This window comes from Oncorhynchus mykiss, chromosome 19 (genome assembly GCF_013265735.2).
Source record: "Oncorhynchus mykiss isolate Arlee chromosome 19, USDA_OmykA_1.1, whole genome shotgun sequence".
Classification (NCBI taxonomy): domain Eukaryota; kingdom Metazoa; phylum Chordata; class Actinopteri; order Salmoniformes; family Salmonidae; genus Oncorhynchus; species Oncorhynchus mykiss.
In genome coordinates, this window is record NC_048583.1 from 21,749,492 (window position 1) to 21,881,155 (window position 131,664).

At 42.0% G+C, this 131,664-nt stretch overlaps 3 protein-coding genes across 5 annotated transcripts; 1 reads left to right on the forward strand and 2 right to left on the reverse strand.

The window, feature by feature from the left end:
- Positions 1-13,674: 13,674 nt before the first annotated feature.
- LOC110497514 (succinate--CoA ligase [ADP/GDP-forming] subunit alpha, mitochondrial) lies at positions 13,675-41,071 on the reverse strand. Its single transcript, XM_021573653.2, has 9 exons — positions 40,826-41,071; positions 37,576-37,676; positions 35,519-35,635; positions 35,173-35,385; positions 34,946-35,003; positions 34,010-34,093; positions 32,398-32,549; positions 22,689-22,877; positions 13,675-14,084 (listed from the first exon to the last, which is right to left on the reverse strand). Exons 1-9 carry the CDS (start codon positions 40,857-40,859, stop codon positions 14,058-14,060), a joined length of 975 nt encoding a protein of 324 aa, XP_021429328.1. The 5' UTR covers positions 40,860-41,071; the 3' UTR covers positions 13,675-14,057.
- A 2,481-nt stretch (positions 41,072-43,552) lies between these two features.
- Positions 43,553-48,446, forward strand: LOC110497513 (CDGSH iron-sulfur domain-containing protein 2B). Its single transcript, XM_021573652.2, has 3 exons — positions 43,553-43,813; positions 46,668-46,882; positions 47,381-48,446. The coding sequence occupies exons 1-3, from the start codon at positions 43,711-43,713 to the stop codon at positions 47,468-47,470; spliced, it is 408 nt and encodes a 135-aa protein (XP_021429327.1). The 5' UTR covers positions 43,553-43,710; the 3' UTR covers positions 47,471-48,446.
- Positions 48,447-49,763: 1,317 nt separating this feature from the next.
- LOC110497512 (sodium/hydrogen exchanger 9B2) lies at positions 49,764-71,315 on the reverse strand. Of its 3 annotated transcripts, none has more exons than XM_021573650.2 (14): positions 70,788-71,134; positions 70,491-70,570; positions 64,673-64,928; positions 62,693-62,891; positions 61,964-62,134; positions 60,126-60,268; positions 59,124-59,251; positions 56,904-57,079; positions 56,278-56,384; positions 55,142-55,291; positions 54,547-54,655; positions 54,269-54,405; positions 53,702-53,885; positions 49,764-51,507 (listed from the first exon to the last, which is right to left on the reverse strand). In XM_021573650.2, the coding sequence occupies exons 3-14, from the start codon at positions 64,760-64,762 to the stop codon at positions 51,449-51,451; spliced, it is 1,653 nt and encodes a 550-aa protein (XP_021429325.2). In that variant the 5' UTR covers positions 64,763-64,928; positions 70,491-70,570; positions 70,788-71,134; the 3' UTR covers positions 49,764-51,448. The 3 variants fall into 3 exon arrangements, with proteins under 3 accessions (XP_021429325.2, XP_021429324.2, XP_021429326.2); XM_021573649.2 differs by having other exon boundaries at positions 70,491-70,688; XM_021573651.2 differs by lacking the exons at positions 70,491-70,570; positions 70,788-71,134 and adding an exon at positions 71,147-71,315.
- Positions 71,316-131,664: the final 60,349 nt, after the last annotated feature.

A 131,664-nucleotide genomic window follows, 5' to 3' on the forward strand; every position in this document is an offset into this window, starting at 1 on the left:
CTGCACATGCTTTGAGTACACGTCCTGGTAATCGGTCTGGCCCAGCTGCTTCGTGAATGTTGACCTGTTTAAGGGTCTTGCTCACATCAGCTACCGAGAGCATTATCCCAGTCATCCAGAGCAGCTGGTGCTCTTGTGCATGCTTCAGTGTTGCTTGCCTCAAAGCGAGCTTAAAGGGCATGTAGCTTATCTGGTAGGCTCACGTCACTGGACAGCGCAAATTGAATATTGTTAAGGCTTCTGTTTTATCTCACATTCTCTTGGGGCGGCAGGGTAGCCTAGTGGTTACAGCGTTGGGTCAGTAACCGAAAGGTTGCAAGATCGAATCCCTGAGCTGAACAAGGCAGTTAACCCACTGTTCCTAGGCCGTCATTGAAAATAAAAATGTGTTCTTAAATGACTTGCCTAGTTAAATAAAAAAACACCTCTTTGCCTCTCTCTCTACCTCTCCCATAGGTATTCATTCATGTAGAGTGTGACAATCATACCTTGTTTCACTGTCAGGTAGAGTCAAGACTGTCAAAGCAATGCCACTTTTCACATACATACAGAGGGAACATAAAGCAATCAGATAGTATAGTCTGGTAATTGCATGTTTTCTTTTACATCCAGCTAATTACCACCAGGGGTCAGGGATGACGCTTAACTAAAACCACCACCTGTATGTGTCCAGGAAGACCCAAATGAAGGTCTTGTATCACTGATTGGCATGGCACCTCTGCGCTATTGTTACTGTTATGTTTGAGTGGCAAACCGTCAGAGTTAACCACCCACCTTGTATCCCGTCAACATTCTCCTCATTGTACAAGATGCCCTGGAATACACTCTGGGAATTTAGCTAAATACCGCCAGCCTCTCGGAACAGTAGGAGAGAAAGCGAATCAGACCGGTTTTAATAGCGGAGGCATTTAATGAACGAGCTGGGAGCTCATTTAAATGCAAGGCACTTCATGGCACATTCCAACTGCGTATTCTTTGAATACATTACGCATTAGGTGTAGTATTGTGTGTGAAGAGCACTTGCTAAGACAATCCGTCAAGTTCATTAGGGGTCGTCTGCCTGAAGGAATTTGGGGGGAGGAGGGGTTATACATTTTTCTAAATACTGCTTCTCAGTGTGTGTCTCTCCGATGGAGTCGGAGATGTGCACTCGACAGGTAATGAGATCCTTGCCTCGGGGTTGGTCCGTGGTTGGGTCTCAATCACAATGACTGTATGCATAAAGATGGACAGGCCCCTGTGGCCTAAAGAAGGGCCTTGGTCATTCGCCTGGCGAGTATACTGCTGCCCCGTTGCCATAGAGATGGCACAACTTTCAGGAATTCACCTGGATGTATTGAATGGAACACATTCTGCTGCTCTGACTGGCTGCAAAACCTTCAAAACAGCAGAACGTCTGAAAAGTCCCTTATAGAACTTCACAACAACATTACCTAGGTAGTGATCCCAACTCACTCTGAACATGTAGATTTTTTTGCTATCAGGTTTGTTTGAAATAATAATTTCAGACTATAATTCATCACTAAAATGTTCAAAATACAAATCGATGACTCCTTTTTGAAACAGCATCCATTTGAATAAAATAACTTCCAGGCTGCACTTAACAACCCAAATGTAATTTAATTCATTTATGGTTCAAAAGTCACGTTGGAAATTATCTCTCGTCACACTCAAAGCGCCGTGCATGCAGACAGCGGCTGTAAGAAGACTGAAAAGACTACCTTCAAATTATTGAGCACATTGAGATACCAACTGACAAAGTGGTTGCCTGAGTGCAGTCCATTTAAAATGGGAAGAAAAGAGAAACATGTCATGGAAGAACACCCCAGGTGTGAAACCTAGGCCTACCTGTTGGTGAGCTGTATCTTGCAGCCTTCTTGCATCATAATATACAGCACATTAGTATTTTTGTTCCTCCACATCGTGTTTAATAAAAAAAGAAATGCCCATGAAGCACCAAACACATACTTTGCCTAGCCTACAAATGACTGTTCTCCATATTCCTTCATCTTATCCAGAACGTCAGCAAGACATTAGCACGGATACATTTAAGTAATAAAAACAGCAATTGCCATAGATAAATGGCTGAATTAACTTAAGGCTCATTTTTAGACATAACTGCAATTTAAAATGTTCTTATTTGCCTAGGTTAGAACTAAATGGGAAAAAAGAGCAGTTGTTTAACTCTCCAATTGCATTCATATGACAGAGGCAATGCTAATTAAAAAATGTACAATGTTCACATCAGTTGCAACTTACCCCCAAATAATATACCTTTGCAATAAACTGTGTTTGTTATCCAAGAAAATTAAATTATGCATAGTTGTTTTTGCTTTCAATTTGTTTTCAAAATTATTCAGGGGCGGCAGGGTTACAGCGTTGGACTAGTTACTGAAAGGTTGCAAGTTCAAATCCCTGAGCTGACAAGTTCTGCCCCTGAACAGACCGTTAACCCACTGTTCCTAGGCAGTCATTGAAAATAAGAATTTGTTAGTTAAATAAAGGTAAAATACCATGGCAGTCGGCAAACAATTGTTGCGCCACCTACTGTGCTGGAATATACGATCAATCATGATCTGCCCAATTCTTTACTGCCATGAAAATAACATTCTAAACCAAATAAATCCCTAAACTTCTACCACCTCCTCCCCAACCCCATTAAACTTTATCCTATATTATTCTGAAACACTCCACCCTTAGAATTGTTCAGCATGTCAACAACCATTTTAACAGTAACATCTGTTACCCCCAATATCTCTTTTGCCATCTCTACAATAACCTTCAACATGGCATTTCTGCTTTCCACAACCCGAGTCGTATTGATAACATTACCAATAAAAGCTAAGAAGTCAACTTTATTCATTATCAAAGTTTCCTTTGACACTGCCCATTCATGAGCACAAGATTTCTGAACAGGCCTCAAAACCATGCCAGGCCTATCAGATGCACCAGCCCCACTTACAACAGGTACATCCATGTAAGCTCCATCAGTCCGCACTGTAGTTCCACCAATCTGGTTTTATGGCCTCTGCATACGATACATCATGACTGATCCTAGATCTCTGAGCCTCTCTCTGTACCTGGCATCAATGCTGCACTGTGTTCTCCCCCACAATTACAACACTTGACATTGCATCCACATTCACCGTAATCATGTGCTCCTCCACACTTGGCACATCTTTTCTTTCCTTTACACTGAGCAGCTACATGTACCATTCTTTGGCATTTAAAACACTGCAGTGCATATGGGACAACATCTCTAACATTGAAACTAAGGAGTCCTAGCTGTACTTTTCCCAGCAAGACTTTCTCAAACCTCAGCATCAATGATAAGCTTTCACGTCTTTGTCCCTCTTTCCTACTGATCAACCTTTTGGCCTCAATCCCTCTGCATCCCTTCACATTTTCTTAATATCATCTGTGGACATAGATATTGGGACCCCAGTGACGAATCCCCTTAACCTAGCATAAGCACCAGGTACATGGCTTTTAATCTTCATCCCATTAAGTTTCTACATTTTCAAAATCTTCCCTTGCTGAGCCTGGCAAACACACAATATTAACAATTTACCATTTCCAATGAACCATGCTAATTTCACTTCACCCGCCTCTTTCTCTACAGCATTAGTTAGTCAGAGTGTAAATGAGGCCCTGTGGTCTCATCAAACAATATCAGCACTTTCCACTCCAACACATCACTACACTTGCTTCCTACCTTGGCCCTCTTTGTTTTGTTTGCTAGACGAGCCACTGCTTTCAGTATCATGATCTCTTCTTCCTATGTCTTTCCACTACCGACCATTCCGGCTCTTGACCATCATCCGACCGTTCCATACTATCAAAACTGACACCCATATTGTTCACATTCCAGCACAGATGTCGTTTTACCAACTTTTTCTCCATTTCAGCCTCACTACTCACCACCATTTCCCATTAACCTCTTACCACATTTCTACAACAGCAAAACAAGATTCAACGATATCAAACAACTCTCACTTGCGGTCAAACAATCGGTCTCATTCGTTTCTAGTCACCTTGTTACACAGTTCAACCGAGAACGTGTCTCTCCTCCTCCAATCCACCATTTTCAAAATTCTAAGAATTTGTTTGCAGTTTAGCAGGTCCATCCAGGTCCTTTCAAACAAACAGGTGTGTGCAATTAGTTTGAGTGCAGGATCCAGTGATGGCTGGTGCATGGTGAAATCAGGGAGGACAGGCTCATAACGGCTGTAATTAAATCATCTAGTTTAGATGTTGTGTGCAGGGCCAGTGCCAGAATGAATCAGTTGGACGGGCATTTGATTTGGCATGTTTTTTTCACGGGACCACCTCTTTTTTTTAAATGGGTGTTATTGCAAAGACCATAGGTGGCTCGTGAGTTTCTAGTTTGGGGAAGCTTACAATTTATCCTACCATTTCTACCCGAACAGCGTGCCAGTTGTGATTATTTTTTATCTGCGCATTTGAATAATAACGTTTTCGTTTCTCAAAATCATTGTCACGTGGTTAATCATAATCTAAATTAAAATGATGAAAATATTTTAAAAATTCAACTAATGTGAGAGAACCAGCCTCTGCGATATGGACACATTGATACACTGAACAATTGGCGGTTAAAGAAACAAGCGCCTATAGGCCAACCCAGCAGTAGGCCTTTAACTTCCATCCTCAACTAAATAGAATACCTAGGCCTAAAGCCGACAAAATAAAAACTGTAGAAAATATCCTGATGAAAATACAGATTCTTTCAATCGCATTCATCTCTCTACCACTAGTGAGGTGTAACATTGTATCAAATCAGTCAACTGGGTCAGGCCTGAACCTTCGCTAGCGAATTTGCAACAACTATCTTATTCAGGCCCTCACGCTTCCCACCGACAGCGTCATTGCATTTTGGTACAGCAGAATTACATTCATTTCCAATGAAACACTGTGTTTGCATTGAGGCAGTGCATTGCAGAGGCAGTTGCAGTGCGTTCGGTGTGGTGCATACTCTGGATTCTATCGAACGTATGAGTCAAAACTTGACAGAAATGGTAGCAGAAGGTGAATGTTGAATTTTTGTTGCAGACATACCCAGACTATTTTGAGCATTGATGCTCTCGGTGTGTCCGAGGTGTCAGACCAGTGAGCTCGGGACAAACAGCTGTTTCTTTAGGACGTTTCCACTGGATATATGGAATCATCAGGTCATGATATTTTGCTCTTTCACATCGAGGCTTGGTGATTAGCGAGGCCCGGAGAGTGTCGAAAATATTTTTCTAACACTGTGAGGAACTTTTGCCATTTACAACGTTGAGAAGCTCAGCTTATTAGTTGTGAGTTAAATTAATCAGAAATCAAATATCCCAAATGGGCACTTTCCTTCATTTGCACACGGCAGGCCAGGTAGGCCTACTTCTATGCGAGCTCAGGTGGACAGGAGCATTCGTGCTCCCGTTATCAGGAGAGAGAAACCAGACACATGCTCATTGCTTTACAAAGAGCACTCCAAAGACAATTAATACATTTGTAAATGCTGGTTATGAAATTAACCAAAACTTATTTCTCACAAGTGAAGCAGGTTGTGAACTCTGCAAACAATGAGAATGAGAATGGCAAATGACTGTAGACTAATTAATACACGCATTAACAGAATGTATGTAACCAAATGATGTAACATTTACTAGGCCTACTTGTGACATGTAATGGGGAATTTATACAAATAAACAATACAAAGGGGCAAACAATTCACACAATGAAAGCCAACATATCTCTACCACACACCCCTCCCCTTCCTGTCTCAACATTTTAAAGTATTTTGAATGATTTGATTTCGACAGGAGTAATGATGTAATTATGCCGAAACAAACATTTACTTTAGGGGAAGCCAGCATGCGAACAGAGTACTTGACAACTTTCCTTTCCTAAGTGGCTGAAACCAGAGATCTGGTGCCCCCAACGGCCACCTCCCCCCAACGGCCACCTCCCCCCAATTGTTTAAAATACTTCTCTGACTTTACTGATACATAGTTTGTTGGGGGGAAATATACTTGATACAATTGTAATGTGTTGTCTCACCTAGGCATTTTAAGATGAATGCAATCATTTTAAGTCGCTATGGATAAGAGCATCTGCTAAATGACTTAAATGTATTTACGAGATGCTCATGTCTCTGCCCTAACAATGGGAGTCTTTGTCCTAAAGGCAGGAATAAACCTATTGGGTTTATTCTGGACAGATTTTGGCAAGTGAGCACACTGGCTTCTGCCTCTTCGCACTGGAAAAATCGACTAAAACAGCGACTAAAACAGACCAAAACAGAGCCCCTCTGTGTTACTATACGATGCTGTCTGGACATAAATAGTATGACATACCATGCTATTTCTATCCATACAGCATCATATACATGGTCTGCACATATTGAGACAGAGGGGCGCTGTTTCACTCGCTCGGGATACTTTATCTGAGCAAGACACCTCTTTCTGTCGATGTGCCTCTCAGTCAAATAAATGATCAATATTTCAATATTTTTTATTTGGACAGGCAAAGGAGGTACAGCAGGGCGGGCCAGGACCCCTATAATGACTTCCCTGAGTGTAAGTGTGCATGCATGCAGATAATGTACAATTTATTTCTTTAAAGTTAGAAATGTCAAAAGAGAAGAGAGAATACTTCAAAATAGGAAAGGGTCAGTGAGGAAGAAACCTCGGCTTATTTTTGCCTCATCGCCTGTCACTCAGGCATAAAGTTTGGAAAAGTTTATTTTTCATCGCCTCCCACGCCACCTTCGCACAGCCCAAAGGTCCCCCGCCTTCTCTGCTTCCCTTCCATTGAAAATGAATGGGAAGCGGTGTTTCACCGCGCAGCACCTCGTGCTAGTGTACATGGGGCATTACTCCTTTTGATCTCCGCGATCGAAGCTGTCGCTCAGAGGGTGACGGCCAGGACTCATGCAGCGAGTTCCTCTCGCCCGTCTCATTAGATATGCGCAGCTAGATAAAAAGCTTGCCGTTGGCTATGTGCTCACTTGGCAACAGTTAGAAGAAGAGTAACAGATAGAAACTCCTGAGCCCCAAAACAAATAAGATTCAAATTCCACTGGTAGTATGGTAATTTCTCTAATGCAGATTAGAAAGTAATTGCTAACAATGTGTACACATAATAAATCTTGTCCACCTACCGGTTGAAGATAAAGACTACAGAGACCTCCGGAATAGGGGGGCATTTTAAAGCTTCATCAACCGACTCCAATCCCTGCATATTTAAAGAACATATTCAGTTGTCCATCTGTAAACGCTGTTCCTCAATTTCCAATGGCAGACTTACATTTTGTAGTCTATATATGTAGGCCTTGGCTTAACTGGCCTAATCTTCATGTCTTTCTCTACTGTATGTCTTTGTTACCTATTGTGCCACTTCTTTCCAAGGTTAATATGCCTAAATGGGAGAGGAATTAATCTCGGGCTGAAAGAATCAACCAGTGATCACACCATCTTCACTAAAATATACAGTGCCTTCAGAAAGTATTCATACCCTTTGACTTATTCCACATTTTGTTGTGTTGCAGTCTGATTTCAAAATGGATTAAACTGCATTTTTCCCTATGCCATCTACACACAATACCCCATAATAAAACATGTGAAAACATGTTTATACATTTTAGCATATTTCTTGAAAATTAAATACAGAAATATCAAAATGTACATAGTATATTAACACACTTTACTCAGTACACTGTGAAGCGTCTTTGGCAGGGATTACAGCCTCGAGTCTTTTTGGGTTTGACGCTACCAACACCTGTATTTGGAGAGTTTCTCCCATTCTTCTCTGACCAAGGCCTAGAGAAGAGCCGGAGGCTAGCTCTAGGAAGAGTCTTGGTGGCTCCAAACTTCTTCCATTTAAGAACGATGGAGGCCCACTGTATTCTTGGGGACCTTCGATGCTGCAGACATTTTTTGGTACACTTCCCCACATCTGTGCCTTGACAGAATCCTGTCTCGGCGCTCTAGGACGATTCCTTCAACCTCACGGCTTGGTCTTTGCTCTGACACGCCCTGTCATGTCAACTGTGGAACCTTATATAGACAGGGTTGTGCCTTTCCAAAACATGTCCAAATCAATAGAATTTTCCACAGGTGACCTCCAATCAAGTTGTAGAAACGTCTCAAGGATGATCAGTGGAAACAAGATGCACCTGAGCACAATTTCGAGTCTCATAGCAAAGGGTCAGAATACTTATTGTAAATAATGTATTTCTGTTTTTTTTTATGTGGAAAAAAATATATAAAAACCTGTTTTCGCTTTGTCATTATGGGGTATTGTGTGTATATTGATGGGGAAAACATTTCATCCATTTTAGAATAAGGATGTAACATAACAAAATGTGGGAAAAGTGGAGGGGTCTTAATACCTTCCAAATGCACTGTACTTCCATTATTCTTTTTAACCCGTTACTGGTTACCTTCAGATGAGTCCTGTGGCATCTGTAGAGCAAACAATCGTGTTCATGAGAATCTCCCCTATTCACAATGGGGTCGCATTAGTTTGTAGCCCAAACGGTTCGGACACTACAATCAGAAGTTGGCATATAGACATTACCGATTTCAGATGAGTCCCCTGACACGTCGTAAAGCAAAATGGAGAACATATTCATGTTCGTGAGTTTCCCCTTTCCACAGAGGGGAGACCGTTCTGCCACTACAGATGTTTTCGCGAGAAGACCGATTTTCGGGATGTCTCATGGTCTGGCAAACACCGCTCTAGCTTTGCCACCTTTCACCGCAGATGCGGAAGTGCAACATCAGCCAATGCGGTGGATTAAGATACATCCAATGCAAAAGTATATCTAGTTTAAACTATATCTCTAGCTTAAATTGATGGATTTTGATGTTTGTTTGTTTTATTATGTTACTTAGATTAATAACTCCAGGGGGTTTTAAACACTTATTGCACCCGGAGTGAATCCATTAAACGTATTACGTGACTTGTTAAGCACATCTTTACTCCTGAATTTATTTCGACTTCACACAACAAAGGGGTTGAATATCTATTGACATAACATTTCAGCTTTTCATTTATAATTCATTTGCAAAAATGTATTTAAAAAAATAAAAGAAATACAAGATGTGGTAGTGTGTAGTGGGCCATTGATGCAAAATGTGGAATAAGTCAAGGGGTGTTTATACTTTCTAAAGGCCTCATCACAAATCTATTTCGGAATTCTACGGACATTTCCTTGGACTTCATGGAATAGTGTCTGCTCTGACATGCACTTCTTCAGTGAGGTTTAATGGTGGCTGGCATCCAATATGTTGCATTACCGCCCCCAACTGAACTATAGTATAGATCCATTACACTTTATGATACATAATGGGAAAGGTGAACCAGGGAAAACAATATATATGTACTGTTTATATAAACACACATCTATGTTTAATTACCCTACTAACTAACCCTATACTCATTAAAACCCATCATCTTATTCCACTACTTTAACCCTATCTGATCCTTCCCCAGGCCAACGCCCTGAGAGGACGGGACACTACCACTTAACACATGCTGTAATTCTTCTGAAGTCAAATCTCATACCCCCCCAAGTACTTCTCTGTAGCTGCCACCACAACATCTATTTTCTGTGACTGTACGTTCCGTCTCTGCGGTACAGTTGATAACCATTGCTATGAATGCTAAGAGGCCATACTTACTAAAACACACATACAGTATATCACAAAAGTGAGTACACCCCTGACATTTTTGTAAATATTTGAGTATATATTTTCATGTGACAACACTGAAGAAATGACACTTTGCTACAATGTAAAGTAGTGAGCTTGTATAAGTGTAAATTTGCTGTCCCCTCAAAATAACTCAACACACAGCCATTAATGTCTAAACCGCTGGCAACAAAAGTGAGTACACCCCTAAGTGAAAATGTCCAAATTGGGCCCAATTAGCCATTTTCCCTCCCCGGTGTCATGTGACTCGTTAGTGTTACAAGGTCTCAGGTGTGAATGGGGAGCACTCACTACTTTACATTGTAGCAAAGTGTCATTTCTTCAGTGTTGTCACTTGAAAAGATATACTCAAATATTTACAAAAATGTCAGGGGTGTACTCACTTTTGTGATATATATATATATATATATATATATATATATATATATATATATATATATATATATATATATATATATATATATATATATATATATATCACACTCATTGACCTGTCCCTCTGTTCTGGCACAGATCTACTATTCACAGGGATCCTCTCAGAATCCTTCACCCTTGATCAACCCTCTAGTTTCTTCAAAGCCTCAGGATACGAATCCTTCGTGACCAACTCTGACCCTGACCACCTCAACATGCCTCTCTCGCACCGGACATGTCGGGTCCACAGCAACATGAGCAACCCTACAGTTGACACAGCTTTTTCCACGGAAACAAACACATTCCTCCGTCCCATATTCTCCTGCACACTTCCCACATGTTGGAATCTCCCTCCTACACACTGCTGTGACAAGCCCATGAAGGTGATACCTAGAACACTGCAGTGGATTCGGCACAAAAGCTCTTAACAGCATAACTCATATATCCTCACAACACCTTCTACCCCTCCATTTCACCTCCAGAACTCAAACGGGTGTCCGGCTCACCAATCTTCCTCGACATACCCTCTCCCTTGTTATTGCTAGCTTCAACAGATTCAAACGCATCCTCTGCCTCCCTCAGTCTTTTCAATCTCTCTTTCCCTCCAATCCTCCTCCCTTAACCAATTACCCGACTGCTTCTGAAAATATTCAACTTTTCCAAGCCAAAATCTTTTTCTAGCCTCCGAGAAAGACATGCTAAGCCCTGTACTACCTCCACTTCAAATTCGGTCAGCCAATCTACCTCGGTGCCCGGTCGAGACCAGTCTGACAGGCATTTAACGGCAGTTGGCATCCAAAATGTTACATTACCGCCCCCAACTATAGTATAAATCCAATACACTTTGTTATACAAAATGGGAAAAATAAAATACAAATACATTTTTTATTACCCTACCAACTAACCCTACACATTAAAAACCCAATACACCATTTGACCCCATCTGTTCCTGCACCATGCAGTCGGCCTGGGAGGATGGGACACCACCACTCAACACACCCTGTAACTCTTCAAACCTCAAATACCCAAAAACTTTTCCCAACATTACTGAAGCATATATCATTCGTTGGCCTATCCCTCTGTGCTGGCACAGATCTACTACTCACAGGTGTCCTCTCTGGATCCCTCACCCTTGACCCATCCTCCTCTACTTTCATTACTGCCTCAGCATATGAAACCTGCACTACTCTGACTCTGGTCACTTCAACCTGTCTCTCTCACACCAGACCCTTCCAATCCCCAGCAACATATGCACCCCTACAGTTGACACACACAACTTTATCCACATAAACTATAGAATCCTCTATCCCATGCCCTCCTGCACACTTTCCACTTCTTGGAATCTCTCTCCTACAATGCTGTGACATGACCATAAACGTTGCACATGAAACAGCACAGTGGATGCGGCACAAAAGCTCTAACAGGATAACTGATATATCCTAACATGACTTGTCGGGTAAAGACTGACTCAAAAAGGACTGGCAGTGACTGTTTCACCACCGGATCTGCGTCGCACCAAACGGCAGGCATCAAACACCAGAAATCTTCAACTGCAATTGCTCTAGCTCCACACTTAACGCTACCCCAGAAAACACACCATTCAATGGTGGCCTCTTCCTAAGAGCAAAGCAAGAAACGGATCTTGACCCAAGTTGCGTGACACGGAGTACCCTTCTCCCTCTGGCCAGAAGAAACACAAACAAACATCACAAGTCCACTACAGGTTACCTTCACAGACTCATGTGCACCCAACTCCTTTCTCACCCACCCTGAAACCATAAACGGATCAGCCAAAAAAAAGGATCCACTTTCTCTCAAAAGTGTCACTCCTACGGGACCAGATTCTTCTTTATCATGTCTATTGACGCCAAGCTCGGATTCCCAGCTCTTCACCACACCTTCCTCCTCACTTAACTCACACCCTTTCACTTCAATTTCACCTCCAGAGCCTGGTCTGGCACACGGCTCACTCGGTTTGCACTCAACACCAATCTGCTTCGACACCCCAACTCCATGTTTCTCGCCATCTTTCTCAAATTCAACCTCTGCTTTCCTCATTCTCTTCTCCCCCCATTCCACCTTTCTGTGTCCCTGTCCCAATATTACGCTTCTCCGGACTTCACTCGCAACCCATATCCCGACGTAACTCCATCTCATAATCATCCTGCCCACCTCCGAAACATGTATTCTCTAGGTGCCAACATTTTGAGAGCATCTTCCCAATATAGCTACAGTCCTCTTCATTAGCCTTCCTTCTCATGTGACTGCAACACATGCAATGGGTTTGGGCTGAATTGGACACAGGTGGACGCCAATCAAGTTGTAGTGACATCCTAAGGATGATCAAAGGAAATTGGTTGCACCGGAGCTCAATCTGAAGTGTCATAGCAGAGGGGTGGGAATACTTATGTAAATGAGATATTTCTGGATTAACATCCAATACATTTGCTAAAGTTTCTAAAAATGGGATTTCACTCTGTCATTATGGGATATTGTATATAGATGGGTGAAAATAAAATGATTGAATCCATTTTAAATTCAGGCTGTAACACAAATTGTAGAATAAGTCAAGGGGTATGAATAATTTCTGAAGGCACTGTATGCTCTCTACTAGCCTGGACAAGGTAAACAATGAATTAATTGAATGTAACCTACAAGTGGGCCAATTGACTGAGGTTGTGATGATCAAAATGTAATGCCTGATTCTCACTATGCTACTATGGTGAATGCTTAACTAGGCCAGCTCAGTACAATGGTGACCGACTGTCTGAGCTTCGAATAATAGTAGTTATGATGCAAGGGGATTTGTAGGTCGGTTGTCACCTGCACTGACAAACAAGCCAATAAACCCCTCCACTGATTAGTCTTTTAAACAATCATATCAGATATTTTTCAGAGATGATCTGATTAGTCAAAAGACCAGTTAATGGGGGGAAAAAAATATCACAATTGGGCTGCTTCTGTTAACACAACCTTAGTATTAATCCCTTAAACCACAGCTTCAAAGAGGAGTTATGAAGTGTGAATTGAGAAGGAATTAGCATGTCTGATATACAGTTTTTACATTTGTCATTATGTAATGAAGCAATGCAATTATACTGTAGGACCAATAAAAGGCCTCCTACACACCACCTCTTCCAATGAGGCGAAGAGAAAATGTGTGCACATGCAAATCCCTTAATGGGTGACATGTTAGCTCGATTATAGCAAATCAAATCCCTGGATTGTATATCCTGCCTCCTAACTGGCCTCGCCAGGGAGTGACACTGCATGACGGGGGAGTGTGATTGGATGAATTTAGTTCAGTGGCGACCTTTTAAAATTGGAAGAAAAGAAAAACATCTTCCAAATAAAGTCTAGTATTACATACCATTTTCAAACAGGTATTGTTTTTAATGCTATTACACTGTAAAACTTAGCAGAACCACACGTCATATGCACCCAATAATACCACAGTGTGATAACGCTTCAACACCGTCATGCTAACCTGTGTGTGTGTGCAAAAGAGAGCGAGACAAACATAAAAATGAGCCCACAACCAAAACCGTGTTCGAGATATTTTCTTATTCAGGTGTATAGCCAGTGAGAACAGACATTTTGATGGAATACTTGGTTACAGTAGGAGAGTGTAGTAGTAGAAAGACAACACAGGAACCAGATCACCTCGTTTACCTTGGCATTCCTCCTCTGTTGTCAAACTAAACACATCAGAAGCTACCATAACAGATGACAATAACTGTCCTCTAAAAGACAAGGTATCACATATTTAAAAGACATCAAGATATACTGATATATTTACACTCTTTGTGTAATGGTATGAATTCATAGCTTAAATCAAAAACATCTTAAAAACACTGCGTAGTGAGTGTGTATATTAGTAGGGGCTTCGGTCGGGAAGATGGGGGGGGGGGGGGTGCCTTTCCCCGTTTACAACATCTTCCTCTTCTCAAACTCCTGCGGAGAGAGGGACAGAACAAACAGGAGAGGGAAACAGGGAAGGAGAGGAAATAATTATTTATTCATGTGGATTCACAGTTTGTTTACATCTGGAAGCTACAACGGGGTGGGGGATTGGAGGGGGTGCTAGTAGACCCTGACAAGGCACTTTCTTACTGGGGAGGTGGGGGAAGGAATAACTTTGTCCCAAATGGCACCCCCATTCCCTACATAGGACTCGGGCCAAAAGTTGGGCACTATGGGTGCCATTTGGGATGTAGACAATTTCTCTCTCTCATCAGGGATTAATGAAGGAGATCTAGACAAATAACATTCAAAATCGTTATTTGATGCAAAGATAAATACCTTACAAACCGAATAAGGCTATGCAAGGCTCATGTTCAGTGTGGAGTAGTCCATACACAGAAAACACGTATATTCACACCAAAGCATCAAGATCCATAGTCATATTATACGACAGTGAAAATAATAAGACGTAAAAGCACATAACCAAAAGGACGGAGAACATTACGGACGGGATGTCGCCGTTCATTAAATATCAGCAGAGGAAGGACGATAAAACAAACACTCTCCTTCCCATCCTAGAATTCCCCCACACCAGAGGAAAAAGCTTCCTTTATGCAAATGTCATTTATCAGGACTGCAACACACATGCATGATGTTGCCCATTGGAAAATTCCTTACTTCCAAAATACCTGAATGTCTACTGCCACCAAGTGGTTGAAAATGTCTACTTCGGCTCAACGCCTCAACTTTGACAGAGTGCTAGAGCAACTTGGCGGGCTGTGCGTGTGTTATCTAATGTAACACTCAGGAGTGTTAAGGGAAGACGCCCTTCAGTCTCACGCGGGGCGGATTAAGTGTATCTGTACGCGCCGATCAAGGCCGGGCCCTTGACTTTCTGTGAAAGAGAGAGAGAGAAGAGGGGGAAGGAGAAAGAGACCGGGGGATGAGCGGGGCTGTGTTAGGGCTCCTGACGGGAGAGCTGACATGGTGGCCACGAGGCTTCAGGCACTCTGATGGATGGAAGGAGGGAGAAGGGTGGAAGGTTGCACAAGGTCCACTCATAGTCCAGAGGGAGAATGATCGAGACTATTCTCTCTGCTACCGCACGGCAAGCAGTACCGATGCGCCAGGTCTGGAACTAATAGGACCCTGACCAGCTTCTACCCCTAAGCCATAAGACTACTAAATAGTTTACCAATAGCTACCCGGACTACCAGTATTGACCCTTTTTGCACTAAATGCTTTTGACTCATCACATACGCTGCTATTGTTTATTACCTATCCTGTTGCCTAGTCAATTCATCCCTACCTATATGTACATACAGTGGGGCAAAAAAGTATTTAGTCAGCCACCAATTGTGCAAGTTGTCCCACTTAAAAAGATGAGGCATGTAATTTTCATCATAGGTACAATTCAACTATGACAGACAAAATGAAAAAAAAAAAAAAAAAAATCCAGAAAATCACATTGTAGGATTTTTTATGAATTTATTTGCAAATTATGGTGGAATATAAGTATTTGGTCAATAACAAAAGTTTCTCAATACTTTGTTATATACCCTTTGTTGGCAATGACAGAGGTCAAACGTTTTCTGTAAGTCTTCACAAGGTTTTCACACACCGTTGCTGGTATTTTGGCCCATTCCTCCATGCAGATCTCCTCTAGAGCAGTGATGTTTTGGGGCTGCTGCTGGGCAACACGGACTTTCAACTCCCTCCAAAGATGGGGTTGAGATCTGGAGACTGGCTAGGCCACTCCAGGACCTTGAAATGCTTCTTACGAAGCCACTCCTTCGTTGTCCGGGCGGTGTGTTTGGGATCATTGTCATGCTGAAAGACCCAGCCACGTTTCATCTTCAATGCCCTTGCTGATGGTAGGCTTTGTTACTTTGGTCCCAGCTCTCTGCAGGTCATTCACTACGTCCCCCCGTGTGGTTCTGGGATTTTTGTTCACTGTTCTTGTGATCATTTTGACCCCACGGGGTGAGAGCTTACATGGAGCCCCAGATCGAGGGAGATTATCATTGGTCTTGTATGTCTTCCATTTCCTAATAATTGTTCCCACAGTTGATTTCTTTAAACCAAGCTGCTTACCTATTGCAGATTCAGTCTTCCCAGCCTAGTGCAGGTCTACAATTTTGTTTCTGGTGTCCTTTGACAGCTCTTTGGTCTTGGCCATAGTGGAGTTTGGAGTGTGACTGTTTGAGGTTGTGGACAGGTGTCTTTTATACTGATAACAAGTTCAAACAGGTGCCATTAATACTGGTAATTAATACAGGTAATTAACACAGGTAAATACTTATTTTCTACCATAATTTGCAAATAAATTCATTAAAAATCCTACAGTGTGATTTTCTGGATTTTTTTTTCTCATTTTGTCTGTCATCGTTGAAGTGTACCTATGATGAACATTACAGGCCTCTTATCTTTTTAAGTGGGAGAACTTGCACAATTGGTGGCTGACTAAATACTTTTTTGCCCCACTGTATCTACCTCAATGGCCTCATTCCTCAACTTGGTACCCCGTGTATATAGCCAAGCAATCGTTACTCATTCTGTATTTATTCCTCGTTATTATTTTTCTATTAGATTTTTCTATTATATATATATAAATAAATGCATGGTTGGGAAGGACCTGTAAGTAAGCGTTTCAATGTTCGTCTACACTGGTTGTTTACGAAGCATGTGACAATTTGATTTGAAGGAGGGCAAGGACAGAGAAGGAGAAATAGTGCTTGCTTGAAATATGTATTTAAGCAGAGGAGAAACAACTTTATTTTTAATTTTTGTATTGATCCTTTATTTAACGAGGCAAGTCAGTTAAGAACAAATTCTTATTTACAATATGACGCTGGGCCAATTGTGCGCCACCCTATGGGACTGCCAATCACAGCCGGTTGTGATACAGCCTGTAAACGAAAGATGTAGAGTAAGAGGAACAGGAGAGAGAAAGAGATGCGATCGTCCTTGTGTGTGTCAAATGTGCTCAATACCGAAAGAAGGGGAGAGGTGGAGCAAGATGGAGAGATGAGGGCAGGAGGAAGGAGAGAGGGAGTGATGAAGAGTGCTGGTGTGCAACAGGGACATTTTGTCAAGGGAGGCCATGAGAAAGAGTGAAAAACGGAGCAAGCAGCACACATCGGTGACTGGAGGTTTATGTGGGCTTGACACAGTCTGCCTTGAATGCTAGGTGGGTGGAGTTTGCACATTTGGGACTATTCTATCGGTGACATGCAAGTTTAATCTAGAGCATTTACAGTATTTGAAAGAAAACAAATACTTGAATCTAGGTGTGGACACAAGGAGAACTTCACCGACAAGCACAAACAAAAAACACTCGAGAGTTGGGCCTTGTACTGTACTGAGAGCTGAGCATGTTAAACCAAACCAAATTAATTACCCCCATCGGGCACTACTTTGTTTGTTTGCTCTGTTGTGTCGTGTGTATTATTACACCGATTACAGCAGCGCCAATGAGATTAACAGAGATGTATGAACACAAAATGGCTGGGAAATTAACAGGCCGGGAAATAGTTCAACATTACGAGCAATGATTATGAATTAAAACGAAAACAGTGCCACCGCCGCGCAAATCAATAACTGGGTGTTTGGGTTTGCCACCCTGCGCTCGCTCGTAATGAAAGAATAAGATGAATGGGTGTAATACAAGCTTGAACTTTTTATACGTCTTGTTAAAACCGGCTTCCTCCGGTGATAAATTGAAATATAGGCAGCAGCAGCGTAGCAGAGTTGCCCGCCCCGGCATCAACAGCCATGGTTATTAATTCCCCCTCACCGTTGCCTTTTGTTTATTACATATTAAAAAAGTTCAATCCACAAGTCCCACAACCTTACTTGTTAACGAACCCAAAGACTGAAAACAACATAACGGTTACTGTAAGTTCATTGTTTTTTTTTCTACTTTTCTATGTCGAGATTAGGGTTGCACATTTTGGGGAATATTCAGAGGAGACTTTGTAGGAATTAACATGGAATATATGCAAATTAACTTTAATACCATTTAAATGTAGATTTTTTTGCATTTGATATTCACTGCTCAAAAAAAATAAAGGGAACACTTAAACAACACAATGTAACTCCAAGTCAATCACACTTCTGTGAAATCAAAACTGTCCACTTAGGAAGCAACACTGATTGACAATACATTTCACATGCTGTTATGCAAATGGAATAGACAACAAGTGGAAATTATAGGCAATTAGCAAGACACCCCCAATAAAGGAGTGGTTCTGCAGGTGGTGACCACTTCTCAGTTCCAATTTTTCCTGGCTGATGTTTTGGTCACTTTTGAATGTTGGCGGTGCTTTCACTCTAGTGGTAGCATGAGACGGAGTCTACAACCCACACAAGTGGCTCCGGTAGTGCAGCTCATCCAGGATGGCACATCAATGCGAGCTGTGGCAAGAAGGTTTGCTGTGTGTCAGCGTAGTGTCCAGAGCATGGAGGCGCTACCAGGAGACAGGCCAGTACATCAGGAGACGTGGAGGAGGCCAACAACCCAGCAGCAGGACCGCTACCTCCGCCTTTGTGCAAGGAGGAGCAGGAGGAGCACTGCCAGAGCCCTGCAAAATGACCTCCAGCAGGCCACAAATGTGCATGTGTCTGCTCAAACGGTCAGAAACAGACTCCATGAGGGTTGTATGAGGGCCCGACATCAACAGGTGGGGGTTGTGCTTACAGCCCAACACAGTGCAGGACGTTTGGCATTTGCCAGAGAACACCAAGATTGGCAAATTCGCCACTGGCGCCTTGTGCTCTTCACAGATGAAAGCAGGTTCACACTGAGCACATGTGACAGACATGACCGAGTCTGGAGATGCCGTGGAGAACATTCTGCTACCTGCAACATCCTCCAGCATGACCGGTTTGGCGGTGGGTCAGTCATGGTGTGGGGTGGCATTTCTTTGGGGGGCCGCACAGCCCTCCATGTGCCGGACTGCCATTAGGTACCGAGATGAGATCCTCAGACCCCTTGTGAGACCATATGCATGTGCGGTTGGCCCTGGGTTTCACCTAATGCAAGACAATGCTAGACCTCATGTGGCTGGAGTGTGTCAGCAGTTCCTGTAAGAGGAAGGCATTGATGCTATGGACTGGCCCGCCCGTTCCCCAGACCTGAATCCAATTGAGCACATCTGGGACATCATGTCTCGCTTCATCCACCAACGCCACGTTGCACTACAGACTGTCAAGGAGTTGACGGATGCTTTAGTCCAGGTCTGGGAGAAGATCCCTCAGGAGACGATCCGCCACCTCATCAGGAGCATGCCCAGGCGTTGTAGGGAGGTCATACAGGCAGGGAGGCCACACACACTACTGAGCCTCATTTAGACTTGTTTTAAGGACATTACATCAAAGTTGGATCAGCCTGTAGTGTGGTTTTCCACTTTAATTTTGAGTGTGACTTCAAATCCAGACCTCCATGAGTTGATACATTTGATTTCCATTGATAATTTGTGTGATTTTGTTGTCAGCACATTCAACTATGTAAAGAAAAAAGTATTTAATAAGAATATTTAATTCATTCAGATCTAGGATGTGTTATTTTAGTGTTCCCTTTATTTTTTTGAGCAGTGTATATGCACACACCATATCACATGGAGACCTTTTACCTTATCATGAGTAGACATCATTGCAAATGATTAAAACAATTGAAATAAAAAATATTTTAGTTATGAATTGAACTTTAATTAAATGAGTTCAGGAAACTAACTAAATAAATATTGAATGATCCCCAATGATCCATCACATCTCCCAAAAATGTTTTGAACATACATCTCTAAAATGAGTCTAGAAACTAAAGCTTTGGTTGTCTTCCTCTCGGGCTTCCGTGTCTTCTCCCTGGACCTCCTCTGAACATCAGACTGAGGCCTCATCTTCACTGTCACTTTCCAACCTTGTGGAAGATGGCTCATTGTCAGGCTCAAAAAGCCTCAAATTTTCCTGGATGGCCACCAATTTTTCAACCATTGTATTGGTCAGCCTGTTGCGTGCTTTGTTGTGTGTGTTCCCAAACAAGGACCAGTTGCGCTCTGAGGCGGCTGAGAGAGCCTCAGAACCATTAAGTCCCTTCCACCAGGTGACTGATGAGATATTATTAAACCTCCATCCCAAAGACCTTGCTTGGAAGCGTACTTCGCCAGACTGCCAAGAACCTTGCCCTCATCCAGGCCAAGGTGGCGAGACACGGTAGTGGCCTTGTTGATCTCTGCTCCAGACAGGATGCTCTTGCCAGCATACTTGGGGTCCAATATGTACGCTGCGAAGTGTATGGGCTTCAGGCAGAAATATTCACGTATGTATTTCAGAACTGCAGTTTCCTCTGCTTGTAGCAACAGTGAAGTGGGCAGTATGGATTTCTTCTCTTCCATCTGCAAGCAGAGTCTGAACATCAGATAGGATGGCATTGTCTCCCTCAATCCATGCAATGGCTACTGATATAGGTTTCAGGCTGCTTTCCGCTCTCTCCCAAAATACATCATCCAGGAGGATCCTCTTGATGGGGCTGTCCATATTGGCAGACTGTGATATGGCCATTTCTTGGAGAGATTTTTATTTTACCTTTATTTAACTAGGCAAGTCAGTTAAGAACAAATTCTTATTTTCAATGACGGCCTAGGAACAGTGGGTTAACTGCCTGTTCAGGGGCAGAACGACAGAGTTGTACCTTGTCAGCTCGGGGATTTGAACTTGCAGCCTTCCGGTTACTAGTCCAACGCTCTAAGCACTAGGCTACCCTGCCTTGCCCTCCAGGAGATTGACAAACATGATGACACCACCACCTCAACGTGTGTTGCTGGGCAGCTTCAATGCGGTGCTCTTATTCTTCTCACTTTGCTTGGTGAGGTAGATTGCTGCTATAAATCTTGATGACCCTTTACAAACCTAACCATTTCATTGGCTCTCTTGTAGAGTGTATCCATTGTTTTCAGTGCCATGATGTCCTTGAGGAGCAGATTCAAATAATGAGCAGATCAGCAAATGGGTGTGATGTGAGGGTAGGACCCCCACACTTTAGACCGAGCAGCCTTCATGTTCACAGCATTGTCTGTCACCAGTGCAAATACATTCTGTGGTCCAATGTCATTGATGACTGCCTTCAGCTCATTGGCAATGTAGAGACCGGTGTGTCTGTTGTCCCTTGTGTCTGTGCTCTTGTAGAATACTGGTTGAGGGGTGGAGATGTGGTTAATTATTCCTTACCCACGGACATTCGACCACCCATCAGAGATGATTGCAATACAGTCTGCTTTCTCTATGAATTGCTTGACCTTCACTTGAACTCTGTTGAACTCCAGCAAATGAGTAGATAAAGCATGTCTCTGGTTGGAGGGGTGTATGCTGGGCAAAGAAGATTAAAAAATCTCTTCCCATACACATTGCCTGTGAGCATCAGAGGTGAACCAGTTGCATACACAGCTCGTGTAAGACATTCATCAGCATTTCTCTGACTATGTTCCTCCAATGAGTCAAATAAAAACTTCTGACTCCAGGAGGACAATAAGCTGTTGCTATTGATAAGGTGTCTGATTCATCATTTTCACCTCGAATGGATGTAGAGGGACTTTTGTCAGAGGTTGCTTGTTGTGAACGCTGAGGGAACTTGATGCACTTGGACAGACTCTGTATCTTTGTTGCATTCTTCACATCTACATTAGCTGCAGTGAAATGTCTCCACACATCAGATAGTGCCCGTTGCATTTTCCTTTAAAGAAAAAAAAGAAAAAACGGAGTAAAAATAAATACAATTCCATGTACAGATAAATGTTTTATCTATCTGCTTAACTATCTATCTTACAAAGGAGTTGTTTAGAAATGAAACATGTATGGAAACAAGTGAATTAACACTCAGTTAGCAGGCTCAAGCTAAATAAAACCCACTTGGTAGCAAAAACTGTTAACAAGTTAGAAATTATTTAAACACTTGTGTAGGCTACTATTTACTAGTTAACAAAAAAATAATGTCATATAAAATATATTCACCCCACCCAGTATTGTAATCAAAACTTACCAGAAAACATGTAGTCCTTGGCTCAGACAATGTCGTGGTGTGGGCTCAATAGCATCTCATTAGTGTGCAAGATCTTGAGAATCAGCTGTACATATGATGCACTGCACATGTGATGAAAAAATGCACTGTGCATGCAGATGTTTGGAATTCCATTGACTTGGGGACAGTAAACAAAATATGCCACAAGACCCATAACTGCCTTTTGTATCACACAATTAAAACGTTGTTATAAGCTAACGTTTTTGATGAATTTAAGCAAAATCCCCCAAATTCCCAGGCTTAACGTCCCATGGAATATTTCATGAAGAATTTCCAGAAATTCTTTGCAACCCTAGTCGAGATTGTTTTTAGTATATTTGAGGGAAGAGGAAAAGTTGGGATGTGGGACTAAAGCGACCAAAGTAACCCTTTTGCCGTCCTCCCCCAGCTATGGGAGAATGGTAGTCTGTCGCGCCACTGAATGACATTTATCTATCGCTACGGGTCTCACCCATAGAGTTGGCTAGAGGGCTCGAGTCATGGTAAAGATAGATTAGCTCTTTAATACATCTCTCTAGTCTCACCTTGAACATGGTGCTGCCCAGTTGAGCCGGGGACATGCTGACCACAACGCCCGCCTGCTGTAGGGCGGCAATCTTCTCTTTGGCTCCACCCTTGCCCCCTGCGATGATGGCACCAGCGTGACCCATCCTACGGCCCGGCGGGGCAGTGAGCCCGGCGATGAAAGACACCACGGGCTTGGCATTTGTTCCCTGGGGGGGGGGGGGGGGGGGGGGGTTGAGAAGGAGACAGCCTCAGTCATACTTGTGTTCTCAGACAAATAACAGAATAGACATTCCAAAACAAAAGACATTGACTTCCTATTAACAGACCCTCAAATAGGTATTCCTAGAACAATCTTATTTTATTATTAAAATAAAAGTACAGTAAATGTTATATTCACATTCATGCCAATACTCTATTACGTGCTCTGTCCAGATGTGTGAGAAAGAGTCAATGAGACCATTTAATTGCATGGGCAGATACACACCCTCCACACCCCTCCCTGCCATTTCACATGATCTCATTCTCGCAGAAGCAGGTTATTAGTCACGCGGACACTGATTAGCTCTGGCCCTGTCCGCTCAGCTCGTCCTGATGGAGGCTAAATTCAACAGTTGAGATAGTCTTCCAGCGCTTGGCGGGAGGGGAGAGCGAGCTAATATTTCACACTCAGGAATAACATCGTATAGGAGATGAAAGACAAGCTTGCTCATTAGGGCATGCTTAGGAAAACTTTTCGAATTGGGTAGCGAAAATGTGCGTTTCCTATTCGACCAGGTACTGTAGTAGCCACCCATTTCAGTATTTTTTTTGCCAAATGAACACAAGCCAGGCCTCTCTTCAGACACTCCTCAGGTACTTGCCTTGTGATAAGGCTCTCCTTCCATCTTTCTCTCCCTCATACCCTCTCCTTCAGATGAGAGTTAACACTGCGTGTAGAACAAACTGGCCCTCCTGCTTAAGTCTTTACTTCCCTGCTACCATGTCAGCGCATGCTTTCTAAATGGAACCCTACTGAAACTGGCAGGCATGTACAGCAAGACCACTGCCCGACGACCGCTATTCATTTCAACATGCTTGAAGACACTGCATAATTGTTTAAGCGGAGCAGCCAATCCGCTCGTCTCTCGGGCCAAGAAAATGAATTTGTAAAAAAAAATGGTTTTAAAAACCTGACTAACAATGTACAGTATTAACAAGAGATGGCTCTGAAAGCAAACTGTTCACTAAACGGGGGAATATGACTGCAATCAAGGGGGGAAAAAAAGGTACCGGGAGTATACTAATCGAGGTGAATGTTTCCTCTTGTAAGGTGGCCCAACATTTTTTCCTCTAAATGGGTCAGAACGAGGGTGGCCATGCCTTTTCCTAAAGACTGACCTTCCTGCAGGCTTTTGTTCCACACCTGATTCTACTACTTAGCTGCTTTTCAAGACCTTGACTAGCTGAAGTACGGCTGTAGCAAAAGCCTGAACACCCAGTAGCTTTCCAGGAGGAGGGGTGGCCACGTCTGTTTTAGAATCTCTATTCACAAAGCATCCCTGTCCATACAATCTTATTAATTATGGTCAACAAGGCAAAACTGATCCTGAATCAGCACTCCTACTTACTCAGACACTTTATGAATGCAGGCCCAATGCTGTTCTTCTAGCTAGGCCCTTAAAAATTCCAGTTCAGGCTCTCGCTTGTCCCATCCTAATGAATTCACAGCTTTGACAAACAAACCACCCCCTGTGTGAATCAACTTTTAAAACCTACCTGAACAAGTTAGGCTGTAATTAGTCAATTAATCTTCATCTTCCCTCAGAGAAGTCGGAGCATAATAAGAGAAGTCGAAATAGCATTTGAAAGTTACTTTAATAATGGAACTAAAGAGAAGGAGTAGGTCGTTTCCCTACCTCTTCTTCAGTTTGTTCCACCACAGGAGTAGGGGTGGGGAGGCAGGGGTTGTTTCAAAATGGGCCTTGCTGTATGCTCGGGGGTAGAGCCTCAATCTTGTCAGATTAAGACGACAAACAGACAATTACAAATTGATGAGGCCCCCTATTCGCACACTAGATGTGAATGGAGTGCGCTACACACGCCCCACCGCTTTCTAAAAATCACTCACCTGCCCTCCTAGACGACAATCGGTGTGTGTTAGTGAATGCATTGTGCTTGGGCTTTGCATTGTGCGTAAAGCACCTAGGAGAGAGAGAGAGCGAGCAGTGGCTAAGAGTCGAGGATGACAGGAAAAAGGATACATTTAGTGTTCACGTGGGTTAGCTGCCAAATACTCTCTCGTTGGAAAGCATGGGCCCAAAGGTGTTCCGTCTTAGGTAGCTCTTTAGTTTTACAAATGCATGGAGGCTGAAGAATACTAGGTGGGATTTAGACGTAGAAGTCTCAAAAAGAAAAGCGCTTAAGACCTTCTGAAAAGGTGACTTACACTGAACAAAAATATAAAAACGCAACAAACAACAATTCCAGATTTTACAGAGTTACAGTTCATATATAAGGAAATTGAAATTAATTAGGCCATAATCTATGGATTTCACATGACTGGGAAAACAGATCTGCATCGGTTGGTCACAGATGCCTCATGCAGTGCAACACATTTCCTTTGCATAGAGTTGATCAGGCTGTTACACGTCGATCCAGAGCATCCCAAACGTGCTCAACGGGTAACATGTCTAGTGAGTATGCAGGCCATGGAAGAAATGGGAAATTTTCAGCTACCAGAAATTGATCCTTGTGACATGGGGCTGTGCATTATGCTGAAACATGAGGTGATGGCGGCAGATGAATGGCACAACAATGGGCCTCAGGATCTCATCACGGTATCTCTGTGCATTCAAATTACCATCAAAATGCAATTGTGTTCGTTACCCGTAGTTTATGCCTGCCCATACCATAACCCCACCATGGTGCACTCTGTTCACAACGTTGACATCAGCAAACCGCTTGCCCACACGACACCATTTTCCCAGTACAGTTGAAAACGGGATTCATCTCCAGCAGTTTGTGCAGACATTCTTTGGTTGTTCAAACCCATCAGCTGTCCGGTCTCAGACGATCCTGCAGGTGAAGAAGCCGGATGTGGAGGTCTGGAGTGGTTCCACGTGGTCTGCGGTTGTGTGGCCGGTTGGACGTACTGCCAAATTCTCTAAAACAACATTGGAGGCAGCTTATGGTAGAAAAATTAACATTCAATTCTCTGGCAACAGCTATGGTGGACATTCGTGCAGTCAGCATGCCAACATTCGTGCAGTCTGCACACTCCATCAAAAATTGAGACATCTGACTCCCGGGCTGTGTTGCAGCCGGCCGAGACCGGGAGACGACGCACAATTGGCCCACCGTCGTCCGGGTTAGGTGTGGGTTTGGCAGGCAGGGATGTCCTTGTCCCATCGCACACTAGTGAATACTGTGGCGGACCGGGGGCAATGCATGCTGACACGGTCACCAGGTGTACGGTGTTTCCTCCGACACATTGGTGAGGCTGGCTTCTGTGTTAAGCGAGCAGTGTGTCAAGAAGGAGTGCGGCTTGGCAGGGTCGTGTTTGAGGACACATGGCTCTTGACCGTCGCCTCTCCCAAGTCCGCACGGGAGTTACAGCGATGGAACAAGACTAACTACCAATTGGATATCACGAAATTGGAGAGAAAAAGAGGTTAAAAAAAACTTCTTACAACATTGTGTTGTTTGACAAAACAAAACATTTTAGAGTGGCCTTTTATTGTCGCTAGCACAAGGTGCACCTGTGTAATAATCATTCTATTTAATAAGAGTCTTGATATGCCACACCTGTCAGGTGGATGGATTATCCTGGGAAAGGATAAGCACTCACCAACAGGGATGTAAACAAATGTGTGCAAAAAAATAAAGAAATCAGCTCATGAAACATGGGACCAAAACTTAACATGTTGACTTTATATTTTTATTCAGTATACTAAAACAGACCAGGTTGGCAAGCAGCACACAGAGTTAGAGGAGTAGTTTTTCTATGTAGGCTAATGACCTATAAAGTGTGCACTAATTTTAGCTCTGCGAAATTATTTCTTGCGCTGTTGGTTGTAGGTGCACTTCATTCAGAAGCCTTATGCATCGGGTAGGCAAAGTGTTCCTATTTTTAACTCTATTCAATACCATTACAAAACATAAAACGCACTTCTCCCTACTTCCACTCGCGCTGCAATGAATGAGTAGCCAAGTCTATCAATAGCCCTACATTTTTATTAGCAGCTCATCTCGTCTGTTTTAATAGAGGAATATTTTCACTTTCTCTGGTCATAGGAACAACATGAATTTGTGCATGAGGCAGATGATGCATTGCGACTTGAGTTTCACCATCAGGTGGAAGCTGGTGTCCCCTCTCTGATTAGTCTCACCCGGAGGAAAGGAAGGAGAGAGCGGAGACCTTGAGAGGAGGACACTCCGCTGATTTCTCCCTCCCTCAGCTGAGACTAATACTGTGTTCAAAACAACTGGGAAATCGGAAATCTCAGACATCCGTGCTTTCAAAATGGTTTTGAACAGTCATCCAACTCAGAGCTCTAGAAAGATGCCTGCATTCTGACTTTTCAGAATCACGGACGTCATGACTTGACCGCCCCCCCCCCCCCCCCCCAGTTGTCTTAAAAAGAACCATGACAGCAGTAAAATAAGAAAATATCATTCTTTAAATTTATGCTCAGCTGTGCCTCACAAGTGCTACACCGACTGATCTATAAGTCGGTGGAGAAAGAGATCATTTTGAAATATCTAGCTATGGCATACCAATGTCTAGCTACTGGTAAGGGCATACCAATGTCTAGCTACTGGTAAGGGCATACCAATGTCTAGCTACTGGTAAGGGCATACCAATGTCTAGCTACTGGTAAGGGCATACCAATGTGATATTATATTCTACTTTTCTAGTCCCAAATGGCAACCTATCCCCTACAGTGTCATTGTATTGTACTATTCATGTACGATTGACTGTCGCTGTAACCAAGAATCTTCCTCTTGCCATCTAGCCAATTAGCTAGCAAACCAAATGCATAGATGGAGCCCTGAGCTAGATATAATATATTAGGCAAATAGATAGTTAACTTACAGTTAGTTATAACATTATAGTTTTCTGAAAAACCTGGACATTTTGGGAAAGCTACTGACATTTTGCAACCCTAATAACATGTCTGAAGCATGGAATTGTTCTATGAGTGAAACTAAAGAGAGGAACATAATTTTGGGTCTGGCTTTGCATTTAGTGTTTCCGTTTCTCAACGTTGACAGAACAGCAACTCAGATAAAACAATTTCAGGCTTTGGTTAAACTGCTGCCTCTGGTGTTCAATGCTCGGCACACACACACACACTCGACTTTCAGAGAACTACCCGCCGCTTTCAAAATGGGCTTTTCATGCATGTTGGTGTCACGAGCCATTGGTCTCTGGTTGTCAACACTTTGGATGATTGGTTGAGCCAGTTTGTACATGAGGAAGGGAGAGAGAGTGTGTGCGTCCCAAATGGCACCCTAAGCCCCATGTAGTGCACTACTTTTGACATGGGCCCAAAGGGCTCTGGTCAAAAGATGTACGCTATTAGGAAATATGGTGTTATTTTGGCCTCAGCCAAAGAGTTGTTCTCCCGAGACAGAGAGTGGTGAGAGATTTACATGCATTAGGGCAGCTGAAAGCACATGAAATTAATTTTCAGCTGCTGAACACATGACAGACAGACAAACCTCTGTGTGTGTGTGTGTGTGTACACACACACACACACGTATTTTCTCAATCAAAATTCTGTGTCTTGACAAATCTAGAGGGCAAAACACACACTTGGCAATAACTGTTGCTGAAAGGCACAACTACTTTTCAAGCCTTGCATAATTCACCATCCATGCTCCAAAGATCAGTCTCTCCCACACCTGCCTGGAACGAGTGTGTCAATCAAAGGTTCTGCACCATGAACCCTAACTGGAAGTACATTCAGTTAACTTCCTAACTGGAAGTAAACACTCCACTCCTATTCCCCAGGCGCTCTCTTTTGATGACTTCTGTAACCGTAATAGCCTTGGTTTCATGCATGTTAACATTAGAAGCCTCCTCCCTAAGTTTGTTTTATTCACTGCTTTAGCACACTCTGCCAACCCAGATGTTCTAGCAGTGTCTGAATCCTGGCTTAGGAAGACCACCAAAAATTCTGAAATCTTCATCCCTAACTACAACATTTTCAGACAAGATAGAACGGCCAAAGGGGGCGGTGTTGCAATCTACTGCAAAAATAAAAAAGTTCTGTCCTACTATCCAGGTCTGTACCCAAAGAATTTTGGGTACAGACCTGGATAGTAGGACAGAACTTTTTCTGTTTTTTTTCTGTTTTTCTACTTTTAAAAATCCACCTCTCTAAAAACAAGTCTCGCACTGTTGCCGCCTGCTATAGACCACCCTCTGCCCTCAGCTGTGCTCTGGACACCATATGTGAACTGAAACATGCTTACCATCCCAGCCATCCTACAATCTAAGCTTGATGCCCTCAATCTTACACAAATTATCAATGAACCTACCAGGTACCACCCCAAAGCCGTAAACACGGGCACCCTCATAGATATCACCCTAACCAACTTGCCCTCTAAAATACACCTCTGCTGTTTTCAACCAAGATCTCAGTGATCACTGCCTCATTGCCTGCATCCGTAATGGGTCAGCGGTCAAACGACCTCCACTCAGCACTGTCAAATGCTTCCTGAAACACTTCAGCGAGCAGGCCTTTCTAAACAACCTGGCCGGGGTATCCTGGAAGGATATTGATCTCATCCCGTCAGTAGAGGATGCCTGTTTGTTTGTTTTTTTAAACACCTTTCTCACCATCTTAAATAAGCATGCCCCATTCAAGAAATTTAGAACCAGGAACAGATATAGCCCTTGGTTCTCTCCTGACATGACTGCCCTTAACCAACACAAAAACATCCTATGGCGTTCTGCATTAGCCCCTGTGATATTTTCCTTTTCTAGCTTCCTTTTCAGGGAAGCTAGAATCCAATATACACAGGCAGTTAGAAAAGCCAAGGCTAGCTTTTTCAAGCAGAAACTTGCTTCCTGCAACACAAACTCAAAAAAGTTCTGGGACACTGTAAAGTCCATGGATAATAAGAACACCTCCTCCCAGCTGCCCACTGCACTGAAGATAGGAAACACTGTCACCACCAATAAATCCACGACAATCGAGAATTTCAATAAGCATTTTTCTACGGCTGGCCATGCTTTCCACCTGGCTACCCCTCCTACCCCGGTCAACAGCACTGCACCCCCCACAGCAACTCGCCAAAGCCTTCCCCATTTCTCCTTCTCCCAAATCCAGTCAGCTGATGTTCCGAAAGAGCTGCAAAATCTGGACCCCTACAATTCAGCCGGGCTAGACAATCTGGGCCCTTTCTTTCTAAAATGATCTGCCGAAATTGTTGCCACCCCTATTACTAGCCTGTTCAACCTCTCTTTCGTGTCGTCTGAGATTCCCAAAGATTGGAAAGCAGCTGCGGTCATCCCCCTCTTCTAGGGGGACACACTCTTGATCCAAACTGCAAAATATCTATCCTACCCTGCCTTTCTAAGGTCTTCAAAAGCAAAGTCAACAAACAGATAACCGACCATTTCGAATCCCACCATACCTTCTCCACTATGCAATCTGGTTTCAGAGCTGGTCATGGGTGCACCTCGGCCACGCTCAAGGTCCTAAACGATATCATAACCGCCATCGATAAGAAACAATAGTGTGCAGCCGCATTCATTGACCTGGCCAAGGCTTTCGACTCTGTCAATCACCACATCCTCATCGGCAGACTCGATAGCCTTGGTTTCTCAAATTATTGCCTCGTCTGGTTCACCAACTACTTCTCTGATAGAGTTTAGTGTGTCAAATCAGAGGGCCTGTTGTCCGGGCCTCTGGCAGTCTATGGGGGTGCCACAGGGTTCAATTCTTGGACCGACTCTCTTCTCTGTATACATCAATGAGGTCGCTCTTACTGCTGGTGAGTCTCTGATCCACCTCTACGCAGACGACACCATTCTGTATACTTCTGGCCCTTCTTTGGATACTGTGTTAACAACCCTCCAGACGAGCTTCAATGCCATACAACTCTCCTTCCGTGGCCTCCAATTGCTCTTAAATACAAGTAAAACTAAATGCATGCGCTTCAACTGATCACTGCCAGCACCTGCACGCCCATCCAACATCACTACTCTGGACGGTTCTGACTTAGAATATGTGGACAACTACAAATACCTAGGTGTCTGGTTAGACTGTAAACTCTCCTTCCAGACTCACATCAAACATCTCCAATCCAAAGTTAAATCTAGAATTGGCTTCCTATTTTGCAACAAAGCATCCTTCACTCATGCTGCCAAACATACCCTCATAAAATTGACCATCCTACCGATCCTCGACTTCGGCAATGTCGTTTACAAAATTGCCTCCAGTACCCTACTCAATAAATTGGATGCAGTCTATCACAGTGCCATCCGTTTTGTCACCAAAGCCCCATATACTACCCACCACTGCGACCTGTATGCTCTCATTGGCTGACCCTCGCTACATATTCGTCGCCAAACCCACTGGCTCCAGGTTAATCTACAAGTCCCTGCTAGGTAAAGTCCCCATTATGTCAACTCGCTGGTCACCATAGCAGCACCCACCTGTAGCATGCACTCCAGCAGGTATATCTCTCTGGTCACCCCCAAAACCAATTATTCCTTTGGCCGCCTCTCCTGCCAGTTCTCTGCTGCCAATGACTGGAACAAACTACAAAAATCTCTGAAACTGGAAATACTTATCTCCCTCACTAGCTTTAAGCACCAGCTGTCAGAGCAGCTCACATATTACTGCACCTGTACATAGCCCATCTATAATTTAGCCCAAACAACTACCTCTCCACCTACTGTATTTATTTATTTTGCTCCTTTGCACCCAATTATTTCTCTCTACCTTGCACATTCTTCCACTCTACCATTCCTGTGTTTTACTTGCTATATTGTATTTACTTCACCAGCATGGCCTTTTTTTTGCCTTGACCTCCCTTATCTCACCTCATTTGCTCACATTGTATATAGACTTATTTTCTACTGTATTATTGACAATGTTTGTTTTACTCCATGTGTAACTCTGTTGTTGTATGTGTCGAACTGCTTTGCTTTATCTTGGCCAGGTCGCAATTGTAAATGAGAACTTGTTCTCAACTTGCCTACCTGGTTCAATAAAGGTGAAATAAAACAAATAAAAAAATAAAAACATGCACTATAGCTCACACCCTCAGCCTATCCAGAATCCCAAGATCCATTAGCAGGCGAGAACACACACAGTATGTCTTACTATACTTGAGTACTTTTGGGGACCAAAAAATGACTCCCATTCAAAATCCTATTTTCCTTAACACCCTAATTCTAACCTTAAAATTGCCTTTTTACAAGTTAAGGACCGGCAAAATGTCCTCACTTCTCTGTATTTTAGTTAGTTTACCATTCTTGTGAGCACTTCTGGTACTCACAAGTATAGTGAAACATGTCCACCCACCCACGCACACGTTTTGGACATGGGGGCTCGGAGTGGGACTTCCCGAGGGGGTCGTCGGAATCAAAGAGATGAAAGGGAGTAGCTGACAGAACTACACTCGTCGTTCAAAAAGGGTCTGGATGATTCACAAAAGTACTGGTGGACCATTGGCAAAGTGTTAACAGTCTGGTAGCATGTTTAATGTGTGGGTCTCCCCTCTTACAGAGTTGTGCTGTTTGAGGTAATTGGCAGCGTTCTCCTCGGCGTTGCCTCCGATCTCTCCGATCAAGATGATGCCCTCCGTCTTAGGGTCCTGCAGGAATACCTCCAGGCAGTCAATGAAGTCTGTCCCATTGAAGGGGTCCCCGCCAATGCCTGAACAAAAACCATTAGAAATCACTGTTACGCTGCTTATATCCAGAAGATGAATGTCAGACGTGACCGAAGGCATAGAGTACCATGTACTCATCATTTTTTAGGTTGAATTGGTTTTATATGTGACTTGGGAAGTGTTATGGTTGCATTAAAAATAACTACACTTAGTGCGCAAAAGATTAGGAGCGCTTTCTTAAAATTGTTTTGCACCCCCTTTTGCCCTCAGAACAGCCTCAACTCATCGGGGCATGGACTCTACAAGGCGTCGAAAGTGTTCCACACTGATGCTGGCCGATGTTGACTCCAATGCGTCCCACAGCTGTGTCAAGTTGGCTGGTTATCCTTTGGGTGGTGGGCCATTCTTGATGTACACGAGAAACTGTTGAGCGTAAAAAACCCAGCAGTGCTGCAGTTCTTGACAAACCGGTGTGCCTGGCACTTACTACCACAACCCGTTCAAAGGCACTTAAAAATATTGTCTTACCAATTCACCCTCTGAATGGCACACATGCACAATCCAAGAAATAATAAATCGAATTGTATGAGTCACATGCGCCGAATACAACAGGTGGACAACGACCCAAAGCATACTTCCAAAGATGTGGAAAAATGGTTTACGGACAACAAAGTCAAGGTATTGGAGTCAGGACCTCAGACTGGGGCGAAGGTTCACCTTCCAATAGGACAACAACCCTAAGCACACAGCAAATACAATGCAGTAGTTGCTTCGGGACAAGTCTCCGAATGTCCTTGAGTGGCCCAGCCAGAGCTCTGACTTGAAAATCGAAAATCTCTGGAGAGACCTGAAAATAGCAACGCTCCCCATCCAACCTGACAGAGCTTGAGAGGATCTGCAGAGAAGAATGGGAGAAACTCCCCAAATACAGGTGTGCCAAGTTTGTAGAGTCACACCCATGAAGACTCAATGCTGTAATTGCTGCCAAAGGTACTGTAACAAAGGGTCTGAATTCTTATGTAAATGTGTAATTATGGTAGATTATGTGTAGATTGATGAGGGGGAAAAAATATATTTAATACATTTTTGAATAAGGCTGTAATGTAACAAAATATGGAAAAGGTCAAGGGGTCTGAAATCTTTCCGAAGGCACTGTATTTTGTCTATACCAGGGATGGGCAACTGGTGGCCCTTTTTGTAGGCCCGCGGAAAAATATCCACGCCCCATGGCAAAGTGTCGAATTGCATGAAATCACTCTAAAACTTCAGATTTTTCTCTCTGCCGTCAAGAGGGGAGAAAACAATTTTAGTTAGTGAAATTGTGTCGTTTTAAATTTTCCTTAGGGCTCTCAAAAAGGCTAGGGCCGGCTTTGACTGCATGGGTGGGTACACAGAACCACTGAGGCCCCTCATGATCAGTTCAGAGGTTTTAGTGGCCCCCACCCCCATCAAAGTTGCTCATCCCTGGTCTATACATTTGCAGTATGTGTATATCATAACGTACCGATGCAGAGAGACTGTCCCAGGCCAACTTGTGAAGTCTGGTGAACAGCTTCATATGTGAGAGTTCCCGATCTTGAGACAATGCCTGACAGAAAAACAAAATACCTTTATTTCACACTGGTGTCCGGTGCCAACACAGTTCCCTTTTCTGTCAGTAGATAAGGAGAGACTGAGGACAAGTTCCAATTCTCTTAACATGCATCCTTCCTTCTTCTTGAGAGGTAAGGAGGAAGGATGCATTTTTAAGTATTGGAAAGGACCTGCATTCATACTGTATGGGTGCACCCCAAATTGCACCATCTTCCCTACTTTTGACTGGAGCCCCAGGGACTATTGTGAACAGGGTAGCATTGGGGACACAGACACTGTATGCCTTCGCAATGAGCAGCAAGTGGTGTAGGATGTCTGTGCAGCGATGCAGCTCCCCAGCAGTCACTACACCAGTGGAGGTTGGTGGGAGGAGCTATAGGAGGACAGGTTCATTGTAATGACTGGAATGGAACAAAAGGAACAGAGTCAAGCATGTGGTTTCCATATGTTTTGACACCGTTCCATTTATTCCATTCCAGACAGACATTACAATGAGCCCGTCCTCCTATAGCACCTCCCACCAGCCTCCAATGCACCTGGAGAAACATTTGCTATGGCTATTTCTGCTGCCTACACGGCTGCAGCACTGACAACTTATCAAACGGTCTGCCGTGAGACAGTGAAGAAAATAAACTGCTTGGTCGCTCGCTGAGCAACTATCGTTGATAGCCACATGGGCAGAGGTCCTTTCTCCCTCTCACAATTCAACTGCACGCATGTAATTTTGGAGACTGAAGCAAGTATTGTAGGATCTCTAACTTACTGTTAACTTTCCATCATAGAACAACATTATGACACAGCTGCCAAGTAAAAGCAGATTTTATTCAATGATTCAAAAATGTCTCACCAATCCTCCCTTTCTTGTGAATGTGGCCCGGCATGATCCCGATCTTGCATTCTCCCGGCTGCAAAATAGGAAATCACAAAGTTAACACCAAGAGAGTGCGTGTGTGTTCTAGCCTCTTACGTTGACCACTCTAAAGCAGTTGCAGCCAATGAGGCAGGTAGCAACCTGGCGCAGCAGCTTGTATGTGTGTATACTACATACCAGTGTGTATATGTGTATATTCTTACATTAATAACGCCGGGGCAGTTGGGGCCGATGAGGCGCGTGGTGCTCTGGCGCAACAGCTTGTGTTTGACCTTGACCATGTCCTGCTGGGGGATGCCCTCTGTGATGCACACCACCAGGGGCATGCCAGCGTCGATGGCCTCCATGATGGCGGCACCCGCGAATGGAGGGGGCACGTAGATCACTGTGGCCTCGGCCCCGGTACCCTCTCTCGCCTGGAGGTGTGGGACATGGTGAATTTAGGGCTTGCTATTCATCAATGTATGTATTTAACAATTTCTTAACCAGGCAAGTTAGTTCAGAACCAGTTCACTTTTAGGGAAACACAAATAGTGGAACACATTTAACCTCCTTGACAGAGTTGAAGACAGGCACGCCAAGGTGTGTCCTCCCCCCCTTGCCGGGGGACACGCCACCGACTAGCCGGGAGCCATAGTCGATTGCCTGCTGACTGTGAAACGTCCCCTAGAGGGGGAGAGAAAGGGGAAGAGTCAGAGAGAATCAGCAAGTCCCAATCCACCCAGTCGTTTCTCTTGACCTTAGCCCGCTTCAATGTTTGATTGCAGATCTGCAAGATGGAAGCAATATTGTGACGTTCCTTCAGTTCAAAGGATTAGAGCCAATGGGAAAGGGTAGGGAGGGAGCAGCTGACAGTGTGTGATGGATGGAGAGGGGAATTGTCCCAGTCACTGGCGGCGCCATCCGCCAACCTTGAGATATCATTAAAGCCAGGTAGTGGGGAATGAGGAGAACAGGCCTGCCATCCACCATTAATCAACTGGGCAGAATGGTGTCCGGTGCCCGCAGAGGGAGGGGGCATAGGAATCAAGCTGACATGGATGGGCACACAGACACCACCAGCATATTAAGACTAGGTACATCAGCAGGTAAATCAATGACTATGTGAATGGGGGTCTCGGAGAGGAGATTTGGTACATGGTATTTTACGGTGTCTAACTGTCACTTAGTCATGCATTTAGGTCAATGGGATACTAAGTGAAAATTCAACTTAAGTGTAAGTTAGGATTCACCTGTAAGTGAAAGGGGCTTAGGTTGGCATCACATTCAATCAGTTTAAATCCAACCCAGGCACACTAAATGACCATAATCAAATGGCATCATGTCTCTGTATTTCTTGAGGTCATCAATAAAAAATAAATCACTCACAGTCCCACCTTCACTTTTTCAGGGGCATTGAGTCCAATAATGTGTTGTAATATAATAATAATAATAATAATAATAATAACATTATGAATATTCAACCTACCAAGTTCCATCAGCCTTCTCAGTTAATAATTACAGAGGCTGTTAAGAAACGCTATAGATAAGCGGCTACGAAGGCCAACTACGACACGTCCAAAACCAATGACCCTAAAGTTAAAACTATAATTACCAGCAGTAAAGAGAAAGGAAAGACTGAGCCAGCAATTTTTTCCCCTCGCAACGCAGATATCTTTTCATTTCAATACTTCTTCCATTCTCCAGACTCATCTTTTTTTACTCCCTCTGTTCATTTATAAACGCAACGTGCACTGTCTGCTCACTTTGCGCTTTCCCCCCGTTGATGGCAGTCCTAACTATCATCCACTAATGAAAGGACAATGAATTTTAAGTATATGGCTTGATAAGCAAACCATAGACGAAAGTCGGTGTGCAGCAGCAGCAGCGACACACGAGTCATTGCTCAGCCCTTTCTAATTAGCATGAGTGTTCATTAAGAAGAACTATATTTAATGACACTATATTAAGTCGAAGAGTTGTTGGAGAGGAGGGGGGACGTTATTAACCTACAAGGTGAAAGTGGAGAGAGGTGTTCGCTTGTTGGACAATGACACCGATACTCTTCTATCGACTTTGACAGAGACCTTCCATCCTCATCCAAGGCGATATTGTGGAAAGAGATTATGGGGTCATTTAACGACCACTCGTTGTCTGTGGATAAGGTGCTCAGTTGCAGATAGCTAGCTACTGTTTGCTGCTTAATCATTTTTTTTTTAAACTTTTATATTTTTTTAACTCAATGTAACATCGCAAATTCAAATCCTTAGCTAGTGGATACAGTTGGTTATTTTTAAATCTCTATGCCTACATGCTCCTCCTCCTCCTCTTATCAATTAATGTTTTGGGAAGATTATTGAGCTGTTTTGACTCTGCACAGGCAGATCTTCAACAATGTCTGTTGACAGTGAAACAATAACCCAATCAGGGTTGTGTTCATTCGGCACCAAACGGATGAAAGCAGACTGAGACAGGGAGGGACTACCTGGACTTGTCTTATAGGAAACGCACATTTTCAATCATTTCAGTTGCATAAGTTAAGATTTCCTTTGAGTGCCGTAATGAATACAACCCAGTTGAATGCAGAAAGCAGCCAGTGTCGGCTGGGTGTTGTGTAGCATACACACCTGCTTCCCTGTGAAGCCTTGGCAAATGACCTTGGTGTCTTTGTCAATGTAGAGGTGCTTCCTTGAAGCAGTATAACAGTTCCTTACCCCATTTTGCTGCACTGCAAATGGAGACAGAAGGAGAGGAAAGTGAGACCACACACAGGTGAGATTTCCAAAAAACACTTGTCAAAGTCACATCATGATGGAAAGGGGAGAAGGATTGCCATCTAGGAGACGTAGTTCAGCGTTGTCGCCTGAGCTGTTGTCACATGATGTTCCTCTAATTAGTTTAAATCCAATTAAAACAGACCTGAAGGTAGGCCCAGCGGCTATGTTCCAAAACCTACAGCACACAGTAGCAACTGTTAGAAGTAAAACACACATACACTATGTAGGCCACTACGCTTGGATAACGAGTTTTTTGCTACCCATTGTGCCTATTCCCTCAGGATTGAAATTGGAAGGAAGGGAAAGGGGGACACCTAGTCAGTTGTACAACGGAATGCATTCAGCTGAAACATGTCCTCCGCATTTAACCCAACCCCTGAATCAGAGAGGTGCGGGGGACTTAATCGACATCATCGGCACCTGGGTTAACTACCTTGCTCTGGGGCAGAAATAAATATGTTTTATCTTGTCAGCTCCGTGACTCGATCCAGCAACCTTTTGGTTACTGGCCCAACGCTCCAACCCGCCAAGAGAAGCCTATGAACGGCATTAGTATGTGCAGTTCTGTATGGCAGTCATGGTGAGATTATGATTTCACAAAAGGCTGGTTATAAATAAGGGGAAAGAAACAAATTACCATGAATGTGTAATCTACAGACGTGTGAGATTCTGGAAAAATTGAGAAAAAAATATATATCTGCTCTTTGGCCATGAAAGCTTGCTAGAACAGAGGGCAACACAGGATTAAGATTGAATCCTACTACACCGGTTCTGACACTCATCGGATGTGGCAGGTCTTGAAAACTGTTACGGACTACAAAGGGAAACCCAGCTGCGAGTGGCCCAGTGACGCGAGCCAACTAGACGAGCTACATGCCTTTTATGCTCGCGGAGGCAAACAACACTGAAGCATACATGAGAGCACCAGCTGTGATGGACAACTCTGTTGAAACACTCTCGGTAGCCGATGTGAGCAAGACCTATAAACAGGTCAATATTCACAAAGCCGCAGGGCCAGACAGATTACCAGGACGTGTACTCAAAGCATGCATGGACCAACTGTCAAGTGTCTTCACTGACATTTTCAACCTCTCCCTGACCGAGTCTGTAATACCTACAAGTTTCAAGCAGACCACCATAGTCCCTGTGCCCAAGTAACCTGCCTAAATGATCACCGCCCTATAGCACTCACGTCTGTAGCCATGAAGGCTGGTCATGGCTCACATCAACAGCATCCTCCCAGACCCACTCCAAATTGCATACCGCCCCAACAGAGCCACAGATGACGCAATTTCTACTGCACTCAACACTTCCCTTTCCCACCTGGACAAAAGGAACACCTATGTGAGAATGCTTTTCATTGACAACAGCTCAGTGTTCAACACCATAGTGCCCACGAAGCTCATCACTAAACTAAGGACCCTGGGACTAAACACCTCGCTCTGCAACTGGATCCTGGACCGCCCCCAGGTGGTAAGGGTAGGCAACAACACATCTGCTACGCTGATCCTCAACACTAGCGCCACTCAGGGGTGTGTGCTTAGTCCCCTCCTGTACTCCCTGTTCACACACAACTGCATGGCCAAACAACTCCAACACCATCATTACGTTTGCTGACGACACAACAGTGGTAGGCCTGATCACTGAAAATGATGAGACAGCCTATAAGGGAGGAGGTCAGACTGGCTGTGTGGTGCCAGGACAACAACCTCTCCCTCAATGTGAGCAAGACAAAGGAGCTGATCGTGGACTACAGGAAAATGCCGGCCAAATAGGCCCCCATTAACATCACGGGGCTATAGTGGAGCGGGTTTAGAGCTTCAAGTTCCTTTGTGTCCACATCACCAACAAACTAACATGGTCCAAGCACACCAACACAATCGTGAAGAGGGCACGACAAAGCCTATTCCCCCTCAGGAGACTGAAAAGATTTGGCATAGGTCCTCAGATCCTCAAAAGGTTCTACAGCTGCACCATTGAGAGCATCCTGACGGGTTGCATCACTGCCTGGTATGGCAACTGCTCGGCCTCCGACCGCATGACAGTACAGAGGGTAGTGCGTACAGCCCAGTAAATCACTGGGACCAAGCTTCCTGTTATCCAGGACCTCTATACCAAGTAACTTTAGTTAAGTGAACAATTTCTTAAATTAAGGTACACTAAAGATATGCTTCTTTCAGTGAAGTAACTGGTAGCTTGGTTAACTCTTTTCAGAGTACTTCTAAACAGCTTCTACCCCCAAGCCATAAGCCTCCTGAACATCTAATTAAATGGGTTAAGTAAGGTTCCTTTCTTTTTCGGCATCACTACATCAGACCTGCCTAATTCTCACTTTAAAACATCGTTTGTGTTTAATAGGCTAAATCACACTCTGATAACATATCATCCCAAAGTGATCTGTTCGTACAATTTGTAGTCTGACATTTGAGATTTCATATGATCATTTTTTCCCACGAAGTAGTTTGGATGTAGTGAACTACTTTTTCAAAGTAACTTTAAGTTAAGTAAAGTAAACCATTTCTTAAATGAAGGTACACTAAAGCTATGCTTCTTTCAGTCAAGTAATTGGTAGCTTGGTTAACTCTTGGTACTCTTTTCAGAGTACTAGTACTATAGTTTCCCCCAACACAGCAACCAATAGCCTGTAGCTACTTCCATATAAAGAGATAACGTTGTAAATCACAAATTGAAAGCTTTACTAACGTTGACTGTTTGTAACGTTACAATACAATGGGGGAGTAACGTTAGGTAGCATTAGCTTACCAAGTGCCCAGCTAACGTTACATGACAGTTACGTTATAGTATAGTTAACTACATGCCCTAATCTCATTTAAAGAATTGACACGCTAAATATAAAGCCTAAAGGACAAGCACGGTCAAAGTTCAGTAGTTCAAACTGTGTGGCCTGGAAATTGATGCGCTATCTATCAGCATGCTAAAACAGTTAGCCAGTAATAGAGGCCCTTGCGTTGCTTGCCATCGCTACCCTGTGAGCAAGAAACCCCAAATTCCGTCCAAAACGTGCTCCGTGAAGCACTTCATTTAGCAGAACCTAAACAGTTTAAAGACTTGAGGAGAACACATATGTTGTTGTACTTACAGAGCAGCCGGGCAAACAACCTACTATTCGACATCTTCGGTCATTCACCAATGACACGGGAGGCTACGGACCTACACGTAAAAGGCAAAGGGCTGACTACAAATATGCCCAACTAATAAAACGTACTGCAAACGTTTTTGAACTTTTTTAACCGAGATACCAATTTCACTATGTTGTTATTATACCTATTATTTAAGTCGCTGACAAAAATAGTACAACCAGTGAGATGGAAATTTCTCCAGGCAGAAGATTCAAGGTTGGCTTTAAAACAGCAAAGAATTCTGGAAAGTGGAGTTCAAACTTTCATCAACAACTCGGATGAGGCTTGCATGCCTCAAACACTAAAGTGCCTGCTATGCCCATCATAGAAAACCCGAAGGGTAAAATCTGCTATGGAAATGTGATTCTTACACTGAACAAAAATATTCAAGAAACATGAAACAATTTCTACGTTTTTACTGAGTTACAGTTCATATAAGTCAATTGAAATGAATTCAGTAGGCCGTAATCTATGGATTTCACATAATATAAGCCATTTAGCAGACACTTTTATCCAATGCGACTTACAGTCAGTCATGCATGCATACATTTTAAGTATGGGTGGGAATCAAAGCCACACTCCTGGCATAGCAAGCACCATTCTCTACCAACTGAGCTACAAAGGCCAACATGACTGGGAATACAGAAATGTATCTGTTGGTCACAGATATCTTTTTTTTTAAAGGTTTTACTGAATTCATGGATCAGAAAACCAGTCAGTATCGGGTGTGACCACCATTTGCCTCATGCAGCGCAAAACATCTCCTTCGCATAAGAGTTGATCAGGCTGTTAATTGTGGTCTGTGGAATGTCCCACTGTTCTTCAATGGCTGCGCGAAGTCGCTGGATATTGGCGGGAACTGGAAAATGCTGTCGTATACGTTGATCCAGAGCATCCCCAACATGCTCAATTGGTGACATGTCTGGTGAGTATACAGGACATGGAAGAAATGGGGATTTTTTCAGCTTCCAGTAACTGTGTACAGATCTTTGAGACATGGGGCTGTGCATTCTCATGCTGAAACATGAGATTATGGCGAATGATGAATGGCACAACAATGGGCCTTAGAATCTCATCAAGGAATCTCCGTGCATTCAAATTACCATCAATAAAATGTAAATGTGTTCATTGTCTGTAGATTAAGCCTGCCCATACCATAACCCCACTGCCACCATGGGGCACTCTGTTCACAAAGTTGACATCAGCAAACTGCTCGCCCACACGACGCCATCTGCCTGGTACAGTTGAAACTGTGTTAAGAGCACACTTCTCCAGCATGCCAGTTGCCATCAAAGGTGAGCATTTGCCCACTGAAGTCGGTTACGACGCCAAACTGCAGTCAGATCACAACGCTGGTGAGGGCAACAAGCACGCAGATGAGCTTCCCTGTGACAGTTTCTGACTGTTTGTGCAGAAATTCTTCTGTTGTGCAAACCCACAGTTTCATCAGCTGTCCGGGTGGTTGGTGGACATTCCTGCACGCTCCCTTAAAACTTGAGACATCTGTGACATTGTGTTGTGACAAAACTGCATATTTTAGAGTGGCCTTTTATTACCCCCAGCACAAGGTGCACCTGTGCAATGATCATGCTCTTTAATCAGCTTGGCAAAGGATAAATGCTCACTAACAGGGATGTAATATTTGGGAGAAATAAGCTTTTTGTAGTTTTGGAAAGTCTATGAGATATTTTATTTCACCTTTTGAAACATGGGACCAAGTCTTTACATGTTGTGTTTATATTTTTCTTCACTATATTTGGATTCATAAGGAAGTAAATATAAACTGGAAACGAAAAATACAACGTGATGCATTATTTTCCTATGTGCAGTTCAATAGTCCTTCCATTCATCAGGAGTGAGGTGAAATAATTTGACAGGCGTAAGCAAATCATCATCCACATTGACTTGTGTTTTCAGATCAGCTCAGATTGCAGAACAGAGGAGACAAGGACAAGCCATTATGTACTATGGAGAGAGAGAAAAAATATTTTAAACTGAAATAATTTCAGATTATGAACTATGTCTGAGACATAGATATATGATTTATGTAGCCCCTAAACTTTTAGGTGGATCCCATTTATAGCCAACTACCCACATCTCTCTCTCTCACACACACACACCTCAGTGCAAGAGGCGTCACTGCAGTACCTGGTTCAAATCCAGGCTGCATCATATCTGGCCGTGATTGGGAGTCCCATAGGGGGCTGCACAATTGGCCCAGCGTTGGCCGGGGTAGGCCGTCATTGAAAATAAGAATTTGATCTTAACTGGCTTGCCTAGTTAAATAAAGATAAATATATATATACATCCCAGCCTATTTAATTTCCTCTTGAAGTTCTAATCAAACTTTAAAGTATTATTATATGGGTGAAATTATCAGTAAACAAACGTTTACACGTTTGCTTAGGAAGGCTGAATGAATCAATTAATAAATGAATGATTGAAGCCAATGCACAAATAAATAACAAATATAATAGCATACAATAGCATGGAATACAATTTATTTTTTCCCTGAAAACATCGGTAAGACACTTTGTCATACAAACATCACATAGGCCTATGTATCAAACAAAGTAAAGAAATTGGCTACTTTCTCTTTATCTGCGCCATTAGAAACTGTCCAATCAGATGACACCAACTCTGCCAACGTTCATTGTTACATGTTTTAGCATCATCTTCCGCAATTGCTTCTATTCACCAACACATCTACGCGTCTTCTCTATTTATTTATTTTGCACGGACAATTTGTACGCAACTGTCAAGACTTGAGCTTCTAAAATAGCGTAATGACGCAAACGGACCTCAAGAAATATCCAGCTCAAACCTGCCTATAGTTTCATTCAAGATGGTTTTAGAAACTATTTCAAAGATCATAAAAACCCAGCTTCCAGCCTACCTCAAGAAGTTCCCCCTTCCTGAGACGATCGGAGGATTTGCGAGGTTAACAGGTAAATTGTTACGGTGTTGAAAAAAGGAAAGACAGAATAGTTTGTCCCCATGCATGCCTGCCTACAATATTAGCCACAGTAGTTCGCCAGTTTTAGTGCGGTTTTTCCAAGTTTCTTATAGATTTTTGGGTTCTGTGTGGCTGTAAAAGTGCTAATCCACTTCCTACTGAATGAAGTTCCTTACTTGGCTCAGGTCAAGTTGATTGAACATTGAAGGGTAGCTTAACAGTGCACTACTTTGAGATGCATTGTAACAGTACAAGAACATGTATCAGACTCCGAGTGGAAACTTATTAATTGTACAGCCAAACAAGTGTTTCGTTTGTATGTAGCACATTTCTTCTCTTGGCTATGGAAGGGAACTATTCCAAGCATATGAAACATTAGGCTACAACAAAATATGTACAAATTAAAATCCAAGTTGAGGCTGCTTATACTTTGATATACAGGCTATGCGTGTTTTACATACTCCTGTGTGCATAAACAACCATCTCCAAGTTTCAATAATTTGATGTCATTAAACATTGCATCTACAAACCTTTATTTTGCCTTAGCTGCAAAACATGAAATACCCTCTCATGGTATTCCCATAGAGCAGTGTAAATCTAGGATGGCATGCTTACTCAATGGAGAACAGATTCCTCTCACCTTACACCTGAATGCGGCTCACACACTAGCCTTTATGAGTAGTTGTGAGAGGAAAAAAGGTCTGACGACAGTAACTGTCAGTGTACAACATTGGAAAAGTTATGCCTTGAATTTAAGTACTATGACAAACCCGCTGTAAATGAGCTATGAGACCTCAGGCGACCACTTAGTTGTTTCAAGCTTTGACAACTTGAAGAAATGCTGAATGCACCCCTATGGAAAGTGTCAGATTTGGGATTTAAAAATAGCCCTAAACTAGTGGCTGGCAGATATCCTTGAGTGTGCAGATGACATGGGTAGGCTGTCATTGTAAATAAGAATTTGTTCTTAACTGACTTGCCTAGTTAATTAAATAAAAGCATGATGTTTTTTAGAAGGAAAGCAACAGACATGGGTACTATTTCAAAAACTTTTGAGTGTTTTCCCCTAATTCTGTCTGAATTGCCAGATGGGAGGGGTTTGCAGTTGTGGGACTATTCTATTTGTCCATTAAGCCAGACAAGCACAGAGTACAATATTTGAAATGAATTCAAATAGGATTTGAACCCAGGTCTGGAAAGCAGTGGTGGTAAATTATGGTTTCTCCCATTGCTCTGAGATGCTCCATACTGAAGATCATTGACATTGTAAACATTGATTTAAGTCTTCGGTAGCAAATCTATAGGAGATGCATAAACATGAAGCGACTGGAATAATTGACATGGCACTGGAAGCTCAATTGTTAATTTCATTGCCGTTCAGTGTAGTTTTGAAGTTATAACTTGCCTGCAGTCAGTAGCACAAGTACTGAGGTTTTTCCACCCCTATATTACATTTGCCATGTTAATGTTTTCACTCTCAGGAAAATATGGGAGTCAAGTGAAAGGTCCCTGCAGGAATCTAAAGACACTATGGCTGTTTAGACAGTCAAAAGACCAATTAGTGGAAAAAAATATAATACTGTGTTTACACAGGCAGACCAATTCTGGTATTTGTTTCACTAATTGTTGACCAATCAGATCAGCTCTGAAAAAAATCTGATGTAAAAAGATCTGATGTGATTGCTCAAAATACCAATTAGTGGAAAAGAGATCAGAATATGATGCCTGTGTACACGATGCCTCCGCAGCAAAATTCAGTCTAGCAGCTTTAAGGGTGAGCACCTCATTAAATTATTTTGTCTGGATTTTATGGTGTTTTTACATTTGCCTTTTTGAAGTCGAGAAATCGTATAATGAGATTAACTTTCTCCCTTTAGTCACCCTTCTTTTTAATCAAAAGCCATTTAATTTAATTGCCCTGAGATTCAAATACACAGCCCTCAAAGTTGTCATAGTCAATGGAATAATGGATGGGACATTATCCACTGTTATATTGGCCTCTTGGAACTGTGCATCGATGGGTAGGCCAGCCTATCAGATACTAAGATGGTTTGAGAGCTGATATAGAATCAGTTTTGCCTTAAGATCTTAATGAAGAAGATAATTGACAGGATGGACCTGATTTTTTTTTTTTTTTTTTTTTTTTTTTTTTTTTTTGATAACCATGTAAATCTCTTTCGGACAAGATGACTTTGATCAATATATTTACTGATTTGAAAATGCTAATTAGCATCAAAGTAGACATCGCGCAAGACTACAAATCCATGCAAGCTCCTGCACATAATTTCAAGCCTACACCTTTGCTAATAAGTATTGTGTAAAATAAAAAATTGCACAAGACAGTTGACAGAATTGAAAGAAATGTAGGCAATTTATTAATTACTAAATTTAGCTAACATTAGACAGTTAATTCAGAGATTCTTACCTTTGCCTGAATTCGTCAGTCTCGTCCAGATCATCATGGCATGGCATTTGTAGTTCTTTATGATAGCCACATTAGCAGCTAATTAGCATTTCATTTTTATAGGGTAAATACAGGTAAAAATATTGATAAGTCACCCTGTTTTAGAGATTTAAATGGTTACCAGAACTTCATGCCATGGTAAGCCCTTATTTTAAAAATGAATGGTGGGAAAACGATTGGAACCATTTCCTTGTTTGACCTCTAGGTTTTATGATTCATACTGTGGTACTCTATACATGTTGTGTAATTGTATGACTCCGCTATAACCCCATGTTATGGGGCGAGGCGGCATGTTATGGGAACCGCAGGGGTGGAACAATTGAGGAGATCCAATATCACTGCGTGTTTTACCTGTGCTTGTGCCTGTGTGTTTTCTTCCCAGTCCTTGATTGGCTCCGGTTACTGCCTCTCCTGGGAATCTTGGCCCTGCTGGGCTACCTCACCATCCGGCCCTTCCTGCCCAAGAAGAAGAAGCAGAAGGACAGCCTGATCAACCTGAAGATCCAGAAGGAGAACCCCAAAGTGGTCAACGAGATAGATATTGAGGACTTGAAGAGCACAAATGTCTGCTACTGCCGCTGCTGGCGCTCCAAAACGGTAAATTAGACTAGAGGGAGAGTTGGATGGTTATTGCTAACACTACACCTTCTTAGTAATTTCAGGGCCCATATTCAAAGTCTCTCAGGAGTGCTGAGGATCAATACTGCCTGATAATATTATCCATTATGATCGATCTGGACAGGGGGAACCTAATCTTAGATCGCAGTACTACTCTGGGACGCTTTTTGAAAAAAGGCCCTGATCAGCCTTCATGCATCGGTGCCAAGGGAATGGGGTGGGGGGAGTTGGCTTGAGATTGGTTTTAGATCTTTAGATGCAAAGACTTATAGCAATAGCTAGTGGTCTTCTAACCATAGCAATTTATGTAGATATCAACAGTTTATTTTTCCATTCTCACTGTCTTGAGGCCAAAGGGAAGCATATGACTGTTAAGAAAAGGCTAACTTGAGCCCCTCCCCTCCATAGTTGACCAATCTATAAGCAATGCCTCGTACTGTACGTATCAGTCTAATATTAAGTTGTTTCCTGTTGCAGTTTCCTGTTTGTGACAAATCACACATAAAGCACAATGAGTTGACTGGAGACAACGTGGGGCCTCTCATACTCAAGAAGAAGATAATATAATCCATCTTTAACACTGAGGGAGCCGCCATCTTCACTCCCTACTTCTGTCGTTGGTTCTTTAAAAAAAAGTCTGTATTTTAGGGCATGACCTTTTGCACTCTTCCAATTTGTCTTTTGTTTTGGTTAAAAAAAAATGGCACATACTTTCCTTTTGGTCGTGATATGCTGTAGAAATGTTGGTGGCACGTTAACTCAAAAGATTTTACCATCAGCACTTTTGTAAATCTTATTTATTTCAACTTGACAATAACGGACATTAACAGAGGTTATACCACAGAGTAGCATAAAACCTTTCAAACTATCACCACTCCCTCTTATTGTCTCCTTCTGAGAACTTTTTGTACAGTGGCCATTTTCCAGTCTGGCTAGCAGCTCTCGTTAGAAACAGTTAACGTTGGTCTCCTTGGTAGCACCGCTCGGTTCCAAATTATTGGGATCACATTGAGAGGAATTTGAACTTGAAACATGATTGCAATTAGGGTAGCAGTACATTTTGTTAAGTTGAAAAAAATATGTATACTTAGCCTTTTCAATCTCTGAACTACTGCAAGCTTGAAGTCTTTCACTTGCATACAAACACACTTCCAGGATTTATTTTCTCTGCCATTTCTTTGTTCCTAACCTTATAAAACATGCCTTAATTCTGTGTTCATACTGTTGTGTATTCAACCTGACGATCTTAAGACATCTCAATTTCACAAAACTCCTCCACTCAACAACGAACCCTTGTTTTTCTACAAATATTTAAGCAATTCAATGTTTTGCCTTTACAGTATCAAACATGTCAGTTGTCTGATTGACTTTGCATTAAAACTGAATGTAATTGCAAATATTTCTTAATACATTCATCATGAGATTTGAAGAAGGTAGCTGATCCTTTGTTTACTGATCCTTATGTTAAATACCAGTTTTACTGGGATTTAGGCAAACTGTGCCCGCCTGTGGACTTCTGTAAAATAAAAGTTGACCCGAGTTACTTTGTTTTAGGAAAGGAGTTTTGTCAAATGGCAAGAAGAAAGAAACAGGCCTTGAAGTTTTGGGAATTGATTTACAATCATTTGAAACACACTTCCCATGAGTTTGCACAAAAATGTTGACAACGATTAGGTGGGGGTTTTATATGCCAACATAACCTAAGGACACCAGCAGCACCAGTTACTGTTTGCGTCTGCTTTCCATACCAAAACCTTGATGCTAGGACCTGACCTGTGCTTTTTGATGGTGATAGAAACATCTGACCCCTTATATCACCACATTAAAGATAAGAACGTTGCTCACCTCTAACACAAAACATGATTACAGTACATGTAGCATCTATGCTGAGTGTTAAACGTTAAGGACACCTGCTCCTTCTATAAGACTGACCAGGTGAAAGCTATGATGTCACTGGTTAAATCCACCTCAATTGGTGTATTGCAGATATAGGGAAGACAAGTTAAGGATTTTTAAGCCTTGACATGGATACATTGTGTATACAGTGCATTCAGAAGGTATTCAGATCCCTTGACATTTTGTTGCAGCCTTAAATTGTTCCCCCCCAATCCCCCACAATGACAAAGCAAAACCAGATTTTTAGATTCTCACATTTACATAAGTGTTCAGATCCTTTACTCAGTACTTTGTTGAAGCACCTTTGGCAGTGATTACAGCCTCAAGTCTTCTTGGGTATGATGCGACAAGCGTGGCACACCTGTATTTGGGGAGTTTCTCCCATTCTTCTCTGCAGATCCTCTCAAGTCTTGTCAGGTTGGATGGGGGGCGTCCCTTCACAGCTATCTTCAGGTCTCTCCAGAGATGTTCGATCGGGTTCAAGTCACAGCTCTGGCTGGGCCACTCAAGAACATTCAGAGACTTGTTCCGAAGCCACTCCTGCGTTGTCTTGGCAGTGTGCTTAAGGTCATTGGAAGGTTCTCCCATCTCCACAGAGCTCTGTCAGAGTCACCATCAGGTTATTGGTCACATCCCTGACCAAGGCCCTTCTCCCCAAATGCTCAGTTTGGCCAGGCAGCAAGCTTTAGGAAGAGTCTTGGTGGATCCAAACTTCTTCCATTTAAAAATTATGGAGGCCACTGTGTTCTTGGGGACCTTCAAAGCTGCAGACATTTTTTGGTACAGTTCCCCAGATCTGTGCCTCGACACAATCCTGTCTTGGCGCTTCAACCTCATGGCTTGGTTTTTGCTCTGACATGCACTGTCAACTGTGGGACCTTATATAGACAGGTGTGTGCCTTTACAAATCATGTCCAATCAATTGAATTTACCACAGGTGGACTCAAATCTTGTTGTAGAACATCTCAAGGATGATCAATGGAAACAGGATGCACCTTAGCTCAATTTCAAGCCTCATAGAAAAGGGTCTGAATACTGATGTAAAAAAGGGTCTGCATACTTTCTGAATGCGCCCTTCAGAGGGTAAATGAAGCAAAATATTTAATTGCCTTTAAAAATCGTATGGCACCGGTTTGGGTCAAGAACTGCTAAGCTGATGGGTTTTTTCATGCTGAACAGTTTCTCCGTGTGTCCACCACCCAAAGGACATCCAGCCAACTGTAGGAAGTATTGGAGTCAACATGGGCCAGCATCCCTGTGGAACACTTCGACACCTTGTAGAGTCCATACCCGGACAAATTGAGGCTGTTCTGAGGGCAAAAGGAAGGGATGCAACTCAATATTAGGAAGGTGTCCTTAATGTGTTCTTAGTGTCAAAAGACTACCACTTTCCTTAAAGGGCCAGTGTTGACATTTTCTATCAATATCAAATAATTTCCGGGTATAATATTCCAGTTGAGCTAGACCTACAGCATATACGTAATCTGGAGCAAATGGAATTGGTTTAACAGAAAATGTGCTTTGATCTCAGAAAATACATTTTTTTTTTTTTTACAATTTAACAGTTCAAGTTTCAAAAGTTAAAACAGGACTCTTAAATGGTATGATATATTACAAATGACTACTGAAAAACCTAAAGGGACTCTTTCAAGAGTCCATAGAAACGTAACAAAAGTATCTCTAAATCAACTGCACAATTAACTCTTTATGGAATCAAAATCATAAAATACTGAATAATAAAAACACGATAAAATAGAACAAATAAACTGACTGTTTGGCAGTCTTTTCTTAAAAACAGATTTTACAGTATATTGCTCTGAATGTGACGCTATTATCTGAGCCACACTGATTTTGCATGAAAGACCCCCGTCATAAATATATCTTAGCAAGGGGTCCATATTATTCATGTTTTTTGTGACATTCAGTCACATTTAGTGCACATGATTTGAATATTGCTTAAATGGTAACATACAATAAATCAAATTGTCTTGCCTTCGTCCGGAGTCTAGCTAGCAACAACAGTCCAACGCAAAATATAATATTTTCTTTGAATCAAACTGCACAACAAGCTAGTACAACAACCTTCTCATAAATACATTACATTCACACAGAATACAACATCAGCAGCTGGTAAATAATTGATGTGTAAAGCCTAAGGACAAAAAATAAATGCTGTGAAGGCGTACATACAGTGTATGATAATGAACACACAATATGCCTGATAGTCAATGTCAAAAGCATTCAATTCTAGTGGCTCAGCTCATCGAACCACTTTTAATGATAGGGTATCATTTTAATAGTAACATTACTGAATTTTCAGTATAGTGCATAATGCTTGGATATAGTGGATTGTTGGTTGAGTGGCAGCTGTAGTTCGAGGCCTGGAAACTACCCTCAAGGAGATATAAATAAACACTGCAGGATGTCAAACACACCAAGGACAGACACACAGATGAGAGACCCCACTGTCCGAAAGGCATTATCCTGGGTGTCACCAGAGTCTGAAATAGGAACCATATTCTCTAAACAGTACAGCACTTTAAAGAGAATAGGGTGCCATTTTAGATGCACGCTTGAAGTGCCCCCATTTCCCTACGATCCATCCATGTCATTTCCTCCTTGGTGAAGTGTACTTCCTGGTTCCCGCCATCAGAGGGTACTCTCGTAGGTGATTGGGGTCTCGGTTATAGTTCCGCTTTGCTCCCGCTCTGCATATCCAAGGAAAAAGGGTAGAAAATAATGATTAAAAAATTGCCTTTGCAGTGTGTGTGCGTGCTTGCATGTGTGTGCGAGAGAAACTGAAGTGTCTCCATGTGAGTATAAACTAAGACTATAGGCCAAATAGTCAATATGGAAAATGTCTCAGCGAGTGTACAGTCTGAGACACAGTGATGGGCAGGACACAGTGTAGTCAAATAATCTCATCTCCCTCCAAACCAGAAGAACAAAAAAAAAGCCAGGGCTGAGACAAAACATGAGGCATGAAACAAAGACTACCTGAAGCCACGATGCAAATCATTCTCCAATCCACAGCTTCTCTTTATTAGCCTGAGATCCTGACTGACACGCTCTGTTTCACCACTGTCAACAATGTTGAAACAATGCATATCAGTTTGGATTCCAGGCTTTTTTAAATAAAGATCATCTCAGTCATAAAGGTACACTGCTTTTCATGAACACACTTCCTTCCCTATACTGTGTGGACAAGCACAATTGAGTATAATAGGAGTGGAGGTTAAAACCCATAATGGGGTGTCACCGTTTACAGTGCCCTGCAAAAGCATTCACACCCCCCTTCGTGTTTTTCCTATTTTGTTGCATGACAACTTGTAATTTAAATGGATTTTTATTTGGACGTCATATAATGGACACACAAAATAGTCCAAATTGGTGAATTGAAATTATTTTCCCCCCCAAAAGATTCTTAAAATGAAAAATAAATTAAAAACAGAAAAGTGACGCGTGGATATGTATTCACCCACTTTGCTATGAAGCTCGTAAATAAGATCTGGTGCAACCAATTACCTTCAGATGGACTTTATTTAAATATCACAATCTATGTGTGCAAAGTTGTGGAGAAGTACAGATCAGGGTTGGGTTATAAAAAAATTGATCAGAAACTTTGAACATCCCACGAAGCACCATTAAATCCATTATTCAAAAATGTAAAGAATATGGCACCACAACAAACCTGCCAAGAGCGGGCTGCCCACCAAAACTCACAGACCAGGCAAGGGGGGCATTAATCAGAGGCAACAGAGAGACCAGGGATAACCCTGAATGAGCTGCAAAGTTCCACAGCGGAGATTTGAGTATCTGTCCATAGGACCACTAAACCGTACACTCCAGAGAGCTGGGCTTTACGGAAGAGTGTCCAAGCAAACATGTTTGGTGTTCACCAAAAGGCATGTGGGAGACTCCCCAAACATATGGAAGAAGGTACTCTGGTCAGATGAGACTAAAATTGAGCTTTTTGCCCATCAAGGAAAATGCTATGTCTAGCGCAAACCCAACACCTCTTATCACCCTGAGAACACGTCCCCGTCCCTAGGCGGCTGGCTGCATCATGCTGTGGGGATGTTTTTCATCGGCAGGGACTGGGAAACTGGTCAGAATTGAAGGAATGATGGATGGCGCTAAATACAGGGACATTTTTGAGGGAAACCTGTTTCAGTCTTCCAGAGATTTGAGACTGGGATGGATGTTCACCTTCCAGCAGGACAATGACCCTAAGTATACTGCTAAAGCAACACTTGAGTGGTTTAGGGGAAACAATTAAATGTCTTGGAATGGCCTAGGTCAAAGCCCAGACCTCAATCCAAATGAGAATCTGCGGTATGACTTAAAGATTGCTGTACACCAGCGGAACCCATCCAACTTGAAGGAGCTGGAGCAGTTTTGACTTGAAGAATGGGAAAAAATCCCAGTGGCTAGATGTGCCAAGCTTATAGAAACATACCCCAAGAGACTTCCGTCTGTAATTGCAGCAAAAGCTGGCTCTACAAAGTATTGACTTTGGGGGGTGAATAGTTATGCATGCTCAAGTTCAGTTTTTTTTTGTGTCTTATTTCTTGTTTTTCACAATAAAAAATATTTTGCAACTTCAAAGTGGTAGGCATGTTGCGTAAATCAAATGATACAAACCCCCTAAAAATCTATTTTAATTCCAGGTTGCAAGGCAACAAAATAGGAAAAATGCCAAGTGGGGTGAATACTTTCGCAAGCCACTATACATCATGTGGGGATAACAGCTGACACTCAAGCTAGGTTAGTAGTAGGTGTGGGTTTTTGTGTGTTTCTATTTTAAAAGCGATGGTGTGGCAGTCCTTCCTGTTGCTGTGTGCTTCTGTCTGTGCATTTATGCAGACAGTGTGTTTGCAAATTCTGTGTGTGCGTCCTCACCCCAGGCAGCGTTCTTTGGTTTCTGCAGCAGGCGAGGTCCTGTGAGTCCTATGACCAGGGCCCCTATGGGGGCGGTGAGCAAGATGGAGAGCACGGCCACTGTCAGCACGTCCATGCCATACTTCTCCAGCTCCTTATCCTCCTTGGTGCGGGCCATGTCCAGCGCTGTGGAGCCAATGGCCGCCTGGGGAGAGAAGAGGAGGGGAGGAGATTGACACATTGGCCACGTCACCCTCAACATTGTGAGAGCCAGAACTCTGTCATAAAGTTAAAATAATGCAGACATAGGTAATAATAGGTGTTGCAAGTCGCGCAATCACTAGTTAGAATATTCAAATGTTATGGTTATTTTGCGTGTTAAGCCTTTTTTGCGTGAAGCAAATTTCATCCTTTGATCCTGTTTTGTATGCTTATTGGATACAGTGAAATGGAGAGGAGAATGTTGAAAGAGCAGTAAGCTGGATTTGAGCCCATGCTGGCAGAGGTAGTACATCGTCGTACATGTGCTCCAGAGGCAGGGGTTTAGACCACTCCAGGCCACCGTAGTTTCTATTTAACGTTAAGTACCTGTACAGTGGCTTTGGGTAGCCAGGCCAGAGCGATGAAGAGCTTCTCTTTGAAGTTGAAGCCGGCACACAGCACACAGACGAAGGTGAAGAGAATACGCACCAGCAGACCAATGGCCAGAGAGCCTATGCCCAGGCCTGGTGGGACAGAGAAGTTAAGAGGGGGTTGAATGATAAACACTTTATAATAATAGATTATCTCCAAAGAGCGGGGTATAAATGTATACGTCGTGTGTGTTCTTACTGACTGTGTGTTTATGAGGATGTTTGTGTTCTCACCGACAGTGTTTTTGTCCAGCTCTGAGATCTGGATCTCGGCCCCGATCAAGCCGAAGAGCAGTGGCTGGAACACCTCCCAGGCAATACCCACTATGTCCTCCACAGGGACCTGCACATACACCGAGTCAGACAGACACACGTTACGGAGACACACGTTACGGTTTCTCAAAGTACTGACGTTTTCAAATACAATTTGTGAAAGTAGAGCAAATGGAGGGGTGATAAAGCGATAAAAACATTAAAAACCACCCACGACACAAACCAGACTACAGAGAGAGTTCAGCAAACACCAAGACTTCACAACTGTGTTACTCTACTGGAGAATCTGCCTCCCATAGAGACAATACGAGATGTGACTGACTGTATATTTGGGATTGGCCTCTATCCTGATTGGAAGGGTCCCACTGTGTGTTAAGACAGCAGTTTGTGCTGCACTGGAACATCCAATGCTTTTGTTGAGTCCACTGTGTTGGAGGTAAGGGCTCGGGGGGCATTTGGGTGAGAGTGTAAGTGCCTAGCTAGAAGATGCAGGGTACGGCGGGTTGAGTGAGTGGTCGGCACGGGATGGGGTTGTATGCGTGTGTGATTGACTGACCTTGGACCTTCTCCAGCCCAGGCTGGCCAGGAAGGCGAGGACCAGGGTGCAGAGGCCCCCCGAGCCGGGGAAGCCGGCCACGTTGCTGCCGAACACGGCAAACACCGACAGGCCCAGTAGCAGGAATGAGCGCTTCATCACTACGTTGTTCTACAGTAGAAAGAGTGAGAGAGAGAAGGAAGGATGTATTACTAAAGGTTTTCCAAACAAGGACTATGTCCCTGGAGTAACATTACTGAGAAAGGGAAACGCTGCTGAGAAAACTGAGCTCCGTTATAGGTCAACTCCACAGTCCAGTTTCCTCTCTATTGCACTCCACACTGCCCTTTCTCACCTGGACAAAAGGAACACCTATGTGAGAATGCTGTTCATTGACTACAGCTCAGCGTTCAACACCATAGTGCCCTCAAAGCTCATCAGTAAGCTAAAGACTCGGACTAAACACCTCCCTCTGCAACTGGATCCTGGACTTCCTGTCGGGCCGCTGTTTCCAACGTCTTATCATCGACTCATTAAGGCCAAGCTCCCATGCAGCAGCTCTATTTCCTTTTCCAACAGCCAGATCGATCGCCTTCAACTTGAAAGCTGCATCATATGCATTTCTCCGTGTCTTTGCCATGATGAGGGTGACAAAATTACTACCGTAATCAGAATGATGGGAAGTTTGAGCGCGCTCAATTTACGTCACATTATGTGACGGTGCTCAGTTTTTTGGCGGCATGAATCTTGTGAAAGCGGGAAAAATCCATAAATTAGCCACGTCATTGTATAAACCGCGAGGTTCAAAGTGTGGGAATAAAGTAGCGGCTTATAGTCCGGAAATTACAGTAGTCAAATGGCTACCCAGACTATTTGCGCACCCCCCCCCCCCCTTACACTGCTGCTACTCTTATTATCTATGCATAGTCACTTTAATAACTCTACCTACATATTCCACCCCCACATTGAATCTGTACCGGTACCCCCTGTATATAGCCTCGTTATTTTACTGCTGCTCTTTAATTATTTGTTACTTTTATTTTCGGGGGTATTTTCTTAAAACTGCATTGTTGGTTAAGAGCTTGTAAGTTAGCATTTCACTGTAAGGTCTACACCTGCTGTGACCAATAACATTTGATTTCAATGGTGATTCGTACCTGGTCTTTGCTGGGAAAGTAACGCAACAGAAATCCCAGCAGGACCCCAGCTACCATTCCCCCTCCCACCTCCAGTATACCTCTCAGCAGGTTGTACCACATGGAGCCTGCAGAGAGAGACACAGCACAACAAAACATATGAAATTAATATCAAAACAGACAGGATCGTCCCAAATGGCACCCTGTTACTTTTGACCAGAGACCTATGCGGGCCCTGGTCAAAGTAGTTCACTATATAGGGAATGCGATGCCATTTAGGACACAGATTCCAGCAGGAAGTCAATTAATAAAAAGCATGCAATACAGAGGAAGACACAGTAGTAGCAGAACACATGCAGTTTGCTCATACTAATGGTCCCGTGGCTCAGTTGGTAGAGCATGGCGCTTGCAACAACAGGATTCGTAGGTTCGATTCCCGAAGTGTGAGGGTGTCATCTATTGGATCCAGGACAGATTGCAGGAAGATTTCTATTAATGCTGCAACAAAAACAGATAAGTTCTATTCTTTTTCTAGTGGTCTCCTCGCATCATTGGCTCAGAGCAGAGGCACAGATCAACAACCTCCCTCCTGATTGGCTTAGAGCAGAAGAACAGATCAACATGCTCCCGACTGATTGGATCCCTACCGGTGGCGAAGGCCATGCCCATGCAGGTGGTGAAGCCTGTGATGGCCAGGATGTCGTCGAAGCTGCCGGCAGCCATGAGGAGGGTAGGGATGCCCTGCTCCAAGCCGTAGCCATCCTTCTGCAGCAGCAGCATGGAGGGAACCACCACGGCCGGGGACACGGCTCCCAGCACAAATCTACAAGAGACGGGAGAGCCAAAGTGAGGGTTAATCATCAGAATATCATATTCATCAAGTTTGTGTTGCCAGGCTGAAGAGCGACCTCAGAAGTAACAACCTGTAATATGAATACTGATAATAATATTGTCATATGACCATTTAGCAGATAGCCAGTACAAATCGACAGGAGAGGAGACAGAGTTCATCATATAATATGGCCCTGTAGAAGATGCTTTCAAAGGACTGTAAAAGCACTTTGAGCAACTGCTGATGTTAAATAAAAATAATGCATTCGATTGATTAATATGAAGACATCACAAACCATGAAGAGACAGGGGAGGGGTTATGGGGGATAATACAATGAGTATAGACAAAGTGTTTAATGATGCAGCTTTACTAATAGGAATTAGTTTGAGATATACACTATACATACAAAAGTATGTTGACATCCCAGCCACAATCAATGCTGTATAAAATTGAACACACAGCCATGCAATCTCCATAGGGATAACATTGGCAGCAGGATGGCCTTACTGAAGAGCTGTGAACCTTTCAACGTGGCAGTTCGTCAAATTTCTGCCCTGCTAGAGCTGCCCTGGGTAACTGTAAGTGCTGTTATTGTGAAGTGGAAATGTCTAGGAGCAACAACGGCTCAGCCGTGAAGTAGTAGGCCTCACAAGCTCACAGAACAGGACCGCTGAAGCACGTAGTGCGGAAAAATCATCTGTCCTCGGCTGCAACACTGACTACCGAGTTCCAAACGGCCTCTGGAAGCAATATCAGCACAAGAACTGTTGGTCGGGAGCTTCATGAAAAGGGTTTCCATGGCCGAGCAGCTGCACACAAGCCTAAGATCACCATGAGCAATACCAAGTGTCGGCTGGAGTGGTGTAAAGCTCGCCACCATTGGACTCTGTAGCAGTGGAAACCTGTTCTCTGGAGTGATGAATCCGCTTCACCATCTGGCAGTCCAAAGGACAAATCTGGGTTTGGCGGAAGCCAGGAGAACTCTGCCTGCCCCAATGAATAGTGCCAACTGTATAGTTTGGTGTAGGTGGAATAATGTCTGGGGTTGTTTTTCATGGTTCGGGCTAGGCCCCTTAGTTTCAGTAGGGAAATCTTAACACTATAGCATACAATGACATTCTAGATGATTGTGCTTTCTTGTTTCAGCATGACAATGCCCCGTGCACAAAGCGTGGTCCATACAGAAATGGTTTGTCGAGATCGGTGTGGAAGAACTTGACTAACCTGCAGAGCCCTGACCTCAACACATTCAAACACCTTTGGGACGAATTGGAACGCTGACTGCGAGCCAGGCCTAATCGCCCAACATCAGTGCCCAACCTCACTAATGCTCGTGCCTGAATGGAAGCATGTCCCCGCAGCAATGTTCCAATATCTAGTTGAAAGCCCCAGAAGAGTGGAGGCTGTTATAGCAGCAAAAGGGGGACCAACTCCATATTGATGCCCATGATTTTGGAATGCGATGTTCGACAAGCATACTTTTGGTAATGTAGGAGGGTAGGGTAGTGTATTTAGAGGGATGGATGAATAGAACGATGGATAGATCAGTGTGAGAGCCCGTATGAGTGGAGAGGACAGGAGAGAGAGTAAGAGGAGAGAGGATGAGAAAAATATAGAAGACAGAGGGCAAGGGGCTAAGAGAGGATGAAATTAAAATATATAAAGGCTGGGTATCCAATCCTACTCCTGGAGAGCTCCCCTCCTGTAGGTTTTCGCTCCAACCCCAGTTATAACTAACCTGGTTCACCTTATCAACCAGCTCATTATTAGAATCAGGTGCGTTAGATCAAGGTTGGAGTGAAAACCTACAGGACGGTAGCTCTCCAGGAACAGGGTTGGAGAGCCCTGGTATAAAGTATACTTCAAGTGTTCACGGTGAGTTACAGTAGCTGCAAAATACTCTACACCGGTCTTAATGGAAAGCAAGTGGTGTTAGGTAGCCCTTTAGTTTTACAAATGCATCGGGAGGCTGCAGAATACTAAGTGGAATTTAGACGACTGACCGACAGACCCGAGACAGACAGAGAGAGATTACCCTAGGATGAATCCCCAGATCCAGGGCAGGCCCATGAGGAAGTGGGACGCGATGGCGACGGTGCAGGCCTCGATGATGCAGGGTCCCATTCCCACGCGTATACACACCATACTCAGCTTCTTCAGAGCCTGGGAACACACATGTATACAAACACACACACATTAATGGAAAAATCTAAATGTCATTAGCCCACTGTCGATACAATCCCAAGTTAAAAGGAACAATCCACATTTCATTAGCCCCAAATGTTTCGCAGGTCAGCAGTAAAGTTGACATTATGTGGCAAGTGACACTTTGCTTCTTGAAGTTCCTGAAAGCTTGATTGCTGAAATGCAAAACATTTTGGGACGGTAACAAACAGTGGACTAATGAAAAAAATACACACACCGTTTTGGAGTGGATTTCTCCTTTAACACAGGTTATCACAGGAACACAAATAGAAAAGGACTAAACACTAAAAGCTTTGGCCTATGGAGAGTGTGGTCGAAAAATTACATATTTACCTGGTTTGTTTGACAGTTAGCGATTAATACTTTACAAATAGGACATTTCTGTTCTGTTTAATCATGTATTTCTGTAAAGAGATGGTTTCCACTCTAGCTTCCTGCAGTTAGTCTGGGCGTAAGATCAAGCATTCTATAGACAAAATGTGGTGTGTGTGACCCAAGATAGAGATAACCTGAAAGAGCTTAGAACAATGTTGTCATCTTCCTGGCATCTGGGAAACTAAGCCGGGTTGGGGGCAAAACACCATCCTATGTAGATAACCAAGGTGGCTTATGGGAGTTGGAAGCAGTCTGACTAAGCATTTAAGTATATATAAGGTCTCGGTTTTATCATTATCAGTTAGGCTCTTGGCCCAACAACCAAGACTGTTGGGTCGACGGTTTCATTATTGCAATAATTCATCGATATTGAATAAAGATGATTGTTTGAAGAAATGACAAAGTCTCTCTCACTTTGAATAGAATATTCCACCGAAAGAGTGTTTTATTGACATACCGAGGCATCCAATCCCAGGCCTGCTCGGGCCAGGATGACAGCAAGGGCAATGTTCCTCAGGGAGGCGGACCATCGGTAGTCGATGTACACAGCATCCGTTACCACGGGGATATTACGCAGCAGGAAGCCCGACAATAGCATACCTGTAGAGAATGACAGAACAATGATCCTTTATCATACTATTATATTATTAAAGTTAATACTTCTATAAGCAACCATGGTGTTGTTCTTTGGACTTTCTCTCACAGCAAGAGGGACAAAAAACGATGTCTTGCTGTGTCGTTCTGAAAACAAACGTGTTTTTATAAAAAATATATATAAAAAAGAGCTAAACAGAGGCTAAGATATTATTCCCATCTTCACATTGGTTCAAATGCCAAGAAATACATATTTTACGACATTCTTTGTTCTGATAGTCTGGGAACTGCATATTAAAAAGGTTGAAGATCAATTGGTTTAAGATATCAAAAGGCTTCTAGGCATAGGAGTCTTTTGAGAGTAAAGGAAAAACCTTTCCATGTAGGAATAGTGCAAACTGAAGAAAGACATGCATACAGTGGAGTCTTTCATTTACTGTATGAAATTGAATTGCCTTTGAAGGTCAGAAAGATCAATATGGTCCTGTGTGGTTCAGTTGGTAAGAGAGTGGCATTAGCCAACATCAGGGTTGTGGATTTGATTCCCCATTGGTGGCATACAAAACCGTATGCACTCACATCACTGTGCTGTAAACCGCTTTGGATAAAATGCCTGCTTAATAGTGTATTATCAAGAAAGTATAGAACAATTCCATCCCATTTGGGACGCAAGCAATGACTACTGTGTGAGCAGGGAGGAACCAGTAGACAGGCATAAAAATGTGGGACCGACTGTCGGTTAGCCTAAGTAAAAAATAAATACCTTCAAGGCCATAACAAAGCTTGAACGAAATGGAATTCCTGCTTTGTTCCATTTCAATGCTGCGTCCCCAGGGGTTGGAGAGACATTAAATATCAAAGATCTATATCCAACAAACAGGACTTCAATTCTGGACTATGGGAGTGGGCTCTGTCGGATAGACTACGCTAACGATCAACGTTTATAAATTAAAGACCCAGCACAAACACTTCTTTATTATCTACAATCTCCTTTCTGGACTGTTGAAAGTGAGGAGTAGGCTGTGAACCGGAATGACAGCCTTCTACCTTCTTGCGGGCTAAATGAGTGGCCACTGTCTTATTATAGGGGTCTGTGCAAACTACAGGACTTTTCACGTGGTTACCGGCATCAAGAGAGACTTTGGTCAAAGCTCAACCAAGTCTCTTGTTTGTTGAGAAATGAAAAGACATGTTTCATTCAATTCCTATCAGTCTAAGTCAACAAGGGTGTTAATTTGGTTAGAAATGGGATAAGGTGTGATATGAACTCACTTCACTGTTTAGGTATGGTAGTAACATGTAGCAGCGTCGGCAAAGCCAGACAGAATAATAGGGGGACTGTTTGACCATCCGTGTATAGTAAAGAGTAGTAGTTAGGGGACAAGCAAGTGCATGCAGGCTAAATATAGTGAGTGGGTGTGCTTAATCTGAATGTGTGCTTATTATAGTAAGTAGGTGTATTCTATCTACTATATCAGCAGATATATATTACCAGCAGCCAGGCCGATGGCATGTCTGACTGTTGCTAAGGAGCATGTAGGGCACTCAACACCCTGAAGATGGCATTTCTTCTCATTCTCAACAAGTCAAATGAAGTAGAGGTTACAGAATATAACTTGTATGCTGCACATTCACAGACAAGACAGACCCCATCACCTACAACACACACAAACACTCACTCTCTCCATTCGCATTACCTACCCAGGAGCGGGGGAAAGGGAGGCAGTTTGGGAAGCCGTATGAGGCCCACCAGTTTGCCCCCGGTGACAGAGCAGATGAAGAGCATGGTGATGCCGAACAGGTTCCCCCCCGGCAGACACTCCTTCTCTGTGATGGACCACACCACGCCAAACAGCACTAATGCAATGAGGACTGGGAGGGAGGAGAGGTCAGAAGTCAGTACGTAGCCAGTAGTTTTTGCCTTTTACCTGCCAAATAAAATAATAGATTGCATGTGCTGTACTTGATTTGGTTTGCAAGGTACAATGGTCTCAAAAGTCTACTACTAAGCCTAAATGTTAACTTGTCAATGGCAATATATCAGTGACAGTGGGTTGTGCTTTAGTCCATCTGTAAACCTACTCCATTTGTGCTATATAAATGCCTCTGGGTACTGTGGCACTGTTCAACAGCGTGCGCTGGATAAAGAGAGAAACACACTGGTTCTACAAACCCCCACCATTTTCCACTCGCCCAAGCACAAAATGCTACAAGATGCCAACCCCTGATCCCATAGCAATGTCACCATGGTAACATCTCTACGGTAGCATTAGCCCCCCCTGGTGCCCAGAAGTAAATAAAACAGACCAAAATGGCATTATCAGCACATTGAAGCCACTCTAGTGTTAGGCCTATATTGCATCTCTATTCTGGTGTCCATAGGCCACTCTAGACAATATTAGAGTGGCCTATATCTATGTTGGTGCCCACCCTTGGTGATGAGGGAGGCCAGGAGGCCTCGGGGCGGGCAGGGGCATGCCCGGCGGAGCCTGCCACAGCAGATGACCGGGGGGTCGGTGTTGGTGCCCGCATCCACCACCGGGTTACGGGGGATAAAGTAGGTCTCCTCCGTGACCTGGGGGGTTGGGCTCCGGCTCACCACCACCTGAATCTGGTTGACACCCAGGAACTACCGGGAGGACGGACATAGAGGAAAGGGTTCTTAGTTCAATATGAAAAATGTGTCCGTAGCCATACTTTTTAAATTAAACTTTCTTACTACAAAAATGCCATTTCAATACAAGCTTCTGAAAAAGTAACTACTGGATATTTTTATATTATTTCAAAAAGATTCCTATCGTACTCTAACCAGTTAAAAGGTGCAATATGCAGAAATTGCCCCGTCATTTTCTGGTTGCTAAAGTTCGAATAGAACACTTAATTTAAGTTTATGTAACATAACAAGCAATGTATAGTGTAGAGAAACAATGTACCATTCAAACCGCTGTTAAATATATTTTCAATAACCAAAAATATTATATTTTCAGCTGGTGTACAAAACCAAAAGACGCAAACTAAACTTAACAGAAGCATAGAAATAGTGCACAGAGAACAGATCTTGCTTTCAATGAGAATAACTGATCTATAATTCATATTTCTAATGTGAATTTGGACAGGTCGCCCAAAAGGCTGCATATTGTAGCGTTAACTTCTTGAGCTGAAATCATTGCAATCTCTCAAGAGAGAATGATTTTGGCCAGGAAGTTTTTTTGGGTAGCCTAGCCTAACTCTTGAAAGTTGATAAGAATGGTACTGGAGCCAATGCAACTGGCTTTTTTTTGCCTCCATTTCTTTGTCACACCTACAGTATGTTAAGTGGTTCTCATTGTTGACAGAGAGGTCACACTAACAAGACACTACTGTGTTCCCAGTGTTAGGTTCTAAATAAACGGAGTAAAAACTCACGGACGACTAGTAAAGCTCAAACCAAGCATATTCACCCACTGCGTTTCACAGCAACGTAAGACAAAAACACACTTACACAAGTACTGGTATTTAAACCTTCTCCGTACACATCTGGACAGCCAATGCATCTCTGTTGCAAGGCAGGACGTTAAGTGATATGGGTAATAAACTGTTTCTTCTCCCTTAATGTGACCTGGCCTCAGCCCCCATTCCTCACTAATCCACAGCTATCCATCCTTATCAGTGACCACAACCATGTGATTGCCTTTCTCTTACTTTGTAACGTTCCAAGTCCCTGGCTCATATCCAACCTTAATTGACCCCACCATATACATTCCTCCTACAGATAACCATTCACTTCTGGTGTAGCAAGTATTTGAAATTAAAACCCAACCACTGAAACCAGACTGTGGCCCTTCTCCTTTCCATAGGATACCTGAAGTCTAACAATAACATCCTCTGCACTCCCCTCTCTCCCTGGGGTACCATGAACAAGGACATTTCATGTTTCAAGTTTAGAAGTCAGAACCCATCCACAGTAAACAATAGTTCTCATGCTTATCCTAAAGAGTAGATACCGACTTTTACTACAAAGAGTGTGCCGCAATGTGAACAGTCAATGTCATGAACAAGGCTTTTGATCCAACTTACAGAAATACCACACTGTGGAAAAAGAGGCTGGCAAAAATCATGTGCAAATCTGCTGGTAGGGTACATCGAGGTGTTTCAAATGACCTAACAGAAAGTCAGCAATGATGATTTTACTTTTGTTTTCAAGTAAATATTTGACCCCATAAATACATAGTGCCAAATAAGAGTGCACAGTACACTGCTAATAACACATTTAAACTAATGCCTTCAAAACTGATTCTAGATCAATATGTGTGGAATTGTCTACTATTACGCCAAAGCTTTCGGTCAGCCATTTCTCATAGCTTCAGCATCATTAAATTATGTAAAAGGATATCTATTAGCATTTTGGCCAAAGCACTAGATATACTATACCTCTGCATGGTTCGTTACTGAAGAGGCTCCGGGACAGTGTTCTAGGTCCAGCAAGGGAGAAGGTGTAGGCAGCTGGTCGTCCTCCATCATGGCATCTAATACAGTTCACTTTCTCCTCCTCACTTCTTCTCGAACCTCACAGCAAACCTGTTGAGGGGTTGGGTGGGCCATTGATGCACTGCTGCTCTGCTCTTCTCCTGTTGTATCCTAAGGTCAGACTGTGTCCAGCACTAGCTCCCATTCAGTGAGTCGTCACCTGTTTATCAGTCAAAGGCAGTGACAGTGAGTGTTTGCTTGGTGGAACTGGCCAGAAGCATTTTGAGGCAAACATGGCTGTAGAGATATGAGGTGGAAACCAGCCAAGTGCAGGAGCAATCAAAGGTGAAGGTAAACAGGACTGTAAAACAGTTTCCAATGTTCAGCATTCTGCTACCAGTATGGAATGAGATTGGGAGTAAGGGCATCAATGCAGAATTTACTCTTCTTTAACTTCAGTTATGCGAGTAAAGTCCTACTGTATAAAAATAAATTGTGACAGCTGTGATGGAAACAGTAAGCTTCGGTACAATTTTATAAATGCAGATCATTTGTTTGTTCAACATGGTGGGATCTTTTTGTGTCTGTAAAATGTATTACGCGCGAAATGGCGGTGGTTACACCTTTATGCACAAATGTTGATACAGTATAATAACCATCACGTATGAGTAAACTTGGAAGTCGTGATGATATGGTGTGTGGTCCTCCCACTACAACTTGGGAAACCATTGTGTTTATTAGGCTACAGATTAAATAAATGAGGAACTTCACAGGGTGGTGACAGTGCACCGTGATGAGCTTGATACCGCTTTCCAATAAATAGGGTCTTATTTTGGTGACATGATGATCGGTGCTTGACAAACAAAAAATATTCCTCGCTCTTCCATAATAATATCATCATGTAGACAACCTCAATACAGAATTGGTCAGATGAAGCTGTTTTGCTAGCACAGACTGGAATATGTTCCGGGATTCATCCAATGGCATTGAGGAGAATACCAAATTAGTCACCGGCTTCCTCAATAAGTGCATCGACGACGTCGTTCCCACAGTGATCGTACGTACATATCCCAACCAGAAGCCATGGATTACAGGTAAAATCCGCACCAAGCTAAAGGCTAGAGTTTCCTCTTTCAAGGAGCAGGACACTGATCTGGATGCTTATAAGAAATCCTGCTATGCCCTCAGACAAACCAAACAGGCAAGCATCAATACAGGACTAAGATTTAATCCTACTACACTGGCTCTGATGCTCGTCGGATGTGGCAGGGCTTGATAACTATTACGGACAACAAAAGGGAAACCCAGCCGAGAGCGGCCCAGTGACGCAAGCCTACCAGACAGGCTATATGCCTTTTATGCTCTCTTTTAGGGAAGAAACACTGAAGCATGCATTGGGACCACCAGCTGTTCCGGAAGACTGTATGATCACGCTCCCCATAGCCGATGTGAGTAAGAACTTTAAACAGGTCAACATTCAACATTAAGACATGTACCTAAAGCATGCGCAGACCAACTGGCAATTGCTATCACTGACATTTTCAACCTCTCCCTGTCTGAGTCTGTAATAACAACATGTTTCAAACAGAACACCATAGTCCCTGTGCCCAAGATAGCGAAGGTAACCTGCCTAAATGATTACCACCCCATAGCACTCACGTCTGTAGCCATGAAGTGCTTTGAAAGGCTGGTCATGGCTCACAACATCATGCCAGAAACACTAGACCCACTCCAATTCACATACTGCCCCAACAGATCCACAGACTACGCCATCTAAATCGCACTCCATACTGCCCTCTCTCACCTGGACAAAACAGGTATGTAAGAATGTTGTTCATTGAACGCTGAGCTGTAGTCAACACCAGTGCCCACAAAGCTCATCACTAACCTAAGGACCGTGGGACTAAACTCCTCCCTCTGCAACTGGATCCTGGACTTCCTGACGGCCGTCCCCAGGTGGTAAGGGTAGGCAACAACACAGTCGCCACGCTGATCCTCAACACTGGGGCCCCTCAGGGGTGCATGCCTAGTCCCCTCCTGTACTCCCTTTTCACCCACGACTGCGTGGCAAAGCACGACTCCAACATCATCATTAAGTTTGCAGACGACAACAGTAATCACCGACAAGACAGCCTATAGGGAGGTCAGACAATAACCTCTCCCTCAATGTGAGAAAGACAATGGAGATGATTGTGGACTATAGGAAAAGGAGGGCCAAACGGGTCCCAACTTAACATTAACTGGACTGAAGTGGAGCAGTGTCGAGTTTCAAGGTCCTTGGAGTCCACATTAGAGGTCGACCGATTAATCGGAATTAATCAATTTCAAGTTTTCATAACAATCAGAAATCGGTATTTTTGGATGCCGATTTCCGATTATTTAATATATATATATATATATATATATACATATAAATAAAATATTTAACTAGGCAAGTCAGTTAAGAACACATTCTTATTTTCAATGACTGCCTAGGAACTGTGGGTTAACTGCCTTGTTCAGGGGTTTCAATCTTGCAACCGCACAGTTAACCAGTCCAACACTAACCATTGCACTCCGAGTAGCCTGCCTGTTACGCAAATGCAGTAGAAGCAAAGGTAAATTGCTAGCTAGCATTAAACTTCTTATAAAAAACAATCAATCATAATCACTAGTTATAACTACTAATCCAGTTTAGCAGGCAATATTAACCAGGTGAAATTGTGTCACTTCTCTTGCGTTCATTGCACGCAGAGTCAGGGTAAATGCAACAGTTTGGGCTGCCTGGCTCATTGCGAACTAATTTGCCAGAATTTTACGTAATTATGACATAATATTGAAGATCATGCAATGTAACAGGAATATTTAGACTTATGGATGCCACCTGTTTAGATAAAATACAGAACGGCTCCGTATTTCACTGAAATAATAAACGTTTTGTTTTAGAAATGATAGTTTTCGATCATATTAATGACCAAAGGCTCGTATTTCTGTGTGTTATGTTATAATTAAGTTTGATTTGATAGAGCAGTCTGACTGAGCAGCAGCAGGCCCGTAATCATTCATTCAAACAGCACTTTCGTGCGTTTTGCCTGCAGCTCTTCGCAAGCACAGCGCTGTTTATGACTTCAAGCCTATCAGCCTAATGGCTTGTGTAACCAATGTGAAATGGCTAGCTAGTTAGCTGGGTGTGCACTAATACTGTTTCAAACGTCACTCGCTTTTAGATTTGGAGTAGTTATTCCCCTTGCGCTGCAAGGGCCGCAGCTTTTGTGGAGCGATGGGTAACGATGCTTCGAATGTGGCTGTTGTCGATGTGTTCCTGGTTCGAGCCCAGGTAGGGGCGAGGAAGGGGACGGAAGCTATACTGTTACACTGGCAATACTATAGTGTCTATAAGAACATCCAATAGTCAAAGGTATATGGAATACAAATGGTATAGAGAGAAATAGTCCTATAAATACTATATAAACTACAACCTAAAACCTCTTACCTTGGAATATTGAAGTATCATGTTAAAAGGAACCACCAACTTTCATATGTTCTCATGTTCTGAGCGAGGAACTTAAACGTTAGCTTTTTTACATGGCACATACTTTCTTCTCCAACACTTTGTTTTTGCATTATTTAAACCAAATTGAGCATGTTTCATTATTTATTTGAGGCTAAATTGATTTTATTTATGTTTTATATTAAGTTAAAATAAGTGTTAATTCAGTATTGTTGCAATTGTCATTATTACAACAACAACAAAAAAATAATAATAACAAAAAAAAAATCTGCCGATTAATCGGTAGTGGCTTTTTTGGTCGTCCAATAATCGGTATCGGCGTTAAAATCATAATCTGTCGACCTTTAGTCCACATCACCAACAAACTAACATGGTCCAAACACACCAAGACAGTTGTGAAGAGAGCACAACACCTTTTCCCCCTCAGGAGACTGTGAACACCGGTTGCATTAACGCCTGTTATGGCAACTGCTCAGCATCTGACTGGAAGGCACTACAGAGGGTAGTGCGTACAGCCCAGTACATCACTGGGGCCAAGCTTCCTGCCACCCAGGACCTCTATACCAGGCAGTGTCAGAGGAAGGCCCAAAAAATTGTCAAAGACTCCAGCCACCCTAGTCAGACTGTTCTCTCTGCTACTGCACGGCAACTGGTACCGGAACGCCAAGTCCAGGACCAAAAGGCTCCTTAACAGCTTCTACCCCGCAGCCAGAAGACTGCTGAACAACTGATGGCCACCCGGACTATTTACATTGAACCCCCCTTTTGTTTTTACACTGCTGCTACTCGCCGTTTATGAAAAGTTTTACCGTAGTCACTGTACAACTTACCTCGATTAACCTGTACCCACACACATGGACTTGGTACCGGTAACCCCTGTATATAGCCTTGTTACTGTTATGTTAATTTCTTATGTGCCGGGGTAGACCGCTGCGCCACTCCGGAGCCCCTAAACTTTTCTTTGCTGACTAGCCCAGTTAAATAAAGGTTAAATAAATTAAAAAGTATGAGGTTTCTGTGTTTTACATTGTAGCCATTACCATATATATGAGTGAATATTATCTGCTGTTGGCTTGTGTGGATGTATGTATGTGTTATGCAACATAGCTGACTTGAAACATTGTTAACAGTTTCAAGGCCATGGGCCTTTCTCATGATGGAAAAATACAGAATAACATAAAAACAGACACATACAGAACGTAGTGTAGCAAACCACAGACTGTTTTTGTTAGAACTCAAACTTAACAATAACAGAAACCAGATATGTGATAACGGTATCTAGGGAATGAGCGCATAGATACTCGACACAGCAAGTTTCATCTATCAACAGAAGCGCCAAGAGGCGGGGACCCGCCTGAGCGCCTGCAATAGGCTGAGCAAGTTTAAACCACGCCCAGTCTCTACTGCGATAGGCCAACAGACGGGTTGTAACTGTCTATCACAGTATAAAGAATACTGTTTTACATACGTCTTGTCAGTTCTCTGTTTTGCCCTGCAAGGTGGGGCAGAGAGCTCGTATATACGAAAATTGCATTTACCACTTATTGCTTAGCTAATAAAAAATACATAGTATACAATCGGTGACTCATTGTCATATTTATCCTGATACCAGATTCGAATTGACGCAACTCTAACAAAAGTCCCCCGGGATTTCAGATGTGTCGATGTAAACTGGATAATAAGGGAAGCCATTCTTGCAAAAGCATGTCAACGTTTTAAAATAACTATTATCTGTCTATTCACAATAATCGTATGGTTATGTGCATGTAACCGTGGTTAAGTCTCGCGCTGCAAAGTTTGAAAAACACATTATTGCAAACCAGCCATTAGGCTACTGAAAATGATAACCAACATGACCCACAACGTTGATGCCAGTAAACTACGTTGACCGACGTTAGCTAATCCAATTTTGAAGAGGCCAACACTAATCAATGCTAGGTTTAGCTCGACACCATATGGCACATTTTGGAACCTAGCTACTTTAGCACGCTAACATTAATCGCAAGCCTGTGGCATATGGTCTCACGCCTTAGCAACAAGCTAGCGAGTTGGCTTCATTATCGGATCTTTACATTTCACATTATTCACATCGATGGTCTTTAATTTTTTTTTATGTATTCCTGTAGAATGTTAAAACATAGCTACCCAACACCGTGCCTAGCTATTATTCCGCCACAGCTGAACCGATTTACCGCGCGTAAACTTTCAGAAAAATAACTACAACTGACTTACTGTACACGTTTTTATAAAATCACACCAATAAAGTAGTAACGACATTTGACTGTCACTCACCTCAAAACCGCAATAACTGCCATGCCCATGTATGAACTGTCCGTGTACCTGCTGGCTAGAAGGATGAATGATGTCCACTCCTGCACGGAGTACGATTATGATTGGCAGGAGATGACAAGACCCCGGTCAATTGTCCAGCGTCATCCGGGTTTGACCGTGATTGTAAATAAGAATTCGTTCTTAAAAAAACTGACTTGCCTAGTTAAAAAACAAACATTTTAATGTTCCCTTTTGAATTTCAAAAATATTTAGATGAACCTAACACCAAAGCTCGTAAAACTGCTGCATTATACTTACGTCACTGTTACCTCCTAGCTTTTTCGCCGGTTTACGGACGTTAGTTGGCTCGCTAGGGAGAGAAATTAATCTCGGATCTAATTCGCTAGTTTTAGTGGTTAATGAACTATTTCCAGTCTTTGCCGATCCTGTGCAGACAACCCTACCAAATGGCCATATGGCTACATCTACTTGGTTTAATCTCCAGGTTTACACCGGGTACTACACGTAGCTAGTTAGAAACACACAAGTGTTAGCAAGCGATTTACAGTGAATTAAGTGCTTCGAACACAGAAATGAATCGAGTAACGTTAATAACCGGGAGTCCACAGCTTTCTAACTTTACGGTGTATAGTATGAAACCATTAGGTTCATCTAACCTGGTCCTTGGCCAGTTGATGAAACTTAATGTGGTGGTTTTCTCCTGATATAGTTCTAACAAAACGCTACTCAACAGCTTTTCAGCATTTTTTAGCTATAAAAACTGTGTTCGTTAGGCTGAAGAAATGCCACGTTCACGTGCAGATCGGGACGAGGCAACTCGGACATATTCTTCTTCTGTGGATTTTATGGCAGACTACAACCCCAAAATGTGTATTGCCGCCACCAACTGGAAGTTAAAAAAATCCACTATGATTTCTATCTTCCTGGACCTTCTCTCCACCTTGGCAGTGCATTAATTACCATAGCTATAAAGGCCACAAAGTCCACTTTCTTAACCTTTAAAATGTCAGTATCCTGCTGGTGAAAGGCAACCCCTGCAACCTGCAGTGTAGGCCTATCCACCACCATGGACTCTTCTGGTGCACCATTCAACCCCTCTACCCTTTTCACAGCTGCTGTATATGAAATGCTCTGTACAACCCTGACTTTGGCCACCTCGTTCTCTTTCACCCTTGTGGGGCGTTCGAAAGACTTGGCTTCATGGTTCTCACCGCAATTGCAACATGTCACATATTCATCACTTTTATAACACAAAATATGATATTTTCCACAACTTGGACATCTCGACTTCTCCCTTCTGCAAATACTTGACACATGACCAAAAGCTTTACAACGATCACACTGCGTTGGTCTTGGGATAAATGCTCTGACTCTGTAGTTAATATACTCTAACTGCACTTGAGTAGGGAGAGACTCCATATCAAAAAAACAAAAGAACAGATAGACTCTTCACTTTTTAACACACGATTCATCCGACGTGCTTCAATCACTCTAGGAATATTTTTCATCTCTTCAAAATAAACTTCCCACGAGACGCCAGATGTAACCCCCTTGAGGGTTGTCCTGTTTTGAAGAGACACACACAACACTTCAAACGTATCAAGTTGGTTAAGACACAACGCACGTTCCTTCTGATCCGCAGAAGCACAGAAAATCAAAACAAGCCCGCTTCTCGTCATCCTCACAGCCTTCACTTTACCCAGCACTCTCTCCACCAGTTTGGATAACTCAAATGGTTTCTTCAAGATTGGTACTCTGCTCAGCTGCTCCTCATTAACAAACCATACTCCTACTAGATACGAAGGGTCATTCTCATCACTGTACACTAATTTTGCTCAGTTTTCCATTATTTTGGACAATACTCCAATTCTCCTTGATTCTACCACCATTGTATTCAGAATCCACTTCATCGTCCACTTCTGCCATCTTTCGTCCAAAAACGTCCATTTGAATCTGCTCTTTGACTGATAATCGTGATGTACACTACAGTTCAAAAGTTTGGGGTCACTTAGAAATGTCCTTGTTTTTTAAAGAAAAGCAAAAAAAATTGTCCATTAAAATAACGTCAAATTGATCAGAAATACAATGCAGACATTGTTAATGTTGTAAATGACTATGGTAGCTGGAAACGGCTGATTTTTCATGGAATATCTACATAGGCGTACAGAGGCCCATCAGCAACCATCACTCCTGTGTTCCAATGGCACGTTGTGTAAACTAATCCAAGATGATCATTTTAAAAGGCTAATTGATCATTAGAAAACCCTTTTGCAATTAATTTAGCACAGCTGAAAACTGTTGTTCTGCTTCAAGAAGCAATACAACTGGCCTTCTTTAGACTAGTTGTGTATCTGGAACATCAACATTTGTGGGTTCGATTACAGTCTCAAAATGTCTATAAACAAAGAACTTTCCTCTGAAACTCTTGTTCTGAGAAATTAAGGCTATTCCATGTGAGAAATTGCCAAGAAACTGAAGATCTCGTATAACGCTGTATACTACTCCCTTCACAGAACAGCGCAAACGGTCTCTAACTAGAATAGAAAGAGGAGTGGGAGGCCCGGTGCACAACTGAGCAAGAGGACAAGTACATTAGAGTGTCTAGTTTGAGAAACAGACAAGTCCTCAACTGACAACTTCATTAAATAGTACCCGCAAAACACCAGTCTCAACGTCAAGAGTGAAGAGGCGACTCCGGGATGCTGGCTTTCTAGGCAGAGTTGCAAGGAAAAAGCTATATCTCAGACTGGCCAATAAAATTAAAAGATTAAGATGGGCAAAAAAACACAGACACTGGACAGAGGAACTCTGCCTAGAAGGCCAGCATCCCGGAGTCGCCTCTTCACTGTTGACGTTGAGACTGGTGTTTTGCGGGTACTGTTTAATGAAGCTGGCAGTTGAGGACTTGTGAGGCGTCTGTGCCATTTCCAGCTACAATAGTAATTTACAACATTAACAATGTGTATACTGTATTTCCGATCAAGTTGATGTTATTTTAATGGACAAAAAATGAGTTTTTCTTTAAAAAACAAGGACATTTCTAAGTGACCCCAAACTTTTGAACGGTAGTGTACATTCCATGTGACAGTCTATCTGTTCATGCTAACATTTATACGTTTAGAATCAGTGTTTTTAGGGATGTAGTTTGCTGATTAAGATGACCAACCAAGCATATCCCAAATGTTTATAGAATGATTAAAAAAACATACAGCCATTGTCGGGTTATGAGTAAAGTATGCAATTTTATATGGGTTTAAAGGGAGTACTGTACGGCTGTACCCTAATCGTGGGTGTGGTCACGTTAAACCATGCTTCGTCGTGTGTATTTATATATGATCGCCGTTTTCAAAGTAAAAGCTGTGTGACTAACGTACCTGACCATGAGGGAGTTCGATTCATCTCGCACGGGAGCCCGTGTAGGCATGTTTTGCACTGGCTGAAAGTTGACGGGTGTCAAAGTCGATTGTGACTTAAACAAAAGTGTCATGTGCAGCCGCCTAGTGTGACATCCTGCTGGGAGTGGCATGGGGCGCCCGCACATGTTTTTTTTTTTAAGTAACAAATAAAAAATAAAAAATTCAGAATGGTGACATTTGCGCAATCGGTTTTCTATCGCTCATTTGCAGGTTACGTCAGTGATATCATGTTACCGTATGGGACAGTGGCTCAATTAACCTTGTCGGAGTGGGTGCCCTGATAGTTAGTGAGCTAGGGGGGTGGGCAGAAGGAGGGGTCCGCCCAGGGAGCCATACAAGCTAGAACCGCCACTGCATCCCCCTAACGTATGGCATATCAACAACCTGTTGCCAATGAATTTAATGTTAATTTCTCTACCATAAACCGCTTCCAACGTCATTTTAAAGAATTTGGCAGGACGTCCAACCGGCCTCACAGCCGTAGACCACGTGTAACCACACAGCCTAGGACCTCCACATCTGGCTACTCTTTTACTCCACGACTTCGGGAGATTGAGGCAAAAAAAGATGGTAATTGTTGCCCACTAGTTTTCCAATTATAAAATAAAAAACTATTATATTATTTATTTCTATCCTATATCCATTTTTATGCCTGGTTTCTATCAGTTATTATTAATAGAAATACACTTGTGTCATGTAGGTAATTAGTCCAGACAACTTAAAGAGAATGGTTATTGTAAGTAAACATGTTATATGTATTTCTAAAGGAAAGGATTGATCTGCAAATAAGCATAACCCTATGGTCAATGAAGACAATGTCATATCTCAAATCAAATCACATTTTATTGATTGCGTGCACATATTTTGCAGATGTTATTGCGGGTGTACCGAAATGCTTGTGTTCCTAGTTCCAACCATGCAGTAATATCTAACAATTCACAACAATAAACACAAATCTAAAAGTACAAGAATGGAATGAATAAATATATAACAATAGGACGAGCAACTTTGGAGTCTGGAATATAAATACAGTACATATGTGTGATGGGATGTATAGACGTTATGGACAGTATGTGGATAGAATATTTAGCATATCTGTAGATTACTGATGAGTCCTGACTCTAAACTTTAAATATTGTTAATTATCAGGTATCCTATTGAAATATTGACTTCCATAGTCTGGTTTCTACACCATAAGTGAATGGTTGTCTGTAGGAGGAATGTATATGGTGGAGGCAATTAAGCTTGGAATGTGTTGAGTAAAGGAAAGGCAATCAATCACATGTTTACAGGCAGGGTGGAGAGATGTGGTTTAGTGAGGAGGCGGGCCGAGGTCAGGTCAGGTCACATTAAGGGAGAAGGAACAGTTTATTGCCCGCATCACTTAACTTCCTGCCTAGCAATGAAGATGTCATGTTTAGAGAGAAGGAGGAGACTCTTGGGGTATATATATACTACCACTGGTGGAAATATGTATTTTTCTTATGCAGCTGTTTGACCCAGTGGATGAATAAACTTGGTTTGAACCTTATTAAGCGTCCGTGAGTTTTGCACTGTTTATTTAGAACCTAACAATACGTAGGATAGAATAGTATACATACAGCAATAGTTGAATAGAATGGCCTTGACTAGAAAACAGTACATACATATGAAATTAGTAGAACAGCATGTAAACATTATTAAAGTGACCAGTGTTCAATGCCTATGTACATAGGGCAGCAGTCTCTAAGGTGCATGGTAGAGTAACCGGGTGATAGTCGGCTAGTGACAGGGCAGGGTAATGGGTGGAGGCCGGCTAGTGATGGCTTTTTAACAGTCTGATGGTCTTGAGATATACAGTGCCTTGCGAAAGTATTCGGCCCCCTTGAACTTTGCGACCTTTTGCCACATTTCAGGCTTCAAACATAAAGATATAAAACTGTATTTTTTTGTGAAGAATCAACAACAAGTGGGACACAATCATGAAGTGGAACGACATTTATTGGATATTTCAAACTTTTTTAACAAATCAAAAACTGAAAAATTGGGCGTGCAAAATTATTCAGCCCCTTTACTTTCAGTGCAGCAAACTCTCTCCAGAAGTTCAGTGAGGATCTCTGAATGATCCAATGTTGACCTAAATGACTAATGATGATAAATACAATCCCACCTGTGTGTAATCAAGTCTCCGTATAAATGCACCTGCACTGTGATAGTCTCAGAGGTCCGTTAAAAGCGCAGAGAGCATCATGAAGAACAAGGAACATACCAGGCAGGTCCGAGATACTGTTGTGAAGAAGTTTAAAGCCGGATTTGAAGCCTGAAATGTGGCAAAAGGTCGCAAAGTTCAAGGGGGCCGAATACTTTCGCAAGGCACTGTAAGCTGTTTTTCAGTCTCTCTGTCTCAGCTTTGATGCACCTGTGCTGACCTAACCTTCTGGATGACAGCTGGGTGAACAGGCCGTGCCTCGGGTGGTTGATGTCCTTGATGATCTTTTAAGCCTCCCTGTGACATCGGGTGCTGTGGATGTCCTGTGGGGCGTTGCAGTGTGCCCCCAGTGATGAGTTGGGCAGACTGCACCACCCTCTGGAGAGCCTTACGGTTTCTATGTACAGTTGCTGTACCAGGCGGTAATATCATCATCACATCATGACAGGATGCTCTCAATGGTGCATCTGTAAACGTTTGTGAGGGTCTTAGGGGCCAAGCCATATTTCTTCAGCTTCCTGAGGTTGAAGAGGCGCTGTTGTGCCTCCTTCACCACACTATCTGTGTGGGTGGACCATTTCAGATTGTCAGTGATGTGTTCACCGAGGAACTTGAAGCTTTTCACCTTCTCCACTGTGGCCCGTCAATGTGGATGGGGGAGTCCTCCCTCTGCTGTCTCCTGAATGTTGACGTTGAGGGAGAGGTTATTTTTCTGGCACCACTCCGTCAGGGAACACTTCTCCTCCCTGTAGGCTGTCTCGTCATTGTTGGTGATCAGGCCTACCACTGTTGTGTCGTCTGCAAAATTGATGGTTGAGTTGGAGGCGTGCGTGGCCACGCAGTCATGGGTGAACAGGGAGTACAGGAGGGGGCTGAGCATGCACCATTGTGGGGCACGTGTGTTGAGGATCAGCGTAATGGAGGTGTTGTTTCCTACCTTCACTACCATTCTATATGGAGGCTCCATGCCCGGCTTTGCCCCACCCTAGAGCCGGCCCTGTACACGGATCAACTCAGCCACAGTATTTTATTGTTTAGGCTGCGTATTGGGTATTCATGGTACAAAACAAAGACACAATTAAAGACATTTGATTATTTTTCAAGAGACAATTTAACATAATCCACATAATCATAAAACATGAACAATCTTTGGACACACCTACTCATTCTGGGGTTGTTCTTTATTTTTTACTATTTTCTACATTGTAGAATAATAGTGAAGATATCAAAACAATGAAACAACACATATGTAATCATGTAGTAACCAAAAAACTGTTAAAACCTCTGCTGAATCGGTGTCCTGAAACTGAGATGCAATAATGTGACTGGAATGACGTTGTAAACCACAGCCAACTTTCCGGGACATAGACATGTCTTATATGGGCAGAAAGCTTAAATTATTGTTAATCTAACTGCAGTGTCCACTTCACAGTAGCTATTACAGATGCTATTACAGCCATCTAGATGTGTGAAGGTTAGTGTCTTTTCTGTAGGGAAGATAATGGTCCATCATGTATGACATTCCTGGGAGTGTGTAATGTAATTTGTTTATTACCTGTTCTCTATAGTTATTGACTTAAAAATGTATCAATTGACCAATTCAGCACAGCAAACTGGTGACGGACACCTGGCAGACTTGTGTAATTCTTCAATGGATCCATCTGACACTTTGCAGACACACTGCTGTGGTCTTGTTGACAACATCTAAATTACACCTAGAATCCTACATCACTGTAGGATGTAGGAGAATATAACACATTAGATCTGGTAAGAGATAATATAAACAAAAAAAATACAAACAAAAATTCTATTCTATTTTTTTTTCATCATCTTTGAAATGCAAGAGAAAGGCCAAAATAAAATAGATGACGTATATGGATAAATAATTTGTATTATCTATTACCAGATCTAATGTGTTTTATTCTCCTACATTAATTTCATATTTCCACAAACTTCAAAGTGTTTCCTTTCAAACGGTGTCAAGAATATGCATATACTTGCTTCAGGTCGTGAGCTACACACAGTTCGATTTGGGTATTTTGTTTTAGGTGGGTCCAATCCTTAAGTTAAACAAATCAAAATATATTTTGTACTTGAGATTCTTCAAAGTAGCCACCCTTTGCCTTGATGACAGCTTTGCACACTCTTGGCATTCTCTCAACCAGCTTCACCTGGAATGATTTTCCAACATACTTGAAGGAGTTCCCACATATCCTGAGCACTTGTTGGCTGATTTTCCTTCACTCTGCGGTCCAACTCATCCCAAACCATCTCAATGGGTTTGAGGTTGGGTGATTGTAGAGTCCAGGTCATCTGATGCAGCACTCCATCACTCTCCGTCTTGATAAAATAACCCTTACACAGCCTGGAGGTATGTTGGGTCATTGTCCTGTTGAAAAACAAATGAAAGTCCCACTAAGCGCAAACCAGATTGGATGGTGTATCGCTGCAGAATCCTGTGGTAGCCATGCTGGTTAAGTGTGCCTTGAATTCTAAATAAATCACTGACAGTGTCACCAGCAAAGCACCCCCTGACACCATCACACCTCCTCCTCCATGCTTCATGGTGGGAACCACACATGCAGAGATCATCAGTTCACCTACTCTGTGTCTCACAAAGACACAGAGTAGGAACCAAAAATCTAATATTTGGACACATCAGACCAAAGGACAGATTTCCACCTGTCTAATGTCCATTGCTCGTGTTTCTTCGCCCAAGGAAGTCTCTTCTTCTTATCGGTGTCCTTTAGTAGTGGTTTCTTTGCTGAAATTCAACCACAAAGGCCTGATTCATGCAGTCTCCTCTGAACAGTTGATGTTGAGATGTGTCTGTTACTTGAACTCTGTGAAGCATTTATTTGGGTTGGAATTTCTGAGGCTGGTAACTCTAATGAACTTATACTCTGCAGCAGAGGTAACTCTGGGTCTTCCTTTCCTGTGGCGGTCCTCATGAGACTCAGTTTCATCATATCCCTTGATGGTTTTTGCAACTGCACTTGAAGAAACTTTCAAAGATCTTGACTGACCTTTATGTCTTAAAGTAATGATGGACAGTTGTTTCTCTTTGATTATTTGAGCTGTTCTTTCCATAATATGGACTTGGTCTTTTACCAAATCAAAATATATTTTTTCAAAGTTCTTCAGACTTCTTTAGAAGTTTTTTAGGCAGACTAAAGGGAGGAGGAAAAAACAGTTACACTTCATTTAAACTCTCCATCAGCCATAACTAGTAATGTGTTACCTGAAAAAAACATTTGTCAACTAACCTCTGACTGCATTAGCAGATACAAACTACAGCTATGTCATTTAGCACAACCCAGTGACTTACTAATGCATGTTAACTTACTAATGCATGTTAACACAGATCAAACATTAACCAATATTCAGACATTTTACTGCGGACCCAAACACAGCTTCGCAAGTCTTTAAATCGCTCTAGACCATAAATGCACAAGATGTGGGTTCAGATTTGAAATCATATGCATGTCAATTACTTTACCTGTGCTTGGTTGAGCAAACCCCGCCCACCTGGTACTACAGGCAGGCTAAAGTTTACACTCCTCACCTCGTCTGAAGTGAGGTAGACACACAGGTGAACCTCCTCCTCGGCAGTGCACATCCTGCCTGTATTGTGACTCAACAGGATGTCAGTCAAGCCTACATCCTCAGTCATGGCTTGTCTTATCCCTTTTACTAACCTTAACCTAATTCTACTAACCTGCTACATTAACTCTACAAAAAAATATTTTATGACCGTAGCTGCATACCATCTAGTCAAAATCTGCATCGTCCCCCTCATAGAATGAGTGTCAACAGTCCCTATAGAGCAGAGAAGACATATTGTACAGGCCAATTCCACGGTAACAGAATTGCACTGAGAGTCACATTTGTTTGTTATTTTTGTGAATTTTACCCCTTTTCTCCCCAATTTCGTGGTATCCAATTGTTTTTTTTAGTAGCTACTATCTTGTCTCATCGCTATTAACTCCCGTACGGGCTCGGGAGAGACGAAGGTTGAAAGTCATGCGTCCTCCGATACACAACCCAACCAAGAGGACACAGCGCACATCCAACCCGGAAGCCAGCCGCACCAATGTATCGGAGGAAACACCGTGCACCTGGCAACCTTGGTTAGCACGCACTGTGCCCGGCCCGCCACAGGAGTCGCTGGTGCGCAATGAGACAAGGACATCCCTACCGGCCAAGCCCTCCCTAACCTGGACGACGCTATGCCAATTGTGCGTCGTCCCACGGACCTCCCGGTCGCGGCCGGTTACGACAGAGCCTGGGCGCGAACCCAGAGTCTCTGATGGCACAGCTGGCGCTGCAGTACAGCACCCTTAACCACTGCGCCACCCGGGAGGCAGAGAGTCACATTTTTTACTTAAAAATGTATGCCAAATAAAATAACTTTGATTTCAAAGTTTAACAAGCCATAAAGGACTACCTTTAACAATTTACACTGAAAAAACACATTACTGAAAGAACTGTGCAGATGCAAAGTTTGGTAACAGAATTTCAGTCAAATCTCCTTCCGTTTTTTATGTGACCACATTTTCAAATTAAGATTCAAAGATGTCTGGGAAAGAATGGTGTGTCAGGTATGACACCTTGGACACGGATACATTTTGTCTAGTCGGTGACCATCGTTGGTCATCTCCTTTCAAAGTGTGTTGCATTATGAGGCTAGAAATTATCCGACTTGCGCCTACACGTCAACTGCATGAACTTTACAAAATCCATGTGACGAAAGATTATGCCGTTTTTTATGAAGTCACCTTCAAGTTGCTTCATGCAGCAATCACCTGCCTAGTAGGAGGCACTATTTGTCAACCAATCACGATCCAAAGACGTGACTGAAAAAGGAAGCAACTTTGCAATGATTCTAAAGCTACAGGGGATATTAAAGTGATATTTGAGACATCTCTCTAACCAATTCATTATGTACACGCTATGTTTTCAGTTGGTGAGTGTGTGATATGTGGATATATAAAAGTTTATTTAACATAAATAAAGAATAACCTTTCTAAACAATAGCAGCTATTTTGATACTGCCATGTTGATCTGAGAACTTCTGTTGGAAAACCACTACAGTGTCTGACGTTTGGCTCACAGATGCACCTCCCCCGACTTCACTCAACGACTTTTGTCTAAAGTTGGCTTCGTTAGCCTTACTTAGAAAAAATTGCTTTTGGATATTGAAGTGAAGTGGATTTACACCCGGTAAAATAATTGCAGTAACAGAATTTCATCATGTACTACGTAGAAATGCATAGTTATGGATATGAATGTCATTCTCTTCATGGTGATGAATCCTAAATATGAACACACAGGTATCAATATGCAATATCCTCCGTATCCTCCGTACTCCATATTTATGTATATTCTACACACTGGCTATTATTTTAACGAGCTCTGCCCCAAAACAAGACCAAATTTGGTTGGACCGGGAAAAGTCTGAACCAATCATAGACATCTATGTTTCAAAAGTTTTGACATTACAGCAAAGTAAACCTCAGTAGAGTACAGCACAGCACAGTACAGTAGACTTCAGTATAGTACAGTAGAGTACAGTACAGTAGAGAACAGTGGAGTATAGTTCAGTACAGTACAGTACAGTACTGTATTGTACTGAACTATACATTAGTTCAGTACATTAGTGTACTCAACTCTAGTGTGCTCTACTGTGTACTGCACTGTAGAGAACTCTGCTCTTCTCTACTGTACATGACTGTTACTGTACAGAACTATACTCTGTTCAACCTTTTTTACATTACTGTACTGTACTGCTCTACTGTACTGTGCTCTCCACACTTGTGAAAGATAGATGACTATGATTGGTTCGGATTTGGTCCTGTCCGAACTGGACCAAATCTGAAACAAACACAGATGTTTATGTTTGGGCCAAATCAAGGCCAATCCAGACCGGACCAACAATCAACATCTGTGTACATTGAATTTAAAGCGTACCAAAAAAAAAATAAAAAAAGGTCTGTGGACCAAGACGGAACCAATTTCAGCTACTTTTCAACGTCCATGGACGTTCGATGTCGGTTGGTTGGTTACAGTAAATGGAAAGAGAGGGGGCTCATGGGTAGGTGTCAGTAAGAGCCGGGAGAGGTGACATTAACTGGAGAGAGAGAGAGGCAGAGAGAGGGAAAGAGAAAGAGGGGTTGTCTAGACTGTTTTCACACTTGCTTTGACCACCAGATGACAGAAAGAGAAAGAAAACACTTATAAGTTGAACATAACAGTATGCCAGTGGAAGGGAGGACTGTAGTAGCAGGTGGCCAAACTGTGGTTTGTGACTACTTTAATTTCCCATTGTAGCCATTAGCAATGATTCCGTTACTGATTTTTCAGATATTCCGTTAGTTTGAATCACTTAAATATTCATAAACCCAGTAGATATGAGTAAAAACAATATAACTAATTGTTAGGTCTACCTTTACTTGTTACCTCTATGAACTTTCATCATCCCCTCTCACGAGGGAGAGAAATTAGAAAATATCTGTAGGTTTTAACAGAATTTCATGGCACAGGTCAATGTTTCTTAAACTTACACAAGGCAAATCATTTCTCCAAAATGAAATATGAGTGTTGATTTTAGTTGGCAGGGGTCTTTATTTTTAAGAGTATTTCTGGTAGATACAGCTGAAGTCGGAAGTTTACATACATCTGAGCCAAAGACATTTAAACTCAGTTTTTCACAATACCTGGCATTTAATCCTAGTAAAAATGCCCTGTCTTAGGTCAGTAAGGATCACCACTTTATTTAAAGAATGTGAAATGTCAGAATAATAGTAGAGAGAATGATTTATTTCAGCTTTTATTTCTTTCATCACATTCCCAGTGGGTCAGAAGTTTACATACACTCAATTCGTTTTTGGTAGCACTGCCTTCAAATTGTTTAACTTGGGTCAAACATTTTAGGTAGCATTCCATAAGATTCCCACAATAATTTGGGTGAATTTTGGCCCATTCCTCCTGACAGAGCTGGTGTAACTGAGTCAGGTTTATAGGCCTCCTTGCTCGCACACGCTTTTTCAGTTCTGCCCACAAATGTTCTGTAGGAATGAGGTCAGGGCTTTGTGATGGCCACTCAAATACCTTGACTTTGTTGTCCTTAAGCCATTTTGCCACAACTTTGGCAGTATGCTTGGGGTCATTGTCCAATTGGAAGACCCATTTGCGACCAAGCTTTAACTGATGTCTTGAGATGTTGCTTCAATATATCCACATAATTTTCCTCCTCATGATGCCATCTATTTGGTGAAGTGCACCAGCCCCTCCTGCAGCAAAACACCCCTACAACATGATGCTGCCACCCCCGTGCCTCACGGTTGGGATGGTGTTCTTCGGCTTGCAAGCCTCCCCCTTATTCCTCCAAACAAAATGATGGTCATTATGGCCAAACAGTTCTCCAAAAAGTACGATCTTGGTCCCCATGTGCAGTTGCAAACCGTAGTCTGGCTTTTTTATGGTGGTTTTGGAGCGGTGGCTTCTTCCTTGCTGAGCGGTCTTTCAGGTTATGTCAATATAGGACTCTTTTACTGTGGATATAGATACTTTTGTACCTGTTTCCCCCAGAATAAGGTCCTTTATAAGGTCCTTTATTGTTGTTCTGGGATTGATTTGCACTTTTCGCACCAAAGTACTTTCATCTCTAGGAGACAGAACGCGTCTCCTTTCTGAGAGGTATGACGACTGCGTGGTCCCATGGCATTTATACTTGTGTACTATTGTTTGTACAGATGAATGTGGTACCTTCAAGCATTTGGAAATTGCTCCCAAGCATGAACCAGACTTGTGGAGGTCTACAAAAAAAATTCTGAGGTCTACAAATTGTCCCATGATGTCAAGCGAAGAGGCACTGAGTTTGAAGGTAGGCCTTGAAATACATCCACAGGTACACCTCCAATTGACTCAAATTATGTCAATCAGAAGCTTCTAAAGCCATGACATCATTTTCTGGAATTGTCCAAGCTGTTTAAAGGTACAGTCAACTTAGTGTATGTAAACTTCTGACCCACTGGAATTGTGATACAATTAATTATTGTCACGCCCTGGCCATAGAGATGCTTTTATTCTCTATTTTGGTTAGGCCAGGGTGTGACTAGGGTGGGCATCTATGTTCCTTTTTCTATCTTTTTGTTTTTCTTTGTTTTTGGCCTGGTATGGTTCTCAATCAGGGACAGCTGTCTATCGTTGTCTCTGATTGAGAACCATACTTAGGTAGCTCTTGCCCACATGGGTTTTGTGGGTAGTTGTTTTCTGTTTTGTACCTGACGGAGCTGATTCGGTTGTTCTTTTTGTTATTTAGTGTTCAGTTCTATTTAATAAATGACGAACACGTACCACGCTGTGCTTTGGTCCTCACCTTCTTCCACCAACGGCCGTTACAATCATAAGTGAAATAATCTGTCTGTAAACAATTGCTGGAAAAATTACTTGTGTCATGCACAAAGTAGATGTCCTAACTGACTTGCCAAAACTATAGTTTGTTGACAAGAAATTTGTGGAGTGGTTGAAAAACGAGTTTTAATGACTCCAACCTAAGTGTATGGTAACTTCCGACTTCAACTGTATTTTCTAATTCCCCTTTTCCATCTGTTTGACCAGAAATCAAAGCCTTCGCTTATTCCTAATATTTAGGATAGAAAATGGTTGAAAATTGTATGTATGCCTTAATTTCTCAAAAATATAGACGCTGCATTTGACACCAGATTTGACATGCTCCTATGAACTTCACATGTAGGTGCTCATGGGTCCTTTTACATGGGCCAGTTGGTTTCTGCTCGCTCGCCAACACCTTATTTGTCAAGAGAGCAGAAACAGACTGGCACACAGGCTAATGGTAAACCACAATGGTAAAAGAACTGCAATACACCCTTCTCATAAAGGAAAGCTACCACCTCTACCATACGCCATTATGTGGCTGCCTGCCTGACCAACTCTGTACTGCATGGTCATCTCTAAAACTTTGACAGCTTTAAAGTTAATTACATACTGGGTTCTTACTGAGACATGCTGGCACCATTTAGATATTCCACTCTGCTGTTGTGTCATAAGTCCTCAAGTGTGTCTGCGTCATAATATAACACAGTATGTGCTGTCCTTGAGTAATAGTGGAGTATGTGATTAAAATGGAGAAGCACTTTAATCAGACTTTATTCAAGGAATGCGTCCCAAATGACACCATATTCCCTTTATAATTCACTACATTTGACCATGGCTGCTATACGCTGAGTGTACAAAACTTTGTAATATTGAGTTGCACCCCCTTTTGCCCTCAGAACAGCCTCAATTCGCCGGGGCATGGACTCTACAAGGTGTCGAAAGCATTCCACAGGGATGCTGGCCCATGTTGACTCCAATGCTTCCCACAGTTGTGTCAAGTTGGCTGGTTATCCTTTGGGTGGTGGGCCATTCTTGATGTACACAGGAAACTGCTGAGTGTGAAAAACCCAGCAGCGTTGGAGTTCTTGACACACTTAAACCGATGCGCCTGCCACCTACTACCATACTGTGTTCAAAGGCACCTAAATATTTTGTCTTGCCCATTCACCCTCTGAATGACACACATACACGATCTGAATCTCAATTGTCTCAAGGCTTAAAAATCATTTTTTAATCTGTCTCCACACCTTCAGCTACTGATTGAAGTGAATTTCACAAGTAACATCAATTAGGTAACCTGGTAACCTGGATTCACCTGGTAAGTCTATGTCATGGAAAGAACAGGTGTTCCTAATGTTTTTCACACTTGGTGAGACCAATGACTGCAGCATTGGAGGTGCTGTACACAAATATTTGTCACTCCAAGGTTTTGCTTGACTAATTACATTGTCAGGGATAAGAGGATCAGAGTGGATATGGACTCTGTGGCCACATCTCATTGGCTGTTCAGGAATTATACTGTCTATTCATATCATATCAGAAATATAGTAAGTGAACACAAAGTCACATTAATGATACTTTACCTTAAGGGCCATTGATGCATTGTTAATGATAGTCCCAGACTTCTTGGCCAACATCTGAGTTGAAAAAACAAAGTTGATCAAGAACGGGAGTGGGAAACTAATTAGGGGATGAACTCTATTTGAAGTGTTTCACCAAATTAGTCAGATATTAGTAATAACTAGTAACTACTCACTATTAAATTGAAGGTGCTGGTGCACTCCCTATCTATATAAAAGACAGCTGATTATAATAAAAGCCAACTCAAGTTCGACTGAAAGAGTTCAGAGTGGAGGGATGCATTGTATGGTAAGCAGCACTAATTAAGACTACACTTTGTGGTAATTTGGTCAGTATATGGGTAACCCAGGAGTAGTGGGTAGAGGTTAGCGTCCTATGTCCCATGGCTCAATGCAATGCAGTTAATCCGGGTGGGAGGGCAGAGGAAGGAAAAACAACATGTCAGTCAAATAACCGCAGCACCTCTCTCACTCTCTCTCTTTCCCTCTCTTTCCCTCTATTTCCCTCTCTCTCTCTCTCCTTCTCTCTCTCTCTGTCTCTCTCTCTCTCCCTCGCCTTCTCTCTCTCTCGCTCTCTTGCTCTCGCTCTCTCTCTCTCTCTCTCTGTCTCACCCCCCCCCCTCCCTCCCCCACGCCCCTCTCTCTAGACTACAATAGGATGATAGGTTAATCAGGGAACAACAAGGGCAGAATGGACATATGTCTTCCTGTAATCCTTAGGTCAGAGGTCATGTGGAGTGTACTCTGTGGAGGGATGGGGGAGATGGTGTGGGTCAGCCTGCTCACGAGGTACATGCTGCGGGTGTTGACGTCGGTCTCCTTGTAAGTCCAGTTTGGAGCCGAAATGGACGAACCTGGGAGAGGATGATGATGGGTGGTGGCCAATTTGATGATCCAAAATGGTGGTGTTCCAGGTTGTCATTTTTGCAGTTGCTCTGGGAATCTTATATTGCTACCATATTAATATGTTTTTTTTAGGTGTGAGATATGGCTGCATAAAGGGACGACTTGGAGCTGGTTGTACCAGACATTGCAATACCAAATTCTCATTCAAGTCAACCCTCGTCCACTTCCAGATCAGTGTCAAAGTTGAGGGAGACGAGTGCTTATTCACAGGGCCTGAGCAAGGTGCTGTGCAGATGAGCCTTATACCTGTGAACAAACTGTCTATACTGTGGGTCTTCTGAGGGTGACACCGACCTACATATCAAGGCAGGATCTTAGTGACCTCCATTAAGGGGATTGGTTGGTGACAGAGTGGAGGTAAGCCCATGGAATTCTGGGATTTTGGAATGTACAGTGACTGCTGGAGATTTACAGTGAGTTGAGAGAGAAGAGAAATAGAGAGAGAAATGTTTTAAAATGTAAGTAGTTGTTGTTACTGTAGGTTTACAATGATTAACAACAGTGCCATAGCCATTTAGAGACAGTGGGTGCAAATCAAATGCTGGAAATGAGTCCAAGCTAAAGTGCAGTGGCTCAATGCGTCTTCTTACTTCAATGGGTAAAATGTTTTAATTGCATTAGTCCCTACACAAATAAACGAGTTGATGAGAGTGAAACAAGACCAGGAAAAATCTCAACTTGAAACAACATTGAAGAATATCTCTACACGGTCAAATTCCTAGGCCAGACCTTCCACTCGGTTCTTCTTCTTCTTTCACTTTGGTCTCAATAGCTATTAAGATACACGTTAGCCTGGTTACATCAAACTGAATACTGGTGAGCACAGCGTCTAGTCTGGCTACATAAACATATGATTAGCTTCAATAAGCCCTACCTAGTACAAGGAGATGTGTCATAGGGGGATGTATTGCACACTAGATCATGTGAGGCGATTTGTGCCTAGATTAACAGGATTAGTAGGTGTGGGTAGAGGAGAGTCCACAGAAGAGAACAGCAGGACCCTTTGAACTCACTATCTGAGAGGAACATCTAGTCTACATATACACTAGGCATGGTTAGTGAACGACCACTGACCTACACGCGGGATTATCAGTATGGTTGTGGGCTATAAACTACTGTGCTCATAGACCATGTCATAGAAATACATTGAGTACAGAAATGTATGGCGAGAGGTTAGAAAGGGATTAGCAAGAGATAAAGCCTTGAATAGTGTTTTTATGCAGCCTTTGAAAATACTAGTATTCTACTGGTACTCTAGTTTAACACTGTCAGAGTTGGAATGTTAATGTGAGTCAATTGCTCTCAAATCATACAAATTGGTTAAGGTTAGGATTAGATTTAGGGTTAAGGTTAGTGTTAAGTGGGGAAGCTCAGGCATAGAGTTAGTGGACCGTCATTGGGAGGTTCTGGGAACCATTCAGATCTGTATAATAAACATCCATTTTCTGTTGAAGAAGGAGCACTCTTTCATTCTCAAGATGCCCAGTAGATGTCAGTAGTAAACCATAAGAAACGGGCCAGTGTGGCCATTGAGTTCTTTCAGTCTTCATGGATATCTGTTGCTGTAACTTGGGCTCCATATTTGGCAAAGGCCTACAATGTATAAAATATAGAATATCAGGATTTTCCACACAAAATATCAGTACACTTGTCAAATGAATATATATTATACATCATGAATACGCGATGACATAGATTGTACAACTTAGAGTGTTTTTCTGAGTGCCTTGAAAATCATATTCACAATGACTGCATAAGTGATCCCTTTATCAAGACATGACAGAACAGTAAATACATCAACATTCAACACTTTCTCATGCAAATCCATTCCCTTTTCAAATCCATTCTTCTCCTCGGCCTCCAGCCAAAGTGACATCAGCTGCATCATTAGCCATAAAACAGTCGATTTGAGAACAAGTCTACACCATTTGAGAGCAGCGGGTCCTGAAAAAACACTTTGCTTTAGTATGATCTTTTCACTTTGTCTGTCGTAAGTGGCAGATGGAGACTGTACGTAGGTTTCTTCCTCCCCTCACTGCTCAGTGTGTTCAGCGTAATGATGGCTTTTTTTACACACACACACACACACACACACACACACACACACACACACACACACACACACACACACACACACACACACACACACACACACACACACACACACACACACACACACACACACACACACACACACACACACACACACACACACCTCCCTCAAGAAGCAGTGCTTCAAGGAACTCAATCAAGACATGGGCAATATGATCCAATCCCAGCAGTGATTACTAATTAGCAAAGCCCTATAAGCTAGGCCCTTCTTTTCTGGCAAGACATCGCACTAGTGGAAACCAGAGGAACTCTTGGATTTGTGTAATTAATCATTCATGTGCAAGCAGAGCGTGGAGTCTAGAGAGAAGTGTTACATGATATTATTTGGTAGGCGGATAATCTTTGTTCTGAAAATCTACAGCTGTAGTTAGAGATCCCTGAAAAGGTAGCATGTCATGGTAAGATGCTGCAAGGTATGAATTCCCTTTATAATATGTCCAGGGAGGCTACAGCACATGTGTTCAAAAGCTGGAAGTTAAGTAAGCCAATTTTGACTTTATTAGTTGATGGGAACTTCTCTCTTTCCATCACTTTAGAAATGAGGACTTTTTCAAATAAACACTTCACTTTGCAGCACGATTGTATCCTCTAGTGCTTTTCTCATGCTTCTGGCTGATAAGAACCCTCGGAAACAAACCTGTTGGTACTGGACACACACACACACACACACACTGCGGGGGCTTGGCAAGGGAGAGAGTGCACGTCAATGGAAAGAGTGCACGTCAATGGAAAAAGAGTGCACGTCAGGATAGTGGAGCCCATGGACAGAAATAACAATTCAGTCACCAAAGCGACATACATGTATGCCTAACATTTATTTGAGTTAAGGCTGGTTTATACCTGTTCTAACAACATGTTTGCAGACCTCTAGAATGTGTCTACAGATCAAGTATACACCAACCTTTACAATAGAAAGCTATGTTGGTTCCACCATCCTGAACAGACCGGTTTTCTCTCTCCATATTTGCCACACAGAGAGGGTAGCTACAGTAATAGCAGGAATCAGTCGAAAGGGTCCAAAATGTACATAACAAAGAAGATGCATTAACATTATAAGCCAGAAAATGAGCCGTATCATCTATAAATAATTGTGTATGAAATGTGGTTGTGCAGCAGTGTGGTTGTGATGTGTAAATTGAGTTAATATTACTATGCGTCTCTTCCAATGCCCTGGGCGGCTGCTGACAACACAATGACTTTCCCGTCCAGTCGGCAAATGATGACGCAGGCTTTAATTCTACTGGAAATGGTAATGCTGTGGATGAATAAAAACAATATTATTACTATTATTACTGTTAAAAATCGCAGTCAGTATAGTGAAGCTGATGTTGTTGTTGTAAAATATACAAAATACTCAGAAGTGGAGGCTTGTCCAAAATAAATTTGCAGCTTATATGAAAAATTAAACTGCCTGTTACTCAGGCCCAGAAGCTAGGATATGCATATAATTAATATAATTGAATTAGACAGAAAACACCTTGAAGTTTCTAAAACTGTTAAAATAATGTCCGTGATTATAACAGAACTGATATGGCAGGCAAAAACCTGAGGAAAATATTTTTTTTTTGTTGGAGGTCACAGGCCATTCCAATGGAAGTCTACGGGTCTATATATCAAAATTCCTCCCAGATTGCAGTTCCTATGGCTTCCACTAGATTTCAACAGTCTTTATACAGAGTTTCAGACTTGTTTCTTGAAAAATGAACGAGTAACGTTAGTTGCAGTTTATCCAAGGTGTTGTCTTTAGGAAAGGTAGGCTTTTGACGCTCGTGAATGAGGGCACGCTCTTAATTATTTTCCTATCCTATTGAACACCGTTCTTTCCGTCTGAAATATTATCATTTATTTACATATTAGGGTACCTGTGGATTCGATAGAAACATTGTTTCACTTGTTTGGATGAAGTTTACCAGGGGCTTTTTGGATTCCTTTGTATGCATGTTGAAGGAGTGGATTACTGAAATCAATGGCGCTAACTAAACAGACTTTTTTGGATATAATGAAGGACTTTATCAAACCAAACAAACATTCATTGTGTAGCTGGGACCCTTGGGAATGCAAACAGAGGAAGATCTTCAAAGGCAAGTGAGTTATTTTATCGCTGTTTGTTATTTTTGTGAAGCTGGTGCTGGTTGAAAAAGTATTTTGATGTGGGGCGCCCTAATTGCATGGTAAGCTTTCGCCTTAAAGCCTTTTTGAAATCTGACAACTAAAATTGGATTAACAAGAAGTTAAGCTTTTAAATTATGTAAGACACTTGTATGTCCATGAATGTTTAATATTGTGATTTTGTCATTTGAATTTGACGCTCTCCAATTTCACCGAACGGAATTAACCTCTCTGGGATATATGGGATGCTAGCGTCCCACCTGGCCAAAAGTCAGTAAAAATGCAGAGCGCCAAATTCAAATAAATTACTATAAAAATCAAACTTTCATGAAATCACACATGTAAGATACCAAATCAAAGCTACGCTTGTTGTGAATCCAGCCAACATGTCAGATTTCAAAAAGGCTTTTCGGGGAAAGCAAACAATGCTATTATCTAAGGATAGCACCTCCGTAAACAAAAGAGAGAAAGCATATTTCAACCCTGCAGGTGCGACACAAAAAGCAGAAATAAAAATATAAATCATGCCTTACCTTGAACGAGCTTCTTTTGTTGGCACTCCAATATGTCCCATAAACATCACAAATGGTCCTTTTGTTCGATTAATTTCGTCGATATATATCCAAAATGTCCATTTATTTGGCGCATTTGATCCAAAAAAACACTGGTTCCAACTTGTGCAACGTGACTACAAAATATCTCAAAAGTTACCTGTAAACTTTGCCAAAACATTTCAAACTACTTTTGTAATACAACTTTAGGTATGTTTTAAAGTAAATAATCGATCAAATTGAAGACGGGATGATCTGTGTTCAATACAGGAAGAAAACAAACTGACGCTACCTTTCTGGTCACGCGCGAAAAATCTCAAGCAATTTCTAAAGACTGTTGACATCTAGTGGAAGCGGTAGGAACTGCAAGAAGGTCCTTTAGAAATCTGGATTCCCAATGAAAATCGATTGAAAAGAGTGTGACCTCAAAAATAAATCTGAATGGTTTGTCCTCAGGGTTTCGCCTGCTACATAAGTTCTGTTATACACAGACATGATTCAAACAGTTTTAGAAACTTCGGTGTGTTTTCTATCCAAATCTACTAAAAATATGCATATCTTATCTTCTGGGGATGACTAGCAGGCAGTTGAATTTGGGCATGCATTTCATCCAGATGTGAAAATACTGCCCCCCCCCCCCCCCTACGGCCAAAGAGGTATATAAGCGTATATATGCAAGCGATATATATGCAAGCAATATATACAATGACCTTATCCTCTCCCTGTCGTAGTGTTATTTTTTATATGAAGAATATGGAGGCGAATATAACTTTTGTTGACTGTAAAGAAACAATAAGTAACATAACACAAGAGACTCTGTTCACTGGACTTGTTTACGATGGATGCACGCAAACCGACTTGCCCAATCATCTTTTACAGTGCCTTCGGAAAGTATTCAGACCTCTTGACTTATTACACATTTTGTTAGGTTATAGCCTTATTCTAAAATGTATTACATTGTTTTCCCTCATCTACACATAATGCCCCATAATTACAAAGCAAAAACTGTTTTTTAGAAATTTACTCAGTACTTTGTTGAAGCACCTTTGGCAGTGATTACAGCCTTGAGTTTTCTTGGGTATGACACTACAAGCTTGGCACACCTGTATTTGGGGAGTTTCTCACATTCTTCTCTGCAGATCCTCTCAAGCTCTGTCAGGTTGGATGTGGAGCGATGCTGCACAGCTATTTTCAGGTCTCTTCAGAGATGTTCGATCAGGTTCAAGTCCGGGCTCTGGCTGGGTCTGTGTGCTTAGGGTTGTTGTCTTGTTGGAAGGTGACCCTTCACCCCAGTCTGAGGTCCTGAGAGCATCGGGGGCAGGTTTTCATCAAGGATCTCTCTGGACTTGATGCTGACTAGTCTCCCTGTTGCTGAAAAACATCCCCACAACATGATGCTGCCACCACCATGCTTCACCGTAGGGATGGTGCCATGTTTCCTCCCGACGTAACGCATTCAGGCCAAAGAGTTCAATCTTTGTTTCATCAGACCAGAGAATCTTGTTTCTCATGGTCTTAGAGTCTTTGTGCTTTTTGGCAAATTCCAAGCGGGCTGTGATGTGCTTTTCATTGAGGAGTGGCTTCTGTCTGGCCCTCTACCATAAAGGCCTGATTGGTGGAGTGCTGCAGAGATGGTTGTCCTTCTGGAAGGTTATCCCATCTCCACAGAGGAATTCTAGAGCTCTGTCAGAGTGACCATCGGGTTCTTGGTAAACTCCCTGACCAAGGCCCTTCTCCCCTGATTGATCAGTTTGGCAGGGCAGCCAGCTCTAGGAAGGGTCTTGGTGGTTCCAAACTTATTTCATTTAAGAATGATGGAGGCCACTGTGTTCTTGGGGACCTTCAATGCTGCAGAAATGTTTTGGTAACCTTCCCCAGATCTGTGCCTCGACACAATCCTGTCTCGGAGCTCTACGGACAATTCCTTCAACCTCATGGCTTGGTTTTTGCTCTGACATGCACTGTCAACTGTGGGACCTTATATAGACAGGTGTGCACCTTTCCAAATCATGTTCAATCAATTGAATTTACCACAGGTGGACTCCAATCAGGTTGTAGAAACATCTCAAGGATGATCAATGGAAACAGGATGCACCTGAGCTACATTTTTAATCTCATAGCAAAGGGTCTTTATACTCATGTAAATAAGGTATTTCTGTTTTTTATTTTTTACAAATTTGCAGAAATGTCTAAAAACTGTTTTTACTTTGCTGAGATGGATTTTGTTTTATCCAAGGCTGTAACGCAACAAAATGTTGAAAAAGTCAACGGGGTCTGATTACTTCCGAAGTCACTGTATATGACATTAATATATATATATATATTTAAAATAGTTCCAATACAACAGACCTGTTAGGGTATGGTAAAATAAAAAAATTATAGCCAAAGCAATACGCACCTGTCATATGAGATGACTGTTTGCAGCAGGTGTGCAAAAGGTCGAAGGCCACTGAAGTACCATGATTCATGACAAAGTCACGAAAAAAGTTGAAGACATACCACATCAAAATACCATTTAATCTGTGAAGGGCTGGCTTACTGATTAAATACTTTGACAACCCTTGAAGCCATATGTTTTCAGAAGCTCTCACCTCTTTTTACTCACTAGCCTACCATAACATTTCCACAGTTCTATTTCAAAACGGTTTCAATTCTTTTCATTTAAAAGTAAATAAGATCAAATGTTTTATTTCACTTATTCAGATTCCCAAATTGTGACTGCAAGCAAAGGCATTCTTTTGATCTATAGTAAAGTGTGTGCATGGAAGATAAATTGACGTTTCCAATGAAATTAATTTGCATGAGTCATAAGTCTAGACAGGCCAAAATAACTTTGTAAGACTTGAAATAACTTACCTTGGATCTGCAAAGACACCTGACTAGACACGTTTAATGTCAATGTCAGGATGTTGTACGGTGAAATTACGCCTAGATACTGATCTGGGGTTAGTTTTTCATTTCCCCCACTAATGGTTAAGGTTAGGATTGGGGGAAAGGAAGCTGATCCTAGATCTGTGCCTAGGGTAAACTTCACCTATTAGCTTCAGACCCTCGCTATCTGACTGACAGCTAGCAAGATGAAAATACATTAGAGCGAGAGAGGTGATGTGGTGGGCATATCTGCACATTTGGGATGTAGTACACCATTTTTGGGGACCACTTTTTGGTGTGTGGGGCTACTTTCAGAACTACTGGTTAAAAGTACAGAAAACTACCAGAGAATATGTTTAAAGATTTTTTTTTAAATGGTGTTAATACAGATAGAGGTTTTCAACCTTCTCTGGTTTCAACATACATTTTAAATGTCATATTATTTTTAAACAAACTCTTAATCACATTAACAGATTAAATATAATAAACTGTTTAAACACATTGTTTTGTGATGAGGATATTTGGTGTATAGTTTGACTGTACGTACATACCCCAACCAGAAGCCATGGATTACAGGCAACATCCGCACTGAGCTACCGCTTTCAAGGAACGGGACTCTAACCCGGAAGCTGATAAGAAATCCCGCTATGCCCTCCAATGAACCATCAAACAGGCAAAGCGGCAATACAGAACAAAGATTGAATCATACTACACTGGCTCCGACGCTTGTTGGATGTGGCAGGGCTTGCAAACTATTACAGACTACAAAGAGAAGCACAGCCGCGAGCTGCCCAGTGACACGAGCCTCCCAGACGAGCTAAATTACTTCTATGCTCGCTTCGAAGCATAAGACAGGCCTGCCATGCCTACGATGTCATAGGCGCACGTTCATAGTGTTGAGTTCTGCAGCCCAATCAATTCTAGTGTGGGGGACCTAATGAAACAGTGGGAATAAATACATCAAAAGGAAAAGGAGGCATCACTTGACATGAACCATCATTGGCCGAGACACAGATGAACGACAGTGGTGAAAAACAGGGTTTTTCTACCCTTCCGTTATCAAACCAATGAGTAGATGGCTTGACGCCATAGGCTACGGCCCTGGTCAAAAGTAGTGCACTATAAACGGAACAGGTAGCCATTTGGGATGCACACCTTTTACATTCAACGAAAGCTGACTGTCAAGCCTTTTTACAAAGTCAATTTTCTTGGATTAAAACATAATAAATGTATTCATTGCTGTTAGTGCAAGCCACGACATGATGTGAGGTGGATGTAAAGAGCAAGGGAATATTGGAGACAGAGAACTGCTGGAGCAGATGTTCCATCACATCTGTATAAGGGGACTCTGAGTATGAATTAACTCGGAGTATGAATTAATGTGTCATGTTTGTTAAAACCTGTTATGACTGCAATCCCGATATCGGGATCGATATGACAACTACCAGTGAAAATAGAGGGCGCCACATTCAAACCACAGAAATCTCGTAATTACAATTCCTAAAACATACATGTGTCTTATATCATTTTAAAGCTATTCTCGTTGTTAATAGCACCAAAGTGTCCAATTTCAAATAGGCTTTTCAGCGAAAGCACTACAAACGATTATGTTAGGTCTCCACCAAACCACATGAAGCACAGCCATTTTCCAGCAAAATATAGCATTCACAAAAAGCATAAATAAAGATAAGATTAATCACTAACCTTGAATTATCTTCATCAGATGACACTCATAGGACTTCATGTTACACAATACATGCATGTTTTCATAAGTTCAAGTTCATATTTATATAAAAATATCTGAGTTTACATTGGCTATTTAGATTCACTAGTTCCAAAAACATCAAGTGATTTTGCATAGCCACATCGTTTCAACAGAAATACTACAGAAATGTAGATGATAATACAAGTTATACACATGGAATTATAGATATACCTCTCCTTAATGCAACCGCTGTGTCAGATTTCAAATAAAGTTTACGGAAAAAGCAACCCATGCAATAATCTGAGACAGTACTCAGAACAGTAGCCAAATTAGCCTCCATGTTGGAGTCAACAGAAACCAGAAAGTACATGATAAATGTTTCCTTACCTTTGATGAACTTCATCAGAATGCAGTCCTAGAAATCCCAGGTCCACAATAAATGCTTGATTGGTTCTAAAATGTCCGTTATTTATGTCCAATTAGCTACTTTGGTTAGCGTGTTTGGTAAACAATTCCAAAGTCACAAAGTGCGTCCACTATAACATGACGAAATGTCCAAAAGTTCCGTAGCAGTCAGTAGAAACATGTCAAACGATGTACTAAATCAATCTTTCGAATGTTGTTTACACATATCTTGAATAACGTTCCAACCGGAGAATTAGAATGACTTCAGATGAGCGGTGGAACGCAAGTCCTTCCCCTGTGAAAGCGCCTGGTGAAAGCATGGTCCACTCATGGCTGTGGTGACTATTTCCTGTGTCAATCGACCCCCCTTCACATTAGAATCATCAGACAAAGTTCTATTGACTGCTGACATCTAGTAGAAGGCGTATGAAGGGTAAACTCATCCATATCTCGCTGTAATTTTAATGAGACCTTGGTTGAAAATCTGCCACCTCCAGAAAAAAAAACAGGAAGTGGAATTTCTCCGGTTTTTGCCTGCTATATGAGTTCTGTTATACTCACAGGCATAATTCAAACACTTTTAGAAACTTCAGAGTGTTTTCTATCCAATACTAATAATAATAAACTGAAGAGCAGGCCGTTTGATATGGGCACCTTTCATCCAAGCTACTCAATACTGCCCCTGCAGCCAAAAAAAGTTAACACTTCATTGAGAAAAAGCTCTGTGTTATTACTTGAGGGGGTGGACCAAAAATGTATTACATTTCCGCAAGAAGATGAATGTGTATTGCAATTGGTATAGAACATATTTAACAAAAACACATGCTTACAAGCATGAACTTGCGCTGTCAGATGCACACACGTACGCAGAACTATTATTTCCGTTATGTTTATCTTCTAGAATACCCTCACCTTAACCAGCCACTGCAGTTGAGACATCATTCCACAGAGATTGTCTGTTATCGAGGACATGAGTAAAAATAAACACTTGCTGTAATTACCTTGTTCTCCTTGCATTAATTTCTAAAAGTCCCGTGCGTCAATCTAAGTAACAGAGTAACAAAAATCCCCATTAAAAACCCTTCGGTTTATGCTAGAGATATCAGGTGCATGGGCTGCATCTCAATCCGCCGCATCCGCCTATGTCAGCCTTCCGCATCTGAGGTGAAAGGTGGCCGAGTTACAGTGGTCATCCCGAAAATTGGTCTTCTCACAAAAACATCTGTATTGTCCGAATGATTGATGTGTCAACTTCTGTCTGTAGAAACAGTCAAATCCACGGAACATTATCTCATAAAATCTAACCCATCACCACAGTACAAACACGAGGACTCGCAATTTCAACCATTCACTGCACATTTCCCATAAAATATGGTTCAATCAAGCCACACATCAACAAACTTAACAAATTTGACAAAATCATTGCATATTGCCATGCAAAATGTAAAAATGTCCGTGGCAAAGGCAAACATTGCTGCCCGAAAATGTTACAAAAAATCCCTGTGAAATCCTGGAGGGACTGAATAGGCATTTCCTCCATTACAAATTTAAAAGGGAAAATAATTAATGAATTTCGCAGATGGTAATAAAAGCTTTAAAGAATTGTCAACTGACGGAGAGAGCGCTTACAAATAAATTAGGCAAGTAGACCTGGTTATGTTAAGTTATACAATGGGTAGGTCTTATCCTGGATGCTGATTGGTTAAAACCGCATTCCAACCGGTGGCTATTCAACAAGTTCCATCTGACTGCGCAATCCACTGTCTCATAAGCTCAGCCAGGCAATTCATATACCAGATCCACACTGTAAAAAGCATCTAGACATTATCTCCCATTTCTTTTAGACTAGCGTTTGGTTTTCAACAGCAGAGATTTGTAATAACCTTGCTGTCTGCCTCTCCGACATTTGCAACATTGTTGCCAGCCATCATGGCAACAGAACATTTAGATCGAACGACTGAGGCCATAGATTGTTATGGATATATACAAAGACATTTCAATTGAAAAAAGGTCAAATGAAACAAAGTGATTGTGTTAGCTGTGTTGCTGGTTAACTCCTCTGAACAACAGTGTCCTGACGAGTGAGCACCTTTTCTATGCCAGGCAAAATTTTGCCTCATTAGCTCATTGTTATGGATGTATCCAAATGAATGTCACTAGAAAACAGCTTAAACAAATGCAGCTACTTTGCTGTTATTCTGGCTGCACTATTTGACGTGACTGTAAGTTAGCCGTAGTTGGATAGCTAGCAAGCAAGGGATAAGAACATTGCCAGCCAGTATAGTAATGGAACATTTAGAACGAACGACTGGGTTGCGTCCATAGATAGAGAACAAAAAGACGTAATGACTGGGTCGCGTCTCTGGCAATCGAACCGATAGAACGAACGACCAGCCGGCTTGGGTAGCACCTTAGTTTTGTGTCAGGACTATATCTTGTGGAAGGATGAAATAGTATGAATATATTCATCAGAATAACATTTGTAAATGAAAATATGTCAATCATTATTTGAATATGTTGGTATATATTGAATATATTGGCACCTGTATGAAAGTGACAATGCCCTCAAAGCTGGTGTTTGGAGGATATTGTGGCACGTCTCAGGCCTAACAATACCAGTGCCAATATATCCAGTGCCAATATATCCAGTGCCAATATGTATGACAAGATAAAGAATAGTATACCAAGTGCATTGGTTGGTTTAATAAATAGTGAAGTTGTAAGAGAAGATGTATTTATATTTCCTCATGTGTTTATTGGTAGCAGCAAGAAGAAAGTCAATTGATATCTAATATCCCGGTTAAAATGCTGTATAGAATAATGATAGAAAAACATGTTAGAAGGCCAGCTGTAGAGAGAGTTTGGAAAGTAGTTTTTCTGGAATTGGATGGAAATAAAGATATGGAAAACAGATAAGATACTGTATGACAGAGACCACTGATGTTGGGGTGGGGATGTTAAAAGGGTGTGTGTGTGTGTGCGCTCGCGTGTGTGTGATGGTGTGGGTGTTATGATAGGATAGAAAGATGCATCGCCCCCCCCCTCCAATTAACCAGATCCTCTGTGTTTGATTTAATAACACCTTGATTGGATCCTTGTGAGACATCTCTTACTCAAATTTCACAGGGACATAATTAGCATGGATCTCCCTCAAATCCTATTACAGTTCTGAAGATGGCCCCTATTCATTGTGTTCTAAACATGACACATTTTACTGAACAATAGGCTCAATTGAGTTAATTGTTAGTGTAAAAGTTAATCTGAGAACTATGTTGCTGTGAACGACAATAATTGTTATCACTGTATATTATTCCTTCTCACAATTTGTACAAGACCAGGTAAGAAGACACATTTTATTGTGTCAATTATTAAGAGTTTTTCCTCCACGCAAACGCCAGTGTAGCTATAGACCTATCTTTGTAATGTTCTATTATGTTCTAAAACCACATTTCGAAGGAGTTATTATGTACCTTGAGGGAGAGAAGCTCTAGTCCAGCCGGCCTCAGCTGAGCCTCTTAGAGTCGGCCCCCTGACAGCTTAGTTGAACCACAGCCATGGAAATATGGTAAAGAGGGCTAGGTTTAATTCTAAATGATGCTGTGATCTTTCCTTGCTGTGAGATAATGAAATGGCTGTTGGGTCTTTCTGTTTTTTTTAAAAAAGGGAACACTAAAATACTAAAAACAAATTCCCCCATTTTCTCAATGGCGACAAGACTGAATAATGCTTTGAATTTCACCTAGAAAAAGCTTTAATGCCTAGGGACATTACTCTCGACACTGCAGTACATTACATATACATTTTATGACAAAGTAAGTAAGTAAGATCATTATAAAATAATTGTACAGTTAAAAAAGGTTATATAAAATATATATATGTATAATATTCAGATATATTAAGATATTAATATAAAATGCAACCTAACTTATCTTGTCTGTAGTCAAATGATAGAATCCTACGTGTGCCATCCCTCAACTCCTATGTCCCTGCTATCTATGTGTATTATGTAGCATGTCCAGTATGCTTTCACTGATACTGACAATATGTGGGGGAATAGCATGACCAAAATGCTGTTATAAACTGACTAGTTCGAGCCCTGAATGCTGATTGGCTGAAAGCTGTGGTATATCAGACCGTATACAATTTTTTTGACTGTTCTAATTACATTGGTAACCAGTAAATAATAGCAATAAGGCTCCTCTGGGTTTGTGGTATATGGTCAATATACCACACCTCCTCGGGCAGTAAGAGCTTAATTGTAGCCTGTTCAACACATTCCCTTAAAAGCCTACCTCAGTTGGATTTTTGAATTCCAACCCCCAAGGTCACATACCCGCTAAGGTGGGTGGAGATGCAAGCAGGTTCTATCCATCTAGTGTGTGTAAGTGTGTGTGTGTTTGTGTAGTGTGTGTGTGTGTGTGTGGGGGGGGGGGGTGCGTGAGTGCACAGTTTTGCTGAGTAGACTGCCAATTCCAGGGAGCACCATCAGAGTAAACCAAAAGTCCTAATATGAAAACGAAAAAATACAACGCTACATGTTGAGGATGCAATCCAACAGTCTTATGTGAAAGCCTTTATACTACATTCTAGCCACAACAATCCAAATATGGGAAAACAAAGACTTTAGTGAGGTCAGTGAGATATTAACTTCCTGACTTTCAGTATGCATAAAGTGTTTATTACATTGTATTTTTTTTATTTGGTCTGGTTGGTTTCACATTGCCAAATGTCAAACAAACTAAAATGCAGAAACAAAACCATGTGTCCATGCATTGTTTATTGGACAAATACAGTGCCTTGCGAAAGTATTCGGCCCCCTTGAACTTTGCGACCTTTTGCCACATTTCAGGCTTCAAACATAAAGATATAAAACTGTATTTTTTTGTGAAGAATCAACAACAAGTGGGACACAATCATGAAGTGGAACGACATTTATTGGATATTTCAAACTTTTTTAACAAATCAAAAACTGGGCGTGCAAAATTATTCAGCCCCTTTACTTTCAGTGCAGCAAACTCTCTCCAGAAGTTCAGTGAGGATCTCTGAATGATCCAATGTTGACCTAAATGACTAATGATGATAAATACAATCCACCTGTGTGTAATCAAGTCTCCATATAAATGCACCTGCACTGTGATAGTCTCAGAGGTCCGTTAAAAGCGCAGAGAGCATCATGAAGAACAAGGAACACACCAGGCAGGTCCGAGATACTGTTGTGAAGAAGTTTAAAGCCGGATTTGGATACAAAAAGATTTCCCAAGCTTTAAACATCCCAAGGAGCACTGTGCAAGAGATAATATTGAAATGGAAGGAGTATCAGACCACTGCAAATCTACCAAGACCTGGCCGTCCCTCTAAACTTTCAGCTCATACAAGGAGAAGACTGATCAGAGATGCAGCCAAGAGGCCCATGATCACTCTGGATGAACTGCAGAGATCTACAGCTGAGGTGGGAGACTCTGTCCATAGGACAACAATCAGTCATATATTGCACAAATCTGGCCTTTATGGAAGAGTGGCAAGAAGAAAGCCATTTCTTAAAGATATCCATAAAAAGTGTTGTTTAAAGTTTGCCACAAGCCACCTGGGAGACACACCAAACATGTGGAAGAAGGTGCTCTGGTCAGATGAAACCAAAATTGAACTTTTTGGCAACAATGCAAAACGTTATGTTTGGCGTAAAAGCAACACAGCTCATCACCCTGAACACACCATCCCCACTGTCAAACATGGTGGTGGCAGCATCATGGTTTGGCCTGCTTTTCTTCAGCAGGGACAGGGAAGATGGTTAAAATTGATGGGAAGATGGATGGAGCCAAATACAGGACCATTCTGGAAGAAAACCTGATGGAGTCTGCAAAAGACCTGAGACTGGGACGGAGATTTGTCTTCCAACAAGACAATGATCCAAAACATAAAGCAAAATCTACAATGGAATTGTTCAAAAATAAACATATCCAGGTGTTAGAATGGCCAAGTCAAAGTCCAGACCTGAATCCAATCGAGAATCTGTGGAAAGAACTGAAAACTGCTGTTCACAAATGCTCTCCATCCACCTCACTGAGCTCGAGCTGTTTTGCAAGGAGGAATGGGAAAAAATGTCAATCTCTCGATGTGCAAAACTGATAGAGACATACCCCAAGCGACTTACAGCTGTAATCGCAGCAAAAGGTGGCGCTACAAAGTATTAACTTAAGGGGGCTGAATAATTTTGCATGCCCAATTTTTCAGTTTTTGATTTGTTAAAAAAGTAAATGAATGTCGTTCCACTTCATGATTGTGTCCCACTTGTTGTTGATTCTTTACAAAAAAATACAGTTTTATATCTTTATGTTTGAAGCCTGAAATGTGGCAAAAGGTCGCAAAGTTCAAGGGGGCCGAATACTTTCGCAAGGCACTGTTTGCTCACGTTATATCCATATCATGAAGCATCACTGTGTGTCCCAACCTTCATATTACTTTCGCTTTACTCTTCCAATAACATGCAGGAGGAAACTGCTCAATAGCCTCTCTAACTGTGAAGTGAATAGGTTATATTCAGTAGCCTTTATCCCCGGTATTGTCCCTGTCTCCCCTAATCTGCATCGGATGGGCTCATAAATGCCCTGCTACGCACAGTATGTTTCAGAGATCTCACAATGTGATGCTGCATGCATTTCATCAAATGCTCGCAGTCAAACAGCCAATAACAATGCTGGTTAATTTCCTGTGTCCCCTCCGAACTGCGAACCACAGTGCCAGTTAAATCCCAGTTAATCCCAGTTTGTCTAAAAATTAATAATTGATCTGTTGCATTTACATCTCCATTTCAATAAAAAATATCAGTTAGAGAATATGACTAAATCAACTTTAAATAAAGTTTAATTTGATTTAGCCCTATTCTTTAACCTTGATTTTTGGTTGAGACGGAGACGTGACTCCAACATGTCAATTATTAATTTGTAGACAGACTGGAATTAAAGCCAGACTAAAGTCAGCAGAAGACACACCTCCTTCAAATGTTGATATTTGGTTGTGTTGACATCCAAACAATTCAATGTCACTAAATATCAATACATTTGAAATCAGGGGTTGAAACCCTAAGCTTATTGTGTTTTTGAATTGAAACAATAGCCTTTCATGACTTTGCAAATGATATATAGGCCTACTGTCACACCCTGACCTTAGAGAGCCTTTTTATGTCTCTATTTGGTTTGGTCAGTTTGTGATTTGGGTGGGCATTCTATGTTCTGTTTTCTAGGTTTGTGTATTTCTATGTTTTGGCCGGGTATGGTTCTCAATCAGGGACAGCTGTCTATCGTTGTCTCTGATTGGGAATCATACTTAGGCAGCCTTGTTCCCTTTTGTCATTGTGGGAAGTTGTCTTTGTTAGTGGCACTGCTCATAAGCTTCACGGTCGTTTTGTTGTGTCTTGTTTTTGTTGGCGACATTATAAATACAGAAATGTACGCTCACAACGCTGCGCTTTGGTCCACTTCTTCAGACGATCGTGACAGAACTTCCCACCACCAAGGGACCAAGCAGCGTGGCCAGGAGGAGCATGAATCCTGGGCCCGGTAGAAGAGAGAGTGGAGGACATCTTGGACATGGGAGCAGGTTATGGCAGGGGACAAGACCCTGTCATGGAAACAGGCGGAAGTAGCAAGGGAGGAACGACAACGATACCAGGAGTCACGGCAACAAAACAGACATGAGAGGCAGCCCCCAAATTTTTTTGTGGGGGGAGACACACGGAGAGATTGGTGGAGTCAGGTTATAGACCTGAGCCAACTCCCCGTGCTTACCGTGGGGAGAAGTGTGGTACTGGCCAGGCACCGTGTAAAGCGGTTGAGCACATTCACAGCCCGGTGAGCTACATCCCAGCTCCCTGCATCTGCTGGGCTAGGGTGAGCATCCAGCCAGGACAGATGGTGCGGCTCAGCGCGCCTGGTCTCCAGTGTGTCTCTTCGGCCCAGGATATCCGGTGCCGGCTTTGCGCACTGTGTCTCGGTGCGTCCTGTGCCAGCGCCCCGCATTTGCAGGGCGAAGATAACCATCCAGCCTTCTGTAACAAGCAATACGTATTAAATATGTTTACAGACATCCATGACTGAATGGTTTCACAAACTTCTTTAAAGATGTTGTAAGTACATTGTAACAGGCCTCATTCAGCAGTCTGAATTAACCTAGAGACACCTAAACATCAATGTTTAGAGAAGCCTGGAGATTATTCCACAAGTAAGGGGCAAAGGGCTGATTTACCTAACTCTGTACAGACCAAAGGAATTTCCAGAGCAAGCAATCCCTGAGACTGTGTATGATAACTCCGACTCGTACGTCTAATGGTTATTGTGGATGTTAGAGGGAGTTTACAGTATGTCAAAGAGCTATATAAAGGCAAAGAGAGCAATGAATTGACCTACGTGACCTCAAAGAGGGTCAGCCTACTTTATGATAGAGAATGCAGGGATGTGTGTTGAACCTGTACCCATAATAAAACAAGGTGTTTATATTGCTGAGTGGACGCTTATTGTTATTCAAGAGGTTCCAACGTTCGTAGATGACCATCAAGGTCAAATAGAGGGGGCAAAAGTTCAACACTCAGGAGTCAATGTCATGTCTGTTGTCTTTTTCATAGCCTGAGAGAGAGGATCTATTACATAAAGGTATCACAGATGCACACTACGTAACACATTATATTAATAATTCCCTAACAATTGGATGTCATTGTCTTTCAGAACTGTTACAAAACATTGACACGTTGTTGAATAGTTAATAATAGATAATAAATAATAGATCATCACAACACACGCAGGGCCCATCTTTAAAAAAAATAATACAGTAGGAGGGTGTGATTGACAGACATACAATGTACATCCTCTGAATATTCCCAACGGACATCATCGAAGAAAGAAAAAGTGTTGTTTGGGGGGACCCTTATGTGCATATGGTGAGACAGAGGTCCGGTCATCCTCGGAGCCACCTGGACACAACTGTTTTTCAGACAGTTGTTTTCAAAGACACACCACACACTCTCACACACACACACACACACACACACACACACTCCCAACCCCTGTAGAGTTTCAGGGTGAGCCAACCACTACTCTCCCAAATTCCACACACACACACACACACACACACACACACACACACACACACACACACACACACACACACACACACACACACACACACACACACACACACACACACACACACACACACACACACACACACACACACACACACACACACACACACACACACACACACACACAGACTCTTGTGTAGAGATAGAGAGAAACAGATCGGGGAGACAGACAGAGATATTTAATTCATTGAAGGTAAATTACATTTTAATAAAGACTTTATTTTCTTCAAAAATGTTACTCCCGAAATGCCTTCATATTACACTTATTAAAAAGTGTACTATGCAATATTAAACTATAACCATGTTTTTTTAGTAAATATTTCTATAAATCTTACAAATTATTATACAATACTACCCATTAAATGTTTATGTGAATAAATATTTTTGGTGGAAAGACCAGGGGTCTTTCCTTGTAACCTGCCACCAAGCCTCAAACACCCAGATGGCCAGAGTAAGAGCTGTCATTCCTTAAATTAATCAAAAACCTTTTATTTACTTCAAAAATGTAACTACCAAAATGCATACATATTACAACTATTATTTTGTTGTAGGAAAGTATGTTGATCATTTTCAGGGGATCTCTCTCTGTACCTCTCTGCATGTAACCTGACCCCAACCATGCAGCTTGCCACACACACACACACACACACACACACACACACACACACACACACACACACAAACCCTTGGAGGAAGAGAGCTGTCATTCCTTAAATGTAAATTGTTTTTAAAAACCTTTATTTTTTATTCTAAAACTTTAGAACCTAATTGCAGACATATTATTAAACAATACTACACATTAATACCCATTAAATGTTTGTATGTATAAATATTTCATTGTAAGAAAGACTTTTTGAGTCTGGACTATATGCGACTGAAGAGATTCTTATGGCTTTCAAATCATCTCGGCCGGCGGACGTCCTCTTCCAATGCGTATCCAGGCTGGGATGTTCCACGCAGGGCCTGTTCGATCTGACATAGAGCAAGTTTTATCTTAAGCCATTCTCTCAAGCGAAACGCAGGAGAAAATGGCTTAAGATGGTTTTGTCATTGTGTCCCAGACATGAAGGACACAATACACCTAGAATTGGTCAACGAGACATGTTTTCTGTAGTTTATCTGTGTTACACTTGGCACAGAACAAGTATAGCGTGCCACCGAAAGGTTTCTGGATCAAATCCCAGAGTTGTCGTTCTACCCCTGAACAAGGCAGTTAACCCACTGTTCCCCGGTAGGCCGTCAATTGTAAAAAATTATTTGTTCTTAATTAACTTACTTGCCTAGTTAAATATAGGTTTAAAAAAAAGTTTTTAAATTAAAATTATACTCAGGCAGGCCTACCCTGGAAATTACTTTTTCATATACAAAGGGTCTGACATGATCGTCGTATGGAGTAGAAGGTGAGGACCAAAATGCAGCGTGGTTAGTATACATTCTTCTTTATTGAAGAAAGAACATGAAGTAAACTGAACCAAAACAAAAAACGAATAACGACCGTGAAGCTATAATAAGAAACCTGTGCTGACACAAGCAACTAACATAGACATAGATAATCACCCACAAATTCCCCACAGAATATGGCTGCCTAAATATGGTTCCCAATCAGAGACAACGATAGACAGCTGCCTCTAATTGAGAACCAATCTCGGCAACCATAGACATACAATTTACCTAGAAAGGAAACAGCCCCATAAACATACAAAACCCCTAGATAAGACAAAAACACATACATCACCCATATCACATCCTGACCTAACCAAAATAACAAGGAAAACAAAGAATACTAAGGTCAGGGTGTGACAGGGTCACAAGATCCACAGCAGCTCCATAATTACGCTACAAAAATTCCAAACTGTTTCACATTCTTCAAACACATTTTCTTTCAGTTCGACAAGGTCACTACAAATCAATCATCAGGCCATGACTTTTTATGCGAACATTTGCTTTACTTTGAATAAACAGCACACTGTCATGTTACATAAGCACAACATAAATAGCGCGAGGACATCCGGACAGGATGTCCTTAAAGGACATAAACACAGGACACTAGCTCATTAATCACTTTTTGACACATACCTTCTACTACATTCTCTCTCTTGTTTTTCTACAAGGTGAAATGTAAGCCGTTTACATCCGTCCAATGTGTGTGTGTGTGTGCGTGCGTGCCCCCGAGGGGACCTATTTGCTGAGCAGACTGCAAATTCCAGGGAGCACCACTGGAATATAAGTGAGAGAAAATGCACCTCTTCCTTGTTCCTTCACACTCCTCACTCACACATATCTATAGTTGAGCTAGATGGAATTATGCGCTCCTGACGTGAAAATGAAAAACAATACAATGTTACATGCTGTGGATAGATGTGGATGCAATCCAACAGTCTTACAGTTTGCATTTACATTTGAGTCATTTAGCAGACACTCTTCTCCAGAGGGACTTACAGTGGTGAGTGCATATATTTTCACATTATTTTCGTTCTTATGTGGAAGCCCTTATACTCACTGGTGTAACGCAGTTTCTCTGGACCCCCGCAAGAACAGCGTTCGTCACAACAACAGCGACTCTTCCCCCTCAGGAGGTTGAAAAGGTTTGGCATGCGACATCACATCCTCAGCTGTACCATTGAGAGCATCTTGACTGGCTGCATCACTGCTTGGAATGGCAATAGCACCGCCCTCGATCGCATGATGCTAAAGAGGGTGGTGCGGACAGCCCAGTACATCACTGGGGCCGAGCTCCCTCCCTGCCATCCAGGACCTCTATATCAGGCGGTGTGAAAGGAAGGCCCGGAAGATCATTAAAGACTCCAACCATCCAAGCCATAGAATGTTCTCTCTGCTTTTGCACGGGAAACGGTACCGGTGCATCAAGTCTGACAACAGGCTCCTCCTGAACAGCTTCTATCCCCATGCCATAAGACTGCTAGATAGCTAACAAAATGGCTACACAATCTGCATTGACCTTTGTATTTTATTCTTATTTTTGCCTCTATGCACACTCACGCTATGCACACTGATATTCCAACACACATACAAACACTCACTCCATCATGTGCTCACACACGCATAATATGCACGCACATTTATACTGACTCTACACACACCCACTCACGTACTGTACAATCAATGGCTGCTACTCTATTTACCATCCTGATGTCTAGTCACCTTTCGCCTAAACATATCTACCTCTATCAATCCAGTATCCCTGCACATTGTAAATATGGTAGTGGAACTTACTTACTTTATTGTGTTCTCCTTATTTCTATATCTTATGTGTTTTTGTTCTACCTTGTTATTCTTTGTAGTACATTGTTTATGATTACTGCATTGTTGGGGTTAGAGCTTGCAAAAAAAGTCATTTAACTGTACTTGTGCATGTGACATTAAAACTTTAAACTACCAATCGCTGTCCATGGTGCTGAAATGATAACATGTCTATGCATCTGACTATCGAATTGATGTTAGGCTTTCTGTGGTGCCAGGGCATGTAGCTTTGCTTTAGCTAATGGCTAAATGTTTACTGGTAGGCCTATTTGGTTGTCATTTTCTCATGTTAAGCCTAACATTAATTTCACGAAGCTATACATGGTGTTGCAATGCTGCCATTTAGACTGCTGTAAATTCAAACATTGCAGATTGTAAAATATATTTTCGATACAACAGCATACTAATCAGCTAACAATATATATTTTTTAAATATACAACTGTCCTGAGTAGCCTACCTGAACTTGCAGGACATGAGCCGTCCTCGTGTTCTCTCCCAGCTTGGTTAAAAAGTTGTTGCGAGTTAAACCAGTCTATTAACACCAAATAATACAGTCCAGTCCATCCCTGAAAACACTAGCTTACAAGGGATTGTTTCATTATGCAGTGTTGCCTACTGTCTAACCCGTGACTTTTTCCACATTTTGTTACATTATAGCCACATTCTAAAATGGATTAAATACAAAAATGTCCTCAGCAATCTACACACAACCCCCCATAATGACAAAATGTGGGAAAAGTCAAGGGGTCTGAATACTTTCCGAAGGCACTGGCATTGCATTTTTTGAGTGTGTATTGATGGGGACAAAGTAGTAAAATGTTGGCTAATCACTGACGATTGTGTGTCCTACAGACTAATCCTGCTGCTAACGAAGATGACCTTGACACCAGCTTAAGTAGTACAGAGCCTGTAGACCCATTGGATGAAAGAATTCAGCCGGGAACAAGCTCAAGCGCAACAACATCTGACTCGGAAACAAGCCAGGACAGCCAAAGGTATTATGAAAGCACAACACCCTCTTGAGAAAACAAAACAATACACTAAACTGTCTGCAAGCCAAGAGTTCCTCAAACTTTTCACACCCTTGCAGGAATGGCTGTTAGTGTATTACTCTAGCCTATTCACTCTATTGTTGGAAGTGCTTGTCTACTCAACAGCACAACTATAGGTGCTCATACACAACAATACACGACTAGACTGTCGACAACTCAAGCCCCCCATAAACTTTTCATGTCTTTGTTAACAGCCCATTTCAATGCCCCATTATTGACTCTGAGTGCAGCAAAACACATACTAGTCTACTGTATGCTTTGTTGTTCACAGATGAACATGGTTTCTTGTACGGTTACACGTCCTCATGATCTGTCTTTATGTTTCACACATCCTCATGATCAGCCTTTATGTTTTACACATCCTCATGATCAGTCTTTATGTTTTATACATCCTCATGATCAGTCCTTATGTTTTACACATTCTCATGATCAATCTTTATGTTTTATACATCCTCATGATCAGTCCTTATGTTTTATACATCCTCATGATCAGCCTTTATGTTTTACACATCCTCATGATCAGTCTTTATGTTTTATACATCCTCATGATCAGTCTTTATGTTTTATACATCCTCATGATCAGCCTTTATGTTTTACACATCCTCATGATCAGTCTTTATGTTTTATACATCCTCATGATCAGTCCTTATGTTTTACACATTCTCATGATCAATCTTTATGTTTTATACATCCTCATTATCAGTCCTTATGTTTTACACATCCTCATGATCAGTCTTTATGTTTTATACATCCTCATGATCAGTCCTTATGTTTTACACATTCTCATGATCAGTCTTTATGTTTTATACATCCTCATGATCAGTCTTTATGTTTTACACATCCTCATGATCAGTCTTTATGTTTTACACATTCTCATGATCAGTCTTTATGTTTTATACATCCTCATGATCAGTCTTTATGTTTTACACATCCTCATGATCAGCCTTTATGTTTTATACATCCTCATGATCAGTCTTTATGTTTTACACATCCTCATGATCAGCCTTTATGTTTTATACATCCACATGATCAGTCTTTATGTTTTATACATCCTCATGATCAGTCTTTATGTTTTATACATCCTCATGATCAGTCTTTATGTTTTATACATCCTCATGATCAGTCTTTATGTTTTACACATCCTCATGATCAGCCTTTATGTTTTACACATCCTCATGATCAGCCTTTATGTTTTACACATCCTCATGATCAGTCTATGTTTTACACATCCTCATGATCAGTCTTTATGTTTTACACATCCTCATGATCAGTCTTTGTTTTATACATCCTCATGATCAGTCTTTATGTTTTACACATCCTCATGATCAGTCTTTATGTTTTACACATCCTCATGATCAGCCTTTATGTTTTACACATCCTCATGATCAGTCTATGTTTTACACATCCTCATGATCAGTCTTTATGTTTTACACATCCTCATGATCAGTCTTTGTTTTATACATCCTCATGATCAGTCTTTATGTTTTATACATCCTCATGATCAGCCTTTATGTTTTACACATCCTCATGATCAGTCTTTATGTTTTATACATCCTCATGATCAGTCTTTATGTTTTATACATCCTCATGATCAGCCTTTATGTTTTACACATCCTCATGATCAGTCTTTATGTTTTATACATCCTCATGATCAGTCCTTATGTTTTACACATTCTCATGATCAATCTTTATGTTTTATACATCCTCATTATCAGTCCTTATGTTTTACACATCCTCATGATCAGTCTTTATGTTTTATACATCCTCATGATCAGTCCTTATGTTTTACACATTCTCATGATCAGTCTTTATGTTTTATACATCCTCATGATCAGTCTTTATGTTTTACACATCCTCATGATCAGTCTTTATGTTTTACACATTCTCATGATCAGTCTTTATGTTTTATACATCCTCATGATCAGTCTTTATGTTTTACACATCCTCATGATCAGCCTTTATGTTTTATACATCCTCATGATCAGTCTTTATGTTTTACACATCCTCATGATCAGCCTTTATGTTTTATACATCCACATGATCAGTCTTTATGTTTTATACATCCTCATGATCAGTCTTTATGTTTTATACATCCTCATGATCAGTCTTTATGTTTTATACATCCTCATGATCAGTCTTTATGTTTTACACATCCTCATGATCAGCCTTTATGTTTTACACATCCTCATGATCAGCCTTTATGTTTTACACATCCTCATGATCAGTCTATGTTTTACACATCCTCATGATCAGTCTTTATGTTTTACACATCCTCATGATCAGTCTTTGTTTTATACATCCTCATGATCAGTCTTTATGTTTTACACATCCTCATGATCAGTCTTTGTTTTACACATTCTCATGATCAGTCTTTATGTTTTATACATCCTCATGATCAGTCTTTATGTTTTACACATCCTCATGATCAGCCTTTATGTTTTATACATCCTCATGATCAGTCTTTATGTTTTATACATCCTCATGATCAGTCTTTATGTTTTACACATCCTCATGATCAGTCTTTATGTTTTATACATCCTCATGATCAGTCTTTATGTTTTACACATCCTCATGATCAGCCTTTATGTTTTATACATCCACATGATCAGTCTTTATGTTTTATACATCCTCATGATCAGTCTTTATGTTTTACACATCCTCATGACCAGTCTTTATGTTTTACACATCCTCATGATCAGTCTGTTTTACACATCCTCATGATCAGTCTGTTTTACACATCCTCATGATCAGTCTTTATGTTTTACACATCCTCATGATCAGTCTGTTTTACACATCCTCATGATCAGTCTGTTTTACACATCCTCATGATCAGCCTTTATGTTTTATACATCCACATGATCAGTCTTTATGTTTTATACATCCTCATGATCAGTCTTTATGTTTTACACATCCTCATGATCAGTCTTTATGTTTTATACATCCTCATAATCAGTCTTTATGTTTTACACATCCTCATGATCAGCCTTTATGTTTTACACATCCTCATGATCAGTCTTTATGTTTTACACATCCTCATGATCAGCCTTTATGTTTTATACATCCACATGATCAGTCTTTATGTTTTATACATCCTCATGATCAGTCTTTATGTTTTATACATCCTCATGATCAGACTTTATGTTTTACACATCCTCATGATCAGTCTATGTTTTACACATCCTCATGATCAGTCTTTATGTTTTACACATCCTCATGATCAGTCTATGTTTTACACATCCTCATGATCAGTCTTTATGTTTTACACATCCTCATGATCAGTCTATGTTTTACACATCCTCATGATCAGTCTTTATGTTTTACACACCCTCATGATCAGTCCTTATGTTTTACAGATCCTCATGATCAGTCTTCATGTCTATCCAGGAGACTTACAATACAAAAAAATATTCTACAAGAGGTCAAAGCAGTGGGTGGTGAAGAAAGTGATGAAGCCCCGAACCCAACACTTCAGGGGGATAGACAGGGCACAGTAGCTTCAGTCAACCTGTAAATTAGTACCACCCCCATTTCAAAAAGCCTGCGTTCAATGGTGGGATCAAAGAAGAGGGGCTCCCGTCAGGCTGTAGTCCTAACAAAGCCAGGGAAAATGAGTCAACCTAGATATCCTGCAATGTCCTGGCAGATAGGAACATCATTGAGATTAGTCCAATGGCTCTATTGATCAAGGACAACAATATCTACTCGCTGCTAGCGTGATTGTGCAATCGACAAAACACAAAGGCCACAATAATTGCTACAAAACATGACTCCATTCATTTTTGACCAGACAGCAGGCTCAATCAATAAAACAAATATATAATAGACATCGATGACAGGCGCATGGGCCTACAGAGCTACAGACCCCCCCCCTCCGAGTGGCTATACTACATTGTAGCCAAAACATTCTAAATAATGGGAAAAATCTAACAAAGGCTTTAATGTGGTCAGTGATATATTAACTTCCTGACTTTGGTATGCGTAGAGCGTCTCAGAGTAGGAGTGCAGATTTTGCCTTTTAGATTACAATGAATAAGATTACATGGACAGGGGGGACCTGATCCTAGATCATCACTCACTTCTCTGACACACTTGATACATGTGCCCACAGATACTGCCTCAAAAGCAGGACATGTGAGCGGAGTTGAGCAGGTAGAAATCTGACTCATTGCTCATGGCACTGCTCCGGTGCTCCGGTATAAACCGCTCCCCATTCGCTCCATTCATTAAAATCACAAGTTAACCAACACCCATCTGGACTTACTAATTGTTTTTGAATTATTGAAACCAAACCATATGGATTTGAATGAAAGCAATTTGAATAAACATGAAAAGGGGAATGTAAGAAGCAAACATAATTTCAAATTGGCTACGTGTCTTATTAAAACCGCATGTAAACACTAAATAGGTCAGGAGCCAGAAAGAAGGAACAAAAATGTATTATTTAGGCTATATTATTTCAATTATTTCAAGGCTAAAGCCTACAAAGAAATACATTGTGAAGCATTTGAGAGTGCGACACGGTAGGCTGTTAGGGGCATAAAGCCCTCAGTATTTAAATAACATATCATTGTATTTAATCATTATAGTCTATAAATTGTGCATATAGGCTGTGACTTACTTAGAATGAAATGCACATTAAACAAAAAAATGACTTAGTGCCTTTGAATTAATTTTTAGAAGTCATTTTTTAAAACACGAGTTTGGCCAGTCTGTGGCTTCAGGCTCATGCGATGGTGCATGAAGAGCAGGCCGGTCCGCAGAGAAAATCCTCTGCACACTTGCAGAGCCACTGGGGAAGCTAAACACCCTTTTGGCCCCTCTTGCCAGGCTGGGCAGAGATCCAGGGTTGTTTTGACATTTTTCTATAGGTAGGCCTAAAGGTCTTTAGGTAAAATAACCCAATCAAAACAGAAAGTTCCTTGAACATGGGAAAATGCCAGACCTATAGGGCCAAAATCAATTATGGCCAATTGTATAGATAATAGAACGAAAATGAACAAAATGTATAAGAGATTTTTATGTTTATAAATATTTTGCTACAATGATACACTTAGTTATCTAACCACCTCATTCCTTTCTTTTAGCACGTGCACGTGCTTTTGGGATACGTGTCTTTTTACATTCCACAGTGATTCTTTAGTTGTGGACACTAAATCACTGCACTCTCTCTCTTGCTCTTGGTCCTCATCTTTGTAAGTCACCTTGATTTAGCACCTGTGTGTTTAATTAGTTTCTTTATGAAAATATTTAGAGAACTCCATGACAGTAGCTAAAGCAAGGGGCTGTGGCAGCACACAAGATGACTACAAATGCGTGCTGGGGCGGGCATACCCTGAGCTCGTGAAGGAAGCGCTACTGGAGCGAAATTGGAGCAGGCAAGAAGGCCAAAGCTCCAGTATTTTGGACTCTCACTCCAAGTTCCAGTCAAATTGGGCACCCTCCACTCCTCGCTCCGCTCCAACTCCACTCTGCTCACATACTCTGCTAAAAGGCATCATCTTTGGGAATTGAGACAGACCCTACATTTCCATTTATCATGTTAATGGCTGCCGTCCAGCCAATCAGCCATGATTGATCTGGTCTTGTCAGCCAATAGACTGCTCCATATGGTGTGCCACTCACATAACACTCCCCCATGAGGGGATGTAATTAGCAACTTTATGTAACAGTATAGCTTTCCATCCCTCTCCTCGCTCCTACCTGGGCTCGAACCAGGGACCCTCTGCCCACAGACAACAGGCACACTCGAAGCATCGTTACCCGTCGCTCCACAAAAGCCACGGCCCTTGCAGAGCAAGGGGAACAAATACTTCAAGGTCTCAGAGTGAGTGACGTCACCGATTGAAACGCTATTAGCGCGCACCCCGCTAACTAGCTAGCCATTTCACATCAGTTACATCTACCTGGTTCCCAGTTACACTTGTAAATATCAAGCACGACCAATATCTAGCTGAAACTGGACCAACATAGCTGAAAAACGAAAAAGTTCCCACCAGCACGTCTGCCCTGTCAGCGGATGCATGTGCTTGTTTCAGCGTTTCCTCCTCTGTTTATTCTCTATCTTTCGCTCCCTCCAGGCGCTTGGTATGAGGTGCATTTACATTTTACTCCAAAGTTAGTAAATGACCATTTTTTTATCGCTTTGTGGCAATTTCCTTAGGACAAAACTCAAAACAGACCATCAAAAAGGCAGTCATTCAAAACCCTTCAGCACATTTTCAATTGACTAAGTACCAAAAATCATACAGACTCTTTTTCACCAAACTTAATCAGTGTTTTGTCTACAATTCATGTTGCACATTGCAATACATAAAGTAATTGCCTTTCACAATGACTCACATGACTTTTGATATAATTATCATCTCTATTGTTAAAATACATTTTACTATTACTCAATCCACCGCTTTTAATTGATTGTTACTTAAACTTTTTGTAAACCTATAGATTTACATTTAAACTGGTTTGTGTACTACAGATTTGAGAACTACATAATGAAAATGTATGTCTGTAAAGTAGAAAAATAGGATATATACTCGAATGTACTAGTATGTTGCCGCCTGACCAGGGATTTACTGTGTGTAACATATCAAATCAAAGTTTATTTGTCACTGTCACGTCGGTATAAATAGATCGGGAGACAGGCGCAGGAATGCGTAATAGGGTTTTTATTTCTCAAATTACAGTGTGCCGTGTAAAGGCACGGGGGCGAATACCAAACAAACACATATACAAAACACAGGGCAGAAACCCAAACAAAAGAGCAAGGAGTACCTTGAATAAATAACACAAGCACACAATGATTATCACATGGGACGAGACCATAATCATCTGCACAATATACGTGGCACGAAAGCCTAAACAACAAAGCACACGTACTCACACGACCAATGGTCATTGGAACAATAATCGACAGGACAATGGTGAACAAAGGGCACACTTATACAATTACTAATCAATGGGAATAGGGATCAGTGCGTAATGACAGTTCAGGAGGGATCCGTGACAATAATCCATTGGTATTCACTTGAATCAGCCTTGTCATCTCTGTTATTTTTTTGCTAGGGTATGGATCACTTGACTGAATTACAAATATTTATTGCCAGGATATCTTTGATCATTCATAAGGCAAGGTACTCTGACGGAACCCGGCAGTCTGCTGTGTTTGAGAATATGGTTTCTGTGTCATCTAAATGAGTTATTCTCAACCAGGGGGACTAGGACTGAGCCCTGGGGGACCTCAGTTAGCTTTCAGGAGGTCCCTGGAAAAGCATGGAAATAAATAGGAAAATAACATCAGGAGTTCAATCGCAGAAGTGGGTGAATGTAGCAGAAGGGGGTGAATGTAGCAGAGGTGAGTTTGACTCACGCTCTCGTGATGAGGTAGCCCTGCCTACGACTTCAAACCAGTGCCAAGCAGTTGCCATACCAGGCAGTGATGCAAACAGTCAGGATGCTTGGACCATGTTAGTTTGTTGGTGATGCGGACACCAAGGATCTTAAAGCTCTCAACCTGCTCCACTACAGCCCCCTCGATGGGAATGGGGTCGTGGTCAGTCCTCTTTTTCCTGTAGTCCACAATAATCTCCTTAGTCTTAATCACGTTGAGGGAGAGGTTGTTGTCCTGTCACCAAACGGCCAGGTCTCTGACCTCCTCCCTTTTGGCTGTCTCGTCATTGTTGGTGATCAGGCCTGCCACTGTTGTGTCATCGGCAAACTTAATGATGGTGTTGGAGTTGTGCCTGGCCGTGCAGTCATGAGTGAACAGGGAGTACAGGAGGGGACTGAAAACGCACCAATGAGGGGCCCACGTGTTAAGAATCAGTGTGGTGGATGTGTTGTTACCTACCCTTACCACCTGGGGGTGGCCCGTCAGGAATTCCAGGATCCAGTTGCAGAGGAAGATGCTTTGTCCCAGGGTCCTTAGCTTAGTGATGAGCTTTGAGGGCACTATGGTGTTGAACTCTGAGCTGTAGTCAATGAATAGCATTCTCACATAAGTGTTCCTTTTGTCCAGGTGGGAAAGGGCAGTGTGGAGTGCAAATTGGAATGGGTCTAGTGTTTCTGTGATAATGGTGTTGATGTGAGCCATGACCGGGCTTTCAAAGCACTTCATGGCTACAGACATGTGCTACGTGTCGGTAGTAATTTAGGCAGGTTATCTTAGTGTTCTTGGGCACAGGGACTATGGTGGTCTGCTTGAAACATGTTGGTATTACAGACTCAGAAAGGGAGAGGTTGAAGACCTTTGCCAGTTGGTCAGCGCATGCTCGGAGTACACGTCCTGGTAATCCGTCTGGCCCTGCGGCCTTGTGAATGTTGACCTGTTTAAAGGTCTTACTTACATCGGCTGCAGAGAGCGTGATCACACAGTCATCCAGAACAGCTGGTGCTCTCATGCATGTTTCAGTGTTACTTGCCTCGAAGCGAGTATAGAAGTGATTTAGCTCGTCTGGTAGGCTCGTGTCACTGGGAAGCTCTCAGCTATGCTTCCATTTGTAGTCTGTAATAGTTTGCAAGCCCTGCCACATCCGACGAGAGTCGAAACTGCTGTAGTACAATTCGATCTTAGTCCTGTATTGACGCTTTGCCTGTTTGATGGTTCGTCGGAGGGCATAGCGGGATATCTTATAAGCTTCAGGGTTAGAGTCGCACTCCTTGAAAGCGGCAGCTCTACCCTTTAGCTCACTGCGGATGTTGCCTGTAATCCATGGCTTCTGGTTGGGGTATGTGTGTACAGTCACTGTGGGGACGATGTCATCGATGCTCATATCAATGAAGCCAGTGACTGATGTGGTGTACTCCTCAATGCCATCGGAAGAATCCCAGAACATAGTCCAGTCTGTGCTAGCAAAACAGTCTGGTAGCTTAGCATCTACTTCATCTGACCACTTTTTTGTTGACCGAGTCACTGGTGCCTCAGAATCAGGAAGATAAAATGGTCAGATTTGCCAAATGGAGGGTGAGGGAGAACTTTGTACGTATCTCTGTGTCTGGAGTAAAGGTGGTCTAGAGTGTTTTTCCCTCCTCATCAGGAGGTGCTCTGTAAATGTGTTCTGAAAATGAGCCATGTTGTGGATACAGTCACTAAAGTGGTAAACTTCATAAAATCTAAATCTTTAAATCACAGGCAGTTTGTCTCACTGTTGGAAGAGACAGAGTCGGGTCATGCAGATCTCCCCTACCACACAAACGTGAGATGGCTGAGTTTGGGGAAGGTGCTTAAAAGGGTGAGGGACCTGAAGTCGGAGATTGCTGAGTTTTTGCAAATGAAAGGAAAATGTGTGGTTATCCCTCCACTGCAAGATAAAGAATGGTTTGCTGATTTTGCCTTCACCGTGGACATCATGGGCCTCATGAATGAACCGAATTCCAAACTACAAGGGAAGGGCCATTTTGAACATCAGATGTACAGCCTTGTCAAAGCCTTCAAGCAAAAATTACTCCTTGTGACCCATCAAGTAGAAGCCAACAATCTCACCCACATTCCCGACACTACTTGTCTGTTCCCTATCAGATGACCAGCGGGAGAAGTATACATCGCTGCTGTGTGCTTTGAGCGGTGAGTTTTCTTGTCGTTTTGAGGATTTCAAAGTGTTGGAAAATGGCATGCTGTTGGTTCTTCTCCTTTCACCTTCCAGTGTGGATAACACTCCCACTGACTTGCAACGATTTTCAGTCTGATGCAGTGATTGGAGAACTATTCAAAACAATGTCACTGACAAGGTTCTATGCATCTCTCGATGAACAAAACTTTCCAACGATTAGGAGTCATGCTTAGAAGATGTGTCACGTTCCGACCCTAGTTATTGTGTTAATTGTTTGTTTTAGTTGGTCAGGACGTGAGCATAACACGGTGCCTGCCCGGTCTAGCCTCCCGGTAAGCACAGGAAGTTGGCGCAGGTCTCCTACCTGGCTTCACCATACTCCCTGTGTGCCCCCCCCAAGAAATGGTTGGGGCTGACTCTCGGGCTTCCATCCGCGTCGCCGTGCTGCCTCCTCATACCAGTGCCTCTCCACCTTCGCCGCCTCCAGCTCTTCTTTGGGACGGCGATATTCTCCTGGCTGTGCCCAGGGTCCTTTACCGTCCAAGATTTCCTCCCATGTCCAGAAATCTGGATTTCGCTGCTCCTGCTGCCGCAGCCTGTCACCACGCCGCTTGGTCCTGTTGTGGTGGGTGATTCTGTTAAGGTCTTCTTCCGTTGTAAGAGAGGAGGACCAAAATGCAGCGTGGTTATTATTAAACATCTTTAATAAAGATGAAAATACAAACAATACAAAAACAATAACCGTAACGTGAAAAACCAAAACAGCCCTATCTGGTGCAAACAAACACCCACGAAACACTCAAAGAATATGGCTGCCTAAATATGGTTCCCAATCAGAAACAACGATAAACACCTGCCTCTGATTGAGAACCACTCCAGGCAACCATAGACTTTCCTAGACTACTATACTATATATACCACAATCCCATAACCTACAAAAAAAGCCTAGACAAAACACACCACATAAATAACCATGTCACACCCTGGCCTGACCAAAATAATAAAGAGAACACAGAATACTAAGACCAGGGCGTGACACCTGGAAATGGATCGATAACTATCGAGATCACTACTATCCCCGCCCTTACGGAGTGGCAGCACAAAATATGCTTTCCACACCTTTTGGAATATGTCCTGATAATAAAGTTCAATTTAAAAAATGTGTGTTACTGAGCCAGCAACGAGAGGCGCCGCAAACTCAAGCAATGATTGGTCCAAATTGTCAGCCCCTAATGACTTATTGATTTATTGCTGTCAATAGCTCATAAGGCAGCAAGACCTTCTGTTTCTGTGAGTTGCCTAAAAGAAAAACCCTGACTACCACTAAATCACTTGAGATTGACTGATCATCCATTGAGGCAACTGGGAAGAACAGTCAACTGACTGGCCAAGACCAGTATTTTATTCAAATGAGAAACCAGCTGAGATAAAATGCAGATTAAAAGCATCACAAATCTGAATTTTTTTCAGTAGTAATGCAGGAGTCTAAAACGACTTGCTTAAACAGGGAAGTCGAAGAATTACCCTGCCTCAGTGAATTAACAGTTTTCCAGAATTTAGAGGGAACACTAACAGAGTCTGCCTAAGAAAGTCGTTTGGCCTGTTTAACTGAGGCAGTGCAACTATTTCTCAACCGCCTAAATAGCTGCCAATCAGCTAATGAGACAGTTTGTCTAGCCTTGGCCCAGGCTTGATTTTTTTTCATAAAGAGGAGGTCTGAGAGTGCAGAAGGGTACCATGGTTTAGATCGGTTTTTGACTCTGTTGCTTGAAAGGGGACATTATTATCAGCCAGAGAGGCTAAACTGGATGAGAAAAATGAAAATGCCAAAACAGGGCCTGAAGAAACACTATAGATCATGAAGGATCACCTGGGGTGAGAATTTCTAAAAATGCATTTCAAAAATGTATATTTGTTATCTCTAATGCAAGCAATAGGTCAATGGTCGCTGATATAATTTGCAAAAACAACACTAGCCTATTAAATACATGGGGGGGGGGGGGGGGGGGGGGGGGGGGGGCGGTTAGTCAGGATTGAGGATTGATATCTTGATGTGTCATGAAGTTTTGATCTTCTTCAGAAATCAACATTGTTTTCTTCCTCACTGACTGGCCACACGAGCCCAAGACTGATAACTATCACCGAAAGGCATTAATATCTTCAAAAGTAATCTCTTCCTCGGCGCCCTCTGAAAACATCAAATTTAACATGAATTGGGAAAGGGAATCAGACTATTCACACGGAGGTTTATTTAAAAAAAAAACACAAATGCATGAATGGCTGCTGATATCAGAACTGGAATCAAAGGGGACAACAGGATACATGATGTGTTACGTCAGGTATCCTCTGACTCATGAGGTGGGTAACGACAGCACCGCATCACACTACATTAAGTAGAACCAAGGGTGCACCAGTGCAATCTTAAAAGCTCCACAGTCCTGCTGGTTTTTGTTCCTTGCTTTTTGACGAACATTCTAGGATTGCCTATGGAGATCAAACACCATTTTTTTTGTTGCCTGGTCTAACTCAGTATCTGATTATCAACCGAAGAGAATGCAAAACAAGCAGACGTTGACTACGACCCTCAAGGGTCAACATTGTGCACTCCTGCATTCGCCCAATGTGCTGTACTGTTAAGGAGCCACTTCACTCCAAGATAGCATAGAGAAGTTAAATCCCCCCTGAACCAATGTTCTTTCCCTGAGTAATCTAGCCGTGCTGAGCCTGAGGGGTAGCACAGATAGGGGTGTGATTGCTTTGTGAGTGCCTGGCAGGACTCACTCTTTAATTTGGAGCCTGGGGGCCCATCAGGACCCTGCTCAAAGCAATGCTGTTCCTACTCATTGTTTTCAAGGATCGGCTCATCTCAAAAGACCGGAGCAAAACAAGATGTTGGCAACAATGAGACGATAAGATAGTGCTTCAATTGATTCTGAGGCTCTTGGTTATTGCCCGGAGCAATATTTTAGATATTGAGTGCAGAGGAAATCTTCTCAAATTAATCTAGTTGTTTTTGTAATCTGTTGTTCATTGCTTTTAAAGACTCCCAAGAGCAAGTTGAGGAAAAACTCCCGAGCTGTATTATATCTGAATGTAATTGACCATTGTTTTGCAGCAGGGGAGGCAGCAACCATATTCTGTGTCTAGGGAGTCTAAGGCTCAGCTGCGCAGTTTATTTCTCCAATGCGACGCTTTGAATCGAGTGGAATGTCCGCTGGTCACTACAGCCAGCGGGAAGAGCCATTTCATCCCAGTGAAGAAACCAGAACAATCTGTAGGTCCTAATCGCAGTTTGACAGAGCGCAACTTTGTGCCTGTGGCAGGCCAATGAGAAGTGCTTGTATGATTGCAGGGCAAACTGCACTGTTCATGATTGAGTAATCTTCTTGTGGAGAACATGATAGTCTCACTGACATCTTCCTGGGGAGGAAAGTCTGTGTGTGTGTGCATGTGTGTGAATGTGTATGTGATTGTGTGTGTGTGTGTGTGTGCCGCGTGTGTGTTTTTGTGTGTGTGCGTAGTGTGTGTGCGCATGTGTGTGTAAGACACTGTCATTCAGGGATAAATTGCGCTTTGAGGGAAACCTAAGATGGAAATTAAAAGATGAGGTTCATGTAAGGCAAAAGAAAAGGAGAGGTACACACAACAACCCAATAGAAATAGTGTCCTGTGTGGCTCAATCGGTAGAGCATGGCGCTTGCACCGTCATGGGTTCGAATCCCGCTGGGGCCACACACAGAACATTTACGCAAGCATGACTGTAAGTCGCTTTGGATACATTATATATCATTATTTTTTTAGTGTAAGGCTGCAGGCAAAAATAGATTTTGTCTCCGAATATTAAGGATAAAGCCAGCGGTTTTTCAATGGGAGTGATCCGTTGATGGATGACTAGAACAGAGATAATTGTCTGTTAAAAATGCACAATATGTTGGCCTATCTTAACTCGTCCGAAAATAGTTGACTTGAGTTGAACTTTTGTTGGACAAAAATGTACAATGATGGGACGCGTATCAATTTTCATGTGTCACTGTGTGGCCACAGCCTGTTCTAGGCAACAGACAGCACTACATTTAGCTCATCTCTGTCTAAAGGTTATCATACTGTCTGTAGACTGTATCACAGTTAGGTGCTGTTTGTGACGTCTCTCTGTACTGCTGAACAGAGGTACTGGAGGTTATCTATCTATCTATCTAGATCTATCTATCTATCTTGAATGGATTATGCATTCTGTTTGATCAGGCCCCAAGCCTACCCTCAGGTAATTCTACAAATGGCAGCCATGATTAATGTAACCATGCCAGCTCTCTTTAGGAGCCCAAGGCATGGCAATGAGCAAGGTTTTAAATGGCTGGGGCTGGCAACTGATCGATTTATACTGGTGGCATATCTGACTGACTGTAGTCATATGATATGTGTTTGTGTATTACATGGAATGTTTCATTTTGTATGTGTGACTAGCATTATAATCAAGAGTCTATATTTTCCGTTCCACTTCCCAAGGACCTTAGAGATGCTTCCGATTTGCCACTCAGAAATCTCAAAATGGTGGTCTGAAAGGAAGATGGAAAGTGGTGAAAATAACGAACAGAAATGCCGGAAAAGCTTGAGATTGTTCATTCAACACAGAACTACACTTAACTACCAGGTCTCACAACGTTATCCTCATCCTTTAAGTCCAGGAAGGTGCCGTTTCTTGTCTTCCCTGGTGACTAATTTATAGTGTGCATGTGTCTGCCTGTGTGTGTGTGTGTGTAAATAGGTTTTTTGATAAGCTTGACTCTCTTTTGTTTGTGTGTGTTCTTCTCCCCTCTGGGAATGTACTATGTGAGGCTAGAGACATTAACTGAATGTGTCTATTGTTGATTGTTCCACTTGATTGTGAGGTAAAATCTGCTGCACAAAAATGGGACTCATTTAATCCTTTAAATGGATTTATTGTGACGTCGGGCACTTTGCCAAATGATTCCCTTGTTTTCTGGTGAAAAGTAATTAGTCAATGCAACATCAGAAGGTAACAGATTACTTGATAATTTTGAACAATTATCTCATTGAGTTAATACAATACAATAACACCTTGGGAAAGTCTGCGTTCATCACCTTTTTGCGCAAATGACAGCCAAACCCCTACACTTCACATTTGAAAACTTGGCTGCTCTTGTAAATAAATGGCGATTTCAAAATACATCTTGCTTGTCCTAACAAAACACTAATCCCTTTTTCCAATTTCATTGACCTTTCAAAAAAATATATTATTGGCCAATAGGCATTTGTCCACTGATAATTAAAACAGAAATGTTCAACAGGCATTAAGAGACATGCATATTCACATTATTGCATATTCACAGATACGGACTCTTGTCAAGCTTACCAAAAAGTGATAGAGGGCGAGGGTGAACCCACTGTGCACATACTGGTTGAATCAACATTCCTTCCTCTTAATTTCAATGAAATTACATTAAACCAACATCTGTGCTCCGCCCACAACCGTAAGGCTCTCCAGAGGGTGGTGCAACGCATCACCGGGGGAAAACTACCTGCCCTCCAGGAGGCCAAAAAAGATAATCAAGGACAACAACCACCCGAGCCACTGTCTGTTCACCCCGCTATCATCCAGAAGGCAAGGTCAGTACAGGTGCATCAAAGCTGGGACCGAGAGACTGAAAAACAGCTTCTATCTCAAGGCCATCAGACGGTTAAACAGCCACCACTAACATTGAGTGGCTGCTGCCAACATACTGACTCAAATCTCTAGCCACTTTATTAATAAAAAATTGGATGCAGTAAATGTATCACTCGTTACTTTAAACAATGCCAATGTCATGATGTGGCGCTCTTTGGGTACAGCGAGTACCCTCCCCCTCTCTCTGACCACCTCTCTCTCCCTCCTACACCCAGGTTCTGTTATCTCACGTCGTAAATTGCATGAGGAGACTCTCCTCAGGGCCAGGCAGTATAGAAAGAGAGTTTCACAGTAGAACAAAGGAACTTCTTCTACATCACAGAACTTGAGAACTGAACAATATCCATGTTTTGGAGAACGTGTAAACCATGGGTGTCAAACTCTGGCCCGTGGGCCAAATTTGGCCCGCGGGGTAATTATATTTGGCCCGCGAGACAATACCAAATTACTACTAGAGCTGGCCCGCCGGTATTATACAGCGCATTCACCACTAATACTACGAATCCCATAATGCTCTGCTGTTTTCGCGCGCCAATCAGGACAGGACCCAGAAACGCTCTCTCCTCTGTGACAGTAGTCATAGCAGCATAGACGCTACAACTGTCAGCGAGCTAACCCTTCCCAAAAATGGCGAAAAGAAAGGCAGAAAACAGGAGCTTTCTGGACAAGTGGGAGGCAGAATATCTGTTTACATACAGTGCCTTGCGAAAGTATTTGGCCCCCTTGAACTTTGCGACCTTTTGCCACATTTCAGGCTTCAAACATAAAGATATAAAACTGTATTTTTTTGTGAAGAATCAACAACAAGTGGGACACAATCATGAAGTGGAACGACATTTATTGGATATTTCAAACTTTTTTAACAAATCAAAAACTGAAAAATTGGGCGTGCAAAATTATTCAGCCCCTTTACTTTCAGTGCAGCAAACTCTCTCCAGAAGTTCAGTGAGGATCTCTGAATGATCCAATGTTGACCTAAATGACTAATGATGATAAATACAATCCACCTGTGTGTAATCAAGTCTCCGTATAAATGCACCTGCACTGTGATAGTCTCAGAGGTCCGTTAAAAGCGCAGAGAGCATCATGAAGAACAAGGAACACACCAGGCAGGTCCGAGATACTGTTGTGAAGAAGTTTAAAGCCGGATTTGGATACAAAAAGATTTCCCAAGCTTTAAACATCCCAAGGAGCACTGTGCAAGCAATAATATTAAAATGGAAGGAGTATCAGACCACTGCAAATCTACCAAGACCTGGCCGTCCCTCTAAACTTTCAGCTCATACAAGGAGAAGACTGATCAGAGATGCAGCCAAGAGGCCCATGATCACTCTGGATGAACTGCAGAGATCTACAGCTGAGGTGGGATACTCTGTCCATAGGACAACAATCAGTCGTATATTGCACAAATCTGGCCTTTATGGAAGAGTGGCAAGAAGAAAGCCATTTCTTAAAGATATCCATAAAAAGTGTCGTTTAAAGTTTGCCACAAGCCACCTGGGAGACACACCAAACATGTGGAAGAAGGTGCTCTGGTCAGATGAAACCAAAATTGAACTTTTTGGCAACAATGCAAAACGTTATGTTTGGCGTAAAAGCAACACAGCTGAACACACCATCCCCACTGTCAAACATGGTGGTGGCAGCATCATGGTTTGGGCCTGCTTTTCTTCAGCAGGGACAGGGAAGATGGTTAAAATTGATGGGAAGATGGATGGAGCCAAATTCAGGACCATTCTGGAAGAAAAAAAGACCTGAGACTGGGACGGAGATTTGTCTTCCAACAAGACAATGATCCAAAACATAAAGCAAAATCTACAATGAATGGTTCAAAAACAAACATATCCAGGTGTTAGAATGGCCAAGTCAAAGTCCAGACCTGAATCCAATCGAGAATCTGTGGAAAGAACTGAAAACTGCTGTTCACAAATGCTCTCCATCCAACCTCACTGAGCTCGAGCTGTTTTGCAAGGAGGAATGGGAAAACATTTCAGTCTCTCGATGTGCAAAACTGATAGAGACATACCCCAAGCGACTTACAGCTGTAATCGCAGCAAAAGGTGGCGCTACAAAGTATTAACTTAAGGGGGCTGAATAATTTCGCACGCCCAATTTTTCAGTTTTTGATTTGTTAAAAAAGTTTGAAATATCCAATAAATGTCGTTCCACTTCATGATTGTGTCCCACTTGTTGTTGATTCTTCACAAAAAAAATACAGTTTTATATCTTTATGTTTGAAGCCTGAAATGTGGCAAAAGGTCGCAAAGTTCAAGGGGGCCGAATACTTTCGCAAGGCACTGTATGTAAAAGACAAACCTGTTTGTCTTGTTTGTGGAGTCAACGTGGCTGTAAGTAAGGAGTACAACATTAGACGACACTATGAAACGAAACACCATGACAAATACAAGGACCTGGACATGACTCAAAGGAGCCAGAAAGTAGAGGAGATGAAAAGAAGTTTGGTTTCACAACAGAATATGTTTAAAAAAGCCACATCACAAAGCGAGGCTGCTGTAAAGGCTAGTTATATAGTGGCAGCAGAGATCGCAAAATCAGCCCAGCCCTTTAATGAGGGAGAGTTCATGAAAAAGTGCATGATGAAGGTTTGTGACCTCGTATGCCCAGAGAAAAAACAAGCATTTTCAAACGTGAGCCTGAGCAGGAACACAGTAGCTGATCGCACATGTGATCTTGCCACCAATCTGTATGACCAGCTGATGGAAAAGGGAAAAGATTTTGTTGCGTTCTCCCTCGCTGTGGATGAGAGCTGCGACGCATCTGATACTGCTAAGCTGTCAGTCTTCATCCGTGGAGTGGACTCAAATCTGTGTGTTACGGAGGAGCTATTAGGATTCAAATCAATGCATGGCACAACCACAGGAAAGGAAATCTTTGAGGAGGTTTCCAAATGTGTAACTGAAATAAAGCTGCCGTGGAATAAACTCGTTGGATTAACGACAGATGGTGCGCCAGCGATGTGCGGTAAAAAGAGTGGACTGGTGGGCATGGTTCGGGAGAAGATGCGGGAAGAGAACTGTGCAGGTGAGCTAACTGTTTACCACTGCATCATACATCAGGAAGCACTGTGTGCCAAAGCCCTAAAGATGGAACATGTTATGACCACAGTAACACAGGTAGTTAACTTTATAAGAGCCAAAGGTCTAAAACACCGCCAGTTTAAATATTTTCTGGAGGAGTGTGGTTCGGAATACGCAGACGTGCCGTATCACACAGAGGTGAGATGGCTAAGCAGAGGAAAAGTACTGAACAGATGTTTCGAGCTGCGTGAGGAAATATGTCAATTCCTGGAAACCAAAGGGAAGGATACAGCAGAGCTCCGGGAGCAAAAGTTCCTGTGTGAGCTGGCCTTTCTCTGTGACATCTCGAGCCATCTCGATGCGCTGAACCTGCAGCTTCAGGGGCGGGGGCGCATCATCACAGACATGTACGCTGCAGTGAGGGCCTTCAAAACTAAACTGTGCCTGTGGGAGAATCAGATGCTGCAAGGAAACCCTTGCCATTTTCCCTGCTGCCAATCCATAAAAGCGCAGATCTCTACCGCCGCGTTCCCATGCGCACAGTTTGCTGAAAAACTCAGTGTTCTCGCCGCTGAGTTTAGCCGGCGATTTGCCGACTTCGATGCCCAGAAATGCAAGTTTGAACTGCTTAGTAATCCCTTCGCAGTTGATGTGGAAAATGCACCAACCAACATCCAAATGGAGCTGATTGAACTCCAGTGCAACGACACGCTGAAGTCAAAGTATGATGCTGTGGGCGCCGCACAGTTTCCACGGTTCATCCCTGACACAATGCCTCAGCTCCGCACCCAAGCTGCTCAGATGCTCTCCATGTTCGGCAGCACTTATCTATGCGAGCAACTTTTCTCCTCGATGAAGATGACCAAAACAACTCACAGGAGACTGATGAACATCTTCGCTCGATACTGAGGATTTCTTCAGCTCAGAGCTTGAGCCCAGACATTGATGAACTAGCATCCAAGAAGAGATGCCAGGTATCTGGCTTGGGCACATCAGATTAGACCAGTGTGCAATAATTAACGTTTTCTTTATGCACTTTTTCTTGCTACAAGGCATGGGCTTGAATGGTTGATTGATTTATTATAATTTTATTTGTAAAATTATTAGCCAGTGGAAAAAGTTTATTTTGGTATTTAAATCAGAAGGCTGCAAATAGAAAAGAGGCATACAATTTTTATTTAAATTTTATTTATTTAATAAATGAATGCCATTGATGTGTTTTTTCATTTGAAATTCGATTTTGCATGTCTCCACTATTAAATGATATATTGTATGGTAATAAGCGATGCTTGTTCCATATTCAATGTTAAAGCAAAACTTGTTTGGGTCCATATTAAAAGGTTAATTTGTTCAATGTTGGCCCATGACTTTGTTCAGGTTTTACATTTTGGCCCACTGGGTATTTGAGTTTGACACCCCTGGTGTAAACGGTCGGTGGAGAAACCAGCTACGACCGGTCCGTTATGTTTTATGATTGTGACCTCAGGAAAGACAATACAGCCACATTACCAGAACTCTGTTTTATACAGGAGCCTCAGTTATGAGGTTTTGCATCTAATTATTGTATAAAATTAATGAGTAAAGATTAAACTAGTTGTGAAATGATGTAATGTAATTATAAACTTTTTAATGAAAGAGAATCCAATTCCCTTTAAAGTTTAACTAAGTTATTGGCCCACCCCATGAGCGCAGACTGTCAAGACTTCTGCCGAAGTCGGTTCCTCTCCTTGTTCGGGCGACGTTCGGCGGTCGACATCACCGGTCTTCTAGCCATCGCCGATCCATTTTCATGTTCCAATTGTTTTGTCTTGTTTTCACACTCACCTGGTTTCAATTCCCTAATTACATGTATATTTTCCCTCTGTTTCTCCCATGTCCTTGTCGGGAACTGTTTATTGTTCTGTGTTACTGGTGCGCTACGGGTTTTGTACCCATGTGTTTGTTGTTTTTTATGCTGTTAGTTTTATGTATTAAACTGCTCAGGCTATTCACCAAGTTCTGCTCTCCTGCGTTTGACTTCCCTGTCACCAGTTACACACCCCTTTACACAGACATTGATATGGCATCATGCGACAGCTCCTTTTTACTGTTCCAAATAAAAACACCACCTAGAGAAATCATCTGTAGACCATGCGTACCTCGATCACAGAGGGGGCGAAAGTTTTTGAATTCCTAACCAAACCACCTGGAGCATTGGATACACTGGTCGAAATGGTTAAACTCTGAGACTAACGATACCGACAGAATAAGAGACTAACGATACCGACAAATCTTCGATACTAATTACTAGTCTGCAGCTAGAAATTATGTACCATTGAATGTGAAGACCGCCAACCGCCAAAACATCTATTCTACAAGAACATTTCTGAATGTTACTCTGAAGTATCCATTCTAACCACAAAAGACTCCAGGGACGCAAAGAGCAGTTCAGATGAACTTTCCAAAAGAAAGACGGACGATTCCAACAGAGATCACGACGACACACTGAGCGTAAATATATATATATATATATATATATATATATATATAGCGATTGTTCCCGAATGAGTGAGCGTTCATGTGCAAGGGATTAGTATTTCTATCAATATAATTATCAACTGTGTAGTCTTTTGTCTTTTGCGCTTTTCTCAGTCCCTTTGCCTACCAAGCCGTCATACCAGTTTAGCCCACTAGGGCACATCCCCATATAATTTCCTTGTAACCATTCCTACTGTTTGCTTGTTATGCATCTCTGTGATTATTTAGTTAATCATTTATTTACTAAGACAATTGATGTATGGATGATTCATAGTGAAGGCTGGGTTCGTGCAGATAACCAACAACTTACGACGTTTGGAATGAGACTAACGTGAGGTAAAGAACAATTCATTAATTAGAAGACTAATTGATCAGATATTAAAATATCTGAAAAGTTATATTAGGAAAATTATAACTTTGTAATCTGAACATTGTCCTTGGTGCCCCGACTTCCTAGTTAATTACAATTACATGATTAGTTTAATCACGTAATAATAATTACATAGAATTGATTTGATAAAATTAATTTAATGATGCCAAAGACACGACACCACTTTATATATATTATGAATACATACCCTACATTACTCATCTCATATGTATATACCGTACTCTATACCATCTATTGCATCTTGCCTATGCCGTTTGACCATCGCTCATCCATATATTTTATATGTACATATTCTTATTCATCCCTTTAC

Excerpts from the sequence above, each read along its gene's own strand:
- LOC110497514 (XM_021573653.2), bottom strand. The coding sequence starts at position 40,859 with ATGTCGAATAGTAGGTTGTTTGCCCGGCTGCTCT. Across the intron at positions 37,677-40,825 it reads GTTGTTTGCCCGGCTGCTCT|TGCAGCAAAATGGGGTAAGG; the intron begins GTAAGTACAACA and ends CTCCATTTGCAG. Across the intron at positions 35,636-37,575 it reads AAGGCTTCACAGGGAAGCAG|GGGACGTTTCACAGTCAGCA; the intron begins GTGTGTATGCTA and ends CTCCCCCTCTAG.
- LOC110497513 (XM_021573652.2), top strand. The coding sequence starts at position 43,711 with ATGGTTTTAGAAACTATTTCAAAGATCATAAAAACCCAGCTTCCAGCC. Across the intron at positions 43,814-46,667 it reads AGGATTTGCGAGGTTAACAG|TCCTTGATTGGCTCCGGTTA; the intron begins GTAAATTGTTAC and ends TTTTCTTCCCAG. Across the intron at positions 46,883-47,380 it reads GCTGCTGGCGCTCCAAAACG|TTTCCTGTTTGTGACAAATC; the intron begins GTAAATTAGACT and ends TTCCTGTTGCAG.
- LOC110497512 (XM_021573651.2), bottom strand. The coding sequence starts at position 64,762 with ATGATGGAGGACGACCAGCTGCCTACACCTTCTCCCTTGCTGGACCTA. Across the intron at positions 60,269-61,963 it reads TCCCTTTCCCCCGCTCCTGG|GTATGCTATTGTCGGGCTTC; the intron begins GTAGGTAATGCG and ends CATTCTCTACAG. Across the intron at positions 55,292-56,277 it reads ACTTTCCCAGCAAAGACCAG|AACAACGTAGTGATGAAGCG; the intron begins GTACGAATCACC and ends TTTCTACTGTAG.